Below are 110431 nucleotides of genomic sequence, written 5' to 3' on the forward strand. Positions count from 1 at the left end.
TAGTCATAGATTTCATAGAGTTCTCAGAATGTTACAAGGAAGTATGATTAGGAGAAACAGGAAGCACCCGCTCTCAGAGGGTGGAGAAAATCAGCCTTTTGTATCCCAGCCCCCACCTGGGCTGTCAGTGTGCAGGGCTCTCTCAGACTTCTCCCTCAAGCAGCCTCCCTCCCTGCTGACCAGTGCTTCTTCCTCCCGCCCGACTGGTGACTGGACCCTGCTCCCACTTCACCTCCTAGCCCCACATCCTTCCCATACCCATCACCTCCAGAGGGACTCATCTGCCCGTTTATCAAAGGGACCATTCTCTCTGATCAGGCTAGTTTTGAGATACCGCTTCACACTAACGCCTGCAACAGCAGGAAGACATGACAAAGAAGCGGCGCCCTGCTGAACGTGGACCCTCCCAACCCCTACCTGCTGTTTCTGCCCTCCTCTCCCACTTACCTATCTGTTCATCATCAATCATTTTAAAGATTTATTTATTTTTGTTTCATGTGTTTGAGTGTTGTACTTGCATGTACGTGCACCTCATGGTGCCCATGGAGGCCAGAAGAGAGAGTTGGATCCTCTGGAACTGGAGTTACAGATGGTTGTGATCCACCATGTGGGTGCTGGGAACTGAACCCAGGTCCTCTGGAAGAACAAGTGCTCTTAACCAATAAGCCATCTCTCCACCTTTTCTGAGACAGGCTTTTTCTTTTTTTTTTTTTTTTTTTTGGAAAGAGTTTCTTTCTTTCTTTCTTTCTTTCTTTCTTTCTTTCTTTCTTTTTTTTTTTTTTTTTAATTTGGAGCTGAGGATTGAAACCAGGGCCTTGTACTTGCTAGGCAAGCGCTCTACCACTAAGCTAAATCCCCAACCCCAAGAGTTTACTTATGTATACAGTGTTCTACCTGCATGTATGCCTGCAGGCCAGAAGAGGGCATCAGATCTCATTACAGATGGTTGTGAGCCACCATGTGGTTGCTGGGAATTGAACTCAGGACCTCTGAAAGAGCAGCCAGTGCTCTTAATCTCTGAGCCATCTCTCCAGCCCCTGAGACAGGATTTTGTTATGTAGCTCAAGCTGGCCTGGAATTCTCTATATGTGCAGGCTAACTTCAAACTTGAAATTCTCCCAGTGGATCTCTGTGAGTTGGAGACCAGCCGGGCTACAGAGTGAGTTCTAGGAAAGGTGCAAAGCTACACAGAGAAACCCTGTCTTGGAAGACACAAACAAACAAACAATCAATCAAAAAACTTGAAATTCTCCTGCCTAATCCTTCTATTGCTGGGGTTACAGGTCTTTGTTAGTGTTCCATTGCTGTGCAGAGACACCGTGACCAAGGCCACTCTTATAAAAGAAAGTATTTAACTGGGAACTTGCAGAGGTTTAGACCATTATCATCATGGCAGGAAGCAGATAGATATGGCATTGGAGCAGTAGCTGAGAGCTTTGAGTTCTTTACACTCTAATACAGAGAGAGAGGTGGGGGTCTGGGGGTCTGGTATGGGCTTTTGTGTCCCAGTGACACACCTCCTTCAACAAGGCCACACCTCCAATCTTTCCCAAATAGTTCACCAACTATTTGTGACCAAGCACTCAAACATTTGAGCCCATTGTGGGGGAGCATTCTCATTGTCACCACCACAAGGCATATGCCACTACATGGGGCTGACCCCAAGACAGTTCTACAAAGCTGTTGACAGTGGATCAGCCAGGGGTCACTACAGAGAAGATGGAAATGTAAGGTTGTCCTTTTATTATGGTTAGAACCTTCTGCCAGCTTGGATTGTGTGGGTTTTGTGTCCTTTTAAATCTCCTGCCTCTAAATTATCTTTCAATCATTATTCATCCCTCAACAAACATGTACTAAGTATTATGACAGGCATTTGGGATCCACCAGGGAAAGAAGAGGCTAGATCTGCTGTTTCAGGGATCGTGTGTCAGGAGGTGCTACAAACAATAAACCAAGAACTGAAGCCCAGGGCCTCAGCTCAGTGGCAGACACCTGTAAGCAATCCTAGCACTCCAGAGGCAGAGGCAGGAAAATCAAAAGTTCAAAAACAGCCTGGCCTACAAGTGACACCTGTCTCCAAGAAAACTAAAAGAAAGAGATGGGGGGGGGGGGAGCCAGAGTGGGCCAGCAGTGACGGTGCTGCATGGGACACAGCTGGCCAGAGGCTGGGGAGCTGTGTGACTCTTTCTGGGGAGATGTGAACAAATGCCTCTTCACCCTGGATATGGTACCAAAGACAAGTGATTCCCCTCAAGTTCAACTTACTGAACCAGTGAGTTTACTAGGGACCATAAGAAGTTATTTGCAGGGCTGCAGAGATGGCTCAGGGGTTAGGAACACCGGCTGTTCTTCCAGATGGATCTGGGTTCATATTCCCAGCCCCCACATGGCAGCTCACAACTGTCTCTAACTCCAGTTCCAAGAGATCTGATACCTTCACACCAGTGTACAGAAAATAAAGTTAAGTAAATTATTTTTTTAAAAAAAGAAGTTATGGAGTTGGGGATTTAGCTCAGTGGCAGAGCACTTGCCTAACAAGTGCAAGGCCCTGGGTTCGGTCCTCAGCTCAAAAAAAAGTTATTAGCCAGGCGGTGGTGGCACATGCCTTTAATCCTAGCACTTGGGAGGCAGAGGCAGGCGGATCTTTGTGAGTTCGAGGCCAGCCTGGTCTACAGAGTAAGATCCAGGAAAGGCACAAAGCTACACAGAGAAACCCTGTCTCGAAAAACAAAAAACAAACAAAAAGTTCTTTGCAAAACTAGTAATGCACAGTGTAATGCACAGTATAGTGTCACATACTTTTAATCCCAGCACTCAGGAGGCAGAGGCAGGACCTCTGGAATAGCAAAACAGTACTCTTAAACTGCTGATCTGTCTCACCAATCCCCCTCAAACTTTTGATCCTCCTGCCTCAACCTCCCAAGGAGTTGGAGTCACAGGTGTGGACCACCATTCCCCACTGTATACATGTTTTCATTGTCACCAAAAAGCTTGAAGGTGACACAGTCCCAATGTTTGCTATGGACAGAGGAAGAAGAGGAGGTGGCTCTTTTGTAAAAAAAAAAAAAAAAGAGTCTAGCCCTCTTGAGGCCACAGCTCCTGGACTGTCCAGTGCCTCCTTCCCAGGCACGTCTCTCTATGCCTGGACACTTGCAGCCTACACCGAACACAGAACAGGGCATACAGTAGGAGTTCATTAAATTCATGTGCACTAGATATCTCCTTGTGCGTGTAGAAGCGGCCTTGAGCCCCCCACCCCCCAAGGCCAGGTAGGGAGGGAACTGGAACAGAAGGGTGAAATTGGAGAACCCTCTAGGTCAGAGCATTGGAATCAGGCAATTCTGACTGTGGCCTCCAGAGGGCAGTGTCAGCCCACACTCGACTTCACTCCTGGGCCGATTCATTCACTGGGCTGAGGAGGGATAAGTCTTGAGCTGAGACCTTGTTCCATTTCTCCCAATGTGTCCTCTCCGACCCCTGATGTGCGGAAGAGGGAGTGGGGAGGTATAAATCCTCCCTCACACCATGAACTTGGGGACACAGTTCTCCTAATTCCCAGCCTTGGGTGGCCCACCTAGCTCAGTCCCCTCTCCCTGCCTTCTTCCTGGCCTGTCCCTGAAGAAAGTCCCCAGTAGGGTTGCCAAGGGTCAGTGCCATAGCTGCCCGGATCAAGGCCCCAGGATTCCTTTCTGAATGTCCAAGGACTGGGTTTGGAGGAGACTTCCTCCTGGCTATCACCCGCTCATTTTCCTGGATTCTGTCACCCAGGCAGAGCCAGGCAACAGCCACCATAGTCCCCATTCCAACCCAGCACCAGCACCAAACCTCCTCATACACTCCGTACCGCATGGGATTCCCAAGGACTTCCCCATCTCTCAGCGCCTCTTCCCTTTCCTTTACCCCTCCTCTCAGAATCCAAACAAACTCTTGGGGCTCAGAGGCCCTGGGTCCCCCAGCAGGAGTTCAGGCTGTGCTTGCCAACGCACCAACACCAGCAGCTGTCTGTATCTCGCGCCCCCTGCCGGCTACATTAGGGAAGGCCGAGATACCCGGTCCAGGAGAGCAAGCTCTAGGGAGCGGTGTGGGGAGCTGGGTTGCAGGACCAGGGTCTCAGGCCGAATGATTTCTGGCTCCTAACCGCTGTGCTCCCTGAAACCTCGCTGGCTTGTGCACTGGGACCTCCGCCTCCGAGCAGGATGAGGGGTGAGGGGGTGGGGTGTGTGCTGTCCCTACTCCCCCTCTAAGCTGATTCTGGGAAGCTCTCGATCCCCACCCCGACTCCTTGTTCATGTCCTGATGCTCACCATCTGTAGGGCAAGATAATCCAGTTTCCTCATTTCACCAGCGAGGATGGCAGCGTCTGTTTTGTTCACTTTTATATGCTTTGGACTATATTGAGGTGTCCAATAAATATTTATTGAATGAAGACAAGGCTAGACACTGGGTGTGGGTGCATGGGGAGGTGCATGTAGTGCCAGAGGGTCTCAGGACTCTCGGTTACAGAAAGTTGTGAGCTGCTCTGTAGGTGCTGGGAATAGAACCTGGGTCTTCTGGAAGACCACCCATTGCTTTTTGGGGTGGGGCTATCAAACTACTTTATTCTGAGGCTTGAGGAAGGGCTGAAGAGGTCCAAGCCGTCTGATGTTCTCCGAAAGGCAGATCTTCAGAGCCCTCTCCCTTCCCTGAAAGCAGCCAGTGCTCCGAGCTGCTGAGCCATCTCCCCAGTCCCTTCCTTTCTATTTTGAGGTAACTAAGCTGTCCAGGCAGGTCTTGAACTCACAATACTCCTGCTTCCTTTCCCTATGTAGCTGAGATTACAGGAATGTTGGTAGGTAGTTCTGACTTTGGGGAGGGGGTCCCAGGATAAGCATGGACCTCTGGGCTCTGGGGAATGTGTGACAGGCTGCCTTGGGCTTCTCCTTCCTGGTTTGAGCTGGCATTGTAGACTACCCAGTCCACATTTGGACCCGTTGGACCAGAGCATCAGTGGAGGCCTGGACCCAGTCCCATTTTGGGAGGACTGAGGAAGCTGCTTGGGAGAGAGTCTGGCTCTGGGACTCTCAGTAGCTGTCAATCTCAAGAGCATTAAAAAAACCAGCTCTGGGGCTCTCCCTAGACGTCAATTCAAGAGCATTTCCTAACCTCTCTGAGTACTGCCGCCCGCCTTCCACATGCTGGGCAAAACTGTGGCCATTGGCTGATATGTGGTAGAGCCCTTGGCATTCATGAGGACTCCACAAATAACTATTGTCAGCACTGTGAGCAAATCAAGTTCTAGGCAGGCTCCTTGGACTTTGTTATCCTCAAAGGAGAAAGTAGGGTTGGGGATTTAGCTCAGTGGTAGAGCGCTTGCCTAGCAAGCGCAAGGCCCTGGGCGGATCTCTGTAAGTTCAAGGCTAGCCTGCTAAGTTCCAGGACAGCCAGGGCTATGTAGAGAGACCCTGTAGATGAAAGACAGGAGGAAGGGAGATAGAAGAAAGGAGAAAGGAGAAGAAAAGGGGTGGGGATGGAGGGGGAGTAAGAGGAGGGAAGGTGTGCATGGTGGCAGGTTTGTGATCACAGCATTTAAGAAGTAGTGGGTAGTAGGAAGTTTGAGGCTAGCCTCAGCTGCATAGTAACTTCTGGGCTAACCTAGGCTATATTAGACCCTACCTCCAAACAGAAGAGAGAGAGCAAGCAGGAGGAAAAGAGAAGACTCAAGGCTGTACCAGATGATCACAGAGCACAGGCTGAAAAGAGCCTGAGGTAGGGATGAGGCCTTCTTATTGGTTCTCCAAGCATGGTTCCAGGACAGAGTCACCCTCAGGGGGTCACTATGCCTTCCAGTAACCACACAAGCAGTAGCTCCCACTACCAAGGTCTCCGGGATTACAATGTACCACCAGCTTTGGCTGTTACACCATTGACATCTGGTGGCTGCTGCTGTCCCAGCTGGACACAGCACATCACTGTCCCTTCCGACACTCCCCACCAGGTCAGGGCTCTGAGTCTTTACCACTTAGGCCACAGTATGTCAATGTTCTCCCTAGAGCCCTGCTGGCATATGGAAGGCATCACTCCTCTCCTGGCTGGGAATGACCCCAGGTCCCAAAGCAAATACTGCTAACAACAAAAAGGACAATGGGTATCAAGATTCTCAGAGCCTTGAAGAAAGCCTGGCAAAGAGCAGGCCTCCAGGGGACCCTTGAAAGGATGAGGGAATGAGGGGTGAGCGTTCCGGTCCAGGGACTCTATCAAGGAGCTAAGGAGCTTGCTGTACTCTTTGTGGGTGACCATCTTCCAGTTGGACCTAAACAGGACCAAAGGGAGAGGAAGGAACTTGTCCTTTCTAGCCTCATTGTTAGAGCAGGGACATTTGAGTTCATCTCCTCCTGACCCCAGATGGCACTTCCAAGCCAGGCTCTCCCAGTTAGTTTCTAGGCCTTCTAGAACCTGAACAAAAAGACACCACTTGGGGTCACAGTCTCTGGCTTGCAGATAGATGGCACATCCTGGGGCTTCTCAGCCTCCATCATCAAGTTCTCTTAATACATGGGCCAATGGTCCATAGTAAATTTTATGTAGTAATATGTATGTATGACTTGTACGTGCATCTGTGTGTATCTCTCTTTCCATCCCTCCACCCCTCTTCCTGAGAGACCAGTCTCTTACGTAACCCAGGCTGGCTGTGAACTTGTCGTATAGCCAAGAATGACCTCAAACTCCTGGTCCTCTTGCTTCCAACTTTTGTTCCAGTGCTGGAGTTACAGTTGTATAAACCAGCCTGAACATATATCTTATTAGATGTTTCTCTGCAACTCCTGATCCTCCTGCCTCAGCTTCCTGAGTGTTGTGATTACAGAGGTCTGACACCACACCTGGATATATTAGTTTTTGTGAACTTGAGATTCAACTACATTTCTCAAATGGTCCCCATGTCTTGTGTATGGCATAACTTCATATTCCATATGTATAGATGTTTCTAGGATACCTAACCCCTAACTAAAGGATATAGGGTTCCAGATAATTATTTCACGGATTTTTGATTTTTTTTTAAGTGAAGCTATATACCTTTAAAAAAAAAAAACCTTCATGTGATGTACGTGTGCACACATGCATGTGTACATACCATGGCACACATATGGAGGTCAGAGGACAGCTTTCAGGAGTCAGTACTCTCTCTTTTTTTTTTTTTTTCCAAGTGGGTCCAGGGAGCACTCAGATTGTTGGCTTGGCAGCAAGAGCTTATACCCACTTTGCCAGCCTGAGTCCTGAGTCACACACTTTCTAGAATGAGGTCTTGTAGGTGTGACTTAGATTTTTTTTTCCAGTGTAAGATTCCCTTAACATTTTTTGTTTTTGTTTTGGTTTTTTCGAGACAGAGTTTCTCTGTGTAGCTTTGCACCTTTCCTGGGACTCACTCTGTAGCCCAGGCTGGCCTCGAACTCACAGAGATCCGCCTGCCTCTGCCTCCCGAGTGCTGGGATTAAAGGCGTGCGCCACCACCACCTGGCTCCCTTAACTTATAAAAAACAAGATGTAGCTTATTTTTATTACATGTGTCTGTCTATTACATGTGGGGTGCAGAAAAGTGTGTTGGATCTCATGGAGATGGAGGCACGTGAAAGCCAAGCTCCAGTTTGCGAGTCGCAGGTGCTCTTCACTACTGAGCCATCCCTCCAGCGCCATGGCATTTGCTTTTAATAATTTCACTTGGGAAAGTGCTTGCTGTAGTGTCCAAAGTTCAAGGTGTAAAAAGCAGGGTATAGTGGTACACGCCTACTGTCCCCGTGCCAGGAAGCTGAACAGGAGAACCCCTGGGACTTACAGGCCAGCAAGTCTAGCCAAATCGATAGCTCCAGGTTCAGCGAGGACACTAATCTCAAAAAATAAGAACCGATTGATGCCGGGCGGTGGTGGCGCATGCCTTTAATCCTAGCACTTGGGCGGCAGAGCCAGATGGATCTTTGTGAGTTCGAGGCCAGCCTGGTCTACAGAGCGAGATCCAGGAAAGGCACAAAGCTACACAGAGAAACCCTGTCTCGAAAAACAAAAAACAAAAAACAAAACAAAAGAACAGGCTGAGTATGCCAGGGAGACGGCTCAGCAGTTAAAGGCACCTGTCACCAAGCCTGACCACCTGAGTCCCATCCTATCACACACATACAATAATGATAAATGTAAAATTTTAAAAAAGAAGACAGCTAGGTGTGGGTGGTGCACACCTCTAATCCCAGCACTCGGCAGAGGCGGATGGGTCTCTGTGAGTTCGAGGTCAGCCTGGTCTACAGAGTGAGTTCCAGGACAGCTAGAGCTACATAGTGAGACCCTGTCTTGAAAAACAAAAACAAAAAAGGACAGACCACCTCATTGTAGAAATCTGTCTGGTTGGATTCTGCCCATCCCGTCACCGTTTCTGAGAGCAGTGGGCTTGTTGTTTAGCTGGCTGTCCTCCCCTCTTGGAGCAGCACCTGCCACAGACATAGATGTGTCTCTGCTCTTGTAGCTTACTTGGTATAAAAATGTTGACTGTGGGGGGTGACAGACTGACCTTTCCTCCACACTCACAGCACAAGGATTCCTGTTTCTTGGCCACAGCTGTTCCAACATATCTGCCACATGACTCAAGTCTAAGTGTCGCCTTCTGGCTTAGAGACACCCACTCAGCCTGTTCTTCTGCCACTTCCTCAGCCAAGCCACCAGCAAAGGAAGCAGCCCTTTTTGTGGTGAACCATAGTGGTGATCTACCCAATGTTTTCCACATCTGTCGTCACTGCCATAGCTTGACGTTCACAGGGGCTGCCAGGTAGAGCTGAGATAGTCCCCATTTCCCAACTTCCTTGGCCGAAAGGCTGGTCACGTGGTGTAGTCCCAATAAACAGCAGTTATGCCCCTGGGGTAAATGTGTCTTCTGAATCAAGGAAGTAAAACCTGTGGGAATCAAGCCTGCCCCCCCCCCATTTGTCTGCACACATACTTGTATACCATGTACATGCCTGCTGCTCATGGCGGCCAGTTCCCTTGAACTGGAGTTACAGTTGTGAGCTACCATGGGAGTGTTGAGAACTGAATTCAGGTCTGATGAAGAACAGCCAGTGCTCTGAGCCATCTCTCCAGCCCCCTGGACCCTCTTTCTTGCTGGAATCTTTGTGTCTTCTTTCATCCTGACCCTTGGCAGATGGACCAGGCATGGTTCCTCCTGAGCATGGGGACTCCGGAGCCCGGCATAAGCCGAATTCAAATTCTACACCAAGCTACAACACAGTTCTGTTTTATAGATAAGGAAATCAAAGGTTCCAAGAACTGGCTTCCTTGGGGTTGTGAGAAAGCTTACATGGACATTTCTTCTCCATGAAAACGGGCCATGGATGCTACAGAGATTAATGTGCCCTTTTTGGCCAGGCTGCTGGGAATCTCGGAGCTCCAGCTCAATCATGGCTAGAATTAACCTCCGATCTTTCTTCCAAGGTGTTGCCGCCTCCTTCTCTCCCTTGTCCTCGCTGCCTGTTATGGAGCTGGTGACTGATTCTTCCTTGATAGACACCTCACATCCTCTTTGGGGGTGGGTAGTCCTCTTGGTGTCTTCCTTAGCATCTCTAGATCATTCTGCTCTGTGCTGGGCAGCTAGTGAGAATATGAGCACCCTCTCTGGTTTTTATCTGGGCTCAGCCAACAGGGAGCATCAGCCATTGGGTGTGAGATCCCAGCTCGCCTATCTGGGAGCATCAGCCACAGATGCAGGATCCTACTGCATCCACCAGGCTGCCACCACTCATGTTACTGAGGATTGAGAGTAGCAAGGAATCAAGGGGAGAGGTGGGCGGGAGCTGGGGCGGGCCCACGAGTGGCCAACAAGAGTCTGGATTAGCAAGCCTTAGGCTGCAGACATCTGTCCCAACCACATTATACAGGGCAGCAGAGGCTGAGGCCAGCAAGGAGCTTGCCTGTGGAACAAAACAGCCTGTGTCAATTAAGCAGAAGCTCCTCCGTCCCCTATCCTGTGTCCTAGACTCCTGAAGTGCTATGTGAATACGGAATTAAATCATTACATCGACCCCAGCTCTTCTAACACTCCCTTCTCACCATTTGCCCCACCCAGCCCTGAGGACACACAAGGCTCAGGCAAGGGGTTTGCCGGGCTGCTAGGAGAGGCCCCTCACCCCTGCCATACACCCCTTCCTTCCCCTACACCATAATGCTTTAACAGCTTCCATTGGATCTGTGTGTTATTTTATTTTCTTTGCTTTGGTCTATACAAAAACAAAAAGAAAAGAAAAACCAATAACCAAAAACATAAAGCAATCATAATAAAACTCTCTGATGGAACTCCCCTTTCTGTCCCCCCAAACCCATGTGCAGGAGGTGGTGGTGGGAGTCAGCCAGGAAGGGGAAGAGAAAGCCCCTCACCACACACCAGAGGGGTGAGCTAGAGCACTTCTGCAAGTCAGCGGGAGGCCAGTGTGGAGCAAAGTGAGGGGGGTTCACCAAGAGCTCCCCTGGAGAGGGGCAAAGCAGACAGCATCCTGGAGAGAAGGGCAGGTCCTGGAGGGGGCACTTAGGGTCCCCACTCTCTCCCCCTGGAAGGTCCCTGACGTTTTCAAAAGAAGCTTTGGATGTCAGGGTTTGGGGCTTTGAACCTGTGTCTTGGATATCCCAGGAAGTCAGGGCAGTTGGATGCTGACGTTCAGTGAGAAAATTGGCCCCGGGGTGGAAGGTTGTGGGTTGTGGGGGGTGGAGTGGGAAGGAAGCCCTGGGGGGCCCAGGCAACTGGAACAGAGCAGAGAGGGTTGCTGTGGAGGGGCACAGGCTGAGTCTAAAGCTTTAGTGGCCATAGCCATAGTGGGGGTGGGGAGAAAGTGCTGGGCCTGGATCCACAGCCCAGGACAGAAAAGCAGGAGCAGACACCATCCCAAGAAACCCTACGGAGGAACTCTCTGGAGCATGGGTTCAGCAGGAAGTCCAGGCTGGCTCCGGGGGCTCGGGTACTTTTCTTGTCTCATCCCACAGTCTGCTCGAGAGCTTCCCAGGTGAGAAACAGCTCCTGCGGGCATGTAGACACAGGGATCAGATGCTCGGCAGGCCTGAGTCCCCTAAAAGCTGAGGATGCTCTTACGGCACCTCACTGCCACCCCTGAAAAACCGGCCTTTTTCCTTATTTACTTAGAAGCAGCTGGAGGAGCTGGGTGCCAAGCCAGGGACAAGGACAAAGGAGAGAGGCTCCAGAGCTGCAGCTCCTTAGGGGGCTGAGGCAGGAAGATCCTAAGTTCAAGGCATGCCTGGGCTCCAGACTGAGTTACAGGCTAGCCTGCACAGTTTAACCAGACTATTTCAATATAATGGAAGGCAAAACCAGGCCTAGGGATGCAGTCCAGTGGTAAAGCATTTGTCTAGCACACACAAAGCTCCAGGTTCAATCCCCAATTACAAAAGAAAAAAAAAAAGGCATGGTGATGTCACTAAGGCTGGGAAAAGCCACATATTTGAGGCCAGCCTGGGCTACAAAGTGAATTTTGGGCTAGCCTGAAACAGTAAAATCTTGTCAATAATAATATTCTTCTTCATCATCATCATCAAGGCAGGCAGGCCAGAGCACAACAGATTAAAAAGCATAGGATTCCCAAACTCCTTCTCCGCCCTACACTAGCCAGGATTTACAGCACAGACTGGAAAGGGCCGCACCAGACCGTTCAGAGAGGAAATCAGGTGTCACTGTAACCACATCTATAGGCAGAGAGAGGGCAAGGCTGCAAGACAGGAAGGAGCCATACCGAGAAGGAGCCAGCTAGGCCAGCATGTGGTCGGCAGTGGGGTAGGGAGGCCTCAGGCCGTCGCTGTAGGTGTCCATGGGGTAGTCCCCATCCATGTCCATATGCATATCCAGGGTGTCCAGAGGTACATCGCTGGAGTACATGGGACGGTAGGTGGCATCCATGTCTGGGGATGAAAAAGAAAGGTTTGTCCAGGGACCTGCAAGCCACACGTGGTAGTAGAGTAGGCCTACTGCCAGGGGCCTAACTCCCTCCCCACCCCCACCCCACCCCGTTGCAGGGATCTAGACTGGAACACACTGGCTACCGTGAGCTTCCACTCCCACCCACAGGCTCTGGGTTGGGGCTCCAAACTTACCATCCGCATAGGGTTCGTTGATTGGGATCATACTCTGGGCCTGAGGAAGGACAGAAAGACATGGGAGCTATGGAAAAGTATCCTCTGGGCTGTCTTCCCACCAAAGGACAGAGAGGTGCTCCCAGCAGACCCCTCAGAGGAGGAGAAGAAAGCACTGGTGTCCCCAGGCACCACCCTGGGTAGAGGTATCACCACTAATGCCTTGGGCTCCCACAGGCCAGAGCAGCTGTGAGAAGTGGAGAGAAGAGGTGTGGGGACAGGGTGCAGCTGGCGGCATGGCAGCAAGTTAAAGCCAGGCAACCCTGGACATGGGTGTACATCGACGGCAGGGTACTTGTCTAGCATATCCAAGGCCCTGGGTTCCATTCCCGACACACACACACACACACACACACACACACACACACACACAACACACACACACACACATGCTGTGGATATCGCACTGTACAAATAAAATGCTGTTTGGCCAGTGGCTAGTCAGGAAGTATAGGCGGGACAAGAGAGAAGAGAATTCTGGGAAGTAGAAGGCTGGAGAGAGACACCGCCAACCACCGCCATGAGAAGCAACATGTAAAGACACTGGTAAGCCATACGTCATGTGGCAAAGTATAGATTAACAGAAATGGGTTAATTTAAGATAGAAAAGGTAGATAACAAGCAGCCTGCCACGGCCATACAGTTTATAAGCAATATAAGTTTCTGTGTGCTTTCTTGGTTGGGTCTGAGCAACTGTGGGACTGGTGGGTAAGAGAGATTTGTCCTGACTGGGCCAGGCAGAAAAACTCTAACTACACACACATGTAGACACACACACACACACATACATACAGAGACACACACAAACACAGATACACACATACACACACAAACACAGATACACACACACACACACATACACACACACACACACAGATACACACACACACACACACACACACAAACACAGATACACACATACAGACACACACACACACACACACACACACACACACACAGCCTATTCTCAAATCCTTTTTCTTCATGTAGGTAAAAGAGATAGCTGTGAATAGAGGGTAGCTCACACCTGCAATCTCAGCACTTGGGAGGCTGAGGCAGGAGGATTGCTGCAAATTCCAAGCTAGCCTGGAGTACAGAGCGAGACTGTGCCATGCCCAAGAGGATCATCATACATTCAAGGTCTGCCTGGGCTACATATATAGCAAAAATATCTCAAAACCCTACTCAGGACTAGAGTTACAGGTTAGTGGTAGAGTCCCTCCGTGCAGGGCATACACAAGACCCTGGTATGCCCCTAGTACTGAAAAAAAGCCAAGCAAACAAACAAAACCATACATACAAACTAAACACAAAAAATAAAAACCAGACATATGGTTCAATCTACTATCACTATGTCATAAAGGACCTCATTGCAAAATAAAACGAAAATCTAGCCAGGCATGCTTCCTATGTCCTTAAGTCACAGCACTTAAGAGGTGGGGACAGGCAAAATCAGGGGGCTGAAGAGATGGCTCAGAGGTTAAGAGCACTGGCTGCTCTTCCAGAGTTCCTGAGTTCAATTCTCAGCAACCACATGGTGGCTCACAACCATCTCTAATGAGATCTGATGCCCTCTTCTGTCATGTAGGCATACATGCAAATAGATACAAATAAATAAATCTTTAAAAAAAATTCAAAATCAAGCCACATGGTGGCATACACTAGTGGCATAGTCCCAGCACTAGGGACTGAGTTTGTGGCCAGCCTAGTCTACAGAGCTAGTTCTGGATAGCCAAGGATACACAAAGAAACCTGTCTGGAAAAACAAATAAACTGAGTTCAAAATCAGCCTTGACGGATCTTTGTGAGTTCAAGGCCAGCCTGGTCTACAGAGCGAGTTCCAGGACAAGCGCCAATGCTACACAGAGAAACCCTGTCTTGAAAAACCAAAACCAAAACAAAATAAAAAATACAAAAACAAAAAACCAGCTTTGAGATGAATATTTAGTTGGAGTCTATCCTGGGCTACATAAGTCTCTATAGAAATGAAAAAAACACCTAAAAACTAAACTAAAATCTCTGAGGTCAGCTAAGCCTCCTCGGACAGCAATGAGCTGCCCCCACCCCACGCAGTTTGTAGCTTGTACAATCAGCTGTTCAAGCCCAGGCAGCTACTCACAGCCTCCCAGGCAGCTGGGTCATGCTTGAAGAGCGAGTTGGTGAGCTCCACAGACACTCGTTTACGGTAATCTGGGTTCTTGTCCTCCGAGATGCGGAACAGGACGGCGGCAGCATAGGTCGCTGAGCAGCGGAGAGAGAAGTTAGGTCCAGGTCAGAGGCCGCCCCTACCGTGGCTGGAGGAACAGAGCCCCGCCTCCTCCCTTTGGCGCCTGGCACAGTCGCGCAGCCCCTCACCGGTGCCCTCATTGCGGCAGTGGAGGAGCTCCATGAGAGGGGCAGAGGCGCCCTCAGCATCGATGGCATCGGCAGCCTCCTTGTCCTGGGCCAGCTCACACAGCACTCCGGCAGCCACACGCTGGATGTTCTCCACGGAGGAATACAGGAGCTAGGAGAGAGGACACCGGTGGAGGTGAGACCCGAGATAAGCCAGGCTGCGAACCCACAGCGCTGCCCACCCTCTCCCCGTCTAGCCATCTTAGAAAAATGGAAAACCTGGGAAAGCATAAAGGGGAAAACGCAGACCAGCGCTGTTCCCCGGCCAGACACAGCCTCTGCGGACACATCAGCACATTACCAGTGTATTTTCATCACAGTCTATTATTACGCACTATAAATAGTTGTGTGTGTGTATGTGTGTACAAGTGTGTAGTATATGTGTGTATCGTGGTGATTGTGTTTTGGGGGCACATGTGCATGTGGGTGTATGTACTTGTATGAAGGTAGGAGGTTGAAGTCACATGTCCCCTACAGTTGATTCTCCAACTTTCAGACAGGGGATCCGAACTCAGGTCCTCATGACTGCACAGCAAACCCCTCACTGACTGAGCCATTTCCCCAGCCCCACTAATAATTTTGATTCCCCCCCACACACTTTTTTTTTTTTTTTTTTGCCTTCTCCTGGGTATTATTTCAAAACCTGCCCTGCAAACCTATGAGTTCATACGGATGAGAGAGAGAAATGCTAACAACTGAAGCAATCCGTCACCACTGAAGGTGGGATGGGATGAGTCCTTCACTCTAAAAACTAATAAATATTTTCAAAGACAAAAAACCCAACTCTTCCTGGGCTGGGGGTGTAGCTCAGGGGGACAGTGCTTGTCTCTAAGCTTGCATGTAGCCCTGGGTTCAACCCCTAGTACCACACAACGCAACAAACACCTCCCTAAACAAGCACATCCCACTGCATAAGGCTGTATGACATAATAAACTATTGTTTATTTAGCTTTGCATCTAAAAGATAAGGTCTTGCCATTAGCCCAGGCTGCTCTAGAACTGTCAGTCCCCCGGTCTCAGCCTCCCCAGAGCAACACCACACCCTAACCTTCTTCTTCTCTTTTTGTTTAGATGGAGATTTCACGTAACCCCGGTTAGCCTCAGGCTCACTCTGTGCCCGAGGCTAGCCAGGCACTGCTCATCCTCTTGCTTCTACTCCTGAGGGCTGGAATGACAGGCATGTGCCACCACACCCAGTGGTTTCCTTTGAAGCCACTTCCTCACCATTAGACAAAGAGTTTGTTTTTAACAGCTGGGCCTGCAACTGTTACTTATCTCTCTGTATAAACCTCTGTCCATTTAAGTTATGTTAAATGATTTCCTCAAGACCGAGTCAGATTTGAATTCCAGGTCACAGGATATGAATATTTCCGAGACTCTCTTCCCACTGCAACAGCGGTTCCCAGGGTGCCCATCCCCCCCAAGCAGGGCACAAGATGCTCAGTTCAGGCAGTCCTGGAGGATCTTTCTCGTTGGCCAATTTGACAGTGGAAAATGGACTCTCACTGGGGGCTAAATTTCATTTCTGTAAACTCCTGGGCTGAACCCTGTTTGCTTAGGAGCCACCTGGGAGCTACGTGTTGACTCTGCCCATACAACACAGCTGGGACCCAGCACTAATGAGCTCCTGTTCTGCTGAGACACTTGCTCCTGTTTCTCAAGTTTGTGCTTTTCAGGTTGTTTTGAACATGCAGGTGCTATTAATGCCCACACGGCTACCTCTCACCTCCCTTGCTTCTGGGCTTGGAAAGCCACTCAGCCACTCTCTTTCTGCACAGTCCTAGACAAGCCTGGCCCAGACATCCCCAAACCCTCAGCCGTCTGGGGACACATCTCCTGCCTATCTGTACCAGACTCACCTGGACAAACAGGGGAATGGTGTTGAGCCGGAAGATCTCCATGCGGTTCATGGGATCCCGGGCGAGGATGTGCAGAGCTCCAGTGCAGCCCTCCACTATCTCCTCCATCCTCACACCGTCCTGCATAAGAAGAGCCATGAAGCATAAGGATGGGGACAAGGGGACCCTGGACAAAGCCACACCCTCCCCCACCATGACCCTGACACAGTTTACATGGAGGCCAACTCACCTCTTCTTTTATAAACAAAATTTGAGGACACCCCCTGATCCCCACCCCAAGGAGGCTATCTCGGTTGCCACTAAGTTCGTTTACCGTGTAGGGTTGCTGGGTGCCTGCGGCCACATGTCGCTGAGCATCCTGGTGGGCCTTGACCAACAGCTGAACAAGGCGGGGAATGACTGCAGCCTCCTGCAGTGAGGCATGGTTGGCCGGGCACAGGGCCAGATTCCGGATCAGGCCGATGGTTGCCTGGCGAGAAAGGAGGCAGTGACCAAGGGTCTGCCTTGAACATCTGGAGGATCCCAACTCCCCAGCTGCAAGTATTTTGTCCCTCCTGTCATCCCTTAGGAATCCCAGTCCCAGTGCAGGGACAACCAAGGTATAAGGGAGAGTCCTGGCCACTCCTGTAGCTGGAACTTTGAGAAAGAATGGAGATCGCAGTTTGGGGCTTTAGCTCAGGTGGTAGAGTATTTGCCCAGGATGCACAAAGCCTTAGGTTGGAGTCCCAGCTCTACACAGGCCAGGTGTGGTGGCACGTGACTCTAGTCCCAGCACTGGGAGAGGTTGAAGCAGGAGGATCGAGGTGATCTTCGGCTACAATTTAAGGCTTGAGACTTGACTATTTTTTTTATTTTAATTTTAATTTTTTTTTTCAGAGCTGAGGCCGAACCCAGGGCCTCGGGCTTGCTAGGAGAGCGCTCTACCACTGAGCTAAATCCCCAACCCCATGAGACTTGACTTTTTCAAATAACTGGCTCTAGCTTGCTGAGGTGGAACATGTCTATAGTATTTCCAGCAGTCAGGAGCCTGAGGCAGGAGAATTGCAAGTCAAAGGCCAGTCTGGGCTACATCTCAGAAACCTTGTCTCAGAAACCATCCAGACCCAAGCATGGTGGCACACACCTTTAATCCCAGCACTTGGGAGGCAGAGGCAGGAGGAGCTACGTGAGTTTGAGTCCAGCCTAGGCTACATAGTGAGTTCTAGGACAGTGAAGGCTACATAGAGAGACCCTGTCTCAAAATAAATAAATAAATAAATAAATAAATAAATAAAATTAGTAACCCTAATAATTTTTTTTTACATTTTTAATGTGTTAATACATATGTTGTTATTCCCTTGTTTTTTGTTTTTTGTTTTTTTTACAGATGGTTGTGAGCTACCCTGTGGTTGGTGGGAATTGAACTCAGGACCTCTGGAAGAGCAGCCAGCGCTCTTAACCTCTGAGCTATCTCTCCAGTCCTCTAATAAAATTTTTTTTAAATAAAGAATAAAACAAATAAACAGAACAACAACAACGAAATTAATTAAAAAACAAAAAACAAAAGCAAAAAGACATTATCTCTGGAGTAGAGACAACGTTGAAGTAGAAACTGCTGGGAGTGGTATTTCCTGGTGTCTGAGCCAGGGATCCAGGTCCCCTGTGCTGCTCCTCCTGCGCCCATCCTTCCTATCTCCCTGCAACACTGCACAGGGGGACCCCTCTCCTAACCCCCACAGCAGCGGCTGTGGCCATTAGTGGGTACCTTGACCAGTGGCCACTGGTTGGGCTGGTTCAGCAGCTTCACAATGGCCGGGATACCATAGTTGAGACGCACAGAGTTCTGGGCCATCTCAGCCTCCGGGTGGCGGCTGGTAAGGTGCCGCAGGGCACAGACAGCAGGCTCTGTGATGTCATCCTTGTCGCCGGCTCTCAGGATGGCGTGGATGAGCGCCTCCACACCACTGTTCTGCGTCACCAGTGTCTTGTTTTTGCTGTTGTTGCAGGTCAGGTTGGAGAGGGTGCCTGTGGCGCAGGTGAGGACGTTGACGTCATCCACACTCAGCTGGTTGACCAGGATCTTCAGCACGCTCTCCAGACCCTCCTGAGACAGGAAGAGCATGAAGGGTAATGGACACACCATCTCTACACAGCCTCCCCAGCAGGTCCCAGGCGGGGAGCCGATAGGCTGGAGGGCTTGGTCTTGCTTTTATGTGGCGGGGACCCTTTACTCCCACAGCCTTCCAGGCCCTGGGGAAAGCTGTTAGCAGTTCCTGGAGCAGTAGAGGCCAGGAGGCTGAAGAAGGCTGGAGGGCTTCCCACAGCCCCATAGCCGCAGGCCTGCCTCTAAGCCCATGGCCTTTCCTGTATCCCATATGCTTCATCCCTGCTGGCCACAGGCCTTTAGTCAACAGGAAGTCAACAAGGAGGTCATAGGCTTCAGTGGTCAGCTGATCCCCTGTCACACACTTCCTACCTTGCTGGGCCTTCTCTGTCATACCAGGGGAATCTCCAAGCTAAATCTACTACCAAGAAAAATCCCTAACTCAGAAACCTCTCTTCTCCCAAGGAGGGCTGTGTGGGCCTAGTGGTGGGTCACACGACTATAGGCCTTGGAGATATACAATCATGGGTCAGAATGCCAGCTCTGCCATCTACTAGCTCTGAACATAGGCTTACTCTTAACTCCCCAAGCCTCAGTTTCTCCCACAACCAATAGGGTTGCAGGATCCTCCTCTAGGCGGCTGAGAGGGTTAAAATCCGCTCATGTCTACGGAAGCCATGAAGAATGAAAGGTACTTTCCGGGCAGTGGTGATGGGTAAACACAGGGACAAATGTCTGCTTGGAAGGTGGTGCCAGGGACTTGCCCCAAAGCAACAGTGCTCCGTGGTTAGTATTTTATTTATGTGTATGGGTGTTTTGCCTGCCTGCATATCTATGCACCACGTGTATGCCTGGCACCTTCAGAGGCTAGAAAAGGACGTCAGATGTCTTGGAACTAGAGGTACCGGCAAGTGCTCTTAACCACCAAGCCATCTCTCCAGCCCCTGTAGCTGAGTTTTATGGAACGGTACTGCTCCTGTCCCAGGGTCTAGGCCCTAATTGTCCCATCACCATCACCTGAACCCCAACTTAAAGATGCCAGCCCCCTTCTTCTTCCCTTCCCAAACCCTAACTAGGACGGAAGCCCTCCACTAAAGGTGTGATGGTCTTCTGGGCCTTTCCAGCCTCACCCATGAAGGAAGAGGACTCAAAGGTCCTCAAGGTCATATGCTCAGGTGGGAGGCCGACAACATGGTTTAAGACACTTACCTGCTTGGTGGCCACATCCGAGAGGTTGCGCAGAGTCCACAGGCAGTTCTGCACCAAGCGGGGGCTGTTGCTCGTCAGGTGCTTGCCCAGAGCCTGCATCCCACCTGAGAAGGGGGACAGAGGCCCTGTCAGCCTTAGTGGGGGCCAGACTGATGGGCAAGGCCCCAACCCTGATCCTCCTGACCCCACAGGTCACTCTTTTATAAGTTTATTTTTAAATATTTATTGTTGTTATTTGTGTGTGAGTATGTGTATGTGCATGCTCCTACGCCTGTGTGTATATGTGTGTGTGATGTGATGTGCAGTGCCCATGGAGGCCAGAAGAGGGCATCAGATCCCCTGAATTTGAGCTACAGGCAGTTGTGAGTCACCGAATATGGATACTAGGAACCAAACTTAGGTCCTCTGGAAAAGTAGCAAGAGCTCTTAAGGTCTCCGTCACTTCTCCAGTTCCTCCACAGGCCACCTTGAGGGTCTCACACTCACCGGCCTCCACAATGGCAGGCTTGTTGCTGGGACACACGGAGAGCACCTTGAGCACACGGCTGGTGGTCCAGAGGAGCTTCTCATAGCTGTAGTTCCTCATGATCTGCACGAGCCCCTGGGGTCCCCCATTGGCCAGGATGATGAGCTGTGAGGGAGGGAAAGGCTGAGTATGAGACACACGCCGGGGTGTGTGTGTGTGTGTGTGTGTGTGTGTGTGTGTGTGTGTTGTGGGGGTGATGGAGCTGTCATTATTAAGCCCACTGAAGTCTAAATGGCCTTTTTGTTTTGTTTTTGGTTTTTCGAGACAGGGTTTCTCTGTGTCGCTTTGGAGCCTGTCCTGGAACTCACTCTGTAGCCCAGGCTGGCCTCAGACTCACAGAGATCCGCCTGCCTCTGCCTCCGGAGTGCTGGGATCAAAGGCATGCACCACCACTGCCCGGCTTTTAAATGGCTTTTGTGACTATCAAATAAGCCAATATCTTGCAAAGAAAAATGTTAATACCAAATGCTGGCAAGGATGTGGCAAAGGGAGCCTAGTCACAACCATTACCACTGATTGTAGTGTAACACACTGTAGTCCTTTTGGAAAGAGAGGAAACCTACTGAGTAAAAGTCTAGAAGTGTTTAAAAACAAGTAAAAAGAAAAAGGCTTTTAGCTCTGCGGGGTCTGGTGCTCCATACCTCTAATCCAGTAGTTAGGAGGCTGGGAAAGATCTAAGGTTCCTGTCAGCCTGGGTTAGATAGTGAGACCTTGTCTAAAACACACAGAGAGGGATGGAGAGATGGCTCAGCAGTTAGGGGCACTGGCTGCTTCTCTAGAGAACCTAGGTTGGATTCCCAGCATCCACACAGCTTTGTACAACCATCTGTAATTCCAGTTCGAGGGATCCAGCACCCTCTTCTGGCCCCCACAAGTACTGCAAGCCATCTCTCCACCCTGCCTCCTTTTCAATTCTAGGGATTGAATCCAAGATCATTCAGCATGCTAGGCAGCATTCTATCACTGAGTTATAGCCCTAGCCAATTTTTTTTCTCAAACCTTAAAATACTAGTTCTGGCCACTAAAATAAAAATTAGAAAAAAAAATACTAGTTCTGAAGAACTCAGAAATAGGTTAAGAGACACATTCATCTGTATACATATTAATGTGCCTTTCAGGAAGTGGCCTGAAACCGCTGGATGCTGTAGCTTTGGTGGAAGGACCCACCTTGCTCTCCTGGTTGCCATAGGCCAGGAGCTGTAGGCAGTCAGTGGTGATGGCCAGGAACTTAGGGTTGTTCTTGTTGAGTAGGGGCACCATCTTCTGCAGCCCATCTGCCAGGCGCACTGCCATCTTGGCGCCCTCCTGGTACAGCAGCAGGTTGTGCAGTGTGGTAATGGCGTAGAACAGGACAGACTCCACGGGAGAACTGAGGAGCAGGCAAGAACCCATGTGAGTCGGCACCCGGAGCCCAGCCTGAATGTGGGCCTGGAAGGAGTCCCCACCACATCCAGAAAGCTCGCCCCAAATCAACACCCCCATGCAAACACCCCTTTACCAAAATGTCATCCTTCCTTGAGCATAGCCCCTCTTTTCATTTGGGGTGTGTGTGTGTGTGTGTGTGTGTATGTGTGTGTTGGTGTGCATGAACGTGTGTGGAGGCCAGAAGACAACCTCAGGTGTCGATCTCAGAAACACAATCCCCCTCCTTAGATACGGGGTCTCTTACTGGCCCAGAGCTCACCAGTGAAGCTAAATTGGCCGGCCAGCAAGCTCCATGAGTTCCTCCAGTCTCTGCTCCCCCAGTGCTGGGGTTGCAAATGCTCTCTACCACATCTAATATTTTTACATGGGTCCTAGAGATTGAACTTGGGTCCTCATGCTTGAAAGGCCACACTTCATTGACTCAGCTATGCCCCGCCCCACCCCGCCAGATCCAGTCCCACCCCCTCCCTTTTTTAAAGACAGGTTTTCACCATGTATACCTGGCTAGCCTAGAACTCTTTGTATAGACCAGGTTGGTCTGGAATGCATAGAGATCTGCAAGTCTCTACCTCTTGAGGACAGGGATTAAAGAAGAGCATCATCATGCCCAGCCAACCTCACTCTTAAAGACATCGGCACACTGTGTATCTTCACTCCCGCCTCTGAGGTCCTGCAGGGTACTAATTACAGACTAGGTCCCTGAACAGCTGAGTCACCACTGTGTGTAAGGTCATATAGGAGAAGCCCAGTGACAGCTTCAGAGGGGAGTGAAATCAGCCTCTCTACCCTCTAAGGACTTCCACTAAACATCAGTACAAGGCCAGGAAAGGGGGGAGGGGGAAAGCACATGGTTGGGTGGGCTCAGACATGCTGTTCTCTGGCTAGCATAGCCTCCCCCTTATCAACTCTGACCAAATCCTCTCCTCTGTCAAAGCCTCACCCTCAGCGCTGTTCTGCCTCTGGGCAGTCTCAACCATTCTGTTGCTACAGCTTACACTATATCCTAACAATCAGCCTGTTGTTTACATGACTGTCTCTGGGTTGGGCTATGAGCAGCAGAGAGCCAGGATGGGTGTGGTGCTTAACATGTGTGTGTGGAAGCCCAGGAAAAGGGTACTGGGAGGCCCCTGGCTCCTGTTACCTGAGCATTCGGACTAGGGCAGGGATGCCTCCAGACTTGAAGATAGCAAGCAACCCCTCCCGGTGATGGGAGAGGTTGTGTAAGATACTGGTGGTGCATCGGGCTGTATCCAGGTCACTGGTGTTCTGCATGGTACGCACCACAGCCGCCACCAGCTGGGGCGAGCCCATTAGGGCACGGCGGGATGCCTCCTTCTTGGACAGCTGGTTCACAATCATAGCCGCCTTGGTCACCACTACCTGGAGGAAGTGTGTGAGACCTTGAGCATAGGGCCCAGGCTCCTCCTTCACAGAGGGAAGGAAGGCACAGGACATGACATCCTCCACAGAGCCTAGATGACGCGAGCCAGACTCTAGATGCTTTGTGGGGAGCCAGATTCATGGCTTCCTTCCCTCTGGGGACAGCTAGCTTTATCCCACCCCACCTGCAGGCCCTTCACAGACCGGGTCCTCATCGTTGAGCAGCTTGGTGAGCTCAGGCAGGGCCCGGGTGGCCAACTCTGCATCATCCTGGTAGTTGATGAGATGGACGATGGCCGACTTGAGCAGCTGAGATGGCTCCGCCAGTCGCTGCAGATTGGTGGTCTGCCCCTCCACCTGGGTGGCCAGCAGTAGAGAACTGTCCTCGCCTGACACCCCTGGACACATGGCCTCCCGCACCCGCTTGGCTCTGGCTGTCGTGGACATCTGGTACTCCAGGTCACCTGGAGGACAAATGGCATAAGGATTGAGCTACAAGAGATTTAGGGGGACCCTGAAGAGCAAGGCAAGCCATGTAGACACATGGCTCCAAGCTGCCTCATGTGCCACCAAAGTACAGGGCATCACTCCTGAGTCTGTACCTAACAGGATTCTGGTAAACCATCATTGCCATTGCTCTTATCACCTTATTTAGAGCATGAGGCCCATCGAGCCCACCCAGCGCAGAGAAGTCTATGACAACTAAGATCACAGCTATGACTTGCTTTGAAAAGACTCTTGTCTGCTGGGTGGTGGTGGCGCACGCCTTTAATCCCAGCACTCAGGAGGCAGAGCCAGGTGGATTGCTATGAGTTCAAGGCCAGCCTGGTCTACAGAGCAAGATCCAGGACAGGAACCAAAACTACACAGAGAAACCCTGTCTGGAAAAAAACAAAACCAAACCAAAACAAAACAAAAAAGTTTAAGGTCACCCTTGGCTGCACAATGAGTTTAAGACAGCGTAGGCTACATGAGACTTTGTCTCAAAAACAAAGCAGAGGGCTGGACAGTGGCTCAGTGGTCAAGGATACTTTTTGTCTTATCACAAGGATCAGAGCTCAGATCCCAGCACCCACATCAGGCAGCTCACAAACAATGTACCTCCAGCTCTAAAAGGATCCAAAAAAGGGCACTCTCTTCTGGCCTCCAAGGGTACCCTCGCACACACATGTATACATTCACATAGACACACACACACATAAATGATGACAAACAAAAGAGCCTAGCTAATGATGGAGTACTTATGCACCTGACAGTGGGTTAAGTACCTTTCTCCTACTTTCTCATTTATTCTTACAACAAGCCAAGTGTAATACTAGCTCCATTATACGGTGGACACTGGACAGGAAGGTCAGTGGACTCAGAAGTCCAAAGCCCTGCCCTCCTCCACCTGTAAGCATCAGGGCAGTCATGGGACTAGATAAGCTAAACTTCATTCTAATTATACACTCACCCTCCACAGAGTAGCAACTCTCTCCCGACATAGGAGGCCAAAATGAGTCCCAGAGCACCAGCCAAGATCACATGGCCAATCGAGAGACAGAACAGGACTGTGGCTTTGGGAAGGTAGGAGCAAGGGTCCTCAAGAGAAATATTGGGTTCTATCTCTGGGGTAGGCTGGGGCTATTAAAAAAAAGTCCCAGATAGCCCTGCCATGGCCAATGTCCCAATGCCCTGGTAAAGAGGTAGGCAGAAGGTTATTTTCTAACTAATGGGGAAGGAGAGGCTGCCCTCAGGGCTCTCCCACCTACATGATTTACTTTAGCTCCCAACATGCACCTGGCCCTGCCAGGCCTAGAGGCTCCTGCCTGGGGGTCAGGAAGGAAACACCTGGGACACACGCTCATAAAGCCCCAACCAGCCACTGTGCTCACCCTGCAACTGTCCAGGCCCCGAAGCTCATCCCCCTGGAATGTTTAGGACCCTGGGGGCATCTATGAGTGACAATCTTAAGACACACGCACCTCTGTCCCAGAGAGGAAGGAGCACCTGGGCTGGTAGAATATTTGCCTTTGTGGCTAAACTGATTCAGCCACTCTGTGCCCCGTCCTTGGTACATCGGCATGCCATGTGCTAGCCCAGTCTAGGCTTGAACACTGTGACACTTCCACCAGACTGGGATTTGTTCCCAGTCTCTCTCATCAGACGTGTGTCTTCCCAGTAATCCCCAGGTTCCCACTGAGGGTAGCAATAAAGTGTCTCTATGACATCCCTAGGATCCCAGAAGTCAAGAACTATGGGCTCACTCTTCCAACCGCCGGCACCGCTGGGCAGAGCCTGTGCTTCCCTACACATTCAGAGTTCATGGAAATGACATCTGTGTCTGTCTCCAGGCAGCCACATGTTCCCCTTCAGACTTCCTGCGTCCCAAAGAGTAGGAACTTCTTTTAGACCGGGGACCCCACCCCTTTGGTCTACCCCCGACCAGGATGCAGCTAGAGTTTCTGTCCCCTGAAAAAAAAGAAACCTGGAGTCCAGACCTTGGTTCTGGGGCACCCCCTGTGTATAGGTGGTGGTCTTCTTGAGGGTGTACTGCCGGCCACAGGCATCCTCCCCGTCCATGATGCCCTTGCTGCTGACGGAGGGCACACAGGTATTGACACCTGAGTGGATGCCTGAGTCATAGGTGTACGTCTGCTGCCACTCAGTCACCTTGATGGGCTGTTCAATCAGGTTCATCACCTCCATGGTGGCTGCTAGGGGTGAAAAACAAGAGCGTGCTGTTAGCTGGCTGGAGGAACAGAGCCACCCCCCCCCCCCCCGGTTTCAACTGGGCTACAGCCCTCTTCCCTGAAATCTGCCCTTCTCCTGATACCCCACCTCAAGGGCCTGTGCGGACAGTGAGGTGCAGGGGTGAGGGAAGGGCACCCAGCCCAGAAAGAGAGGGGCCATTGTGGCTAAGCCCTGGATTTGCATCCCCAGCTCTGGTGTGGAGACAGGAAACAGCCAGATGCCTCCAGCCCGGCCCCAAGCTCACTCACCAGCCTGTCCTAACCCAACATTTCCAGTGTCAAAGGGACTAAGGGCTTCAGGCAGCGGCTTGCTCCCCCCTCCCCTGCAGCCCAGCCCTGGCTCTGCTGCAGCTCCTGGGGGAAGGTTGTAGAGGCTGCAGCACCCAGCCAGCCATTGGATGAGAGACTGGGTGGAGCAGGGAAGCCGCTAGACAGGTTTCTCTAGCACACCCCAGGCTCCCTCAGAGATCCTGAATCTCACTTTCCAGGTCAAGCCTGACCAGGCCCTTGTCTCTTCCGATCCCAGCTTTCCCAGCACTCTGAGCTCTACAGACCAGTTCAAATCTTGGCTACTTCCTCCCTAGCCAATCCATCTCTCGGTTGGATGCCAGTGGCTTCAAACTCAGGTTCCACCACTCTCATAGATGGCTTGCTGTGAGGACAGTGTTGGGAAAGGACCCACTATGGATGGCACTTAGTAGGTGTTCAGTGTTGGGGGCCAGGGTGTTGCGGTCCCCACTGCCTCACCCTTAGCATGCTTGCTCAGCTTCCACTTCCTGGAACCCAGGCTAGCAGCATGGAGCGAGGTAGGCCCCTGGGGTGGTCACTGCTGATGAGGACTCTCACCCCACTCTGAGGACTTGGGGCCACTTGAAGGCTCGCGAGTTTCTGCGTCCCCTCGGTGTGGGCTTCCCATTTGGTCTGTTTGGCTGCACTGCCGTGGGCACTGACCCCACCACCACCACCACCACCCAGACACAGGCAGCCAGAGAGAGAGACAAGGGACTGTCTATGAGGGCCTACTACATGCCCACATCTCTCACACATGCCTCCAGACTCAGAATGCCATCATTCTCACACACGGGTTCAAAGCTTTGTTCCCCAATTCATAGAGGTAGACACTGGCTAGAAATGGGACCTGAGAAAGGACCAGCAAGCCTGACAGCGAGATCTTTACCCTCTACCCTCCAATATGGCCTCAGAGAATGAGCAGAACCCAGGCTAGTCCACTCATAAAATGGGGTGGTGCCCGGCAACTCTCCAACAGGGTGTTCCACCATGATGGGGAACCTGTGAGAATGAGGGTGGGGCCAGAGGCGCCACCCCAGGAACAAAGAGAATTGGAGGCCCCTTCCCAGAGCATGACGACAGAGGGGCATGGTAGAACACGCCTGTCCTGTCAGTACCGGAGACCGGGATAGAGGGATCAGTGGGGAGGCTGGCTACAGAAGGAGACACTGTTTCAAAGGAAAAGGGAGACCTTGATGTTCTCCCTGCCTTCCCCGGGCCACACAGCCCCTCCCCTGCCACAAGCAGTCCTAAAACAGGTAAGAGCAGCACCAGCTCCCAGCTGCCGCCTCCCTCTATTCCCGCCACCCTGGGTGACTCAGAGTTTCATTTGGGGTTGATAAACAGCAGCAGGCCCAGGCCACCGACAGCAGGCTCTGTGCCACCAGATGTGCACAGCTGCTCCCAGACACTTGCCAGGAGTAGCTATTTTAGAATACCCTCACCTTCTCATGCTCCCCTCCTCCCAGATCCAGCAGTAGCAAAAAGGTCAATGGTAGGAAATCAGGAGCTGGGAGGAGGCCAGCTCAGGAAAACCCTGCCTTCCCCTAGCCTGTCCTCTGCCCCCAGGGAGGGTCCCAAGAGAGAACTGAGGAGCTTGGGAGGAATGGGTGGGTCCCAGAAGTCACCCTTGGGAGAGGGCAAAACAACCAAACTCCAAGCTCTTGAGAAGGTGAAACCCGTTGGCAATGACCCTCCAGTGCCCTATGGAGGCGAAGTCAAGAGAGGTGCAGGGCAGTAGCCCTTGTAGGCATGAACTCCCCAGTCTGACCACAAAGCTGCCTTCCACAGAGATATTCATCTAACCCTAGGACCCAGAGAGACAGGAGAAGGCTCATCCCAAACCACAAGACCGAGCTTCAGGTTAGAAGGGAACACTGTAGTCAAGGCTAGCCTCAGGAGAGGGGTTTGCTCACAGGCTGGTCCTCAGGCCCAGCTGGCCAGGCCTGGAGCCAAGGGAAGCCAAGGGCTGGATAGCTGCCCAGGGCCAGGCACGGGTCAAAGGATATCAGAGGGCAAGCATCCAGTTCTCTAATATCCAGTGAATTTCTGGCAGGCCTTTGCTGATTCCCAATTTCTAGGTGGGGAAACTGAGGCCTCACATTGCAGAAAAGGTGGTACTCTGCTTGATGCTTATTTTCGGGACCGGGATTTAGTCCACCTCTTAGAGACCGGAGGACGCTGAGTCCTCTGCCCAAGGGGAGGATAAGAATGAAGGTGTTCGAAGGTGGAGGCGCACTGGTCATGTTAGGGTCTGGTCTCAGCACCACCACATGGGCCGGCGACCTTTGGGTGTTTTTTTTAACCTCTCTGGGTTTCACCTATGGAAAGGCTGGCCCCATGATCTCAGAAAAAGCACTGGTACCTCAGATTCCAAGGCAGTAGGGTTACTGTGTCAATGAAGAGAAGGCTGAAAGTGGAACAGAGAGAGAACACACCAGAACGCCTCACATGACGGCTCTTCTCGGACTGCACGTCAATCAGCTTCCCCTTTCACCCTACCAGCTCCTCAGGAGAACCTGGGAAATTCTTCCACAAGGAGCCAAAGTACAGGTTTGGTCATTCCCGGGGTGGAGAAACCACACCCAGCTTGGTCTCAGTATTCTCCACCCTGGATCCACAGGTCAGACCGTCTGCAGTGCCCCTGGACAGAGCCGGGGTGGAAGTGTGGGAGACAGTGGTCAGGGCCCTGCCCAGGCACAGGGCCAGAGATGGGTTGGGACAGAGACAGAGACAGGGCGGGTTTCCTAGCTGAATGGGAGAGGCTTTGTTTAGCAGTGGGACTCTGCTTCCCGGAGCGAGTGAGCGCAGCGGAGAGGAAGAAGTTAGCTTAGAGATCACAGGGTGGAGCAGAGGGGCAGCTCAAAGGCAGGAAGACACAGGCCCGACAAGGGTATGCCAAGGGCCCTTCCCCCACTGGCTCCAGACTGGGGAAGAGCCCCGCCCTTCATGCCTGTTCTTCTGTACAGCCAGCTGGGGTGCTGGCACCAGGCACCCTCCATCCAAGCTGTCCTGCAGAATGACGCCCAGTCCTGAATTTAAAAATAACTCTACCAGAGTGACAGCAGCCTCCGGCCTGGCCGGCACCTGTAAGGGACAGTCAGCAACAGGCACAGCTAGGCTGAGCTGCTCCATGACAGTAAGACACAAAGAAAGATGCTCAGGAACAGGCTGCTGAGACCTTGGTACAGAAACAAAGCATGGAGTGGGTCACAGCATGGCAGGGGGGAGGGGCGGGCAGGCAAGGCTGGGCTCTCCGACAGGTCCCTTGGTCCAGCGACTGGCACCCTATGCAGACTCAGACCCACAGGCTTCTATCAAAGCAGGAGGGGAGTGGTGGGTGGGCATCTTTGCAGAGGGTCTCCATCAGAACCGACCCCTAGCTGGCTATGGACCTTTTGGCAAGTCAAACCATTTACTTAGTCACGTGACCCCTTTCCTCAGCCTGTGAGTGACCTGAAAACAGCTGCTGCCTCCCTGCCTCTCTCAGTCAACCAGCAGCAGTAGCCAGTCCAGACAGAACAGTCCTCAGCTCAGGAGGACTTAGAGGGGCCACCAGCCCCAACCTTCCCTCCTCACTGCCTCTGGATCCAGCTGGAATGTAGCCAGCAGACCTGCAGGCAGAAACACACTCTGTTATGATACAGACCACCAGACAGACATAGGAACTTCTGTCTGTCCCCTGGCACCACATTCTACCATGGTGAGAGGCTCCTAGGCAGACATCATGACCTCCATCTGCAGAACAGGAGCCATGCATGGCCAATGCTCAGAACAAGAGAAGACAAGGGAAGTTTTCTTTTATTTTTTAAAGATTTATTTATTATGTATACAGTGTTCTGCCTGCGTGTATGACTTTATGCCAGAGGAGAGCACCAGATCTCATTACAGATGGTTGTGAGCTACCATGTGGTTGCTAGGAATTGAACTCAGGACCTCTGGAAGAGCAGTCAGTGCTCTTAACCTCTGAGCCATCTCTCAGAAAGGGACAAGGGAAGTTTTTGAAGGAAAACCCTCACTTCCAGCTTGGCAGCCCAGGCCAGGCCATGGCTGAGAAGGGGTCTGGAGTAGAAGAGGCTCAGGCCATGACCCAGCTGCTGTTTGTTCTTTTCTGGGCTGCGTCCCAAAGCAAACAGAGCAGGGTGGGAAAATGAAGGGGATGTGTAGCCGAGGGAAGCAGCCCAGCCAAGTGGCCTGACCTAAGGAACCTCTGGGCTCCCCTGCAGAGGGCTCCAGCTGCAGATGCATCCCTGTTGAGGACGCTTTTCTTTGGGACAGCATCCCAAGCCAGCAGATGAGCCCAAACCAGGACTCCTGGGAATGGAAAATCACTCCAGCTGTTAGAAGCCACTAGCTAGCACCCCTGGCGCTTCGGCAGCCCCATTAGCAACAGCTGGATCCCAGCCAGTTAGGCTATGATGTTGCAGGGATAGAGCTGGACAGAAAGGACCTGAACACTTAGTCCCTAGACAACACAGGCTGCAGAAAGTAAAAACTTTGCAAGAAGGCTTCAGGAAAACGCCTTGGTTGGGGCCTCTGAGATGGTTCAGCAGGTAAGCTGCATAGCCTGATGACTTGAATTTAATCCACACAGCAGGAGAGAACTGACTCTGCTAAGTTGCCCTTTGACTCCCACCTGTATGCAGTGGCACACACGCCCCCCCCCCCAATAAATGTTAGAAAAATAAAACTTGCCATGGTGAGGGCATGGGAGGGCTTTTCGGATAATGGGCTTAAGAGGAAAGTGCTAAACCTAGCAGCTGTGGCACACGCCTTTGATCCCAGGAAGAGGCAGGCAGATCTCTGAGTTCGAGGCCAACCTGGTCTACAGAGTAAGTTCCAGGACAGCCAGGGCTACACAGAGAAACCTTGTCTTGACACCCCCCCCCCCAAAAAAAAGGGTGAAGCTCTTGAATGGCATGCAGGAACACACACACACACACACACACACACACACACACACACCGTTCTAATCCCTGTACTGGGGAGGAATAAAATCAACCCCCCATTGTATACAGTGCACACTTGGAAGGTGAGGAGCAGAGGATTGGAGGGTGGGGAAGGGAAGAAGGTTCAAGGTGGCTGCTTCACCAAGTTCAGGTTAAGGACAACTTTTTATGCTTTGCTTTGTTTTTTGTTTTTTGAGGCAGGGTTTCTCTGTGTAGCTTTGCACCTTTCCTGGAACTCACTGGTAGCCCTGGCTCTGCCTCCCGAGTGCTGGGATTAAAGGTGTGCGCCACCACCGCCAGGCTCTCGCAAACTTTTGTGCACTTCTCAGTTTTAAAAAATGATGATCAGGGGCTGAAGAGATGACTCAGCAGTTAAAAACACTGGCTGCTCTTTCAGAGGACCCGGGTTCAATTCCCAGCACCCACATGGCAGCTCACTCCTCTCTGTAACTCCAGTTTCTGGGCTTAACACCCTCACATGCACGTACTTGCAAGCAAAACACCAATGCATATAAAATAAAAATAAATTTTAAAAAATGACAATCAACTGAGCATGGTGGCACACGCCTTTGATGCCAGCACTCAGGAGGCAGAGGCAGGTGGATCTCTGTGAGTTCCTAGACAGCCAGGAATGCTAAGTGAGACTCTGTCTTTAAAAAAAGAAAGAGAAAGAAAGAAAAAGAAAAGAAATGAAAGAAAGAAAAGTTTTAAAAGGATTACCAAATCTGAATTTCTCAGGGAAGGAAGATAGAGACTCCCCACAATGAGGTGGCTTGTTTATTTCTCAGCCTCTTTCCACCAAAGATAGACATAAGACTCTGTCTCTACCTTGGAGAAAGGCAGAGAAAGGTGAGCAGCCCCCTCTGGGGCCTTCAAAAGGTTAGGAAGTCAAACAGTCAAAGAGCTACATCTCTCTTCAAACCTAGCCCAGGAAGTGGCTGGAAAATGGGACAGTCCATGTCCCCAGACATCCATCAGATTCCACCATGTCCCAGGAGAAAGGCCTCAGGGTGTCTATCATCTGCAGAGACACAAATCCCAGTGACCTCTCCTGACTAATCACACCACCTTTTTTCATCAGAGAGTTATGAGGCCAGCCAGCTGCTGGATGCTGGTTCCCCTTACAAGCCACGTGGTTCTTCTCCCCAAAGTCCCCAAACAAAAACTTTCCTCCGAGGACTCAATAAGTCTCAGACTATTCACCCACAGGAAGTACCTCAGGCAGGATGGCCCTCTTTAGAGGAGATTCAACTATGAGCCTCCACCTGCTCCTCCTGTTCAAGTGAAGACCTCCTTACCCAGAGCTGGAAAGATGGCACAGCAGTTGAGAGCACTGACTGATCTTGGAGAGGACCCAGACCAGTTCCCGGAACCATATGGCGGCTCACAGTCCTCTGTAGCTCGGGTTGCAGGAGATCCAACTCTGTCTCTGGATAGGAAGTCTTTTTCTTCTGTCTAGCCTCTATGATTTCCTTAAGGACATCTATCTCCGCCTTGTTCCTGTGCCCTTAGGGTGCTAGGAAGCCACAAGCCCATCACCCTGGGTGGCAGTCAGCCAGAATGACTTCATTTTTCCTCTGTGCCTCTCAATCGAGGCTCCTTGCTTAGCGTTCTCTTCTCTAGGATCAGTAATCATTACTCTGTGGTTCCCTCCTGATTTTGTTTTGTTTTATTTTTGGGGACAGGGTTTCTTTGTGTAGCCCTGGCTGTCCTGGAACTAGCTCTGTAGACCAAGCTGTCCTTGAACTCACAGAGATCCACCTGCCTCTGCCTCCTGAGTGCTGGGATTAAAGGCGTGCACCACCACCACCTGGCCCCCTCCTGATCTTAAGAATAGGGCAGTCTTCAGGCTATCCTAGTACACAGGCTGAACCTAGCCCCCAGATCCTACTTCCAAGCCCATTCTAGTACCAGGAGATGGGTTGGCAGAGGGGCCTAAATCAGTCAGACCTAAGACCACCATGTGCCACCAAATCCAACCTCAAGGCTAGGGCTCTGGATGACAGGCAGTCCCCACAACCTCTCACCCTATTCCCAAAGCAAGGCCCTCCTGTGGCAGTTATCAGAGCCCAGATGCTAGGGTCTCCAACCAGGACAGCCAGTTCTCCAAGCAGCCTGGCTGTGCTAGCTGGCATGATCTAGCAGGACACTCACCCAGACCTAAATCTGACTCAGGTGTCTCTATTCTCCAGAGAGCACCCCCATCCCCTTTAACTTTGCACACTTGGTGGACACTAGTGAAGCAAGTAACTCCTACTTCCTAGCCAGGGTCCAGCTCAGAGAGTTCTGACCATGCTCTCCTCTCTGGTCTTCCCTAACTCCTACCCTCACATCTCCAAGGAGCTGCCTCACCACCAACCACTGTGGAAGTTTCAGAGTGCTGGCAGTGAGGATGGTGATTCACCCCCACCTGACAAACCTGTCCAGCCTTCACCACCCCCACGCATCTAGCAGGGCTTCTCTGAATTCCCTTCCATCTGTGGAGCTGAGGTCCTCCCAAGGGGCAGTAGACCACTTCCAGTGAGGGCTAAAGATGTCACTTACTTGGTAGAAGGCTTGATCTAGCATGTATGAAGCCCTGGGTACAAACCAGCTACAGTGCCGCACGCCTGTTAATTCCAGCACTTGGGAGGTAGAGGCAAGAGGATCATAAGTTCAAAGTCTGGACTGGTAAGGTGGTTGGTTGGGTTCAGGCTAAATTGGATCCAGCGGACCACATGGTGCAAGGGAAAAACTAATCCCTGAAAAACTGTTCTCTGATCTCTACAGATGTGGAGCCTGTGCATGCTCAAACACACAGGCACACACACAGAATAAATAAATCTAATAATAATAATGATGATGATAATAATAATAATAAATGTTTTTAAAAGTTTGCTAGGCATGGTGGCAAACCTTTTATCCTAGCACTCAGGAGGCAGAGGCAGGTGGATCTCTGTGAGTTTGAGGGCAGCCCAGTTTATATAGCAAGTTCTAGGCCAGCCAGGGCTGCATGTTGAGATCCTGTCCCAAAAGAAAAAAAGAAAGAAAGAAATCGCTCAAGGGCAACCTCAGAGGCTAGCCTGGACTACATGAGACTCTGTCAAGGAAGGAAAGTGGGGAGCAGAGGACTAGTCCCATCCAGAGGCTGAGGACGGGGCTCCGTGGGAAAGAGTTTGGATTTGATCCTTAGAAAAGAAAGATGAGGAAGAGGAAATCCTTCCCAGTTGTAGTGGAGCCAAACAGCAGAATGAGGTCTGAGCTTAGAGAAGAAGGCTCCCTTGAGTCTAGCTGTGCAACCCTGGGCAACTTCCTACCCTTCTCTGAGCTTCTGAGGATGGAACTAACTGCGTCCACTGTAAGGTAAGCGCAATTGGTGAGAACCACAGTGAAAGGGGTTGGCACCATATAGTCTTCTGGCTTTGAGTTGCCATCAGTCAAGTACTTACTGGGTAGATAGATTTATTATTCCTGTTTGCCAAAGAGGTCGCTGAGCCTCAAAAAGGCAAGGCACCTTGACCCCAAGCCACACAGGTAATGAGACACTGCTCAGGGACACAGGCTAGGTCAGTCCAAGTCCATGTCCTGGTGCTCAGACTGTCCCATTAGACTGTCTCTCTGGATCGCCGTTCTTCTGTGCACCAGCCAAATGTGTCACCTTGTTCTAAAGTAGCTGTGCACAGGGACAGGCCTTCCTTTCTCTTGCAATGGCTGGTGGGCCCCCAGGAGGGGAAACAGCCAACCAGGCTCCCGCTTGAGCTTGACCTTCCGTTCCCACAGGCTGCATTCTCCAAGCTCAACTCTAGCAGGCCAGACGGCGGCTCCAGAGGGAATGGGGTGGAGCCCGGGTGCGGGGGAGGCTCCTGTCACCCAAGCCCAGACTTGATCTGGCAAGAAATGACTAATGGGATCCTACCTTCGCTTCCCTCCCTCCTGTCCAGTCAGAAGCCAGCTTGGGCCGGGCACCTCCTAGCCATACTTCCTCAGGATTGTCTTTTCATCGCAGCCACAAACCAGATTAGCTAAACTAATCATTTAGCTCACGTAATTACAATACCTTCCCCTCCTCCACCTTGGCACAGCGAGGAGGAAAGACAGGTTGCCTGCGCCTAAACTTCATGCTCCTGGTGCTTCCTAGAGGTGGTCATGCATACTTTACCACCCACAGGACTGAGTCTGATCCCCACTTACCGGCTTACTCCAGGGGAGGGTCTGATCCACTCTCCCTTCCACGACCAAGCACCAAGGCTTCCCAGGTGAATCAGGGCACGGACGGCCCACGCCCCATCTTCCCTCCGTCCCAGGCTAGCCCTGCTCTGTCCCCCAAGGAGGCTGAGCTCCAAATACCTATGAAAAGCCCACACAGCCTGTACAAGGAGCCTGAGAGAAGTTCGCAGTTCCAGCCGGAGACGAGCTCTGAGCTCAGCGGGGACAAGGAGAGGGAGGCCGCTCACACTGTTCGGCCCGAGGTGCCTGGCACCGAAGAAGCCTTCCACAGTAAAGATTTCCTCCTGTCCCACTTTCCTCGCCAAACACGCAGCAAAAGGGTGGGTGGAGAAGGGACTTCTGGCAAATCCTCTGCACCTTCATAATTGAGAAACCCAGCGAACAATTCCGGCCCTATGCGCTCCCGCCTCAATTGTCAGCCAGCTAAATAAAATGGGGAATGGAATGGGGTGGGGGGGCGCTCAGGAAAGACTAACGCCCTCCCAATCTTTCAGTTTGGCCCAGCCCTGCCCCATCTCCCATTCCTGGGGAAGGGGCAGAGCTCGGGAGGGAGAGGCACTTAGCAGGCCTCATATAAGGGGGTGTGGTGGTCCCCGGAGGAGGTGAAAGGGAAGGAAGAAGACACTTCCCCTTTCTGCATTCTCCCTCCCCTCCACACACACATAGGTCTCCACCTCGGGCCTTAGGGACCTGGCAAACAGGATGGCGGTGGGGGCAGGGAGACCAGGGTCAAAGCGCAGGCACTGGCCCATCGTCAGCCTGGCTGGGGGAAGGGGCTTTCCTCCAAGAAGCATCCCCAAGCCTGGAATCAGCTCTGAGCAAGAGGACAGGAAAACCCCAGAGAAGGCTACCATGGCTACTTTCTCCTGGAAAGTTTGTTTGGATGTTTGGAATGATTCCTCAACAATAATGGGCTGCAGAAGCAAAAAGGTATCGCTGTTTCCCTATCAACACTCTGGAAAACACAGCTACTGAAAACTGGGCGAACGCTTCTTAATTCTCTCTACTGAGCCAGACTCCAGGCCGAGCCACCCGTGTCTGACATCGGTAGGGCACGGAGCCCAGACCCTTTACCAGTTTCGCTGTCACCCCATCCCACCTCGGTAGGAGAAGGCGCGGCTATGAGCGGAGGGAGGCGCCACAGGTACAGCTCCCAGCTGAAGGCCAGGGCCTCAGTCCTCCAAGAGCTCACCTGCTCTGTTCAGCAGGTGGGGACCGCGTCTCTGGGAAAATGTGTGCACTCGGCCCCCACAGTTGGGTAAGCTGGGCGCAGACAATAGGGCCCCACCCAGGCCTGGGGGAGTGAGGGGGGAGGGAGAGCGAGGATGACGCGTGGGGTGGGGTGAGTGTGGCCCCAAAGAGACTAGGCAGCAAGTTTCCCCGAGCGCTAAGATCCTGTCACCCTGAGCTCCAGGACCAGGTGGAGCGGGTCAAAGTCTGCCCCGTCAGCTCGGGGCGAGAGTCAGGGACGCCGCGTCCGGGAAGCTCCTCGGGCCCTGGGGGAGGCGCGAACTCCGAAGCACCTGCCCTGGTTCCTCCCCGCCCTTCTCAGACCTGCGGTTCATGGAGCCTGGAGGGGCGCTCCAACCCAGATCGCTTGTCCCAAGGGTAACGCGCCCAGGACCCCAGCGCGCCCCCTGTCGCCGGTGCAGGGTGCGCTCCCTCGCACCCGCCCTCACCTGCCCTGAGACTGCTGGAACCCGCCTCTGCCGCTTACTGTCCCTTCTCTGCCCGCAGTGGTACGTACCCCGATCGGATGTACCTGAGCGCGGAGCCGGGCCGGGCCGAGTCGGGTCGGGGTTGGGCCGGGAGGGAGCCGGCGCGGGTAGCGAACTGAGCTCGGCGCGCTCGGGCGGCGGCTGCTCCGGACTCTGGCCACCGCAGCAACTCAGTAACCGAACAAAAGGCAAAGGGACCTGACAGCCAAGCCACACCTCTCGCCCCCTCGAAGCTCCGCCCTCTAGGGAGACTCCCACCCGCGGAGGCGAGCTCACTGGCTGTCCCGCCTGACTATCCCATCGAGGGGCGGAGCCTGGCGCACGGACCTTTACCACGGCCGCCTCTGTTTATGCGCTCACCATTGGCCCCAGGGACTGCCAGTCGGCTCTGGGGTGGACGCCAACTTGAGGTCTCATCCTCACGCTGCATCTATTGGCAAACAGAAAGTTTCTTCCTTATGATTGGACAGGGGGCTGTCAGTAAGACTAAGGAAAACGCCAATGGAACAGGTGGGGCGTGTCTTGCCCCACCCTAGCCCTGAGCAGGTAAGACTCACTACTCTCCCTTCCCCCTACCTGTCCAACAGGTGAGTCAGGGGGCGGCATGGGAAAGGACTGACGCCTTCACTGGCCAGCCAACTCAGCGTCAGGCTTATTCATTCTTGCCCCAACGTAGTAATAAGATGTTTGTAAAGCATTTCATAGGCTTTGTGCTAGGTTGGGATTCCTCCACTCTACAAAAAATAGAGTGTTCCTTCTATTTAGAATTAGCCTGGGTTTGGGTTCTCCCCTTAATCTTCGTATGACCTCAGGCCAATTAGTTCACCTTTCACCCTGTTCCTCCTCATCTGTAAAATGAGTTCATTAGCTTTATCTATCTTAGGTTGGAGAGATTAAATGAAGCAAGCTTTGTGATGGTACTTAAACAGCTGAGCAATGTCGGAATTTAAACCAACGATGTGTTGGTCAGTTCGAGACAGTTCTTAAAAACTGTTGGAGGGGGTGTTGGGGATTTAGCTCAATGGTAGAGTGCTTGCCCAGCAAGTGCAAGGCCTTGGGTCCAGTCCTCCGGGAGAAAAAATAAAACTGTTGGAGGGCGGTGGTGGCGCACACCTTTAATCCCAGCACTCGGGAGGCAGAGGCAGGCGGATCTCTGAGTTCAAGGCCAGCCTGGTCTACAGAGTGAGTTCTAGGACAGCCAAGGCTGTTACACAGAGAAACCCTGTCTCAAAAAACAAACAAACAAACAAAAACCAAAACAAAACAACTAAACAAACTGTTGGAGCAACAAAATGATCTGTATTAAAAGAATGTTTTTAATGGGCTTGAGTGGCAGTTCAGCTGCACAAGCCTGACAGCCTGAGTTTGATACCTGGAGGAAGGAGACAGTGAAGTCCCCTGGGTTGTCCTCTGACCTCCACTTTCCTGCCCTGGCACAGGTGGCACACAAATAAAAGAAAATAAAATGTAATGAACTTAAAAACTAAGCTTCAAAGAGGTCACAAGTCTAAGAAATAGGTGCACTCCAAACCAGAATGCCTTCTTATTTCAAGTCCCACCAAATCCCGGAGGAATAGTTTGGTTCTTAAGCAGCGGAGCAGGAGAAGGTCAATGTGTGTGAGTGTGGGCTGGATAACACCCCAGGGAGATAACACCCACAAACTAAAGAGCAGCGATTCCATCAAAGATTAAATGACGGTGTCAGGAAGCTTTGGGGGGATTGGAGGGAAAGTCGGATATTAGATGGAAAGAAAGTATTTACAGGCCTAAACGAAGCAGGGCAGCAAGCCCCTCCATAGTGGGCAAGGCTGGTTAGCTATCCGAAAGAACTCCAAACAGACAACTTAAGAAGACATGGGTGTTCCCTCTTGTGTTTGATGAGATGAGTGCTGTTGTAAGTGTACCATGAACCCAGGGTCCTACAGGGGTTCATTCATTCAACACAAGTACTAAGCACCAACTGTATGCTATGCTAGGGCCCAGTTTAGACCCTGGCTGCACAGAAAATTAAAAGTATCCTAACTCTCAGAAAGCTTACAGAGTGACAAGACTAAACAGCCTGTGTGGGTGGGAGTCGGGCAAGTGGCTGTTTAGGAGAGGATTTCCTGAACACACACACACACACACACACACACACACACACACACACACACACACACGAGCTTATGGGCTAAAATAACAAATAACTCCAGATGAAGGTATCCTAACAGTCTCTTTGACTACAGTTCCCCAACAGGGAAAGGAATGAGGCTTTACTTGTTCTCTTCCATCCACTAAGTCTTCCTGGAAGAAGCAGAAAGATAGCAACATCCCAGATCCAGTTGCAGCTACACAGGCCAGGTTGCCAGGACCACTCCCCTACACGGTTTCCTTGACCCCACCCCTTCCAGTTTACCTGGGGATCTTTATCTCCACCTAATCCCTGCCCCCACCTGCCTACTTGCCACCCTCCACATAAAGCAGTGATCAGCCCAGGGCTCAGGAAGAGCTAGCTCACCATCTCCAGCTGCTGCCTCTGCCAGGTTCCACCCTCCTCCCAGTCCGCCCACCCAGCCACACACCACTTCTAAACCCCTCACAGGTTTCTCTGCTCCGGACTTCAGCCAACCAACCGGCAGCAGGGGAGGGGTGTGGGGAGGGCTGAAGTAGGCCTAGGTGGAATTGGGGGGAGGGGGAGGGGCTTCTGAATAAGCTCTGTGTGTCTCCAGAACGCACCCCTGCTTGTCTTAGCGGGTAACAAGCCACGGCACGTCTTGGAGGGCAAAGCTAAACCCGCGGGTGGAGAGTCCGCTGTGAAAAGCAGGGCCAGCTCCTCCCAGATGGATGGATTTCCTGTGTGTTTCCTAATCTCCTACTATGTGCCTGCCAAGCACTGGGGCTTCGTCTGCATCTGAGGATACAGAAGGGAATCAGAAAACACTCTTTCCTGGAGTCAGCCATCTGCATAAGGGATTTGGTCTTCGGTGGGGAAGGAGGTGCTTAGGAATAGAGCCCAGCACTGCTGTCACCATGGCCTCCTTTGCAGCTTGAACTTGAAGGAGAGGCCACAAGGCCATCTTACCCAATCTTCTGCTTCCCAGCCTTTAAAGGCAAGAATTTTAGTGTTTGACAGCTCTCCAAAAAAGGGAAAATTTCCAGTCTCCCTTATAGCAAATGCCCTTGCCTCCCTTTTCTGTCAGCGGTGCGTTTCTTCTGATCTGATGTCTGGCTCCAACTCATGGCCCTGCAGTTTAACCTCATTTCTCTTGCCTGGAGCTCAGTAGGAGTGAAATCCTTGGACCACCAAGATGTAACTGATTAACTCAACCTTGCAGCTTTTTGGAGCCTCAGAGTCGGGGGTAACAGGGTACTGACTGGCCCATCCCGTGCTCCCCTGGAGACAGAAACCAAGGATAAAGAGGAGGGACTGTGCACCTGGGAACGTCTTCGAGGCAAAGGTGAACATCAATCAGACAGTGTCCAGAACAGCCCGGCCACCTCCCCGGCTTATGTCATTTCTCCTTATGTCCCACAGGCCTCTGGGCCATATAAGGAGAGTTTCTGTCCCTTCTTCTGCTTCATTTCTAATTATTATTGTAGTATACATGATGGGTGGGTGTGTCGCAGCATGCCCTTGAAGGCCGGACAACAACTTTGTGGAGTTGGTTCAACAATTCCTATTATTTTCATGTGGGTTCTGGAGACTCAACTCAGGTGGTCAGGCTACACAGAAAACACCTTTACCCACTGAGCCATCTCACCAGCCTGGGTTTCTCTTCTTCATTTGAACCTAATCCTTATGCTGTGGAGAGCCCTCCTGATGGATGGCTGTTATCTGGAACTATAGAATACACACACATGGGGTTGGGGATTTAGCTCAGTGGTAGAGCGCTTGCCTAGCAAGCACAAGGCCCTGGGTTCGGTCCTCAGCTCCGGAAAAAAGGAAAAAAAAAAAAAAGAATACACACCACACACACACACACACACACACACACAGACACCTTTTCTTCAGCCTCAGGTGACCTAAGAGATGACCACTTGTAGAAAGGATAAGGCTTACTTTTGAATCAAGCAGGGACCCCACGCTAGCTTCCTAACAGTAACAAAGAGAACCAGCTACCAACAGCTGAAGCTTTTCTGGGCAGATCTGAATCAAAGGCAGCATTAATATCTAAAGGCATCACAGGCATGTGTATCTATCACTCCAGGTACAGAGCCATCCTTAGGCCTAGGGAAGAGGCCTTCTGTCCTGGGTCCTACCCTTTAAAAGCCCTGACTTTTCATCCCTGTCCTGGCCTTCCTGGGGTTATGAGTCCCCACCCAGGGCCAAGGAGGGGAGAAGGCTACACAGAACTCACAACTCCACACCAGGTACCAAAAACCCTGGTGTTCCTTGTCTAGCATGGACTCCGCTTCTAAGCCTATGACTCTTTTCTTCCTTTCCTTTTTCTTTTTCTTTCTTTCTTTCTTTCTTTCTTTCTTTCTTTCTTTCTTTCTTTTCTTTCTTTCTTTCTCTTTTCTTCCTTCCTTCCTTCCTTCCTTCCTTCCTTCCTTCCTTTCTCCAAATTTGAAGCAAGCTTTAATTAAATAATGGCTAGGTGGATGGGCTCTGGCCTGGTCCACACCCAGGTTCCTGGAAAGTGGTCCTAAGCCTATGAATCTTTCATGATGTCTCTTGTCCCAAAGGTCCTGCCACTTGTGGGTGGTAAGCCAAAGACATTACAAGTTCAGTCGTGGCAAGGTGGAAAGAAGGATACAGCCGGGGTACATACATTAGTGCGTCCTCATGCCTGTGTTGGGCTGAGGCAGCTTTGTGTTGTGGCCAAAGGCAGAAAGAGCAAAGAAGATGTCCCAGGGGCTGGGGACGGTTCTCCCCTGGGCTATCATATTCTGACAGAGGGAGAATTCTAAAGTCCTTCCTGGCCTTCGCTGGCTATTGCGGGCCATTGTGGGGTTCTCTTGTGCTGGATTGCTTATTTCACAGATTGCTGCTTGCTCGGAAACTCATTATCGATCTGCGATCTGCGAGCCTCTGCGGGTCCTCTGGCCCATGCCCATGGAAGTTGGGGCGGGGGGGGGGGGGGCTTGTTCAGCATGACCCCTTCAAGGCTAGATAGGGACACTGACTGCAGAAGACTTTGGAAGCCTCTGAACTCCCTGCTGGAGGGATCCCCACTTCAGCTGGAGCTGGAGCAGTCTGGAGGTGGGATGGGCGCACTCCCGCCATCTTTGTGGCACTTCGTTCTGGGGAGCAGCCTTGACGCCAGATGCTGCCCACAGCTAGTCCTGTGGGTGTGCTCCCAGCCAAGGAAGGCTCCTAATTACAGAGGTAGCTCCAGCGACAGGCATGACACTTCACAGCGAGGCATGTGGGCGGGATGGAATGCCAGAAACAAAACAGGGAGACAAGAAAACAGAGACAGGAGAAACAGAAATAGTCAGGGCCAGATACCAGAGGTGGTGGTGGGGGCTCAGAGGAGCTCTGGACCTCTTTAGAGAACGTCTGTCTTGGGCTGTCCCCTTAACCACTACAACCCCTCCAGAATGAAGTCCTAGGACGGCTGCTCCCCTTTAGCCCCAACCCCCACCAGTGAAGTCTCAGGACAGGCTTGTGACATGGGTGTGCTCTGAAGTGGGTCTTGTGAGAGCGCCTGAGCAACCGCCAACAGGTCCCAGTCGAGCAGTTTTTTTGGGGAAGGGAGGGTCCAGTGAGCCAATGCCACCTGAGTCACCCAGCTTCCTGCTCCTGGCTTGGGTGACTCCATGAGCAGACTGATACAGGTGGAGCTCACCTGCTCTGCCAGCCTGTCTGCCCCTCCCTCCCTCCCTCCCTCCCTCTCCCCTCCACAAGCCCTGGGAAATGCCTGGAACCCTTCCCACAGAGAAGCCATTGCTCCTGAGCAAGCTTGCACCTGTGCATGTGGTCACACCTGCTCTAGGACTCACACACACACACACACACACACACACACACACACACACACTCTTCTCTCGTACCTTGGAGTTCATGGGAAGAAATGCATCCCTATTCCCATGCACACACAAGAAAATTGAGGCTGGAGCCAGGAGAGGGGCTTGTCTATGGCATATGAACAGCAAATGTATAGCAGGGATGGAACCAGAACCTTTGTCTCCTGTCCACTGGGTCATCTCCCAAACGACCCCTGTTTCCAACCTAGGGAAAAGTGGGGTTCTGGGGGAGAAGGAAGCAAGGACTGATTCTTCAGGCTTGATTTCTGTCATCTGAGGTGAGTCTTTAGGAACACTTTGCAGTTAGACAGCCAGGGTGGAAGGCTGGTGGATGGCCACAGATGCTGAGGCCCCTCTCCCAAGGCTCTAAACCAGCAACCTAGACCTTATTTCCTCTAAGTCACCACCTATGGTGCCCAGCAAGCAGAGCCACTGCGATAGATGAAGCAAAGAGACCAGCAGACACACCCGCTAGGTCTCAGTGACTGGGTAGGAATTGGGGCAGGACTGACAATCCAGGGCCAGGACCCCGGGGGAACGTGAGAGTTGAGATCCTTGAATATTTCATCAGCACCTTCAGCTCCTACTGAAGCAGCAGCCAGCTTACAGCCCATGGATAATTTATGATCCCAACAGAGAACCTGGAAGTAGCGAGGGGGAGGGGCACTGAGGGGGAGGCAGGACCAGGCTGTGGACCAGAGTGATGGAGAGACGCCCTGGAGATGGGAGTGTGGATGTGAGAGGTTGGGGGCAGGGGCTCCCAGCACCAGAGACTTTTCCAAGTTTGAGGACACCAATATATTAAAAATAAACAACACGGAGATGCTGGAAATAACTGCTAAAGGTTAGAGTCACAGGACAAGTATTTTCTGACTCCCAGGCCTGACCCTGCGTCTGTGACGGAGTGTATAATCTCATCCTGAGATAACAAAAAAATGTAATGGTTCTGTGTGACTGTGAGGCCCTCAAATAACCTACTCCACACTTGGGCAGGCCAGGGAGAAAAGCTAGACTTCCCACTTGGACTGGATGAGCCAGCCCTTGTCAGCCTCCTCCTCCAGGAGGACCCTAAAAATTTAGCCAAGCAGTTAAGGGTAAAGGAGGCAATCAAATATGGCCACCTCTGACTTCATCCAAGGAACATGACATTACACCCTCTTCCTCCTCCCCCCCACCCCCCACCCCGGACAGAGTTTCACAAAACCTAGGCTGGCCTCAGAGCTGCTATGTCGTTGAGGATGATCTTGAACTTTTAATCCCCCTGCCTCCATCCCCGGAGTGCCAGGATTACAGTTCTGAACCATCCTACCTGGTTTATGTAATATTGAAAATGGAACCCGAGAGTTCCATGCACGCTAGGCAAACTCTCTGAGCTACACCCCCAGCCTCACAAATTTCTTTTTAAAGGAAAGCTGGGGAAGGTGACCCCAATGGAAAACGGCAAGTTCTCTTGGCCTCTGCTTTCCTCATGACCTTAGAGAACGCTTCCAGGTCATCTAGAGGTCAAGCATATGTGTGTGGGGAAAGGGCAAACAAGCACACCCTCCCCCTGCCTCAGTTTCCCCACTTGAGTCATGGGCAGAAAAGGTGCTCCTATACCAAGGGCTGTTTCAGGGGACAAAAGAGATGCTATCCAGGAGCCTTGGCGCCAGCTGAGACCCAGGGAGGTAGTGATTATGAGGTGATGGGCCCACAGGCTGGGCCTGGGATTTCAGTGTCTGCTAGGGCTGTTTGCTGAGCTCCCAGCAAACTCCCATCCAATCCCTTCATCTTGAAACTTGATCGTAAAAGGAGCCAACCAGAGCTGTGTGTTAGTCAGGATCAGAGTTGGCCCAGCCCTGGGGTCTGACCCAGACTCTTGGGGGCTGTTTCCCCATCCATGAAATCAGGGCCATCTTCCAGGGCTGACCTTGGAGAGATACTGTAAAAGAGGGCCTGGAGGAAGGCCAGAGTGGGGAGACCAGGATGATGGCCCCCGGGGCCCTGTGGGCTTTGTTAGTCTGGTAAAGTTATTAGCTCCGGAGCCAGCTTGACATGGAGAAGGGCCCCTTCTTTGTCCCCAGAAGAGACTCTATTCTCAGACACAGGCAACATCTGATAAAAATTCCTTTTCTTAATTTTTAAATTTAAAAATTGTATGATGGGCTGGAGAGATGGCTCAGGGGTTAAGAGCACCGGCTGCTCTTCCAGAGGTCCTTGAGTTCAATTCTCAGCAACCATATGGGGCTTACAACCATCTATAATGAGGTCTCATGACCTCTTCTAGCATGCAGACAGAACACTGTATACATAATAAATAAATAAAATATTTAAAAATAAATAAAAATTGTATTATATGTATGGGTGTTTTGTCTGCAAGTATGACTGTTCACCACATGTGTGCAATGCCCACGAAGGACAGAAGGGGGCAGCAGATCCCCTGGAACTGGAGTTACAGGCAGTTGTACAGAGTTGTCATGTGGGTGCTGGGAATCAAACCCAGGCCTCTGGAAGACCAGCCAGTGCTCTTAACTGTTGAACCATCTCTTGAGCCTCTTTAAGTATTCTTTTCAAGGCTGATCCCATCATACTGGGTTGTCAGTACTGACATTAACACCATGAAAGTTGTAAGCAGCACTCCACTGCTAAATTTGACTGGCTAAAAAACATATTTTCCGGCTAAGAAAGGAATTTATTCCTTTGGAATTTGGGGGTGGGGCTAATGGAACTCTCTTTCTTCCACTGATCATAACTCTCAGGATTCAGGAAGCTACTATCCTAAGTGTCCCCAACAACTCTGTCCCAGGCCACCCAACAGAAGACCTAAATCCCACGGGGCTGACGCCTATTCTTCCCTCCTTCATTTTATCTTCCCACCTTCTTTTCTTCCCCTCTTCTCTTCCCCACTCTCCCTTTGCAATTCCTTATAGGCTAAACATAGTAGGAGCGCTATACTCCACCGTTCTCCCCAGCTGACAGCCCAAAGCCCAGGGCCTCTCCCTTCCTTCTGACCTTCCTTCAGACTTCACTTTCCCTTCTTCGAGCATCACGTGGAATAGAGGGGGAAATTTTGAGGGTGGTAAAAATTGTCAAGTACCTAGTACTTGGGAGGCACTTCGCATTACAGAGTTCTGCTTTCATACGGATGGATCCAGAACATTTCTGTAGCATCTCTTGAGTTTGGTCTGATTGTGTGAGGTCACATCCTGGTGTTTTCTGCCCATCCCACACCTCCACCCAGCATACTGTTGAGAATGGCAGAGCTTGTGGGGTGTTGTAGGAAGGGTGAGGAGAGGTGAGAACATCTGGACTGGGTGGGGCTGGGAGAGTGGGCTGGAGGGCCCACGCGGAGACTGGCTGGGACTCTGTCTCACCGGTTTGGGGAGCCAGCTGGCTGGGCAATGGGAGAGGCTCACAGTAGGGAGAGATGGGAGGGGCTGGCAGCTCCCTGAGAAAGGGGAGCTGAGTGAGGCATGCTGGATTGGCTGAGCACCTGGATGGGATTCCTAGGGATAGCTAGGTAATACACACACACACACACACACACACACCACATACATACATTCAGATGCATACTCAAACACAGTCATACATGTAAACTGAAACCCTTCAGCATTCTGGGTCCCTCTTACCTGGCTCTATTTTCCTATGTAATATATCTAGCATAACTCAATTTTTGTTTTTACATAAGGTCTTCCTGTGTAGCCCTGACTGGCCTGGAACTTCTGCCTCGTGAGTCCTGGAATGCCAACAATTTATATAAGATCTATTGGTTACCACCTGCCTCGTGGAACAGCAGCTCCAAGAAGACGAGGTGACTGGCCTGTTTTGCTCATGATTATGTGCCTAGCACTTGCAGCATGCCAGGTACATAAAAGGCACTCAATGTGTAGATGAATGAAGCCTTTCCAAAACACACAGGCACACACACATATATGGACAGGTACATACACACTGAAAGACATCTAGGTGCCACAGGCTCACAGCTGCCACAGATAACCTCAGACCTCTGCATGCAAGTGCACACACACATACACACCCCTCTTTGCACTCTGACCCACAAGCACCTTCCATACCCACACCCAGCAGTCCAGATTCCAGAGCTGCTGCTCACAGTAGCACACATCTGTGCAGACATGCTCAAGCTCATCTTGCTCCCTGCACCAGACCTGCAGGGCAGCCCCTCCCTGGAGCAGGGGGTGGGCCATCAGATGCTGACAGCGTAACAGCCTGGGAGGGTGAGGATGGACAGAGCCATCCTGGTACCTGGGAGCTGTCAGGAAACCACTCTCCTATGATAGAGATGGAGGCTGGAGAGAGGCTATCAGTTCCCTACCCTGAACCCAGTTCTACCTCTGAAGGCCGACAGACTTGGACCAGAGCCTAGGGGAGAGGTAGATGGGATATCAGTCCTCTAGGCGACAGAGGGGTGTGGGTCTCAGGACAGGTCATCTGGCATCTGGGAGCAAGGGTGTGGCAATGAGAACTGTATGCCCTTCCCTGGGTCAACTCCACCCTCCATTTGAGAGGCCTCTGCCCCCTGGGAGTTTGGTGAGATGTAGAGTAAGGCAGAGCTGTCACCTTCTTGCGCTTGACACTGTGCGCCTCTTGAAAGCGCCCCTTTTGCAGACCCTAACCCCCTGCAATGGAACAGCAGTGGGTGTGGTGCTAGAGGACATCTTTGCCCCTGCTCCCCCAGAATCCTGCCCCCAGAGCCAGTGCAAGGTTGGACAAGCGAACTCTGACGGTCCCATTGCATTTCAAGAAGTCCGAAGTCTTCAAACCATTTCCCTAGGGTTCCTCTGGCTACTGAGCTGGAAGTCCAGCAACAGCCAGACTGGGCATGCTCTAATTCCAGGGAAATCCCAGGAAAGAAAAACAAGCAGTAAATGTCTTTAGATCGCCTCTCTTGGAACCAGAGAAATACAGACATCCCCAGTTAGAAATCTGAAACCACTGTCTTCCCAAAGCTGCCGGGAGTACTGTGTCTTCACGCCCCCTGGTGGCAGGTCTGAGGTTGCACACAGCTAAGAGGGATTCCCCCCAGCTCTCAATCAGATATCAGGGTTGTGGAGGGTGTAAGGCCACAGGGTGCACAGGCTGGCATTATACAGATAAGGGAAGGTGGGCGGAGGGAGGGAGGCAAGGACCTATACCCACACAGCTCAAACCTTGGAGACTGGCCTCAGGTGCAGTGACTCATTCAACAATAAACATTTATTGAGCACCAGAACTCCAAGCCCCGTGTTCTTCACAAACCCCTCTGCAGCTCAGACAGAACTGTCACCTGGCTGGCCTTGGTCCTGCGACTCAAGCCAGACGCTGACAACTTCCTCAGAAGGATGTCCACCTTAGGGGAGCAGAAAGGGGGAGGAGGGACCCCCCAACAGCTCACTTGCCAACCAGCAACATGGTCACACTTCTGCGGTTCAAGGACACAGAGAGGAAGGGTGGAGTCTGGGCCAACTGTATCCCTTTTAAGGTTTTTCTTCTTGTTTCATTTGGAGATGGTCTCTCTATGTAGCTTCCACTGGCCCCTGGAACTCACTATGTGGACCAGGCTGGCCTTGAACTCAGGTCTGCCCGCCTCTGCATCTCAAGTGCTGGAATTAAAGGCCTGCGCCACCCCACTCAGCCTTGTTTGTTCTGAAACAAGATTTCACCATGTAGTCTCAGCTGGCCTAGATTCGTAGGCCACGCTGGCCTGGAACTGAGATCTGACTGCTTCTGCCTCCCCTGGGTGCTGCTGTCAATGGCGTGCACCGCCATACCCAGCCATTTTAAGTTTTAATAAATAGTTCTTGTTCCTGGACCAGTATCCTGAGTTTAAAGGGTGCACTAGGTCACCACTCCCTCTTTTTTTTTTTTTTTTTTTTTTTTTTTTTTTTTGTTTTTCGAGACAGGGTTTCTCTGTGTAACAGTCCTGGCTGTCCCGAAACTCACTCAGACCAGGCTGGCCTTGAATTCAGAGATCCACCTGCCTCTGCCTCTCAAGTGCTGGGATTAAAGGCGTGCACCACTCTTATGCCAGTTCAGGCTCTGGTTCTGAAAAGGAAGGAGAGAGCAAGGGGTTAGTCCTGCCCACTCCAACAAGTGTCTGAGTACTGACCTAGCAGGAGGGTAGGTCACTAACAGGCTGCAACACCCTACAGCAGGGTGGCAGCACCCACCCACACTCCAGACTGGCACCATAGCCCAGGGAGAACTCCGTCCCTAGCACCCACCCCAAACTGTGTCCCTAGCCCTTCACCACAGTCTGTTACTGACCAGCCTCCGCCTCATCGCCCTTGGCATCTGGCTCCTGCCACCAGTCAGCATAGAAGCCCTCTTCATAGTCTCCCTCCCCTTCAAACTCAGCATCAGACGGGGGTTCTTCTGTCTCCCCTGGTTCACCGGGGGGTGATTCTGTCTCCTCCAGCTCCATCTAGAGCAGCCCAGGGTTGTGGGGGGAGAAACTGAGTCACAGCAGGCCCACATCCACATATAGGCTCCCCTTCAGATCAGGACACTCCCCCCACCCCATCTTTCAGTCTCCACCCACTTCAGCAGGTTTTCTGGTGTCGTCCTGGCAGGAGGTGAGCAGGTAGGCCTGAAACCCCCTCCCCAGTGCCAGCAGCTAACATGAGGGCAATGGCAGGGTTTGTCCTGTTGGGTCCCATTCTGAAACTGCTTCCCAGAGTGACACCAGGGGGAGGCGGGGTGCTAGCGTCAGCATGGCTGGCTTGCACCACAGCCCCACCTTTGGCTCCACACCCGCTGAGAACACTGCTAGTCTTCTTGGCATTGCTGCTCTGCCAGGAATGCCTTTGCAACCCTGACCTGGATGGGCCTGTGGAGTCCTCCAAAGCCACATGTCCACTCTAGGCTGAGGCCTTCAAGCCTCACCCTGGCCAGGACCCACACTGGCCTCTGAAGCTGCACGGTCTACGCCTCCCTCATGAGAACTGCTGGGGGACAGACTGATCCTCTCAGCCACTCACTGCCACCCAAGCCTGACGTCTGGCAAACAGCGGACCAAAAGTGACAATCATCGAAACTGCTGCGCATCCTGAGCATCTACCGCGTGCCAGTTGCATGCTTGGTGCTTTAAATGATCTCATTTAATTGGCATCACAATGAAAGTCAAAGGGCATGCTCCTCATCTCAAGGTTGAAGGTGCAGGGGTTTGCTAAGTGACTTCAGACTGATGCTAAGGCCACCCGGCTGGTAAAGGACAGAGCAGGGATGAAGAGCACCTAAGCCAGCCACATGTCACAATACAGACCCTGCTCCTGCATTCACTGAAGGTGAGGTACAGTGAACGTACCGAGGGGTAAATAATCTGCACAGCAATCCCCCAAGAAACCCAGGCCGCCCCGCCGAGCCCTCACATGAGAACTATGGCTCTTCCTAGCTTCATTCACTCATGCATTCAGCCATTTATCCACAGGCTCAAACTCCTGCGAATGAGCAGAATGCCAGGTGCAGTAGCAGAGCTGGAGATGATGTAGTCTCTTGTCCTGGGATGCAGTTGTCGAGGAAGCCATCTGGCCGTGGTGAGATGGATGAGGACTATGAGGTTACTCCAGGTCTCAGGCCAGGTGGCCAGGCAGGTGGGGAGGCCAGTGTCAGCCCAGAAGAAAGCCAGGACATCCAGCAAGGGCTCCCTAGAGGAGCTGCCATTTGAGCTGGGCCCAGGAGGCCTAGGCCTGGGATCACTAAGGTGGCAGGAAAAGAGAGGTACAGATGGGGGACAGGAAACTCCTGCTTCGCAACAGCTGGCGCGGTCATACAGTGACCTCAGGAAAGAGCCTGACAGGTCCCCAACATGGTCCAGCCTCTTATGGGGAGCCACTCACCTCATCATCAGCCTGAAGGTACATGTGTGTGAAGTCCAGCAACTCCCGAAGCTCAGAGGTCTGGTTGTGGTAGAGCATGGCCTCCTAGGAGGAGGAAGGGCAGAGTGAGGTGGACCCTGCTGCCAGATGGCAGAAAGACAGGGCTCAGGGATCAGGGGGAAACAGATCAGCTCATAGAATAACCCTAGTTACTGGGAACACTGGATTAAGAAGGATTCTGAGGATTCCAGGAGGAAGAGTGCTTCAATCCATTAGTAATGCCTGCCCAGGCATGGAAAGTGGGGATGGCACCATGGAGCTCATAGTTGCCAGCCTTGCTCTAAACTCCCGAGGGGTTTTCTCATTGGTTCAGACTAACAGGCTAAAAGACAGCACTGAGGTGAAAGCAGGCATGTGTGGGCACCTATTTGCATTCCACCCACATCCCAGACGCTATGCTGAAGCCTAGACTCTAACCACAGCCCATATTCATCTTTTCCCCTTCCTCTCCAGCCTTCCAAGGAAGCCAAGAGGTTTTTTGTTTTTTTTTTTTTGTTTGTTTGTTTGTTTTTCTAAACCAAGCCACAAAACTAACTGCAGGTTAGGCCAGTTCCTCACTAGAGGCAGTTCCCACCTCCCGGGGCTGGAAATCCTCTTCTTCAAGCCCCCAGCGAGCCCGATGGAAGCGGTAATACACCAGGTTCTGCTGCATGACACTGTCCTTGGGGTCAAAGAGCATGTAGCTAGCAGCACTGCGGGCAGCCTGGCGCACGTCATTCACTGCAGGCAGGACAGAGTAAGGGGGTGACCCTCATGTTTTCCTTTAAAGGCAATCCACTCATCCCACTCACACCCACCTTCCAACCTCGCCCGCTGCCTCTACCCCCAGACTCCTCCCAGAATATCTGCTGGCTCCTCACCCTGCCCAAAAGAACACAACCCAACAGGCCCTGGGTGTTGCCCTCTTACCAGGCAGTGTGAGTCACCACCCCTGACACCTCAATCATTGCCGTTGCGTTTTATAGACAAAGGATGGGAGGCAGGGGGAGATTAGATAAACTGCTTGTACCTGATACTGCTGAAGATTGACAGCAACTGGGGGGATCAGAGATGCTCAGGGCTCTTTGCCACAGCCCTCAGGAGGTCTCTGGCTGCCTGACCTCAGCCCCTCCACTCACAGCTCCAGCCCCTGAAGTGGGCATCCCTGAGTTGTAGGAACCCTGGACTGTCCCACTCCAGCCCCAGCTGATGATGGCACAACCTCTGTGTGACTCCCTAGTCATGGGGCTAATGGTCTCTTGCCCTTTAGAAACCTCAGTTTAATCTGGAGAATGGGTCCAGGGATGCCAGTGGCATGGTGTCGGTGAGAGGAGAGAGATGGGGGTACAGAAACTCTTCAGTGCTGAGCAGTGTCGCTGACCTAGACTAACCCTGTGAGGGCCTCTCGCCTTCCCCACATCCCCTGCCTGACTTCCTGCCCATGTCTCCACCAACCCTAGCCGTTCATCCCCTTCCCCGGAGTCTTCACTCTGAGAGACACCTTCCCACATTTCTGGGAGACCCCGTGGGTTGCCCTTTCCCATACCCCTTACCCCACTTTACCCAGCCCATTCAGGACGCTCACATTTGTAGTAGGCAAACTGCAGGTAGTGATACATGGTGGCCACAAACTTGTCCACGAAGTAGCCGCCCACGTTGGGGGTGAGATTGGCTTCGCAGTCTACCTGGCACTGCAGGGACTCTGCAAAGAGATCTAGGAAGGATGCAGCAGTCAGGAGCTGCTGTGCGCTAACCCTGATCTCCTGAGAAGACCAAGATCTGCCTTCGGAGCCTGTTTTCCTGTGCAAGAGGTACGTCCCTGTCAAGGTTTCATAGGCTAGCATGTGTGAAATGCTTGGCACATAGTACTTGATGTGGGCTGAGAAGTACCTGCTGCCCGCTACACCTGTTGCTCGACCCCTATCTGACACCAGAGGGCATTCTGGGAGAAAAGCAGCTGAGAACAGCAAGTGAGCTTTAGGGGGGACGGGGACCATACAGGACCCCACCTTTACCCTCTTTTTAAAATTATTATTTTATTATCTTTTAATGATCTATTTTTATTTTGAGTGCTTGGTGTTTTGCCTTGCATGTATGTCTGTGTGAGGGTGTTAGATCCTGGAGTTAGACAGTTATGAGCTTCCATGTGGGTGCTGGGAATTGAACCTGGGTCCTCTGGAAGAGCCGCCAGTGCTCTTAACCGCTGAGCCATCTCTCCAAGCCCCACCTTTACCATCTTTGAGGGGCCTTGTGGTTAGGGATCCAAAGACTAGTTGTGATTTCATTTCGTCCACCACTGCCTTCTGCACACACCTGTCTAGTGCCAATTACAAGTCTTTGTTACTGTGTTTTTTTGTTCATTTGGTTAGTTGTTTCTGTTTTGAGACAAGGTCTCATTATGTAACTCTAGCTGTTCTGGAACTCACTATGTAGACCAGTGTTATGGAATATTACATTTACTTTGTAAAGATGTGTTTTTTTTTGAGATGGGGTGTAGTGGGTAGCCATCCTAGCTTTGGCCTGGAAGTTCCAACCCCCATTGAGGCTTCAGTAATGGTCACACCCCCAAGGCAGGGCTGAGGGAGGAAGCAGAAGACTCAGGATCAGAGGAGAGGTCTCTCTTGGTTCTGGGATCCTGGACACTGGAGGTAGACCAAGCAGAGTTCTCCAGAGAACACCACTGGACTGTGCCATACCTTTGCCAGACCCTACAACCTATCCCTTCATTTGTAAGTTACCCCACAAAATAAACCTCCCTTTTAACTACGTGGAGTGGCCTTAATACCTGGCTCTGCCTCCTGAGTGCTGGGATTAAAGGCGTGTGCCACCACTGCCAGGCTGTGTTACATTTGTTTATGGTGCATTTTCTTAATTATGTAAAGATGTGCTACTGTTTCATCTTGCCTGCCTAAGGCACCTGATTGGTCTAATAAAAAGCTGAACGGCCAATAGCTAGGCAGAAGAGGGACAGGCGGAGCTGGTGAGCAGAGAGGGAGCCATCTGGGGCCAGGCAGCCACCAGCCAGCCAGACACGGAGTAAGACAGAATGAAGAAAGGTTTAAAAAGCCCAGAGGCAAAACACAGATGAAAAGCAACAGGTTAATTTAAGCTATAAGAGCTAGCGGGGCAAGCGTATAAGGCCGAGCGTTCATAACTAATAAGTCTCTGTGTCATGATTTGGGAGCAGGTTGGTGGCCCAAAGACCAGGCTGGCCTTGAACTCATAGAGATCCACCTGCCTCTGCCTCCCAAGTGCTGGGGCTCAAGTCATGGAACACCATCACTCCCCACTTTTTTGAGACAAGATTTCTCTATATAGCCCTAACTGTCCCATAATCGGCTATGGGTACCAGCATTCCTCTCTTTTGACCGGAGACAGAAGATACAGCTTCAGGGCACTTTGCTATGTCTGCTGAATGCTGTTGCTGGTCATAGCCCCGAGTTCTGAGGCCTTAGGAGGCCTGGAAGCAGAGGCCCTATGGGTGAGGGATATGCACAGTGGTCTGAATGGGAGATATACCTGCTATGGCTGGGTAGAAGTCCTTGAAGTCTACCTGCTCATGGGCCCCCTCACAGCCAGCAAGACACCGAGCAAAGACCAACATGTACTCAGCCAGGGCCCGCTCCATGTCTTCTGCGCTGCTGCGGAAGTCCCCGCTGTTGTAGAGCTTCACAGCCCGGAGGAACACAGCCTGGAGAGGACGCGGCAAGGGGGAGTCAAGGGAACCCCGACGGCTAGTAAAGTGTGCGTGTAGGGTGTGTGTGTGTGCCCGTGCGTGTGTGTGTGTGTGCCCGTGCGTGTGTGTGTGTGTGTGCCCGTGCGTGTGTGTGTGTGTGTGTGTGTGTGTGTGTGCGCGCGCGCGCGTGTGTGTGTGTGTGTGTGAAGGCGCGTCAAGGCCAGTCCACCCTCCCACTCTCTCCACACCTCGTAGGGCTGGGCCTCTAGGTCCGTAAGGGATTCATCTCCGATATCCAGCATCCCCCTGTAGTAGCTGAGATACTTGGCGGTCAGCTCGTGCTTGGGGTTCCTCTGGAGGAAGGTGTAGGCCGCAGCCACCGCCTTCTCCAGTCGGTTCGCCTGGTGGGGGGCGTGGGGAGTGGGTCAGTGGGGCGCCCGACGCGCCGCGGGGCCTCACGTTCTAGGGACCCTCGACGGCGGTCCGGGCCGCGCCCACCTTGAAGTGCGCGTAGTGCAGGTACTGGTAGGGCAGGCGGCTCTGGAAGTCGCGCAGCAGCTGCCGCGGCGGGTAGGGGACCTGGAAGGCGGGCAGCGTCCGCTTGCAGCGCCGCAGGCAGGCGGCGCGCTCCAGGACGTGGCCGAAGAGCCGCAGCTCGCGCGCCCAGTCCTCCCCGTCGCCGCCGTCGCGGTCAGCGTCCGGGCCGGGCGCGGGCGGGGGCTGCGAGGCAGCGGCGGCGGCGGCGGGGCCGCTGCAGTTGGCGTGGCAGAAGGCCTCGCTGTCGCGCAGCAGCCGGTGCAGCCGCAGCGCCGCCTCCAGGTAGCGCGCACTCTCGCGCCAGCTCTCGCCTTCGTACTGCTCCAGAGCGTGGCCGTAGGCCGTGGCCAGAGGCATCAGGTCCTCCGGCGGGAAGCCTCGGAAGCTGTACTTCTCGTACTGCGCGCCGGCGCTGCCCAGCAGCAGCCACAGCAGCCCCCACGCCGGGCGAGCCATGCCCACGCCGCGCCCCGAGGCTCCCCGAGCAGCGGGAGGACCGATGGCTCCAGTCCCCCACCCCAACTCCCACCCCCCCTCCCGGAGCTCCTGCTGGGTCTTAGCGCCGGGCCTCGGGCTAGAGCAGGGACGTTGGGACACCCCTCTCTTTCCGAGGGTCAATGTAGCTCTAGTCCGCTACGTGGGCTGGACTTTCCACACTTGCAAGGCTTACCCCGCCCTTCCCTCTCCCCCGGACCTGGGTGGGTGGGACTCTATTTTACGGCCAGAAAGCCCCTCCCCACCGGCAGTGTCTCCCCCACCCCAACCTTAAGTGCCACCTCTCCACTTTGCCTGCGCTCCGGGTGAAGCCTCAGAATCTGGGCTTTCCTCCAGTGTCCCCTTTGCACCCTCTAGGTGGCCCCGCAAACACCCGCGTCGGCGTCTAGGGCAACATAGCTCGGGTTACCCCCGCACACCTGGCACTGACACCTCCCGAATGAGCTCGATCCCGCTGTCTGTCGGTCTAGCAGCCTGGCTTTTGCAGGACAAAGCTGCCTTTCACTTTTCACTGCACTCTCCCTACTCCCGCCTCCTCCCTCCACTCTTGGGAAGAGAGTTGGGGCGGGGGAAGGACTGAAATATTCAGATTACGGCCTCACCTGCCACCAGAAGGGGCCTAGATTTGGGGAGCCAGGAAAAGCTAGAGATGCCTCCAACCAGCTTTAGGACCCAGAGGCTCAGGGGAAAAAAAAAAAAAAAACAACTTTTTCTTTGGAAGTCCATTCTGACTTCTCATCTTTCCCGAACCTCCCTCTGGGCCAGGCCCGAAGTTTTGGGGGAGGGAGACTCAGAGATCTTTGTGGCAAATTCCTGGGACTCCAGAGACTCTCAACCTGACCCCCTCCTCCTAGTCCACCACAAACATCACCCCACCCGGCCAGCTCAGTCTCCCCAGCCCCCATTCCACGTGGACCCGCCAGGGCGGGGTGGGGAAAGAGGACAGGAAGAGGGGGAGTCAGCTCTGAGGAGGGGGAAGGAGGCTGGCGGCTGGCGTCCGCCCTCATTGCCAGCGTCTTCCATCTGGGCACCATGTTCCTTGCGGGGTCCCCCAGCCACACCCTCCGCCGGCTCCCCATGCTGCAGTTGCTGCTGCTTCTACAGACCTTGGAGAGGGGGCTGGGCCGTGCCAGCCCAGCCGGAGCCCCCTTGGAAGATGTGGTCATCGAGAGGTATCATATCCCCCGGGCCTGTCCCCGAGAAGTACAGATGGGAGATTTTGTGCGTTACCACTACAATGGCACTTTCGAAGATGGGAAGAAGTTTGACTCCAGGTAAGACTTCACCACCACCACGTTCCTGAGCTTCCAGGGAATGTAGCCCCTTTCAAGCTTTTCATTCCTGTATTCCATCCATAACCCCTAACCCCAAACAGCACGCTGGGAAAGGGCTCCTCAAAGGATGTTCCCTATCTTCAATACCAAATCTTCAACTCCTGAAAGACGCCCCCCCACACACACACACACCCTCCCAATCCACGGGAATACTTAATGCTCCAATGGTGAAGTGCCGTGTTTATTTACTATTTCCTTATTTAAAGACATGAGCAGTAAGTACCCTGGTACACAGTCTTAGGGGAAAAGAGATTATGCATACTATATGTAAACCCTGGGGTGAGTGGATGGATGAGGCCACCTGCCTTTCCACAAACCCTGACTCCCTGTCTACTTCTACCTCCATTTTTCTGTGCCTTTATGTTTGGAGACTAGAGAAGCGACGTTTCCTTTAGGGTATAGGACCCTAGAGCAGCCAGGGAGGGCCTTAAGCAGAGTGGGTGTTATAATTTTGGGGTAGGCCATAGCTGGTGTTGTGACCAACTGTCCACGTGTCACAAGGTCTGACATGCCACCCTGGGGACCTCCCTGCCACCTTCTCCAAGCCTCTGGGAACTTAGTTCCCCCATCTTCGCTTTAGCAGCCAACACCAGGCTGCACTGCCAGTCTTGGCCTGATGGACAGGCTTCCATTCTGACCCAAGCCCTTGGTCAGCCAGGCAGATCCCTTTTGGTTGTTGGGGAAGAGCAGGGCTGTGTGGCAACCTCTTTGCAGGCTGCAAGGTAAACTTCAGGCCCTATCACACTTGAAACTCTACACCACAAAGAAGAGTTACCCTTCAGTCTCTTCTCTGAAATATATAACTCAGCCCATAAGCAATTAGTGGTCATGACTCTGGAGAGAGATTGTATATTGGATGAGAATACCATTGCCATAGTGTAAAAACCTGGGTTCAAATCCAGGCTGTGACAGAGGAGGAGGAGTTTTGCCTCTTGAATCTTCATTTTCCCTGTCTGAAACATGGGAAGGGACCAGCACCTACTTCCTATGGGCACAAATGGAGGAAGGTGGATGACAGTGGCTTCCAGGATGTATTTATTATGTATAGTGTCCTGTCTGCACATATGCCCGCATGCCAGAAGAGGGCGCCAGATCTCATTACAGATGGTTGTGAGCCACCATGTGGTTGCTGGGAATTGAACTCAGGATCTCTGGAAGAGCAGTCAGTACTCTTAACCTCTGAGCCATCTCTCCAGCCCCAGACTCCTTTTTTTTGAGACAAAATCTCACGATGTAGCCCTGGCTGGCCTAAGATTACAGAGTAGACCAGGTTGGCCTCAAATTACAGATCTGCATGCTTCTGTCTCCCAAGTATTAGAATTAACCACCATGCTCAGCTCTCTGGCAATAGCAATGGGCTGGGGGCTGGGAGTATCTTCCCTGGTGGGGACTGCTTTTTGTTTTGTTTTGTTTTGTTGAGACAGAGTTTCTTTGTGTAGCCTTAGCTGTCCTAGGACTAGCTCTGTAGACCAGGCTGGCCTCACACTCACAGAGATCCTCCTGCCTCTGCCTCCCGAGTGATGGAATCAAAGGCATGTGCCACAGTGGCCCAGCTTGGTGGAAAAAAAAATTTTTTTTAAAGATTTATTTATTTATTATGTATACAGTGTTCTGCCTGCATGCCAGAAGAGGGCACCAGATCCCACTATAGATGGTTGTGAGTCACCCTGTGGTTGCTGGGAATTGAACTCAGGACCTCTGGAAGACCAGCCAATGTTCTTAACTGCTAAGCCATCTCTCTAGCCCCCGGGAAATTTTTTTTTTTTTTTTTTTAAGATTTATCTATTATGTATACAGTGTTCTGCCTGCATGTAGTATGCCTACATGCCATAAGAAGGCAACAGATGGTTGTGAGCCACTATATGGTTGCTGAGAACTGAACTCAGGACCTCTGGAAGAACAGCCAGTGCTGAGCCATCTCTCCAGCCCATGGTAGGGACTTGTTTTGTTTTGTTTCGTTTTTTGAGACAGGGTTTCTCTGTGTAGCTTTGTGCCTTTCCTAGAACTCACTCTGTAGCCCAAGCTGGCCTCGAACTCCACAGAGATCCACCTGCCTCTGCCTCCCGAGTGCTGGGACTAAAGGTGTGCGCCACCACCGCCTGATAGGGATTTCTTAAGCCTGGCTTGGGCCCAGGTTTTTTTGTTTGTTTGTTTGGTTGGTTTGGTTTGTTGTTGCTTGTATTTTTGTTGTTGTTGTTGTTGTTGTTTTTCAAAACAGGGTTTTTCTGTATAGCCCTGGTTGTCCTGGATATATCTCTCTCTCTCTCTCTCTCTCTCTCTCTCTAGACCAGGCTGGTCCCAAACTCAAGAGATCCGCCTGCCTCTGCCTCCCGAGTGCTGGGATTAAAGGCGTGCACCACCAACACCCGGCAAGAGCCCAGTTTTTAAATGTTGAAATTTGCAAACTTTTTTAACCCTTGGCTCCCTTCAACCAAAATAGAATCTCCTGAGGCTGGAGATGCCTCGGTGGTTGAGAGCACTCATTCTTACAGAGGACCTGGGTTTGGTTCCCAGAACTCTCATGGTGGCTCACCATCATCTGTAACTCCAGTGGGATCTCTGACCTCCATAGACACCACACATGGCATGCACATGGTGCATAGACACACAGACAAAACACTCAAATACATAAAATAAATCTAAATATATATATATCGGGGGCTGGAGAGATGGCTCAGAGGTTAAGAGCACTGGCTGCTCTTCCATAGGTCCTGAGTTCAATTCCAACAACCACATGGTGGCTGACAACCATCTGTAATGAGATCTGGTGCCCTCTTCTGGCCTGCAATCATACATGCAGACAGAACATTGTATACATAATAAATAAATAAATCTTTTAAAAATAATAATAGTAAACAAACAAACAAATGAATGAATAAATAAATAAACAAACCTTTAAAAATTTTCATAGCCCATTCTTGGGGCTGGGAGTGTAGTTCAGTTATTAGAGTTCTTGCCGGGCATGCATGAAGTCCTGGGTTTGATCTCCAGAACCATATAAACTGGGTATGGTGGCATACACCTGTAATCCCAGCATCCAGTAGGCAAAGACAGGAAGAACATAAGTTCAAGGTCATCCTTCACTACATAGAGTTCCAGGCCAGCCAGAGCTACAAATGACACCTGTCTCAAAGAGCAGGGGTGACTGGAGAGATGGCTCAATGGTTAAGGGCACTTGCTGTTCAAACACTACAAGGATTAGCATCCATATGAGAAACTGGGCATCCTGTGCATACCTAGGGTCAGGAAGAGAACCTCAAAAGGCTAGCCATAGAGTGATAGATGAGGGCACCCAGTGCCTTCTGGGGGCCTCAGCAGGCATGCACAGGTACACACATAGGTGTGCACACACTCACAGATATACATACATATACAAATTTCTCTCTCTCCCTTTAAAGAAAAGAACTCTCTTTTTACTTGTGAAATCAAATACAAGTCAGGGTAATTTTAGAATGGGCTTTTTTCCGAGGAAGGCTGCTATCCAGCTTGCCTCTGGTCACTTCTGCTTCCTGTTCTTGGAGAATGGAAGCTTAGGAGCAGGAACTAGGATCTGTGACCTTAGGTAGGATAATGAGTCTGTCAGGCCTCAGTTTCTCTCTTAAAAAACAAAACAAGCCAGGTGGTGGTGGCGCACGCCTGTAATCCCAGGGGAGGCAGAGGCAGGTGGATCTCTGTGAGTTTAAGGCCAGCCTGGTCTACAAAGGGAGTTTCAGGACAGCCAAGGCAACACAGAGAAACCCTGTTTAAAACCAACAAAAAGTGAAACCAGTTGGGATATACTTCAGCAGCAGGGTGCTTGCCTAGCATGTGAGGCCCTAGATTTTGTTCTAAGTATCAGAACAAAGAAAAAGAAAAACTGAAAGCAATAATGTCCTCGTGGGGAGAAAATTCAGTGAAATAACTAAGGTAAAGTGCCAGGCACTTAATCTGATGTATTGTAAGTGCTCAAAAAATACTCAGTTGCCCTCTGAGCTATGTTATCCCTAGTAGCAATAAGTAGCAGACAGGCTTATCTGCTCCACCCACCCTCCTTTCAGGGTAGTAAAATCTTCTGGCCTCCTCTGGGACTTCTCTCTTATAACAGCCTGTTCTTTGTTGTTGTTGTTGTTGTTGTAAAATCTTCTGGCCTCCTCTGGGACTTCTCTCTTATAACAGCCTGTTCTTTGTTGTTGTTGTTGTAAAATCTTCTGGCCTCCTCTGGGACTTCTCTCTTATAACAGCCTGTTCTTTGTTGTTGTTGTTGTTGTTATTATTATTATTATTATTATTATTATTATTATTATTATTATACAGGGTTTCTCTATGTACTTCTGGCTGTCCTGGAACTCCATAGTTAGACCAGGTTGGCCTTGAACTCACAGAGATCCACTTGCCTCTGCTTCCAGGGTACCGGGCCTAAAGGGGTGCACCACCACACCCATCCAACCTGTGATCCTAAGAGGGGCAGAAGGGCTAGCCCAGGAGAGGAAGTGAGGAGTGTGTGTGTGCCTGCACCATGTGTCCTGTGATATGAAGCTGTGGGCAGAGGGTATTGTGTGGCTGTAGGCATGCTCATCTGTTCCCTTTATTCCCCCAGCTATGACCGCAGCACCCTAGTGGCCATTGTTGTGGGTGTAGGCCGCCTCATCACTGGCATGGACAGAGGTCTCATGGGCATGTGTGTCAATGAGCGCCGTCGCCTCATTGTGCCTCCCCACTTGGGCTACGGCAGCATCGGCCTGGGTAAGGAGGCCAGGGTATGGGGATAGGGGGTACAGCAGGTGGTGTATAGGCAGTGTAAAACTCAATAGTGGGCCTCTCCCACCTCCATCTGGGCTGGGGACTTCTGTCAACTTGGCCTTCTCTGTGTCCCCACAGCGGGGCTCATTCCCCCTGATGCCACCCTCTATTTTGACGTGGTCCTGCTGGATGTGTGGAACAAGGCTGACACGGTGCAGATGAGCATCCTCCTGCGCCCTCCACACTGCCCCCGCATGGTGCAGAACAGTGACTTTGTGCGCTATCACTACAACGGCACTCTGCTGGATGGCACCACCTTTGACAACAGGTAGAGGGTAGGGAGTCCTGAAGACTGGGGCCTGTGACCAAGAGAAGGGAGCCCTGGTCTGCTCTGCCTCTCTCACCTCCAACCACAGGCTTTCTGCCTTATTCTCCACAGCTACAGTAGGGGAGGCACTTACGACACCTATATCGGCTCTGGTTGGCTGATTAAAGGCATGGACCAAGGGCTGCTGGGCATGTGTCCTGGAGAGAAAAGGAAGATCATCATTCCTCCCTTCCTGGCTTATGGGGAGAAAGGCTATGGTAAGGCAAGGGCATGGGGGAATTCTCCAGAAGAGGGAAAACTGGGGTTCTACATAGTTGTTCAGGTTGTATACTGTCTAAGGGCATCCAGCCTAGGAGGCAAGTGGAGATAAAAATCTACCCCCTAGACAGAATTGCTTGTTCTGATTCACACAAGGGCTCGGTATGGGTTGGTGACGGCTCTGCGGACAGCCAAGGAGGAAGACATAGGGGGGCAGAGTTGGGCTTTTTGCACGAGACCCCTTGTTGAGCCCGGGCTTGCCCTTCACTTGTATGGTTCAAGCCCTGTGCCCTCCCCAGGGACTGTGATACCCCCGCAGGCCTCCCTGGTCTTCTATGTCCTGCTGATTGATGTCCACAACCCGAAGGACACAGTCCAGCTGGAGACGCTGGAGCTGCCCCAGGGCTGTGTCCGACGAGCAGCGGCAGGGGACTTCATGCGTTACCACTACAATGGTTCTTTAATGGATGGCACCCTCTTTGATTCCAGGTCAGAGGGTGTCCTGAGGTGGGAGGGTGAGGGCTTCGGGGCACTCGGAAGGGGTGGGGCCCCTTTGACTCCCTCCCCACCTCTTCCCCTCTATTGCAGCTACTCCCGCAACCACACCTACAATACCTATATTGGGCAGGGTTACATCATCCCTGGGATGGACCAGGGGCTGCAGGGTGCATGCATAGGGGAGCGAAGGAGGATTACTGTGCCCCCTCACCTTGCCTACGGGGAGAACGGGACAGGTAGGATTTGGTTCCCCAGACCACCCCTCACTCAGCTCCTCTGAAGCATGCCTGTAAGATTGCTTTCCCTCCCATTGCCCAAGCATGCACAGCTTATACTTGGTCACCCATTGGATCTCTGTGAGGCGGAATCTATCCTGTTCCTCCAAGGCAGGCCTCACTCCCCCTCCTGTAGGGGAGAAAGGCAGCCAACCCCCAAGTTTGGGGGCAGAGGACGGTTAAGAATAAACAGCATGCCAGGCGGTGGGGGTGCACGCCTTTAATCCCAGCACTCGGGAGACAGAGCCAGCTGGATCTCTATGAGTTCGAGGCCAGCCTGGGCTACAGAGTGAGATCCAGGAAAGGTGCAAAACTACACAGAGAAACCCTGTCTCGAAAAACAAACAAAACAACAAAAAGAGAATAAACAGCACCACTGAGCAACGAGCCTATACTAGAGATTCTGGGAGCCTCAGGCTCCTCACTGATGCACTGGGTACCACTTATTGCAGGATGTTACTGGAAGCTTGCTTGCAAGGTGTTGGGTGGAAAAGGGTTTCCCTGCCTCTCTATCCCATCACTCCAACAGCAAGATGTAGGAAGCACTCATTCTGAAACACATCATCTAACCTCCTGTGACTCCCTGACATTGGGAGGGGGTGTCCAGCCTGGGCCCCATGGAGATAGTGAGCAGACCTCCCCAAGAGCCCTGAGCTGACCATACCCCATCTGGCCTCAGGAGACAAGATCCCTGGCTCAGCTGTGCTCATCTTTGATGTGCATGTCATCGACTTCCACAACCCTGCGGACCCTGTGGAAATCAAGACGCTGTTCCGGCCGCCTGAGAACTGCAATGAGACATCCAAGATTGGGGACTTCATTCGCTACCATTACAACTGTTCTCTGCTGGATGGCACCAGGCTCTTCTCTTCGTGGGTTCTTGGGCAGGGCCAGGACTGGGGAGGTGGTGGGCTCAGGTATGGGTGGGCTTCTAATAGCTTGCAGGCTCTTTCTCCTTCTCTGGGTCTCACCTCCGCAAGTCTCCATCTGAGTGAGCCTCAGAAGGCCATGGATATAAAATATGGGGACAGGGTGGGGGAGTGAACCTAGAGAACCGCCATTCTAGTATGATGGAGAAACTGAAGGCGATGAGCCCTCAGAGACACCCCCCCACCCTCCACCCCAACCCCCGTCGCTGACCTGGGAATCCACTCTCCCCACAGCCACGACTATGAGGCCCCGCAAGAGGCCACCCTTGGCGCCAACAAAGTGATCGAAGGTCTGGACAGGGGCCTGCAGGGCATGTGTGTGGGCGAGAGGAGGCAGCTCATTGTGCCCCCACACCTGGCCCATGGGGAGAGTGGAGGTGAGGGACAGTGACCCGGATCTCATATCTACTCCCAGTTTACCCTCCCCATCTCAGACCTGGTGGCTGGTGGCGGGGGTGGGGGATCAGGGAAGCTTCTAGGGTAGTTCCTAAACATCCTGTGCCCCTTCCATGGGAGAAAACTAAGGCTTCAGGCCTCACTGGAACCCTGTTCTCCTCTTCTCCCTCCCTCCCTCTAGCCCGGGGTGTCCCTGGTAGTGCTGTCCTGATGTTTGAGGTGGAGCTGGTATCCCGAGAGGAAGGCCTGCCCACAGGCTACCTGTTCGTGTGGCACCAGGACCCTCCTGCCAGCCTGTTTAAAGACATGGATCTCAATAAAGATGGAGAGGTGCCCCCAGAAGAGGTGGGCTAGGAACTTAGTCAGAACCCCAGCCTGGAAGCCAGAATGCTCACTTGCCCTCTGGCCACCCAGCCTGCTCTCCCTCTGCTGAGCTTCCTGCTTGCCTCCTGCACGTCTGTCTTCCCACCTAGCTGTCACGTCCCCCATCTGGCCCCTAAGCTATATTTACCGCCCATCTCGGGCTTGAATTCCCTGGGAACCAGGCCTGGGGAAACAATGTTGGGGTCCCTTCCCAAGGCAACCCACAGATGTTGACCATGATCCTCACCGTCTTGTCCTCTGCTCTCCCCTCCCGCCCAGTTCTCCTCCTTCATCAAGGCTCAAGTGAATGAAGGTAAAGGACGCCTCATGCCTGGGCAAGACCCTGACAAAACCATAAGAGACATGTTTCAGAACCAGGACCGAAACCAGGATGGCAAGATCACAGCCGAGGAACTCAAGCTGAAGTCAGATGAGGACCAGGAGCGGGTCCATGAGGAGCTCTGAGGGCCAGAGTCTCAGGTCTGACCTCAGACGCAAAGGCACTGCGCTGGGGGACAGTGGCCATGGAACTGGCCTGTCAACAGCTGCCCTCCCTCAGTGGGGATAACTCTGGGAGTCACTGAATGTCATCGGAGACTGCTGTGACCTTCCCACTGGCCGTGGCCTCCAGTCCACAGCACAGACCTCTTGACATTTTTCTCTTCCAACCCTGTGCCCCTTCCTTAAGGTTCTTGGCATGATAAATGCAATTCAGGGAGGGGACACTGGTGTTTGGTTAGAGCTGTTGCTGATGCCACACACCCACCCATACCTCCCATCCACATCACTAGAGTCAGCAAGGATCAGCTCCTTGCTCCTCCACTTTCCCAAATGTGCCCTTTGTTTGTATTGTCCTGCCCCATCTCCCTGTCCATGTCCCCATTCCCTGTCATGGCAGCTCCCCAGGGGCATGAGTGAGGAGACCCTGCATTCTCCTGCCTCAGCTCTGCCTGCTCCTCCAGAAGGGGGTGGCTCCCAGAATACAGTCCTGCCAGCCGCTCCTCTCACTCCAGCCTCCTCCCTGACCACTGGGGTGAGGTCTTTCATCTTAAAGCTTTCTCTGAAGGGAAAGGTGTGAGAAGTCTGCGCAGGCGTCAGGGCTGTGAAAACCCGCACGTGGTGCTAAGTTGGTGGGAAGGAGGGAGGCAGAGTTCTGGGCTCTGAAGACTTAAACTGATCCAATCCTTTCTCCTTTGTGTCAATAAAAGGTTAAACTGAAGAGGTGGTCTTTCAGCGGGCCCTGTGCAGAGGGGGTATTTATGTATTGTATATGTGCAAGTGCACCTGTACATAGAGACCAGAGATTGACATCTGGTGTGTTTGGCAGTCTCTCTCTCTACCAGATTATTACTTTTAGTGTGTTTTTGTGTGTGCATATATGGATGGCTGTTTTGCCTGCATGGATGTCTTTTGTACATGTGTGCCTGGCACCCAGAAGCCAGAAGAGGGTATCAGATCCCCTGGGACCAGAATGACAACCACTTCTTATGTGCCCCGTGTGTGCTGGAAACTGAATGTGTTCTTTTCTCTTGAAGAGCAGTATGTGCTCTCTCTCTCCTCTCTCTTTTCATTTCTTTATATTTTATGTGTGAGCATTTAACCTGCAGACAGTTCTGTGCACCACACACATGTGTGCCTGGTGCCCTCAGAGGCCAAGAGGGCACTGGATCTCCTGGGACTGAAGTTGTAGGTGATTGTGAAATGCTTTATGGGTGCTGGGAATCAAGCCTAGGTCCTTTGGAGGAGCAATGCTTTTTTTGTTGTTGTTTGACTTTTTTATAGCCACGCAGTGGTGGCCCACACTTTTAATCCCAGCACTTGGGAAGCAGAGGCAGGCAGCCCTCTGAGTTGGAGGCCAGACTGGTCTACAGAGTGAATTCCAGGACAGCCAGGGCTACACAGAGAAACCATCTAAAAAAGTTAAACCAACAAAACCCCTTTTTATTAAGAAGAGCAAAAACAAAAAAACAAACAAAAAACTGAAGTTTTTTCCCCAAGCACACACAGGAGGGGATGGATATGGGTGTAGGAGACATCTGTCCATCCAGCCCCAGCCCCCAGCCCACGTGGCTTTGTAACCAGTGCTCTTAACCACTGAGCCATTTCTCCTCTGCACTTTTTTGAGACAGGTCTGTTTTCTAAGCTGTCCTAGAACTTGCTAAGAAGATGAGGTTGGCCTTGAGAGCCACCTGCCCCTCACTCCTAAATGCTAGGATTCAAGGCATGCACTGCTGTAAGCCACAAGAATATATTAGAGATTCAGCTGTTATAATAAAGCTGTACCTAGAAAGGTCAAGGAATCTCTCTAGAGGGAAGCCATGTATCAGAGAATACTCGTGTTATTCAGCTTTTACTATATCAGCTATCTTCTGCTATGAATTTCTTGTGTGCTCACATACTACTAGGCCATATGGCAAACAGCATAAACTTGTCAGACCTACTGCTGATCCACTAGGTAACACCCCTACAGAACCTAGGAACAGGTGGGTTGTAGATGCACAGCTTTGTTTCTTGTGCAAATGAAGCTCAGACCATCCCTTTCCTTCAGGCCTAGTGACTCAGGACAAAAGGTTTTTTTCATAACCAGGTGGAGTGAAGGCTGCAGCAGAATTTTCTGGTCTCTGGGCAGAGTTGAGTAGCAGAAGGGAGAGCGGCAGAGTTTTTGGATGAGTCAGCACAGAAGAGGAAGGGAAGATGGAGGACGAAGGAATGGAGGATGAGGATGAGGTTGAGAGCACGAGAACTTAGTAATTAGCAGGGCTATGGGAGGACAGAAAAGGGACAGAGAGGAACTGAGTGTCAGAACAGAACTGAAGCTGTATAGACAGAATCTTGTCTTAGATAAATAAAGTGGATGGACAAAAGAGCCTGATGTACTTAGATTCTTCTCCCTCACAAACACCCATCCCCTATTCCCCTCTGGCAGTAAAGTCTTCTCCAGGACTCTGGGAGGAATCTTCTCAGAGCAGGCCCCGGGGAAAATTCTGATAATGCACCACCACACTGGGATGCTGAGGTATCTCTTCAGCCCCTTACATACACCTGATTTTTTCAGACAGGGTCTCTCACGGAACTTGAAGGTCAAAAATCAGGCAGACCAGTTGGTTCACAAACCAGAGCTGAGATTACAGGTACATGCTGGGCCATGCTGCTTGTTACATGGCTTCTGAGGATCAAACTCCGGGACTTGTTATTGGCTAAGCCATCTCCCCAGCCCAGAATAACACTTAACCCAAGGGCAAGGGCAGAAAGGGGACAGGCCAGGCAGTAGCTGTGGCCTCATGAGGGGCAGATTCAGGCTGTAGGCACACTCAGACTGTACTCACATGGGATTTCTAAGCTTTCCCAATGTTCTCAACTTTGTTCTGTGGAGTTCCAGAGGTCTCCTACAGGTTCTTGTGCCTTGAGGGCCAAGGCTCAGGCTGCACACCCAGCTCTCACACCGTGAGTTGGAACAACTGTTTTTTTGTTAATTTTCATCTGACTCACACATTATATTTGTCTGATGTACAGCTTTACTTTTTCTTTTCTTACAGTGCCGGGGAAGGGACCCAGGGCCCGCCACATGCTATACAGGTGCTTCACCACTGAGCGATCTGTATTCCCAGCTCTGAAGACTTTCTTAGGAAGAGCCCTTGGACTAGATGGTCTGTAGAAGGCTAACATGCTGTGGGCCACAGAGCACGCTTGCTGCCCAGCCATAGGCAGGGCCTCCCTCAGGCCTCTTCCTAGCAGGAGGAAAGAAAGGCCTGGAGAAGGAGTCGGGTGAGGAGGGCCCAGCAGCTCTTGGCCACCGCTCACAGAGGAGGCTTCATGGGCAGGCATTCCTCCTCATCACTGCCTGTAGGGCCTGGCCTGAGCCTTTGTGCTTAGGAGCCCTGTATCTCCATGCAGTCCCCCTGAAGCAGGATGTGCTGCAGCAGCCCATTGACCACGTCCAGGGTCTCGTCCTTCTCCAACACAATGTCGTAGGAATCCATGTACCGTTCCCGCCGCTCTTCCACCTGCCCAGGGAAAGCAGATCTGAGCCCCCCAAGCAGATCTGAGCCCCCCAAACAGCCCTCTGCACCTTCTACTCTCAGGCCTCTCGGGGTCTGGGGTAGAGGCATGCAAACACCATTCCCCAGCTCTCCCGTGAGAGCCCGGGGAGGTCAAGGCTGTAAGGACACGGGCAGGCAATGAGGAGCATGAGCTCCTACCACCAACACTCGGCCAGTGCCAAGCAGACAGTAACAACTACAAACGCCCAGCCGTCACACGTCACCTCCACATGGCTCTGGCGTCCACTGGGCTCCAGCCTCGGCTGGCTGGGTCCACCCTTATGGACACCTTCTCTGAGCCCTTTTGGCTTGTGCTCTGTCCATCCCTGGCAGGCTCTGATGTTTTTGTTTCCTTTTATAAAATCGTGCTCTCAACCCTGGCATCTCCCACCTCAGTCAAGCCAGTGGAACCCTGTCTCAGAAAAACCAAAAACCAAACCCCCCCCCAAAAAAACAAAACAAAACAAAAACAAAAAAAAGCAATAAGAGCAACAAAAACCCACCTCCAGGACAAACTGAGGAGTTATCCCACAAAGTGAGAGTTTAATGGGTTAGCAGTGTTTGTGTGACCAGAATGGGAACTGATACACGCTGAGCACACAGCCGTGCGTGTTTGAGCTGATGACCCTCTCCTCTCAAGTCTTGGGTCAAGTCATAGTGGAAAGTACCGAGGCTTTGGGCTGTAACTCAGTGATAGAGTACTTACATGGCATCTATCGGGTTCTATGTCCCTTTCCCAGCAAACACATACACACATACACACACACACACACACACACACACACACACACACACACACCCCAAAAGAGAGAGCATAAATCATGGTATGATGGCATATTCATGTAATCCCAGCATTTAGGAGGTTGAAGCTGGTCAGAAGTTCAAGGTCAGCCTTAGCTACACAGTTTGAGACTAGCCTGGGATACAGGAATTCCTGTTTTATCCCCTTTACTCCTGCCCCCCATACACACCAAGGTGGGGGGAAGGAGAGAGAGAGGAGGGAGGGAGGGAGAGAGGGAAAAGAGAAAGAGAGAGAGAGAGAGAGAGAGAGAGAGAGAGAGAGAGAACACAACTATGCCCCTCCCCTGCAGCCCTAACACCTTCCACAGTATCTAGCACAGGAAAGGTATTCAAACATGCGGGCAGGCATCCTGAAGTCAGGGGGAAGGTCCAGGCACTGCTCACCTTGTCATTTAGGAAGCCAATCTTGAGAATGTTCTGCACCCCAGGAACTCCATCAGCCATAGTGAGGTCCCCCATGGAGTCTCCAAGCAGGAGGATGTTGGTTTTGTCCTGAAGCTTCTGGAAGTAACTGGAGTTCTCACACACGGAGCTATTCTTGTTGTAGGTGTGGATGAGCTGGCCCTTGAAGCCTTGCAGGATACCCTGAAACACAAGAGACAGAGAGCAGGGCGAGGGGCACCCATGGAGCACACGGGCCTGTCATGGGGGAAAAAAAGTTCCCAAACCCAGAGAGAAAGCAAAGCTTTACTGGAGCCTGAACGGGGCGGGGCGGGGGGGGGGGGGGGGGGGCTGGAACTAGAACCCACAGGTGGATCTGGTCTACTGTTCTAAGTGTTTTCATGGAACCCAGCTACACTCAGGTGTTTGTGTCTTGATTTGGGCTGCATTTTGGGAGGTGAGGGCAAAGTTGAGGGGAGACGCAACAAAGACAGCAGCCCAGGGAAGCCCAAATGTGCACAGCTGGCCTCTTCCGAAGGCACTGGGACTTAGCCCAGGGCCTTACACATGCAAACACTGCATCACTGAGCTACACCTCCAATTTTTTCTTTTTCCTTTTGAGAACAGTCTATGTAGCTTTAGCTGGCTTTGAACTCAGAGTTCTGCCTGCCTCTGCCTCCTGAATGAGAGGATTAAAGGTGTGCACCACCACTGTGCCAGTTTTCCTGTTTTCTTGTTTTTTGTTTGTTTGTTTTGTTTAGTTTTTTGTTTTTTCAGACAGGGTTTCTCTGTGGTGTTTTGGAGCCTGTCCTGGAGCTCTCGCTGTAGACCAGGCTGGCCTCGAACTCACAGAGAGCCTGGCTTTGCCTCCTGAGTGCTGGGATTAAAGGCTCGCACCACCGACGCCTGGTTTGTTGTTGTTGTTTTAGAGACAGGGTCTCACTATGTAGCTCTGGCTGTGCTGGAACTCACTATGTAGATCAGGCTGGCCTCTGCTCCTGAGTGCTGGGATTAAAGGAGTACACCACCGTGCTTGGAGCCAGTTCTCATTGTGAGACACATCTTTTTCTATCCAGGCTTTCTAGGCTCTCCCTGAATTTGCTCTGCAGCTCAGGCCAGGAAGGTCTTGAACTTTCAAATTCCTGCCTTACGTCTCCTAAGCAGCTGGGATCACAGGCCTGTGCCTCCCAGGCCCAAACCACTTGGCCTTTTCTAAGAGAACTTTGTAATTCCTGTTTTAAATAATAACCATAGGTATTCCTGATCTCCACTGTGGTGGAAGCCTATAATACAAATGCTGCTGAGTCAGGTTGCAGGAAGCATTCAGAGGTAAGAGCATCTGCTCAAGGCCAGGGTCAGATTCTTACCTGAAAACCATGTTCTCTGGGTCACATGTGTGTTAGCACTTGGCTGTAGGCCATTAACAGTGACAAAATTTCACCACTGATTTTTGTTTGAGACAGGGTCTCCTATAGCCCAGTGAAACTGAACTGATTATGTAGGCGAGGCTGGCTTTGAAATCCTAAGCCTACTACCTCCACCATGCAAGTGCTGGATGAAAAGCATGTGCCGTCATGGCTGCCCACTGAGAAGTGAAAACTTGGGTAATCCGGAACCTCTGGCTTTCAGGACACAGGTCAAAGCCCTTTGGTACCCAGGGTGACACACGACCCACGATGGTGCCAGACACCTGACTGTTGATCCCTTTAAAGTGACACACAGGGGGCTGGAGAGATGGCTCAGTGGTCAAGAGCATGGGCTGCTCTTCTAGAGGACCTGGGTTCAATTCCCAGCACCCACATGGCAGTTCACAACTGTCTGTAACTCGTTTCAGGGGACCTGACATCCATGGCAAAATACCAATGCAAATAAAGTAACACACAGGCTGGGTGTAGCAGGGAATGGTTCAGTCCTAGCATTCAGGAGGCAGAAGCAGGGGGTTCTCTGTGAGTTTGAGGCCGGTCTGGTTTATACAGTGAGTTCTAGGAAAGCCAAGGCTATATAGAAAGACCCTGACTCAAAAAAAAAAGAAAGAAAAGAAAGCAAGGAATCCATGATGCCAAGTGCCATGATTCATACCTACAGTCCCAGCCATTCAGGAACCGAGGCCAGAGGACTGACTGAGCTCAGGAATTCCAGGCCAGCCTGAGTAATGTAGAAAGACTCTTGTCTCAAGGAAAGGAAGCGGGGACCAGAGGGCAAAGAGGCCAGCTGGCCAAGTGAAAAGGCACCCAGGCTGACAGCCCACCCCTCCTCTCTTGCAGCCCGGCTGAGACGTGACTCACATCCTCATTGAAATCCATGTAGTTGGACACAATGTGGATGTTGGGGTGGAACACTTTCATCTGCCGGATAATTTCCTCCAGGATATCACCAATGCCCGCCGAAAAGATGAAAAGAGGAATGTTGTTTTGGTAGAGTGTATCGAAGAACGTCTTATATCCCTCCCTGCAAAGAGATCAAAGAATTGTGAACGGCATGGCCCTTGGTACTGCTACTTTATTTTCTTGGGTGAAGCATTTTATATCTTATTATTTATGTGTATGGCAGGTTATATGTCTACCTGTGACCTAAGTGTGAAGGCCAGAGGTCAACCTTCCTCAGGACCCATTCATCTTATCTTTTTTTTTTTTAAAGACAGGGTTTCTCTGTGTATCCTTGGTTGTCCTAGAACTCACTCTGTAGACTAGGCTGGCCTCAAACTCAGAGATCGACCTGCCTCTGCCTCCTGAGTGCTGGAACTAAAGGCGTGCGCCACCACTGCCCATTGTTTACTTTTACTTTTGAAAATTTACTTATCGGGCTGGAGAGATGGCTCAGAGGTTAAGAGCACTGGTTTCTCTTCCAGAGGTCCTGAGTTCAATTCCCAGCAACCACATGATGGCTCACAACCATCTGTCATGAGATCTAGTGCCCTCTTTTGGACTGCAGTCATATATGCTGTATGCACAATAAATAAATCTTAAAAAAAAGAAAAGAAAAGAAAATGTACTTATTGTTGTATGCTTATGTGCTGTGGATATCGCTCTGTGTAAATAAAATGCTGATTGGCCAGTAGCCAGGCAGGAAGTATAGGTGGAACAAGCAGAGAAGAGAATCTGAGCTGCCAGCTGCCGCCATGACAAGCGAGATGTAAGGTACTGGTAAGCCACGAGCCACGTGTCAAAGTATAGATTAATAGAAATGGGCTGAATATAAGAGTAAGAGCTAGACAATGGTAGGCCTGAGCTAATGGCCAAGCAGTCTAAATAATAAGCGTCTGTGTGTTTATTTTATAAGTGGGCTGTCGGACCACAGGGCTTGGTGGGGACTGGAGAGAAGGTCTCCAGCTACACTTATGGGCATAGACGCACATGGCACACATGAAGAGGTCAAAGTACAACTCCATGGAATCGGTTTCCTCTCTCCACCTTACATGGGTCTGGGATGACCATAGTCAGGCTTACATGACAAGCATTTTACCCAGCCAGCCATTTCACTGACCCTCAGTTTGTTTAGAGACAGGGTCTCTCACTGGGAGCTGGGGCTCACTGGTTAGGCTGGCCAGTCAGTCCCGGGTATTTGCCTGTCTGCACTTCCCCAGTGCTGGGGTTCTGAACTCATTCTACCACACCCAGCTCTTGGGGCAGAGCTCAGGTCTGCATGCTTCATGAGGCAAGACTGTACCAACTGGGCCATCATCTCAGCAACTCGGGCAAGGAATTTCTTAATTTTTCTTTTTTGTTGTTTGTTTATACATAATATATATACACATATACATATAAACATATGGAGATATCTCCCCCCAACCCTCAACTGAAACTGGCTATACAGACCAGGCTTGCCTTGAACTCAAAGAGATCCACCTGCCTCTACCTCCTAAGTGCTTGGATTAAAGGTGTGCACCACCACACCAGCTTCTTCCTTTAAAATCAAAAACAAAAAACTGGGGGACTGACTAGAGAGACAGCTCAGCAACTTTGGGAGGACTTACTGTTCTTCCAGAGGACCTGGGTTCAGCACCCACATAGTGGCTCACAACCAACCAGTTCTGCAGTTTCAGGGGGTCCAATATCCTCTTCTGGCCTCCTCAGGCACCAGACACATGCAGTGCATATACATAGGTACATGCAAAACAATTATATACATAAAATAATTAATGTAAAAAAATGTTGCCGGGCAGTGGTGGTGGCACACACCTTTAATCCCAGCACTCAGGAGGCAGAGCCAGGCAGATCTCTGTGAGTTCAAGGCCAGCCTGGACTACAAAGTGAGTTCCAGGAAAAGGCACAAAGCTACACAGAGAAACCCTGTCTCAAAAAACCAAAAAAAAAAAAAAAAAAAGTTTTAAGGTCTATTCGTTTAACTCTGGTGGAGCTCTTGATAGATTGCTCAAGACCCTAAGAGTTCAATACCAGCACAATAAACAAAACCCCAAATATAAACTTTATGATGATGTATGGCTGTAATCCCAGCACTCAGGAGGCAAAGACAGGAGGATCTCTGAGTTCGAGGACAGCCTGGTCTACAGAGTGAGCTCCAGCCAGCCAGGGCTACACAGAGAAATCCTGTCTCAAAAAACCAAAATGAATTAAAATTAAAAAAAAAAAAAAGAATGCCAGTCAACCAGAGGGTCCAGAGTTGTGGGGTTTGTTTGCTTTTACCATCATTTAAAAGGAGTCAGCCTCAGGAGATGAAGGTCTGGCCATTCTGCACAGCAGCCCAACAAAGCGAATGGCTGCTTCTGGGGCCGCCTTTCCGCCACTGACTCCACTCAACCCTCCCCAGCCTTTTCCACCCGCTGAAACAGCTTTAGCCCGACTTTCACGTTTAGTTTTGGTTTCCTTCAACACCAAGGATGGAATGAATCCACAGGCCTCCAGCATGCCAGGAACATCTTTAACAGGGAGCCACAGCCCGGCCCCCAGAGATGCTCAGACTACTCTGGTGAAATGCATGTACAGCAAGGAAATTACCTGAGCATTGCGGTGGACTCTCCAACCACCTGCGCTAGCTGGGACTTCTGTATCCTCTGCTGGCACAGGAGATTGTGGGCTTTGGACCACCTAGGAACAGACAACCCACACACCCCAAGTCCCAGTCACCCCAGGAAGTCGAGTGCCCTGTCCTTTATCCCCTCTGGTAGTACTCGCTGGGGAAATGAGCATACTCTGTCCCACAGAGGCGTCTCCTGAAGGAGATCCTTAGAAGGAAATGAAGGGAGAGGGAGACAAGAGCTGTGGACTGGGGGAGATTAGAACCCTCCTCCATAGGGACCTAGGGCTCTAGCCTGGGATGCCAGGTTTTGTTTCTTAACAGGGCCTTGTGTAGCGCAAGCTAGCCTACAACTTCCTATGCAGCTAAGAAAAACCTTGATCCTTCTACCCCCATCTTCCAAGTGCTAGGATGATGTGCATGCACCACCACCGGCCTTGCTTAGTGGTGTTCTTTCTGTCAGAATTTTGCAATCTGATTGCGTCCCCAAGTTATAAACTGGAACTCTGTGGTGGTTTGCATGAGAATAACCCCTGTAGGCTCATATATTTGAATGCTCTCCAAAGTTGGTGGAACTGTTTGGGAAGGATTAGGAGGTTGGCCTTGCTGGGGATGTGTCACTGGGGGTGGGGTGGGGTGTGTTTGAAGTTTCAAAAGCCATGCCTGTCTTCCTGCTGCCATGTTCCCTGACATGATGGTCATGGGCTTACCCTCTGAACTGTAAGCACCCCCCCCCAAACCCTTTCTTCTATAAGTTGCCTTGGTCATGCTGGCCCACTCCATCTTCAGTCAGAGGAGCTCCCCCTTGTCAGTGCCACTCACCACTGCACCATATGAGGCAACTTCTCTTTGATGGTCCGGTGCGGGTCGATCTCAATGGGATAATACTGGTGAAAGAGCGCGGCGAGCTGGGACAGCCAAGAGGGGAAAGGTCATTAGTGCACACCACACCAGCCCCCAGGTAGGACAAAAACGGCCTCAAGGATGGAGCTCCGTGGAAGAGAGTTTTCAGGTGGGAATACACCATTTAGGAAACTCAGTCATGCTTTTTTGACTGCTCACACTTACCTATTATATAGTTTGCAGTGTGGCTGCCTTCACAGAGCTTATCACTTGTTGTCACCCACCCCGAGAAAGAGTCCTCAACATGAGTTAGACTTGGTGGCCCATGCTATAATCCCAGCACTTGGAAGGAGGAGACAGGATTAGAGATTTAATCTAATCTAAAGCTAAACAGTAAAATTCTACCTCAAAATCAAAACATATACATAATATACATACATGGTGGGGAGGAGGCATGATGATGACATGACAAGAAGTGGGAGCGGGGATGCAGCTTGTTGGCAGAGAGCTTGCCTGGAGTACAACCTTCAGCATTATAAAAATCAGTGAGGGCCGGAGAGTTAGCTCAGCAGTTAAGAACACTTGCTGCTCTTATAGAGGACCAGAGTTCAATCCCCAGCATCCACATAGTGGCTCACAACTGTCTATAACTCTAGTCCTAGAGGATCTGACACCCTCTTCTGACCTCAGTGGGCACCAGGCACTCATCTGCCTAGGCACTCATGAACGGACATACTTGCAGGTAAAACACCCATACATATAAAATAATAGTAATAAAAACTAGTCAGATCGGGCAGTGGTGGCACACGCCTTTAATCCCAGCCCACGGGAGGCAGAGGCAGACAGATCTCTGCGAGTTCAAGGCCAGCCTGGGCTACAGAGTGAGTTCCAGGAAAGGCACCAAAGCTACACAGAGGAAACCCTGTCTCAAAAAAAAAAAAAAAAAAAAGAACTCAGTAATGTATAATAGCCTAGCCTAGCTCTGCACTAGTGAGTGGCCACTCAGGGCACAAGCCTGGAGCCTAGTAAGCCAAAGGCCAAAGCTCTAGAGTTGGCTTCTCAGAATTTGTACACATCTTATGGAAATGAATTAACATTCATTCAGAATGCTCTCCATATCTGCCTCCTTACCAGAAAGTAACATCATCAAGGACACAGCACAATTCAGTGGGAAGAGTTTGAGACCAAGTCTCTGCAAAACCAAGGCATGGAACTCAACTGAATGACCCTTGGGCAAGTTGTTCAAACTCTTGAAACACCTCTTTTCTCACATGTTAAACAGAGATGGTAATAAGATAGTTCTAGCTACCTTTGGGAGTAGAGGATTGTTTAGTAAGATCCAGCATTCAAGTCTCGTGCAAACTCCTCAGCTAGCAGAAAGCATAGTGTTCACATGTGAACCATCCACCATTGTTTCTCAGGCAATAGGGAAAAGCTGTTCTCATGTATGAAGACTAGACTCAGGGGCTAGTGCAGCAGTTAAGAGCACATACTGCACCTCCAGAGGACCATAATTCAGTTCCCAACTCCTACATCATGAAATTCACAACCATCTCTAACTCTAGTTCCAGGGGATCCTCTAAGGGCACCTGTGTATCGGTACTTGCTCTGCCCACGACCTTGGGCTATAGGGCCCAAAGGAGGTGGTGCTTTTTACTGTTGTAAGGAAAGGGAGAAGGGACATGTGTCTGCAAGGAGGATTTGCTCCAAGTCAGATCAGAGGATGACTTCAGCCCTCTACTCTGTTCTGTATTTGTGAGTGTATTTCCTCAATTTATATCTTAATAAAATTCTATTACCCATTAAATAGATTCACATGGATTGATGTTAATATACCTGATTGCATATGTCTCTGTCTCTCTCTCTTTCACACACACACACACACACACACACACACACACACACACTCTTTAAAATAATTAAAATAATCCAGGCAATGGTAGCGCACATCCCAGCACTCTGGAGGCAGAGGCAGGGGGATCTCTGTGAGTTTGAGGCCAGCCTGATCTACAGAGTGAGCTCCAGGACAGCCAGGGCTACACTGAGAAACTCTGTCTTGAACCCATCCCCAAAAAGTAAATAAAAATGAAATAATTAAAATAAATCTAATAAGAAAACTAGACCTACTTTACTATAACAAGTTATAAAGGAATAATTTCTTTAAAACAACAAAAGAAACAAAACCAACCAAACAACAAACAAAACAAGCAAACAAACCACAATTAAGGAGCAAATCCAGGGCCTCAGGAAGGCTTGATGAGCTAGCTACCTGTGAGCTATGTCCCAGACTCCCTCTTTTTGAGACTTGCCGTGTAGAACAGGCTGGCATGGAACTCATGGAGATCTGCCTGCTTCTTCCTCCTGACTGTTGCTCAGCTGCCCCTTTTTCTCTTCTTTCTTTCTTTCTTTTTTTTTTTTTTTTTTTGGTGGTGGTGGGGTGGGAGAGGGTGAGACAAGGTTTCTCTGTGTAGCCCTGGCTGGCCTGGTATTTGCTCATTATGTAGACTAGGCTGTCCTTGAACTCAGAGTCTCACCTGCCCCTGCCTGGTGAGTGCTGGGATTAAAGGTGTGCAGCATCACCACCTGGCTTCCTTTATGCCCTGCTTCCTTTTTCAAACTTTCTGTTTTGAGGTAGTCTCACTAAGTTGCCCAGGATGACGCTGAACTCTTCCTGGAGCCCAGGCAGACCCTGAACTTGTAATTCTCCTGCTTTGATCTCCCAAATAACTGGGATTATAGGCCTCCACACTGGTTTAAAAAATAAACTTTCTTAAGATTTCTGTCACGGAGTTTGTGGTTCAACCCCGGAAGAGTACCAGAGCCATTTTTGAGCAAAGAAGGGAGTGACCCACCTCTTTGCGACCATCCTCACTGATGATTTTGCTGTTATCCAGAATATCTGAAAAAACACAAAACTCCCTTTATTTGCTCCTCAGCAGTTACCATCTTGAGCCCTGCAAGGAAGGCTGAGATATGACTTACTGTGCGAAGAGGGGCATCGCTGTCCATTGTAAGCAAATCTGCTCAAGGTCATGTCAAAATCAGAAATCACCTAAGAGACCAAAGAGAGATTACGGTGGCTGGGTAGGCACCTTCCAACCTGGCCTTGCCTCAGCCTGGGCTAACCACAAGTCTAACCAGCCACAGCCCAGTCAGCAGCAAAGCCTTTTTTGCAAGGCTGGGGAGAGACAGAGAGCGAAAGGAAAGAAGTCACTCTGTGTCAGTACACGAGTTAACCTTGAGGAAAACAAAGTCCTCCGAGTGTGTGGGTGAGTCTCAATGGCATCTTTCTCAAATGCACCGGTTGGTTCTTTCTTAAGGTGCCTCCCGACCTTAATGGATCTTCCCCATCTTCAACTTCTTGTGGAGCCAGCTAGCCTAGGGTAGAGGGGCAGCCAGGCTCGACCCACCTGCTTTCTGAAACCAAGCAAGACGACCATATCTGACTACTTTGAAAGTTGGCTGTTGGGGCAGGTGGGCTCCCTCCCCAGGCGAGCCAATCTGTTTGCCCATGCCCACTCCCGGGCGCAGGCTCGCAGCGTGCCCACCAGCTCTGGCGGGAAGGCCGCAGGACAGGCACCCTTCCGCAGCCCAGCCCGGCCGTGCCCCCGCGCCCCGGTACCTGCAGGCGGTCTCCTCCGCCCCTGCGAAGGGCGCCCACGATTTCCTGCACCCGCCCGGGCTGCCGCATCAGGACCGTGGCCTTCATCAGACTTTTCACCTGTCGCGAGACCCGAGGGATCCGCTGACCCGAGCGCCGCGATGGGCCCCAGGGCAGCCGGGCCTCCCTGCGCCCGCGATCCCGCCACGCGGAACGCTCCCGACCCGCGGCCTCACCTCCTCCGCCATCGCGCCGACGGCCTGGTGGGCGGCTCCGAAGACGGCGCCGGCCCCCGCGGCCTCACTGCGCAGGCGTCGTCTTCGCTCCCGTAGCGCTGCACTGGGAGGGGCGGGCCGGCCGTTTCCAGGCAGGCTCAGGATGCTGGCAGGAGAAACGGGTGGGGGTGGGGGATTCTACTGTGGGAGGGGGTTGGGTGGGGGGGAAGGACCAAGATGCTGAGGTCCTGTGTATGGCTTGACTGCCATGAGGCTTTGCTGTGTGTGGACTCCTGTCACTCTTTCTGGAACCCTTTGGCAAGAGCAGTCTTTCCCTGGATTCAGTGGAAGAAGGCTTGCTTGCATGTATGAGGCCCTGGGTTTCATCCCCAGCATTGCAAACAACAACAAAATCCCACCAGGTATCCGTATGCATTTTGGACTGAGGATGCACCCAGGAGACATTTTCCTTAACTGGGCCCTTCATCATCACTAAGCAAATTAAGCCAATAAGGCATCTTAGAAGACCCTGGCCAGCCTGACATTGAATCAGCTTTGCTTCTGGCTCTGCTTCGGAAGGACTGCTGCAGGAATGTGGATTCATCCTGAAAGTGCAACAGAAGTAGGCTCAATAAAGGCTCTGTTGGTGGCCACAGCTCTGCCCTAGGTCTGAGAGCAAGGAAGGAGGTGTGGGGTGGTCTATCTGTATGTCCTGGTGGGGGGGGAGGGGGAGGAAGAAGAAGTGGGTAGGAGGGATTCCAGAACCTGAGAGCACAATCCTGAGTGATCTCACTGCTCAGGATTCTGGAACTTGGGCTGCCTGATGGTCCCTATATGAAAGATGTAGTAGGGAAAAGGAGCGACAGCTGGCTAAAGGGGCCCCCCAGAACCCTCCCCAACACCCCAGGAGAGCAGCCTCTCTCCCCTGGTCCCAAGGTGCCATGGAGATGGAGAACACGGCGGCCTCCACCCGGTTCCACCAGCCTCACATGGAGAGGAAGATGAGTGCCATGACCTGTGAGATCTTCAATGAGCTCCGACTTGAGGGCAAGCTCTGCGATGTGGTCATCAAAGTCAATGGCTTCGAGTTCAATGCCCACAAGAACATCCTCTGTAGCTGCAGCTCCTACTTTAGGTACACCAGGGGCCCGAGCGAAGCCCGAGGGGAGACAGGGCTCCTCCTGAGGTCTTTTCATCTGCTTTTCACTTTCCCATTTACCATCTGAAAGTTAGGGACCTTGGAGCTCTGGGTTCCTTGCAGCACGGCTGTGCTGCCTTCTAGACAACCACGGGCTAGGGCCAGAGCCTCTCCCTCTCCCTGTCTTGATGTGTCTTAAACTGGTCTTCAGTCAACATTTGGCAGATCAGGGGTTTTCTCTCTGATTCTCACCCCAACCAGCTGTTAGTTGGACACCTGTGGATTTTGGACTTAACCTAGACGATATTACCTTTTCCGGTGCCCCTCCGGGCCCAGACCAAGTGGAGATCACTGAAAGCAGGGAGGTGAACTTTAAGGATAGAGAGGATGGGGAGGGCATAAGGGGAGAGTACCCAGGAAATAGTTTCAAAAGAAAAGGAGTTTTGGCTGCAATTCTTAACTCAGGAAGTGCATGGGTTCTTTAGACAAATGGATCTCAAGGTCAAGGCCTTGGGGGCTGGAGATTTAGTTCAATAATAGAAGGCTTGTCCAGCATGCACCAAGTCTTGGGTTCAAGCCCCAGTATTCAAACAGACCACAAACACCAATAACAACAATAACCAGTTCAAAGGAAACTTAGTGAGATTCTGTCTCAAAATAACAATGACAACAAAGAAGGAAAAACCCACAATGGATGAGAGCTTAGGCATCGTGCTGCACCTCTGTAATGTCAGCTCTCAGGAGGCCGAAACACCAATATGAGTTCAAGTTCAACCTGGCTACAACCTGGGTTGGTTGGTTTGTAACTGGTTCTAGGCCAGCCTGAGCTACATACAAGACCCTGTCTCAGTTACGACTGTCTCAGTTGCCCGATGAACAAAACCCCAACCCTTAATCCTAACAAAGAGCTCTGTTCCGTTGAGGGGCCACTTCATGGCCTGCAGGTCTCACTCTGCCAAATCAAAAACCTAAAACTTGAAAAAAAATAGTTTCAGCAGGGTGGTGGTGGTGACACACGCCTTTGATCCCAGCACTTCAGAGGCAGATCTCTGAGTTCGAGACCAGCCTGGCCTACAGAGCTAGCTCTAGGACAGCCAGGGCTACACAAAGAAACCCTGTCTCAAAAAACCAAACCAAACAAACAAAAACAACAACAACAAAAGAATTTACGTATACATGCATGTCCCGCATGTCTGTTTGTGGGCATATGCAGATGCTGGAACAACGGAGTTAGAGGCAGTTGACATGGGTGCTGGGAACTGAACTCAAGTCTCCTCCAAGAGCAGTGTGAGTACTTAACCGAGAATCATTTCTCCAGCCTCAGGACTTTGGGTTGGTTTATCTGTAACTGGGTTGAGCGGCTCTCAAGTATAAGCTTTGTAGGTGACAATGTGACATTGCAGTGTTGAAAGGTTGGACATGCCTGATTCCACACTCTAGAACAGAAACTACAGAAAGACCATAAGCCAGGCATAGTGGCTCATGCCCGTAATCCCAGCACTGGAGAGGCTGAGGCAGGAGGATCAGGAGTTCAAGGCCAGCTTGTGCACAGAATGAGAATCTGTCTCTAAAAACAAAACAACAAACAAACAAAAAAGATAGTAAATATCTTTTTTAAAAAATTGCATTTGTTCCTTTATTTTATTTATGGATATTTGCCTGCATGTCTGTCTGTCTGCGCCACACGCATGAAGTGATTGAAGAGACCATAAGGGAGCACTGGATCCCATGGGCCTGGAGTTATACTGTTGTCAGCGACCATGTCGGCGCTTCCACTGGAACCCCATGTTCTCTGGACAAAAGAGCCATCTCTCCAGCCCCAAGATAGTAAACTATCTTAAGCTCTACAGGCCACATACTCTTTTGCAACTGCTCAACTCCACCTTTATGCCAAGAAGAGCCAAACAAAGCCAGGCGTGCTGGTGTCCATCTTTAATCCTGGCACTTGGAGGGCAGGGGCAGGCAGATCTCTTTGAGTTCTAGGCCAGCCTGGTCTACATAGGGAGTTCCAGGGCTACATGGGTGAGACCATGCCTTAAAAAAAAACGGGGTTGGGAATTTAGCTCATTGGTAGAGCTCTTGCCTAGGTTCGGTCCTCAGCTCAAAAAAAAAAAAAAAAAAAAAAAGCCTCAGACAGAGCTAATACAAATTATCCGTGGACACTGAAATTTGAATACAGTTTTAACTTTTTTTTTTCCAGATAGAGTTTCTCTATGTAGCCCTGGTTGTCCTAGAACTCACTCTGTAGACCAGGCTGGCCTCCAACTCACAGAGATCTGCCTGCCTCTGGCCTCCTGAGTGTTAGGATTAAAGGTGTGCATCACCACCACCCTGCTTGATACAGTTTTAAAATGCCACAAAATGTTCCTTTGACACTCTGCCTTCTCCATCATTCAGAAATGTAAAGACAAACCTTGTTACCTGGGGCAATATGAAAGCAAAAGGTGAACTGGCATTGAGCTGCATTTGGCAGAGGCTGTGGTTGGCAAGCCAGGATCCTGAGGGAGAATTTGATGCCGAAGCCCACTGGTCCTCAAGCCTCTTAAGACACACTACCTAGTCATGCAGATAACCTAACACAGCTGTGGTCATCTGTTGCTTACTCTCTGACTAGTGATATTCTGGGAATTGGAAAGAAAACAAAGAGGTGAACATTCCCGTCCTCGGGAGGCTTACTTTTTCCTTTCTTTCTTTTTGTTTTTTTTTTTTGAGACAGAGTTTTTATGTAGCCCTGGCTGTCCTGGAACTCACTATGCAGTGCAAGATGGCCTTGAATTCAGAAATTTTCCTGTCTCTGCCTCCAGAGTTCTGGGATTAAAGTGTGCACTACCAAGTAGGTCAATACACATAATTTTTTTAAATATATAATTTAAGTTTAATCTTATGTGCATTGGTGTGAAAGTGTCAGATCCCCTGGAATTTGAGTTATAGACAGTTGTGAGCTGCCATGTGAGTGCTGGGAATTGAACTCAGGTCCTCTGGATGAGAAGCCAGTGCTCTTAACCTCTGAGCCATCTCTCCAGCCCCCAATTTTTTTTTTAATCTTAAAAAAATATACATATAGGACTGTCAGGGGCCAGCAAAATGAATCCCTAGTAAAGGTACTTGTTGATAAGCATGATGACCTGGGTTCAATCCCTGGGATCTACACGGTAGAAAGAGCACCAACTCCATGCACAGGAACACACACACACACACACACACACACACACACACACACACACGGATCTACACGGTAGAAAGAGCACCAACTCCCACACCAAACACTCGTGCACAGGAACACACACACACACACACACACACACAAACAAGCAAATAAATAAACTTAATTAAAAAAAGATTATCAGAGAAGGCTTTGCTAACAAGGCGATATTTGAATTACCAAAGAGACTAGGACATGGAATGCAGAAGTCTTGGGGAATCCTTCCAGGGAGAAGGAGCATAGTAAGGAGGTGGAGTTACCTCCAGTGCACAAAGAACAGCTAAGTAGCCCTCAGGACAGAGGGAGGAGAAGGTGGAGATACCCAGAGCTCACCAGCTTCTGTAGTTCTTAGTAAAGACCTGGCATTTCCCTCTTAACAACAAAGTCGGGAAGGGTTTTTGTTGTTGTTGTTTTTTAAGAGTTATTTATTTATTATGTATACAGTGTTCTGCCTGTGTGTATGCCTACATGCCAGAAGAGGGCATCAGATCTCATTACAGATGGCTATGAGCCACCATGTGGGTGCTGGGAATTGAACTCAGGACCTCTGGAAGAGCAGCCAGTGCTCCTAACTGCTGAGCCATCTCTCCAGCTCCCAGGGGAAGGTTTTGAAGGCACAGGCGAGTTATATAAGCTCTTTGTAAGGATCGCTCTGGGACTGAGCTGGGTTGTCTAGACACATGGGAGATGTGGGCAGTGAGTTAGGGCAGATTTAGATTTAATTTTTTGTATGAATGTTTTATCTGCTCATAGGCCTATGTACCACTTGTGTGCCAGGTGTCTGGAGGCCAGAAGAAGGCTACAGATTACCTGGACCTGAAGTTAGGATGGTTGTGAGCCACCACATAGGTGCTGGGACCGAAAACCAGGTTCTCTGCAAGAGCAACAAGTGCTCACTGCTAGGTCATCTCTATCTTCCAGGACCTGGGTCTTGTTTTTTAATTATTTTTTATTTTATGAGTATGAATGTTTGGTCTGTGTGTATGTATGTGCACCATGTGCATGCCTGGTGCCTGAAGAAATCAGAAGAAGGTATTGAATTCCCTGGAACTGGAGTTATATCTGGTTGTGAGCCGCCATGTGGTTGTTGGGTCCTGTGCAAGAGCAACTACCGAGACCTTTCTCCAGAACATAACCGGGTCTTAATCTTATTTTCAGCTCAATTTCTCCATCCAGAAACTGGAAAAGAAAAAAGGGAGGAGCGCAGGGGAAATGACTCTGTGGGTAAAGGGCTTGCTGCCCATGCAGGGAGACCTGGGTTTGGATCCCCAGGAACCATATAAAAGACAAGCAGAGTGGTACATATTTGTAATCCCAGTGCTGGAAGGCGGAGACAGGCTGATCCTGGGGACTTGCCAGCTAGCCAGTCTAGTCAAAACAGTGAGCTCCAGTGTGAGTGAGAATTATGTCTCAAAACAAAACCAAAAACCAACCAACCAAACATATATACATGCATACATACATAGCAAAGACAGTCAACACTGATCTATGGCCTTGAGATGTGTGATACCTACACACACACACACACACACACACACACACACACACACTGAAAAAAGGGTAAAAACAGAGTGAGCACAGAAGGTTCCTGGAAAGGCACTTTTCACACCCACTGAATAAGGCCATTCTTCATGCACTCCCTCAGGCCAGTCTAGTTCCAACGTACTTACCGGGTAACACTTGGAGTGGATCCAAGCCCTCAGAATGCAAAGGGGCCAGGGGTGGGGGTGAGGGTGGTTTCCAGAAGGGGAATGTTTCTGTGCTACTAATTTCTCTCGTCTTTGGTTTGGTTTTGTTTATTCCCCCAGAGCTTTGTTTACAAGTGGCTGGAACAACACTGAGAAGAAGGTTTACAACATTCCTGGCATTTCCCCTGACATGATGAAACTAATTATTGAGTATGCGTACACTCGGACGGTGCCAATCACCCCTGACAACGTGGAGAAGCTGCTGGCTGCTGCCGACCAATTTAACATCATGGGGATTGTCAGGGGCTGCTGTGAGTTCCTCAAGTCGGAGCTGTGTCTGGATAACTGCATCGGCATCTGCAAGTTCACGGACTACTACTACTGCCCTGAGCTGAGGCAGAAGGCCTACATGTTCATCCTGCACAACTTCGAGGAGATGGTGAAGGTCTCAGCGGAGTTTCTGGAGCTCTCAGTCACTGAGCTGAAGGACATCATCGAGAAAGATGAACTCAACGTGAAGCAGGAGGACGCTGTATTTGAGGCCATTTTAAAGTGGATTTCTCACGACCCCCAAAATAGGAAGCAACATATTTCAGTTTTGCTTCCTAAGGTCAAGTTTAGTTATTCTTTGCAAATGCTTAATTGCTCACGTTTGATTAATTACCGGGAGGGACTGTCCTCAAGAGCCACAGATCCCAGGGTTTTCTCTTCCCTTGATGTTGCTAATTCTTTCTTTAGCCAAAATTCCCTCTTGGTATGGGGGAGAGCAGCAGGGACTCCCATAGAATTCTAAAAGGTCTCTCACCCTCTTCCCCACACCAAGGTACAAGCTATTATAGGAACTTAGTCACGAGAGAGAGTGGCACACAGCTGTAGTCCTTGATCCTAGTTTTATTTTTATTGATCTTGGTTTATATTTAATTTCTGGCCAATTACACAGCATCTTTTGGTCTAAAAGCTCTACCCAGTGGCCAAGGAATGTGTAGTTGTGACCCTCAGGTGCCTTCTGACTAGCTCATTTCTTTATATGTATACCACCTCCTCAAGACAAATACATCTATGAGTTACACGTTTTTAAAAAGCAAATCAAGGGACTGGCTCAGAGGTTAAGAGCACTTGCTGCTCTTTCAGAAAGCAGGGCTTAAAGAGATGGGACCTGCTGGGCGCCTTTAATCCCAGCACTCAGGAGGCAAAGGCAGGTGGATCTCTATGAGTTCGAGGCCAGCCTGGGCTACAGAGTGAGTTCCAGGAAGGGCGCAAAGCTACACAGGGAAACCCTGTCTCGAAAACAAACAAACAAACAAACAAAAGAGATGGGACTTGCAGACACCCTTGCCTCATCTGAATAAATTTCTGTATTTCCTCCTTAGGTTCGTCTGGCCCTAATGCATGCTGAGTACTTCATGAATAATGTTAAGATGAATGACTATGTCAAAGACAGTGAGGAATGTAAGCCAGTCATCATTAACGCCCTAAAGGCCATGTATGACCTGAACATGAACGGACCCTCCAATTCTGACTTCACCAACCCACTCACCAGGCCCCGCCTGCCCTATGCCATTCTATTTGCGATTGGTGGCTGGAGTGGCGGAAGCCCCACCAATGCCATTGAGGCATACGATGCTCGAGCAGACAGATGGGTGAATGTCACTTGTGAGGAAGAAAGTCCTCGAGCTTACCACGGGGCAGCCTACTTGAAAGGCTATGTTTATATCATCGGGGGGTTTGATAGTGTGGACTACTTCAATAGTGTTAAGCGTTTTGACCCTGTGAAGAAAACTTGGCACCAAGTGGCCCCCATGCACTCCAGACGTTGCTATGTCAGCGTGACAGTCCTCAGCAATTTCATCTATGCCATGGGAGGGTTTGATGGTTATGTGCGTCTCAACACTGCTGAGCGATACGAGCCAGAGACCAATCAATGGACGCTCATTGCCCCCATGCACGAGCAGCGGAGCGACGCAAGCGCCACGACACTCTACGGGAAGGTAACGGACCGGGGCGGAGGGGAAGATGGATACTGTTCTTCCGTTTGGGATGAGGCTGGAAGACAAAATGGTAATACTTACTTGGCAGTACAGCTGTCTTTCAGTATCCACTGAAGATTGGATGACGGTCCCCCGTACACAGCCGCATCCAGATGCTCGAGTCTCATAGAACATGGTATGGTGCCTATGCACAGTTGGGTGTGGGGGCACACACCAATAAACCTAGCACTTGGGAGGCTGAGACAGCAAGGTTGCTCTGAGTTTAAGGCCGGACTGGGCTACACAAGAGTTCAAGGCAAGCTACACAGGTAGACTCTGTCTCAAAGAAAGCTGTTGTATAATTTCCTTCCATATACTTCAATCATCTCCAGACTGCTTATAATATTTGATATTATGTAAATGCTATGTAAATTGTTATACTGCTTTTTTTTTTAGATAACTATGAGAAAAATCTGTACATTTTTCAGTACATATGTTTGGTTTTTTAAATTAAATTTTTTTTGGGTGTGATATGAGCATATGGGGGGGTTAGAGGACAATTTGCAGGAGTGGCCCGGGATCCCACTCAGGTCTTCAGGTTTGGTGGCAAGTGCCATTACACACTATGCTACCTCATCAGCCAACTGTATTTTCATTAGCTATAAAACTTTATTATGCCTGCATATGTGATTATGTATCATGTGCATGTTTGGAAATATCAGGGAGGTCAGGAGAGGGAGTCCCCTGGAATTAGAGCTATGGATAGCTGTGAGCCACCATATGGGTGCTGGAAATAAAACTCTGGGTCCTTGGCAAGAGTAGCAAGTGTAGCTTGGTCATGGGGGTACACAGCTTTAATCCCAGCACTAAAGAGACAGAGGCAAGAGGACCTCTGAGTTTAAGGCCAGCCTCATCTACACTGAATTCCAGAACAGCCTCCCCCCACCCCCCAAAAGATAAACTGCTGAGCTGTCTATCTCTCTAGCCTCCATTTATGTATTTATTTATTTATTTTTGACATGGTCCTATGTACTCCTGAATAGCCTGGAATTCACAAAGATCCTCCTGTCTCTGCCTCCTGAGTGCTGGGATTAAAGGTGTACACCACCTTGACTGACATTTTTTTTTTTTTCTTTTGAGGCAGTCTGACTCTGTAGCCAGGGCTAGCCTTGAAGCTTCAGTGATCCCCTTGCCTGTAACTACAGATGTGAGCCATTATGCCCATTCTGGACATAACTTCCCTCCCTAATATTTTCTTTTTTTTTCTTTTCAAGACAGGGTTTCTCTGTGTAGCCCTGGCTGTCCTGGAACTCACTTTGTTGACCAGGCTGGCCTTGAACTCACAGAGATCCACATGCCTCTACCTCTGGAGTGCTGGGATTAAAAGCATGAACACACACACACACACACACACACACACACACACACACACACACACACACACACACACACACGCATGCACACATGTAAGCATACGTGAATATTTTTTTAAAGTTTTAAAAATTGTGTGTGTTTTCATGTGAGGATATGTGCACTGGAGGCACCAAATCCCCTAGAGCTGGAGTTACAAGGGGTTGTGAACTATTTGATATTGGTGCTGGAATTAAACTTAGGTCATCTGCAAGGGCACTATGTACTCTTAACCACCGGGTCCTCTCTCCAGCTTTAGCTTCTATTCTTTCTTTCTTTCTTTCTTTCTTTCTTCTTAGACACATTTTCTCTGTGTAGCCCTTGGCTGTCCTGGAACTTACTCTGTAGACCAGGCTGGCCTTGGAACTCAGAGATTCGTCTGCCTGCCTCTGCTTCCCGAGTGCTGGAATTAAAGGTGTTCGCCACCACTGCCAGCCTTCTCTTTCTTTTTTTTTTTTTTGGAGCTGAGGACCGAACCCAGGGCCTTGTGCTTGCGCTTGCTAGGCAAGCGCTCTACCACTGAACTAAATCCCCCAACCCCTTCTCTTTCTTTTTAAACTACATTTTTATTTAGTGTGTGTGTAAACTTATTCTGTGGTATATGTACATGGAAGGTCTGAGGACAACTTGCAGAATTCATTTTCCTCCCACTATGTATAGTAAGCACCTTTACCCACTGAACCATTTTCCCAGCCCTCCCCAATATTTTTCAATTATTTAATTATTTGTGTGTGTGGGCACACACATGACACAGTGCACGTATGGAGGTCAGAGGACAACTTTCCTTTCCACCACGTGGGACCTGGGATTGCATTTAGGCTGTCAGCCTCAGTGGCAAGTGCCACTGAGCCATCTCACTTAACCTCCTCCCCAATATTTGCAAACTTTTTTTTTTTTTTTTTTTAAGACAGGGTTTCTCTGTGTAGCTTTTGGAACCTATCCTGGAACTTGCTATATAGACCAGGCTGGCCTCGAACTCACAGAGATCCACCTGCCTCTGCCTCCCAAGTGCTGGGATTAAAGGCGTGCACCACCACCACCACCACCACCACTGCTGCCGCCGCCCAGCACAACCCTAATTTTAATGCATGGATGTGTGCAACCTGAGGTGCACAGGGCTGACTCTGCTCTTTTTCTCAAGTTATTAAGTGGCCATTAAGTGGCAGAGAGAAAACCAGGTCTCAAACAAACAACCCACCAAAGAAGCTGGGGACCTGAGAAGATGGTTCAGTGGCTAAGAGCACTCGCTGTTCTTGTAGAGGACTTGGGTTCAGTTATCAGCACCCACATGGCAGCTCACACCACCTGTAATTCCAGTTCCAGGGGCTCTAATGCCTTCCTCTGACCTCTTGTAAGCACCTACATACATACATATGATGCACATACAGATAAGGGGACACATACACACAAATAGAAATAAATAAGTTAAAAAGATGGATGGTGCCAACCAGATGGCTCAGCATGTACAGGAGCTTGCCTTCAAGCCTGACCTGAGTTCAATTCAGAACCAACATTGGGAGAGAACCAATTCTAAGAAGTTGTCTTTTGACCTCTAAATGTGCATCATGGCAAATGCACAGAGACACTCATGTGCACCTGTCATGTACTCACATACACACACACAAATATACATGTTTAAAAAAATAGATGGTTCTTGAGGACCTAATGTTGTCCTCTGGCCTTCACATGCATACATACATGCTGGCACCCATACACACATTCATGTACACACAGAATTCATGCATATATAGAGAGAATAATGTAAAGACTGGCATTAAAAATGTCCCCTGGGTGGGGGTAGGGGGCTGGAGAGCTGGCTCAGTGGTTAAGAGCACTGGCTGCTCTTCCAGAGGACTCCAGTTAGATTCCAGCACTGACCTGGCAGCTGACAGTCTGTAACTCCAGTTCCAACGGAATCCAACACCTTCTTCTGGCCTCTGAGGACATGACACACACATGGTGTATAGACAGACATATAGGCAAAACATCCACGTGTAAATAATAAATCTATCAAAAACAGCCCCCTGGGCCTTTGAGATGGCCCAGTGGGTAAAGGCATTTGCTATCAAATCTGATAACCCGACTTCCATCTTAGGCATCTAGGAGAAATGACAGGAGAGAACTGGCTCCAGGAAATTGTCCCCTGACCTCCACATGTATGACACGGCACAGGAGCATGCATGCATACAAATAATATAATTGGGGGGAAGAAAAGAGGACAGGGAAAGACTGGGTGTGGTGGCTTTTAATCTCAGGAGGCTGAGGCAGAGGCCTGCCTGGTCTACATGGTGAGTTCCAGGACAACCAGGGCTATACAGTGCGAGTGAGACCTTGTCTCAAACAAAAACAAAAACAAAAGAAACAAAAAAAAAGTCAAAATTAAAAAGCACATGGAGGAGCTAGAGAGATGGCTTAGTGGTTAAGAACACTGGCTATTCTTCCAGAAGACCTGGGTTCAATTACAAGCACCCACATGGCAGCTTACAACCATCTGTTAATTCCAATCCCAGGGATCCCATACCCTCTTCTGGCCTTCACTGACATTGCATACAGGTGGTGCACAAACTTGCAGGCAAAACATCCATACACATAAAATAATACACAAGTTGTCCCTGATCACGCCTACGGCCTGAAACTTGGAGACCATCCAGCAGAGGCTATGCTCTGAGCTGGGACAGCTGCTACGTCCTCTCCACATCCTTAGAAGACAGCTCTCCAAAAGAGCACCCCTGCCACGCGTGTGTCTTCTGTCTACTCCTCAGTATACGTTAACACTCCCGATTCTCTCCACAGGTCTACATATGTGGTGGGTTTAATGGAAATGAGTGCCTGTTTACAGCAGAAGTGTACAACACGGAGAGCAATCAGTGGACGGTCATAGCACCCATGAGGAGCAGGAGGAGTGGAATAGGTGTAATTGCTTACGGGGAACATGTATACGCAGTGAGTTTCTATTGTACAATGATGAAATGACCTCCTTAGATTTTCTAATAGCCGAGACGTTTAGCCCACCATTGGCAAGCATGTGAAAAGAGGCATAGCATCTCTGGTTCTCCCCACAAGGGCTTCCTCAGTGAACAAGACTGGGTAGCAGTCAACCTTGTTTCTTTTGCTCTTCACAGGTAGGTGGCTTTGATGGAGCTAATCGACTGAGGAGTGCAGAAGCCTACAGTCCGGTGGCTAACACTTGGCGCACGATCCCCACTATGTTTAATCCTCGTAGCAATTTTGGTATCGAGGTAGTGGACGACCTCTTGTTTGTGGTGGGTGGCTTTAATGGCTTTACCACCACCTTTAATGTTGAGTGCTATGATGAAAAGACCGATGAGTGGTATGACGCTCATGACATGAGCATCTACCGCAGTGCTCTGAGCTGCTGCGTGGTGCCAGGGCTAGCCAATGTTGGGGAGTATGCGGCTAGAAGGGACAACTTCACAGGCTTAGCACTGCGAGACGAAGTAAAGTATTCCGCTTCGACAAGTACCCTACCTGTATGAGCCTCTTCATTTAGCTAATAAAAAGTCTAAGCAATAAGAATTAATTCTTTTTTTAAATAAATGCAGTGTTTAAACTTGTAAGAGTACTGGAAAATGTTCAACTTAAGGGAAGCACGGGTTGGATAAATGAGGGAGTAAGGAAGAAGGTGATTATTCTCAACAGTGCATAATTAAGGGAAGAACAACACACTACAAAACCAACTCTAGAGAAATACGTTTATTGAAAACTTACATTTAGACAATTAGTAACTTGAACACGAGCAAGATAGCTTCAGGAACATAAACATAATATCTCAGAGTGTTCTAAATACTACATCTCCTCTAACATGAAGGGAGATAATATTGTATCTTGCATAGGGGTCTGGGTGCCACTAGCCAAAAAACAAACAAACAAACAAACAAACAAACAAATGGTTTATAAACCAAATACTTATTTCACAAATAACACAACTAACCTCAGCCCATGGGTGGTAAAGTCTTCAAACACCTAGCAAGTACTGTGTTTCATAGGTGCAGGGAGCAGGAGGGTATCTGATTAACAAGTGCTTCAGGGTACCACACTCCTTAGCAAGGGTCACAGTGCAAGCCACAAGCTCGTGAGGGTTACAGTGAGCAGTAATTTGGCTAAGTAAAGTCCTTGCAGCAAATGACTAGTTTGTAAAGTTACTGTCATTGCATTACAACTCTCAGTAATTGTTTGGTTTTCAATGACCAGAACATATGCTGTAAGTATAACAAAATGGACTTTCCTCAAGAAAATAGCAAACGGAGTGATGAGCTGTGCCAAAATGTTTGATGGCTAAGAACAGACTGAATTGTTGCTCAAATATTCTAGGCTTGAAGCACCGTATTTCTCTAGTGTAGGAAGAATATTTGTTTCACAACACCATATATGTTCAAAGACATGAAATGTGACTAACATGCCCTTTGCATGTAAGCTTAGTTGGGAAGGTACCAGAAAGAGGTCCTATATACTTTATTAGACCAAGTAGCTAAAATATGTAACACAGCTCCAGTCTACTTATAGTGTTGACACTGGAACCAAGAAGCAGAAAAGGAATATTTCAAACACACCACATGCTACAGTCAGAGGGGAAAAGTGTGCACAGAGGAACTTGCCTACCAGCTATGACAGGATTGGAACACAAAAGTGCTCTCTAGCTTTTCAGACTGAGGGTCTGTATTTTAAAAGCTCAGAAGTTTAAAGAATTTTTGGTCTCAGATATGCTACACACAACCAGGTAACCAAAACATAACTGATGTCAGTTCATCTTACGTGTTCTTAGCAAAAATGTTACTTTGAACTGGCCCAGAAAAGCAAAGCTCTCAGGATACACAGACTAATCATGCAAGTGGTGCTCGCTCAAACCCTAAGCTCACGACTGACACTCTCGGTCTAAGGGCAGGTAGGAAGGCCCGTTAAGATGCGGAAGTAGCCTTACTCAAAGTAACGGACAGTCATTACTTCTCGGTCTAATTGAGTCCTCTCTTTCCAACAAAGAAAACAAAAGCACTGAAACAAAGGTTCACTTGAATACATTTAAGCTTTTTAAAAGCTATGTTTTTTAACTGTATTCATAAAAGAAATTTCATTTACAAAGAGCCATATTAGACCTGCACGATTATCATTATAAATACTATCACGTCCAGTTTAAAATTTCAGAATGTCAGCCTTGAACAGATTTAAGCAAATCTGGTTTCTTTCCTTCCTAACAAGTTAGTTAGAGTATTTAGGAGACACAAGTTATGGTGGTGAAGCCACACACGTGAATTCACATATGAAAATTAGAAACTTGGTAGTCAGGAAAACCTGCACACCATCATGCAAAGAAGGACTTACCCCTCCATTCAGCCAGGGCCTAGGCTGCCTGCTGAGTCAAAAAAAAAAGTGGTTTCAATCAAGTTTTTAAAACCAGATTATAACTAAATCTTAAGAGTTATATTGTCTGCCAAAAGATGGGGGAAAAAAAAAATTAAAAGATGGTCCTATTCATGGTGACAGTCCCAAAATACAATTCTGGGACCAAAAAGCCAAAATCAAAATACATGACATTCTCCTGGAGAAAGCAGGCTTCCTGATGAAATACTAAATGACTTGCTTGAACATTCAGAGACAAAGGCAAGCTTCCTTCAATAAGCTTCAAGGCTATTAGCTGCAAAGACTTCTTAAAACTAAGGAGTGCTTCTCAGAATCCAAAGGCTTTTGTTATTAAGGTAACTACAAAGAGGGCTGGGAAGCAACCCAGTTGGTAGAGTGTTTTCCTAGCATGTGCAAGGCCCTACGTTCAGCTCCCAAGCACTATAAAACCAACCAATCTAAAGAAACCCAAAGGAGGGAAATTGAGAAAAAGTGAAGGGAAGGGGGAGAATAATAATAGATCCTTTATGTGGAAAGGACTTGTGGTTTCCCAGACTCACTCTAGTTTATGTTAAAAGGTTTTAAAGCAGATTTCCAAACATCGTTATTAACCCTTGTCCTGGGCAAGAACACTAATTTAGAAACTTCAAGAAAATATCAGTATAGAATCCAATAGCATTAAGTGTTACAGCAAACAGCCTAAATGTCTGGTGTGCGTCTGATATTTTATCACATAATAAAGTTAACTCTGGTGCAATGGGGGAAGCATAGGTCACTGTTCTTGGACTTTTCTGGAATGATACTCCAGAATGTGTGAGAGAGCAAAGACATTCTTAAAGAAATTTAAGAAAATATCAGATTTAAAGTACGAACCATCAGGAGTCTTATTTTATACTATTTATGTAATGTTACTGACTCTTTTGTTGTGGACTGGTTTGAGGTAGGGTCTCACTATGTGGCCTAACTAAGCTGGCTCAGAACTCCTGGTCTTCCTGCCTTTGCTTCCCAAGTGCTCAGAATACAGGTGAGCACTGCCATACCCAACTTCAACAAGAGCCTTTTTGAAATTTTCCTTTTTAATTAGGTGTTTGTCTCTGCATGTGGATATGTCCATGTGAATGCATGTGCCCACAGTAGCCAAAAGGCATCAGATGCCCTGGAGGTGGAGCTATATAGAGGCTTGTGAGCTGCCCAGAGTGGGTGCTGGGAACCAAACCCACTGGAAGAACAGCAAGTGTTCTTAACTCCTGATCCATCTCTCCAGCCCCCTGAACAGGAGTTTATGTTAACCAAGTGTGTAAAGATTTAGCCTGAATATTAACTTTCATAAAGCTCAGGAGTATGTAGAAAGTCAGAAAAATGGGTATTCCTTGATGTAACTTCCTTGAGGTCAAAGTCTGTAAGAGGATGGGACTTCTCAGTGATGCCAATTTTTGAGAATTATCAGCACTCCTAATTGCTCTATATATTGCTTGTGTGTATGACTATCCAGAAGTGGTGACTGCACAGGTCTGATGAAGGCCTTACAATGTCAAGAAGGGAACATGCCTCTATTCTACCAGAGAGCAGTGCTGATCCAAATATGCATGTTCAAGGCAACTATGTTCTCCAAGCTTGTAAAACCCTTCAACATGAAGTGATTACTGAAGCAAGACCAAAAGTGCTTTACACTGGCTGTCAGTGAAGATTATAGCTGAACTTTTACTAAAGAATGCTTATGTATCAGCAACTGATAAACAGAACAGCTTCATGATGCAGTTATGAATCAACAAATTAATCAAGATGTCTTTGGACTAACTGCAATAGATCATGCTGGTGACTTGTCAATGTCAAATCAATGTGAATAGGAAGAATGTTCATATAGTCTCAAAGCCAATCCAGCATAAGAGTGTTTAGAAAAGATGTGATGGGAGTGAAAATATCTGCCTTTAGGTTGGAAGGAATGACAAATGTAATAAATTACAAGTGTAGAGGATCTGTAGCTCAGTGGCACTGATGCTGCCGACCGACCATGCTAAAGATAGAACAACTCTACAAGGATGGGGAACCAACAACCAGCAGTTTATTAAAAGTTCTGCCTTGAACATAAAAGAAGAAAAGAGGGAAAAACAACAACAAAACCCCAGCTCTTCTAGAGACTCTCTGAGTACAGGTTTGGGAAGTCCAAGTCCATGACTGGTACTATGCTTCAAGTGAAGGGGGCTCATGGTTTAAATGAAACAGACCAGGTGAAAGAAGGCTACAAAGGAAACCAATGTACAGACAAGTCCTGGGTCAGAAAAGAGAAAGAGCCCAATGACCTGATCATCTGAACTAGTGCCTGAGGACCATGTTAATGTCCCCGAAAGGTCCTGTATACAGCCAATTTATATGAAAGACAAACTAGACACCATGAACTACTTACAAAGGAAAATGAACAAGTAGAAAATGAAATCAGTGTGCTAAAGAGCCATCAAGCTCAGCATGGTGGGACATGCCCTTAATCCCAGGCAGAGGCAGGTAGATCTCCATGAGTTCCAGGCTAGCCTGGTCTACATAGAGCATTCCAGGTCAGCCAAACTGCATAGAAAGACTTTGTCTTAAAACAAATAAAACAAAACAAACAAACAAACAAAACAAAACAAAAAGGTAAAATAAAACCAGCAAGATTACAGGTTAGATTATATGAAGAGAAAGGGGAAAATCTCTGCAATTTGAGATTTGCATTAAAACAAAAACACAAAGGAGAAATAATGATGTTTCTTTGATGACAGGATTCACAAAGAGAACTTGTATAATGCTCCAGTGATATCAGGATTACTCACAAAAGCTTAAGCCTGAGCATTCCAAGACTAAAGTCCTGTACAAGGGAGTTCAGAAACTAAGAACAAATCAGACCCTGATTTCTAAAGAATGGGAAACCAGACATTCCAAGCATCTACAGATGAATGAAAAAAGCCAACGTACTGAGCAGGGACTTAGTATTACACTTAGTATTAGTGCAAAAGCAATGTGATACCTACACAAGGCTCAAAAGACAGTGTAAAGAGAAGAACTAATCCAATACCATACACAAAAACATGGGGTAAAATCAGCAAAGGCAGAACATGCAGACACTAGGAGATGATGGGACTCAATGAGAATGATAGATCTTGAATATTAGAGCTCTAAAATAACAGCTCAAGAGAATGCTAATAAATACAAACAATTAAGGAATGTGAATGTACAGTATCACTGTCACAGAAACTCAACAAAAACAGAAAATCTGTAACAGAAACAGTAGAAGTAGCTGCTGTTGAAATGATTCTTGGTCCTTGGAAGCTTATCCCTCAGGATCTATATATGGTCAAAGCCTAGTCTACCTAGTGAGTTCTAGGCCAGCCAAGACTTCATAGCGAGACCTTGTCTCAAAAAATTAAAAAGACTACTTTAGGGAGAGTAATAAAAGTATGTACAGATTAAAAACCTTTTCTGAAAGATGATAGTCATTGAACTGATCATAAAACACTTTGATAATTTCCTATTAAATGTGTTATGTGAAAACCTTAAATTTTTAAAAGCCAAAACTATGTACTCAGATTTGGTATTCTAGGCTCTAAGTTCCAATAAAATCTAGGGCAATCCAGGAAAATATGACAATCAGGGGCCAGAAATAACGTGGCTTCTCTTAGGAGTACTTTCTAAACTGTTACTTCCTTGCCAATTTGAAAGCTTTTCTGGTGGAAAGAACTGATGAAGAGCCTATATAATATGCAATGGAATAAAAAATGAACTGAAGGCATCGAGTGTTGATTGTCATGGGCATGATGCATCCTCATCAACACAGTCACAGCTCTTCAAAGTGTTTCAAAATGTTTGTTCACTTGCTTTCTCAGTTACACTGAACACTTTTTTTTCTTAGAGAAACTAACTTCACCTGTAACTTCCTCTCTAGTCAATCAGCTAAATATTAATACCTTCCCAATTCTCATCTCAGAATGATGGCTTCAAGTCTATCAACAGCTGTGGAAGAAACAAAACAAACCAGATGACGTGCCAAACACAAACTTCTCATCAGCCACCCTTTCCAATGAACAAAAACACCATTTGTAGATAAAACACATACAACAAAACATCAGTGCCAACATTCTGAGATCAATCTTGCTGAAACATTGTGCTTTTCCCTTCAGATCCAGTCTCGCTATTGCACATGCCTCATTGCAGATGAGAGCTTAATGCATAAACTGTTATCACTGAAAACAAACAATCCATACAAAATGTAAAGGAATATCAAAGTAAATGTGCAAATAACACTGGTGCTTAAAGCCCCAAGTGGAAGTCCCTAAAACAAAGGAGTTATAGTTGGCAGAAGAAAGGCCAAGTAACTAGACCTGCTTTCTCCTACTTCTCTTTAATAAGATCTTATTTGCTAGCACAAACTCAAAGACAAAACTGCAAGCTAACAAAAACTACCACACTAAACTGAGTTTCCTGTTTGTTTTTTAATTAACTTCCTTTATATAGGGTAATAAGTCCAAGTAGAAAATAAGTTATTGACATACTTTTCCAAGTAACAGTCCAAGCATTTCCAGCCTCGTAGAACAGGGAGAACAGTTCCCAGCTGTACATGTTGGCGAGCTTAGCATTCAATCTGGGAACTTGGCACTCTACGCATGTTCAGGGCGTGCCGGTGTATCTCTTGCATCTGTCTGATGCGGTCCTTCTGCCACATTAAGTTTTGAGGCATAGGGTATCTCTGTGTGCCATGCAAATACCGGTAGGGGATCCTGACGTGACATGCGGTGGCCCTACAACGGGGCTGAGGCATGGGAGGAAGCAGCATCCACCTCTTTCTCTCAGCACAGTATCGGTAGGCCTCCTTCCGGTACTGTTTGTCAATGTCATCGCTGTTTTTCCAGCCTCCAATAATGAAGACGTCATCTTTGTAGTAGCAAATGGCTGCTCCTTCAATGCTTAGAACTTCTGGAGGCAAGCTTTCAAGGATTTCATCAGATACCTGACTGGCAATTTTTCTTACTGCCTCTTCGTTTTCTAAAGAATAACTCTTGGGACAGCATGATGCTGTCTGATAAAAGTTTGAATTGACCACAGACATCTGGAAAAAACAGTAATTGTCAATAAGTGGTAAGGATTCCACATCTTTCCACTGTCGAGTCTCTGTATCATAGCAAGTAATTACAGCCTTCAATCCATCCTCAGTGTCCCGGTCCACAGGAGTGCGGGCAGCAATGTACACAAACCGGTCTTCAATGGCTAGTGCTTTGACATCTCGAAGAATCTTTGGTGCTGATTCTAAGTTGTGCCATTTATCAAGCTCAGGATTGTAAACAGTCACATCTTTAAAGCCAGGGCTAAAATTGCCATGTCCTCCAATGCTATACAGCTTCCCTTTGACTTCTGTTAGCCCAAAAGAATGCTTTCTTGTCATCAGACTACAAACATGTTCCCATGTATTCAAGTTTGGGTTGTACCTTTCCACAGTTTTAGCAAACCCTGGTTCCATTGAGCCAGCAACATACACATAAGATTCTGTTACTGCAACGGCATGTCCATCAAGGTGATTATGAATGTGGGGCAGATTTACCCATCTGTCCTCATCAACAAAATATCCCACACATTCACTTAAATAGTCTCCTCCTTCTGACACACCTCCAATAACCATGATTACGTCCATGTTTTGTCCATAGCGAGGTAAGAGTGAGACATGGGAAGCGGGGTGCTGGAGTGTGCCAGACTGTATATTCTCTGCTCTGAGTGCATGCCTCTCCACTGCATCAGCCACCAGCTTGACGCAAACTTCATTATTGGCCACCAGTCGCTCTGGTTTGACATGCCGTGTAAGGTAGGTGGGTTTCATCTGGGACAACCTGAGCAATTTAAAAAGTTCTTCAAAGTATCTCTCTCTCTCTTCAGCATTTCTCTGAACCCACTTCAAAACCGTTTCAAAAAGAACCTCTTCAGAATCCACGGTAATTTCTAAGTCCGAAAGCCAGTCTCGAATGAGATGGAAAGGTAAAGTATAAAATTCTTCATCCTGAATGACTTTATAGAAATTTCTCCGGATCATATCTGCAGCTTTCAGAGCAAGCTGGCTTAGGGTGTACATGTGGGCTAAGCTATGAATGGCCACACAATTTGAGAGATGAAGTTTTTTCTTCAGAAATTCTCCACAAAATTCTTTTAAACGAATTAATAAGAATCTAGAATCAAGAAAAAGAGAAAAGATTAATTTTGGAATGTATTTATTTTATATGGTTGCATTGTAGGTGTACCCAAATTATACAAATCGAAATGGTAGGGTTAATCTCGTAAGCACAGTATCTGAAACAGCTCCTCCCTGCCCCAATAAGCAAGTATTATGCTGGGGATTCTATTTTTCAGGAGGAAGGGTTTGAGATAGGTCTCACTAAGCAGATGGCTCAGTGGGTAAAGACACTTGCCAGAGCAAGCCTAGAGACCCAAGTTCAATCCCTAGAATCCACATAAAGATGAAAGGAGAAAATGTCAAAGTTGTCCTCTTACTTCCAGGTGTGCACCCAAACATCACAGGCACACGATATATTTAAAAAACATACATTTACATGCTTATAATCCTAAGACTCAGGAGACCAAGACAGGAAAATCACAAGGTCAAGGCTTGCCTGGAAAACTTGGTGAGACCCTGTTTCAAAATCTAAGAAAATGAAAACAAGAGGCTGGAGAGATGGCTTAGTGATTATTTTATTATGTATTTATTTATTTGTTTGTTGTCCTTGGAACTTGTTTTGTAGACCAGGCTGGCCTCAAACTCAGAGATCCTCCTGCCTCTGCCTCCTGAGTGCTGGGATTAAAGGTGTGCGCCACCACTGCTGAGCCTTTATTTTATTTTTTAAGATAAGGTCTCACCATATAACTCTGGCTGGCCTGGAACACAGAGATCTTCCTTCCTCTGTCTCCTGAGTGCTGGAATTAAAAACATGTGCCACTATGTCTGGATTCTATTGTCTATGAATGGTTATTTTGGTATTTCACCTGTATATATGTCTATGCATGACATACATGGCTGGTACCCCTGGAAGTCAGAGATGGCACCTACAGACTTGAGTTTGGTTCCCAGCACCCATACTGAGTAGCTCACAACTGTCTAACTCCAGCTGCAAAGGGTCCAATGCCCTCTTCTGGTCTTCTTGGGCACTGCATTCATATGCACACACTGTCACACAGATATACACATATACAAAAGGACAAATGCCAGTCCAAATGCATTTCTGATATTTTTTTCTAATCCCTTTGCAGTCACTGGACCTTTTATTTTTTTATTTTGGCTTTATTTTAGTTTTAGTTTTTGTTTCTTTTGAGATTGGGTCTCAAGTAGCCCAGGCTGGTCTCCAACATACTATGTAGCTAAGGATGATCCTTTTGCTTCCACCAACTATGTGCCAGGATCACAGACATTCACTACCACTCCCAGCTTTGGGTTCTTTTTAACTCAGAAAGGTCTTGGTGAAGAGCTTCATCCAGTATGACCACAGAGCCTAAACTAGAGGCAGGCAGGAACTATAGCTTCCTGGAGGCTCAGCTTAGCCAGATATCAGAAAGAACAGCAGCCTAGGCTGAGTCAGGGGTTCATCTCTTTGGGCAACCACAGAGAGTAGACTAAGGGCTTTGCCCAAAGTGGTTATCACTAAAGTAAAGAAGACAAGACAAACTCAAATATCTGAAGCGTGGAAATAAAACATATAACAAAAAATCATGTGTAGGACAGTTTAGCTAAGAAAGAAAGAAAGAAAGAAAGGAAAGAAAAAAGAAAGGAAGGAAGGAAGGAAGGAAGGAAGGAAGAAAGAAAGAAAAGTGGCTTATAGAACATTGCCCACACACCTAAATTAATTTAAGTTAAAGCAAAACACAACAGTGTTGGCCCAAATCATAAATCTACTAGCACTGAGCTCAAGAGTGGTCAATCTGAGACCATGTTTATAGAAGAGAAAGACTCTTTAACTGAGAAGAACCTTAAACAATCTAAGAATGTCACATAAAGGCCATTTCCATTCATAATGTTTAACGGTAGGTTAATAACTACTTATTACAAATATGAATTAAACAGCCTTATCTTGAAGAAAATACTTAGGATAAAACAAAGACAAGTCCTTCACTCACTACTCTACCTTGTCTTTGTTTTATCTCTCAGGTGGGAATTCTAGAGGACCCGAACAAGTCTGGGTTCCAGGACCACCTGATTCCTAGGCTGCCTCGAGCTCCTATGTTTAGCAGGTAATTCTGAGGCATAGTCCCTTAAGACAGGCTTTAGGACACATTACTTTATGAAAACAATAGCTATTATACACTAGGCATTGTTATGTAAGGAACACTGTGCTAGACACATCTATTTACATTATTTATTATAGTACTAGGGATTCAACTCAGGTTGAATGGTAGGCAGGTGCTCTACTATACATCTCCCCCCTCCTGCCTTCTTTTTTTGAAGCAGGATCTAACCTGTGATCCTTCTGCCTCAACCTCCTGAGTAGCTGTGATTATAGTGCTGAGCCTAGAGACTCTATTCATTCTATTTCTTTCTTTCTTTCTTTTTTTATAAAATTTCTTTCAAAAATTTTATTTTAGAGCAGTCTCCCTCTCCTCCAAACTCTTTATTCTTCTACCTTTGGAATATCCATACAAAAATTGCAGCCATTAAGAACATTGGGGCTAGGTGGGTAACTCCTGCCCACTGCCAGGACTGTGGAGGAAGGAATCAGATATTCCTAACTGAAAATCAGAGTAAGTTCTTTACAGAAATTCTGTTATATGCCTAACATTTAACATTAGACAAACCTGTGGGGTGGCTCAGTGTCTAATACCACCACGTTTCTTCTGGATTACAGGATGCTTACTTACAAAGGCCTCTTGGCACCCCACACTGTTCTAGGCAGGCTACTGCTTAGACCAGAGGTAGCTGGGAGAGACAGCTCTCAACTGTGAATAAGCAGAACAGCTGGAAATTCTTGTGAACAGACTGGCTTTATCTGCAAATGAATGCCCAGGGCTTTAACAGATAAAATACAGCAAGGGTCAATCTCTTTTAAAGATAGTTTTGGTAAATGTAGAAAATATCCATACAAAGCTGGAAACAAACCCCTTTATAGGCAAATGATCAGGAGCATGGGATTTTATAGTGAATTAAACAAAAAAGCCATGACTCAAGTGCGATGTGTTGGCGGTATAGGTCGTAAAGAACACAAGACTGTGTCTTTCAAAGTGTCTTCTCAAAACATACAGCCTAAAAAGCTAAGGCATTAACATTATACATTAACAGTATGAAAATGTTTGCATGCAAGGCTGTCCAAAAACATTTCTATGACAGAAATGTTCCCCATCTCTGTGTTATCAATTTGGAAACCACTATCACGTGCCTACTTGAAGTGTGGCTAATGCAATTGAGGGTGTAGAATGTTCATAACTGAGATGGTCACATGATTAGTTGCTACTGATGTTTCATGAGTTGAGCCATGGGTTTATTTGGGAGGACCTCTAGTTACTGCTAAGACGTTAAGGAGTGGGTATAGACATATAAATAAAACAAAACGTAAACCTCTAGACAGATCTGAAAATCTTAGCTGGTTTTGGAGATGGGGTTGGCACAACCTAAGGAGGAAAGGACTCCTGGGGAGAATTCAGTATGGTCTTTCCAACTCCTGGCCATTTTATTATTTCTAATCCAAGTGCCATGCAGGGCTGAATCACAGTTTATGTAGGCACAGAGAAAATGATCCTGCCTCGGAGCTCATTAAATTAAGCTCAATCATTACAGAGCACTTAGAATGGTGCCAGCGAAAGATGGAGAAAAGTTAGAGGTTTGATTTTGTTTTTTGTATTTTTGAGACAGGGTCTCTCTATGTAGCCCTGGTTGACCCTGAACTCAGAGACAATCTATCTCTGACTCCCTAGTGCAAAGATTGAAGGCATGCACCACCATGTCAGCAAAAGTTTTAAGTCACAGACAGACACGAACACAGCTTGACAATAGCTCTCTTCAGTTTCATCTAACAAACTTCCTTCCCAGGACCTGTACACATTCTACCCTTTCTTGAGGACCCAGTCTTGTACTTTGAGGAGAGAAGCAATCAGGTGGGCAGAGGCTTTATCTTTTCACCAACCAATTTGCCTGTAGTTATACCCTTTATTTTCTTTTCTGCTTTGGCCTACTGTTTTTGTTTTGAGATAGGGTCTCTATGTAGTCTTGAAGTCAAGACCATCTGCTGAGATTAAAGGCATGATCCACCACAGCCAGCATACAATCCTTACTATTTTTTGGAAAGGGTCTCTCTCACTAAATAATCCAGACTGGCCTAGATCGCCTGCCTCAGCCTCCCAAGTGCTGGAATTACAGATGTGCCCCACTCAATCTCCACTTTTAGTATGGATTATGGCCTTTCTTGATTTCAAAACCTACTCCCGTGTCCATTCACCTGCTCTTACAGTATAAGTTTCTCCTCTTCCACAGAATCATTTTCTTCAGCACACAAACATATCGCACCACTTCCTATTTTAGAGTTAACTGAATAGGCAGGCACTCTACCTTAAACCCAATCCTTTTAATTTTTTTGTTTGCTTGTTTTGTTCTTCGAACAGAGTTTCTCTGTGTAACAGTCCTGGCTGTCCAGAGATCCATCTGCCTCTGCCTCCCAAGGTGTACTGTTATAGCCTACTAGGTTTCCTAGCAGCTGTACCTAGCAGGACTGCATAAGTGGTTGACTGGACCACGGGCCTGGATACCAGGTGACTGTAACTAGCAAGGGGAAGGCCTTTTACTCCACCCCTTGGCATTGTTATAAATAGACCTTCTCGGGCCGTTTGGATAAGGATCCAGGCCCACCAGAGTCTACCTTGTGTTTTCTCTCCTCTCTATTTCTAACTAAGTTTCTTATCCCTCATTCCTCAAGAGTTCCTGGGGTAAATAAATGTGGGGGCTGGCCCCCCAGTGTACACCACCACCACCACCCAGCTAAATAAATACATTTTAAAAATAGGCATATTTCCAAACACTGAAATTAACATAAATTTTTATACTGGAACAAGAGCCAGGCATAGTGGACTCCTGTAACCCCAACTCTTGGGAGGCTGAGCTAGAAGAAACATGTGTTCCAAGCCTGCCTGTGTTATATAGGGAAATCCTATCTCAAAAACAAAAGTGGGGGTTGGGGATTTAGCTCAGTGGTAGAGCGCTTGCCCTGGGTTAGATCCTCAGCTCCAAAAACAACAACAAAAACAAAAACAAAACACAAACAAACAAAAACAAAAGGGGAGCTGAGTGTGGTGATGCAGGTTTTGTTTTTGTTTTTTTTTTTAAAGATTTTATTTACTTATTATATATACAGCTTGTATGACTGCAGGTCAGAAGAGGGCACCAGATCTCATTACAGATGGTTGTGAGCCATCATGTGGTTGCTGGGAATTGAACTCAGGACCTCTGGAAGAGCAGTCAGTGCTCTTAACCTCTGAGCCATCTCTCTAGGTCCCAGATGCAGGATTTTAATCCCACCATTTAGTAAGCAGAGGCAGGTGGATCTCTATGAGTTAGAGACAAGCCTGGTCTACAAGGTGAGTCTCAGGACAGTCAAAACCGGTATACAAGATAACCCTATCATGAACCCCACCCCCAAACAAACACACACCAACCCCCCCAAAACAAAATTAAAAAAAAAAAAAAGAAGGGGATACACTTTTAATCCCAGCACTTGGGAGGCAGTCAGTTGGATCTCTGAGATTTCAAGGACAGCCAGAAATCATAGGGAGACCCAGTCTAAGCCAAAAAAAAAAACAAAAACCCCAAAAGACAAATGGGTAAGCATTAGATAGATGGAGGGTAGAGATACATGCAGATTGGGAAAACTATCATATAAATTATAATTAAGTTACTTAAGAGTACATATAAAAAAAAATGAATAAGGAGAAAGAGGACAAACCAACATCAGAAGGAGTTGGACCCTCAAACTGGAACGTACAGATGGTTGTGAACCACCACATGGGTTCTGGGAATTGACCACAGGTCCTGTGGAAGAGCAGCCATTGTTTTTTTTGGCGGGGAGGGATTTTTCAAGACAGGGTTTCTCTGTGTAGCCTTGGCTGTCTTGGAACTCACTCTGTAGACCATGCTGGCCTGGAACTCACAGATCCGCCTGCCTCTGTCTTCCAAGTGCTGGGATTAAAGGTGTGGGCTACCACCACCCGGTGTGCAGCCATTGCTCTTAATGGCTGAGATGGCTCTCCAGTCCCTAGAAATATCCCTATTTGTGACATTGTTTCTACTTGTGATTTCCTTCAGAACTTGACTGGAGACCCAATGTTCTTCAATCTAACAGCTTACCCAGACATCTTGACCAAGCCTATATTGACCTTCCCCTCAAATCTGCTCTTCTTTATTTTTCCTTGATTGATCTCCATCTTTGTTCTAAACTAATTTTTTTTTTTGTTTTTGTTTTTTTCGAGACAGGGTTTCTCTGTGTACTCTTGGCTGTGTAAATTGTTTTTAAAGATTTGTGAGTATGAGTGTTTTGCCTACATGTTTGTCTGTGTGCCACGTGTGCCTGATGTCCTTAATGGTCAGAAGATACAAGATCCACTGGAACAGGAGTTACAGATGGTTGTGAACTACCATGTGGACATTGGGAACCAAACCAACCTAGGTCCTCTGCAAGAGCAACAACTGCTCTTAGCCTCTGGGCTGTCTCTCCAGCCCCTCGACCTTTATTTCTTCAGACGAGTTCTCTCACCAAACCTACCCACTGAGCCAGACTAGGCCACTGAACTTCAGGGATCGGCCCATCTCTGCCCTCCCCATCAAGGTTGGGGTTACAGGAATGTACTACCATGCCCAGCTTTTAAGGAACTGAAGCCAAATCCTCATGCTTATAGTGCAGGCATTTTATCCATGGCTGGGCCACCTCTGCAACCCCCACTTCACATCTTTTTTGAGGAGTGAGGAGGTAGAGCAAGATCTCATTATAAATCCCTGGCTGGTCTGGATATATGGACCTGGCTGGACTAAAACTCTGCTTGCCTCTGCTTTCCCAGAGTGTTGGGATTAAATTCCCAGCATTTTCCCACACTGTAATAATAATCAGATCTTTCCAATTACTAGGGTCAAAAAATTCTTTTTCCTTACTCCCATATCAAGTCCATAGGCAATTCATCTCCTCTACTTCAAAAACCAGATGTCCTGCAGAGATGGCTCAGCAGTTAGAAGCACTGGCTGCTCTTCAGGTTCAGTTCCCAGCACCCACACACTCTTTCTAGCCTCTTTAGGCACCAAGCACTAACACTGTGCATATATAAATGCAAACAAAACACCCACACACATAAAATAAATCTCAAAGCATACACACAGACGTCACCCCTTCTCATTTCAATCCAAGCCTCTACCACTACTGCAGTGACTTAAGCTAGTCTTTGCTACAGCCCTTGCTGCATCCTCCCCATTATCCTATCCTTTTTCCAATACAGAATTTATCAAATAAAACAGCGCCATTCCCACTGACCTCTAATTTTAAAAAGTTCAGCTCTGCCAGGGCAGTGGTGGTGCACTTTTAATCCCAGCACTTGGGTGGCAGAGGCAGGTGAACTGCTATGATTTTGAGGCCAGTCTGGTCTACAGAGCTAATTCTAGGACAGCCAAGAAACCCTGTCTCAAAAAACAAATGTAGGGTTGAGGATTTAGCTCAGTGGTAGAGCGTTTGCCTAGCAAGCGCAAGGCCCTGGGTTCGATCCTTCGATCCTCAGCTCAAAAAAAAAAAGTTCAGCTCCTTTCACAGGCCCATAAGACTGTAGTTGTCAACCTGTGGGTCACAATCTCTTGGGTTGAACAATCCTTTCATAGGGGTCACATATCAGATAACCTTCATATTAGATATTTACATTACGATTCATAACACTAGCAAAATTACAGTTGTAAAATAGCAACGAACATAATGGTATGGTTGGGGTCCCCACAACAACCTGTGTTAAGGGCTGCAGCATTAGGACGGTGAGAACCACGGCCCTAGGGCTCCATCCTCACCACCACTCTAATGTTCTTGATCCTTTCAACTGCCCCCCTGCTCTAGCTGTCTGACCCTGCTGCTCGACCCTGCTGCTCGCGCTCTCTCTCTCTCTCTCTCCCCGGGGTTCTGCACTGTCAATCTCTACTGACGCACACTACCTTGCCGCCTACACCCCTTTTTCATGTCTTCTAAACTCTCTCCACCCAGCTTAAAATAGCTCCTCTAAATTGGCCATAGTAGCGCACGCCTTTAATCCCAGCACGAAGAGGCAGGTGATTTCTGAGTTCGAGGCCAGCCTGATCTACATAGTGAGTTCCAGGACAGCCAGAGCTACATAGTGAGACCCTGTCTCAAAAAAAAAAAAAAAAAAAAAAAAAGTCCTCTCCATCACCCTCCATCAGGGCCTATAATGCACAGCTCCACATTAAATTTTGCATCACAAACTTTAATAATCATTCAATAGGCTATATAGTCATTGTTAAACAACATGAGTTCGATAAGGAAAGGGATTTTCATGTGTTTTGATTACATAAAAATCAGTGTCTGGTGCATACCTGTACCTGAAGAGAGGTCAACAGGTATGTGTTAAAGGATTTGTAACAGTACTACCTACCATCCCTAAAAATGGCATCCACCTGCCTCCAAACCGACCTCTGGGGCATCTTTTCTGGCTCCCTACAATCCATTTTCCACAATAGCTGAGAAAATCTTTTCTAATATTTAAATCAGCCCATCTCTCTACCCAGCTTCTCATCCATCACACTCGGTAAAATCCAAACCTTTTTCCAATGCGTCTCAATCACCACCCTCCCCTTCACCCAGGAGATCCAGACTGACTGGATTCTTTTAAAGACCTTTCTCAGCCGGGTGTGGTGGCCCACAGATGGATCTCTGTGAGTTCGAGGCCATCTTGGTCTACAGAGTTCCCGGACAGCCAAGGCTACCCAGAGAAACCTTGTCTCGGAAAACAAACAAACAAACAAAAAAACCAAACAAACAAAAGACCAAAAACCAAAGACTGTTCTCTAAGCTAAGCTACATCCTGACTGAGGGCCTTTGGAAGCCTGTCCTGTGCACCATTCCCCTTTGCACTGCCTATAGCCGCTTTCCGAGGTCGGTTTAAAGGCCATCTCCTGCGTTCCGCAGCTAGCCTTGCACGGGTTTTTAATGTCGTCATCACAGGAGGCACACACTACACACAGCTTTTCACCGCCTTTATCCCTACACCTGGAATCTGCGCTCCCGGAGGCGAAGTGCACAAGCTAGACTCTCCGAGGCATCCTCGGGGCCAGGCGTGGTGGCTGTCCCGCCGCGGGCACAATGAGGGACCCGGCTCCGCAGACACGTCCGTCCCCCGACCAAACCCTCGCTCGCCCCTCATCGTCTACCTGTCTGCCAGTTCCAGCACCTCGTGGACGCTGCCGGTGCTCACTCGGATGCGTCCAGTGTACATGTACTCGATAACGGCTTCCACCGTGTCAGGTTCTGGTCCCGGCTCCGAGCTCCACTTGCGCATCTCCACCCGGCCTGAGCGCGACTCGGAAAACTGGCCTGATAGCAAGGGCGTGAAGTACTCGGTGGCGGCGGCCAGCACCGAGCGGTGGGCACGGAACTCGCGACCTCCGGCTCCACCGAAGCACAGGGTGATGTCGCAGAACAGGCCCTGACGCCGCTGCTCGTTCTGCCGCCAGGACAACTCGGAGCAGTGAGTGCTGCACTCGAAGTCCTCGGCCTCTGGGCCCGGATCGCCCCCGCTCGCCTCCATGGCGGAGATCCCGGGCCCGGGCCCGAAGTCCACCGTGCCACTGCCTCGGACCTCGGCGGCCAGGCCCGCGGAACTGGCGGCGGCAGTCTCCATGCTCTCCATCTCCAGCACCTGAAGAGATGCAGCCGCGGCCGCAGCAGCTGCCGCCGCCGCCACCGCCGCCGCCATCTTGACGCCGCCGCAGCGGCCCCCTCACCTTCTGAACGCTGCGGCAACTCCGGAGCGACACAGAGGCATTCTGGGATTAAATAGTGCGCGCGGGGCGGAGCTGCGCCTGCGCACTCCCGCCACGCTGGAGCCGCCTAGTGAGGCAAGCTCGGCACTCGCTGCCGGCAAGAGACGAGGTCCACCTGTTTCCCTCCGTTACGGTGCTGTCTGTGCGTGTTTTGTTGAGTTTTCTACTTTAAATTGCTTTGGAGTGTATCCTCAGCACCACACGTACACGCGAAAGTTTTGTTTGTTTTTGAACTCGCCCTGTGAACCAGGCTGGCCTGGAACTCAGAGATCCGCCGCCTGCCTCTCCCTCGGCTTCTGCTGGAATTAAAGACGTGT

General features: G+C 49.5%; 6 protein-coding genes across 11 annotated transcripts; 2 read left to right on the forward strand and 4 right to left on the reverse strand.

Annotated features, from left to right (window-relative positions):
- Positions 1-9776: 9776 nt before the first annotated feature.
- LOC118589988 (junction plakoglobin) lies at positions 9777-37147 on the reverse strand. Of its 5 annotated transcripts, none has more exons than XM_036197749.1 (15): positions 36958-37147; positions 25501-25716; positions 23225-23484; positions 22782-23020; positions 21383-21584; positions 20176-20320; positions 19690-19793; positions 18142-18480; positions 16711-16866; positions 16398-16517; positions 14500-14650; positions 14264-14385; positions 12106-12145; positions 11748-11913; positions 9777-11020 (listed from the first exon to the last, which is right to left on the reverse strand). In XM_036197749.1, the coding sequence occupies exons 2-14, from the start codon at positions 25706-25708 to the stop codon at positions 11762-11764; spliced, it is 2238 nt and encodes a 745-aa protein (XP_036053642.1). In that variant the 5' UTR covers positions 25709-25716; positions 36958-37147; the 3' UTR covers positions 9777-11020; positions 11748-11761. The 5 variants fall into 5 exon arrangements, with proteins under 5 accessions (XP_036053642.1, XP_036053645.1, XP_036053643.1 ...); XM_036197752.1 differs by having other exon boundaries at positions 10241-11020; positions 25501-25713; XM_036197750.1 differs by having other exon boundaries at positions 10241-11020; positions 25501-25713; positions 36943-37147.
- An 11709-nt stretch (positions 37148-48856) lies between these two features.
- On the reverse strand, positions 48857-55419 carry P3h4 (prolyl 3-hydroxylase family member 4 (inactive)). Its single transcript, XM_036197348.1, has 8 exons — positions 54872-55419; positions 54622-54774; positions 54217-54388; positions 52283-52411; positions 51293-51438; positions 50680-50763; positions 49109-49265; positions 48857-48886 (listed from the first exon to the last, which is right to left on the reverse strand). Exons 1-8 carry the CDS (start codon positions 55364-55366, stop codon positions 48864-48866), a joined length of 1359 nt encoding a protein of 452 aa, XP_036053241.1. The 5' UTR covers positions 55367-55419; the 3' UTR covers positions 48857-48863.
- Positions 55420-55763: 344 nt separating this feature from the next.
- Fkbp10 (FKBP prolyl isomerase 10) lies at positions 55764-65726 on the forward strand. The gene is made up of 10 exons (XM_036197347.1): positions 55764-56679; positions 61316-61461; positions 61597-61786; positions 61898-62043; positions 62344-62533; positions 62633-62778; positions 63497-63689; positions 63981-64123; positions 64324-64487; positions 64785-65726. Exons 1-10 carry the CDS (start codon positions 56438-56440, stop codon positions 64968-64970), a joined length of 1746 nt encoding a protein of 581 aa, XP_036053240.1. The 5' UTR covers positions 55764-56437; the 3' UTR covers positions 64971-65726.
- Positions 65727-66616: 890 nt separating this feature from the next.
- Nt5c3b (5'-nucleotidase, cytosolic IIIB) lies at positions 66617-79504 on the reverse strand. Its single transcript, XM_036197221.1, has 9 exons — positions 79382-79504; positions 79167-79265; positions 78527-78596; positions 78397-78443; positions 75524-75609; positions 74683-74772; positions 72013-72175; positions 69731-69931; positions 66617-68509 (listed from the first exon to the last, which is right to left on the reverse strand). Exons 1-9 carry the CDS (start codon positions 79391-79393, stop codon positions 68375-68377), a joined length of 903 nt encoding a protein of 300 aa, XP_036053114.1. The 5' UTR covers positions 79394-79504; the 3' UTR covers positions 66617-68374.
- Positions 79505-80192: 688 nt separating this feature from the next.
- Positions 80193-92340, forward strand: Klhl10 (kelch like family member 10). 2 transcript variants are annotated; one of them, XM_036197527.1, is made up of 5 exons: positions 80193-80433; positions 85509-85998; positions 86759-87376; positions 91559-91708; positions 91888-92339. In XM_036197527.1, exons 1-5 carry the CDS (start codon positions 80390-80392, stop codon positions 92260-92262), a joined length of 1677 nt encoding a protein of 558 aa, XP_036053420.1. In that variant the 5' UTR covers positions 80193-80389; the 3' UTR covers positions 92263-92339. The 2 variants fall into 2 exon arrangements, with proteins under 2 accessions (XP_036053420.1, XP_036053418.1); XM_036197525.1 differs by having other exon boundaries at positions 80199-80495; positions 91888-92340.
- A 4369-nt stretch (positions 92341-96709) lies between these two features.
- Positions 96710-110106, reverse strand: Klhl11 (kelch like family member 11). Its single transcript, XM_036197643.1, has 2 exons — positions 109503-110106; positions 96710-100299 (listed from the first exon to the last, which is right to left on the reverse strand). Exons 1-2 carry the CDS (start codon positions 110045-110047, stop codon positions 98718-98720), a joined length of 2127 nt encoding a protein of 708 aa, XP_036053536.1. The 5' UTR covers positions 110048-110106; the 3' UTR covers positions 96710-98717.
- Positions 110107-110431: the final 325 nt, after the last annotated feature.

The sequence above is a fragment of the Onychomys torridus genome, chromosome 8 (genome assembly GCF_903995425.1).
Source record: "Onychomys torridus chromosome 8, mOncTor1.1, whole genome shotgun sequence".
NCBI classification, from domain to species: Eukaryota; Metazoa; Chordata; class Mammalia; order Rodentia; family Cricetidae; genus Onychomys; species Onychomys torridus.

Coding starts and splice junctions, on each gene's coding strand:
- LOC118589988 (XM_036197749.1), bottom strand. CDS start 25,708: ATGGAGGTGATGAACCTGATTGAACAGCCCATCAAGGTGACTGAGTGG. Junction 16,518..16,710: donor GCACCCAGCAACCCTACACG/GTAAACGAACTT, acceptor CTTCTTATGCAG/GACGGTGTGAGGATGGAGGA. Junction 12,146..14,263: donor ACCCAGCTGCCTGGGAGGCT/GTGAGTAGCTGC, acceptor GTCCTTCCTCAG/GCCCAGAGTATGATCCCAAT.
- P3h4 (XM_036197348.1), bottom strand. CDS start 55,366: ATGGCTCGCCCGGCGTGGGGGCTGCTGTGGCTGCTGCTGGGCAGCGCC. Junction 52,412..54,216: donor CTTCTACCCAGCCATAGCAG/GTATATCTCCCA, acceptor CATCCTTCCTAG/ATCTCTTTGCAGAGTCCCTG. Junction 49,266..50,679: donor ACCTTCAGGCTGATGATGAG/GTGAGTGGCTCC, acceptor GGGCTGCTCTAG/ATGGAGCTGGAGGAGACAGA.
- Klhl11 (XM_036197643.1), bottom strand. CDS start 110,047: ATGGCGGCGGCGGTGGCGGCGGCGGCAGCTGCTGCGGCCGCGGCTGCA. Junction 100,300..109,502: donor GTGCTGGAACTGGCAGACAG/GTAGACGATGAG, acceptor TCTTGATTCTAG/ATTCTTATTAATTCGTTTAA.
- Nt5c3b (XM_036197221.1), bottom strand. Junction 75,610..78,396: donor GTGAGGATGGTCGCAAAGAG/GTGGGTCACTCC, acceptor TGGCTGTCCCAG/CTCGCCGCGCTCTTTCACCA. Junction 74,773..75,523: donor TTGCCTCATATGGTGCAGTG/GTGAGTGGCACT, acceptor GTCTGTTCCTAG/GTGGTCCAAAGCCCACAATC.
- Klhl10 (XM_036197525.1), top strand. CDS start 80,302: ATGGAGATGGAGAACACGGCGGCCTCCACCCGGTTCCACCAGCCTCAC. Junction 85,999..86,758: donor TTTCAGTTTTGCTTCCTAAG/GTCAAGTTTAGT, acceptor TTTCCTCCTTAG/GTTCGTCTGGCCCTAATGCA. Junction 87,377..91,558: donor CCACGACACTCTACGGGAAG/GTAACGGACCGG, acceptor TTCTCTCCACAG/GTCTACATATGTGGTGGGTT.
- Fkbp10 (XM_036197347.1), top strand. CDS start 56,438: ATGTTCCTTGCGGGGTCCCCCAGCCACACCCTCCGCCGGCTCCCCATG. Junction 61,787..61,897: donor GGCACCACCTTTGACAACAG/GTAGAGGGTAGG, acceptor TATTCTCCACAG/CTACAGTAGGGGAGGCACTT. Junction 64,124..64,323: donor GGCCCATGGGGAGAGTGGAG/GTGAGGGACAGT, acceptor CCCTCCCTCTAG/CCCGGGGTGTCCCTGGTAGT.